The sequence below is a fragment of the Peromyscus eremicus genome, chromosome 15, assembly GCF_949786415.1.
Source record: "Peromyscus eremicus chromosome 15, PerEre_H2_v1, whole genome shotgun sequence".
Classification (NCBI taxonomy): domain Eukaryota; kingdom Metazoa; phylum Chordata; class Mammalia; order Rodentia; family Cricetidae; genus Peromyscus; species Peromyscus eremicus.
The window spans coordinates 2,034,878-2,141,770 of record NC_081431.1 but is presented as its reverse complement, the minus strand read 5'-3'; the positions used below and the strand labels follow the sequence as shown (position 1 = coordinate 2,141,770).

Below are 106,893 nucleotides of genomic sequence, written 5' to 3'. Positions count from 1 at the left end.
GCCTGCAGCCCCAGGTTCCTTTCCATCCACTGTATCATCATCCGAATTTCTCAGGACTTGGCCTGGAGCCTCTCTTGATTTATGCATTTTTATTTTGTGTGTATGCTTATTTTGTCTGCATTTATGCTTGTGTGCCATGTGCATACAGTGCCCACAGAGGCCAGAAGAAGGCATCAGCCCCCCAGAACTGGAGTCACAGATGGTTGTGGGCCACCAAGTGGGTGCTGGGAACCAAATGGGTTCTCTGCAAGAGCAGTAAGTGCTCTTAACGACTGAGATGTCTCCCAAAAATCAGATTGTTATCTGACACAACTGGTTTCAGGAAAAGGAAGTCACCCAGATGGACCAGGTTTGTGTGTCCCTCATGGGACCTGGTCGTCCTGAAGAAGAGAATCAAAGGACAAAAAGGATCCCAAGTGGCATGGCTTCTTCCCTCTAGCTCTGGAGATGGAGGGGCAGTATGGTCCCATCTAGCAGCTAGTAAGAAAATTGGTGTCTATCTGTAGCCACATGAGCACAACAGAAGACCGTCCATTCCAGATGAGACTCAGCACAGCACCTGGTGTCATCTCTGTGAGACCTAGGCTGCTGTGGACAGACTTCTGTCCTGCAGGAGTGGGAGCCGTGAACACTTAAGAGTTTGAAACCGCTGAATCTGTGGCCATTTGCAGTGTGACAATAGAACAGAATCCAAGCAGCAAGACAGAGGGAAAATCAATTCTAAGCCTGATGAGAATTGACCAGGAAAATGATCGGATGGGGAGAGCCTGGCTCAGACTGCTCAGTCCTCATTCTAAGCACTTCCTTGTGCCTGACACTCATTCACTTGCATGTGCTTCCTGTAGATCCACCTTGGGGGAATGTAGACACAGCTGGAATCCGATACACACTCTGTGCAAACTTGCTCCTGAGCAGTTCACACCCCTCAACTGAGCAGTTTACACCCCCACTTGAGCAGTTCACACCCACCCCCCACCTGAGCAGTTCACACCCCACCTGAGTAGTTCCCATCCCCTCACCTGAGTAGTTCACACCCACCCCACCTGAGCAGTTCACACCCACCCCCCACCTGAGTAGTTCACACCCCCTCACCTGAGCAGTTCACACCCCTCACCTGAGTAGTTCACACCCCTCATCTGAGCAGTTCAAACCCCCACCTGAGCAGTTCACACCCACCCCCCACCTGAGCAGTTCACACCCACCCCCCACCTGAGTAGTTCACAGATCCCCTACCTGATCAGTTTACACCCACCCCCCCAACCAGGTTGCCTACTTATTAAACTTAAGACCACATTTTTTTTCTTTTTTAAAAGACAATATCTCGTGTAGCTCAGACTGGTCTTGAACTTTCTACATAGCTGAGGATATTCATGAACTCCTGATCCTTTGCCTTTCAAATGCTGGGATTATACATATATTCGAGTGCCCAGAAAACTACACATTAACTAGGTGTTTAGTCATAATTTATTATGTCCCAAAGTCAGTCAGTTTTACTATTCTCTAAAAAAAACACTTTGCTCACATTTTCTCCCCTCTTCCCAAAATGACTACATCCTTTTCTTTCCCATTATGTGATGAATTTGTAAAATTCTGAGAATCTGACAGAAGCTCCTTCATCTCTTGGCCATGAAATCAGTTGCACCAGGATCTGTGAGTCCAGCCTGCTCTCTTGCTGACATGGAGGAAGTCTCAGTGCTGTATAGCTCAGCCCCCCTTCTCAGCTTTGCCCATTTGCTTGAGGTTTTGGGAGTCCATGAACGAGTTAGGATGCTTTGAGCCACAGTTAGGAAAACCCAATTAAAGTTGGGTTAAACAGAAGAATAGCTTGGCCATCTCAAGACCTTAGGCTCCTCTTTGTGTTTGTACCATCAGCTTGCCACAGCCCAGCTCTCAACACCCCAACACAGTGCAATACTTTCAAGCATCACATTCAGGATGACAATATACAATAAAAGAAGAGAGATTGTTCTGTATCAACAAGCCCTTCCTACATGGGCTAAAAGTTGGAGGATGCGGCTCCTGCACTGGGCATCAATAGACCAGGTTAAAAAACAAAATGGTTTCTTACCTCACCTCACCTCACCTATGCTCTCCCTGTTAGAATATTATATCACTGCACCAGCACACTGACACTCTAATATTTAAAAAAAAATTATCTACGTGGCTGGGGTGTATCTGAGTGGTGTGTGCTTGTGTGTTTATCATGAATGAAGCTCTGGACCTGAGCTCCAGCGTTGAAAAATAAGGAACAAATAACCCCCTCAAAATTCAAACTTCATCTATGACTGCACATTGTGATCCCTTAGTAACTGGAAGTGTATATTAGTGGAGGGCCCTGCAACCATTGTACCTACTACATCCAACTTCCATCCCTTCCACTCTACCAACACCAAGTGACACCTCATTCCTTTTCAGCTGTTCTTCTATTAATTTCTTCTGTGGTACGTTGTTCTATTTTGTCTTACTGAGTTTGTTTCTCATTTCCTGATCTTTTTTTTTTTTCCTTGTCAGTCACTGTAAGCACATTAGAACCACTTGGGGAGCTTTGTAAAAACTATTTTTAAAAATTTTAAATTATGTGCATGTGTCCCTGTATGGGTATGTGCATGCGAGTGAGGTGCCTGCAGGGGCCAGAAGAAAGTGTGGATCCCCTTGAGCTAGAGTTACAAGTGGTTGTGAACCTTCTCTGCCCGTTATAAGTGCTGGGAGCTAAACTCAGGTCCTCTGCAGGAGCTGTGAGGGTTTGTAGCTGCTGAACTATCTTCAGGCTCTAACATTTTTTAAAACTAAATTTTAATAAATTTTTTGTGTGCAAAATAGCAGGCTTTGTTATGACATTTTTCATACATATGTATCACCGACTTTGTTCACACTCATCCTTGACACTGCCCTCTCCCTCCCCCTGTCCCGTCTCTTGTTGGCCCTTCTTCTCCCAGGATAGCCCCTCTTTCAAGTCATATATATTTATACATGTGTATTTGTACAATTAAATATAGACTGTGGTGGTATTGTTTTCCCCAAAATATTGTGCACCCTAATAAACTTATCTGGGACCAGAGACAGAACAGCCACTAGATACAAAGGCTAGAAAATGGTGGCACTCACACGTTTAATCCTAGCACTCCACAGGTAGAAATCCCTCTGGATCTCTGTGAGTTCAAGGCTACATTGGAAATGGCCAGGCATGGTGACACATGCCTTTAATTCGAGAAAGCAAGCCTTTAATCCCAGGGAGTGATGGCAAAAACAGAAAGATATATAAGGTGTGAGGACCAGAAACTAGAGCAGTTTGGCTGGTTAAGCTTTCAGGCTTTCGAGCAGCAGTTCAGCTGAGATCCATTCGGATATGAGGACACAGAGGCTTCCAGTCTGAGGAAACAGGACCAGCTGAGAAAGTTGGCCAGGTGAGGTTAGCTGTGGCTTGTTCTGGTTCTCTGATCTTCCAGTTCACCCCAATACCTGGCTCAGGTTTGATTTTATTTATAAGAACTTTTAAGGTTCATGCTACAATAGACTCTCTAGGTGAGAGGCAATTTTTGATGTCTAGTCTTTCTTCCTCCTCCCATTACCTTTTCCAGTCTCCCTCCCTTTAGATCCCTTTCTCCTACTCTACCACCCCAAGGAGCTTCTAAAACTCCTGAAGCTGGACCTAGACCCATTAATTCAGAAACCTCTCTGGGAGGAGAATCTCTGACATTAGCGATTTTTAAAGCTTTGCTGGTGATTTTAGAATGTGGCCAAGGAAACTCCCCAAGATAGGGTTGAGGGGGTTGTTTTTGTCTTTCCAGGAAAATAAAAACAACCATCTTGAGGAATTTAAAAACCTTTGGACGAATAAGCATCCAAAGGAGAAGGGAGAACTACCTGGGAAAAAATTACCAAGAAAAGGAATAATCTGACCTAATTTGATCTCTGAAGTCTCCAAAAAGATGATGGGATCCCACAATGACAATTCCACCTGGACTATAGTAATGCCTCTAAGCTGACAAACACCACCTAAAGACCATTGGCTTTAGACTACAAACTGCTCAGGACAATCTCGAGGTGGCTAGCTGAGATGGTCCAGCCTCACAGACTACTAACCAGGACTTGAGACAAGCTCTGCACTTTCCCATTATGCAGAGACTGGACAACAAATGATATAGCTACCTCTCCTAGGACTTGACAATTAATCCACAATTTTCAGGACCCCCTAAAGATACTATCACCTCCAGTCAGCAGGAAGAAAATTTAAGAACATGATGTCCACATTCCCAAGAGCTGGGGTGGGTGGTTTTTGAACTTTCAATGGGTTATGGACATTTGTAGTTGTTTGGGGGTGTTGGTTACAAGTTGTTATTGGTAATGATCAGGAAAAAAGCTGAACAAAGGAGTTTAGACTCATAGGGTTCTTGTTTTGAAAAGAAAAAAAGGGGGATATAGAAGTGATAGGATAAAGGGTAGAATATTGAATCTACTTTGAAAAGAAAAGAGGATATTGATATGATAGGATAAAAAGGTAGATTATTGAATCTACTTTTAAAAAGCAACTACTTGTTTTAAATATTTTACATTGATATATATCTTTGTATGTTGATACAAAGTCGAGATTATTTTTGTTAAAACATACTGTACATACGTTTCTACTCTTGTTCAAGGTATTGTACCCATACAACTCATTTAACAATGTAATGCAAATTTTTAGCCCTTGAAAGTTATTATTACCAACTATTTAGGATAATAAAGAAATGCAAATTAGTAGTTAGTAATTATAATTAAACTTGTAGTCATATTAGGCATGTTTTCAAGGGTAAACAGAGATATACTTTAGACAGGTTATCTTCAAACATTTCAGAGATCTGCAGAATATGGCTTTTTTTTTTTAATGACAATGAGACATGTCTGCTCCTGGCATTATCAATCTACTTCATTGAAGATGGTGGGCATTGAAGAAACTCCATATAGAGTTTACTTTCTTTGTGGTAAAAGTTAGCCACTGGGCAAGAAATTGCCCTTATCTCAAATGCTGACAGTATATTGTCCAAATGGGACAAGTAGGATACAAAAAAAAAGTGACTGCCAAACTTTGCCAAGACAAAGTAGGACAGCCCTTCAGAATATCCTGCTTCACAGAAAAGTCTGTCAGGTATGCTAGGCCTGTAGGCGGAAGATGGATGCTTCAACATTGCAGAGGAACCTTGGGTGACTGTCCAGGCAGCCAGATGTCTCTGTCATTTCTCACATTTTTTGGAAGCCACTTGTTTGCACTTCTTGCTTACTCAGGTAATATTATTTCTTTCTCCAGTATCAGATGGAGTTGAAAACTTTATAGTTATAGTTTTTCTTGTTACCAGATTCAGAAAAGAAATTCACTAAAGAGGTGTAAAGTGTATAGGGTTGAGAGACATCAAAAGATAGTTTAGAGGTTAAGAGCACTGGATGCTCTCCCAGGGACCTGAGTTCTATTCCCAGTACTGTCATGGTGGCTTACAACCTTCCAGGGAGCCAATGCCCTCTTCTGGGCTCTGCAGGCACGAGAGACACAAATGATGCATAGAGCAAACATGCAAGAAAAAAAATCCATGCACATAAGAAATTGTGCGTGTATGTAATTTTAAAATATGTATATAGAGAGACCTACAGCATCCTAATTTTTAAAAAAGATATCAACTTTTGTGGGATGTTCTGTATGTCAAATGTGTTGCTCTGATTGGTTATTAATAAAACACTGATTGGCCCGTAACCAGGCAGGAAGTATAGGCAGGACAAGCAGAGAAGAGAATTCTGGGAAGTGGAAGGCAGAGGCAGAGAGACCTGCCAGCCGCCGCCATGACAAGCAAGATGTGAAGATGCCGGTAAGCCACGAGCCACGTGGCAAGGCATAGATTAATAGAAATGGGTTAATTTAAGATAAAAGAAGTAGATAACAAGAAGCCATGGCCATGCAGTTATAAGTAATATAAGTGTCTGAGTGATTATTTTATAAGTGGGCTGTCAGACTGCCAGGGCTTAGCGGGACCCGGAGAGAAAACTCTTTAGCTACATGTGTGTTTTAAAATAATGAAAAGAAAAAATTTCAAATGGGATGTTGGTGTTTCTCTTTTTTGCACCTAACTAAAATACATATTTATCTGGCCTGGAGAATCCAGCCCCAAGGTTTGCCTCCTCCCATTTCCATCCTTTCTGAAGTGGCACCTCTATCTTCCTGAGAACTCCTACCTGTCTTACAATACTGGTTTTTTGTTTTCCCCCAGGGTTTCATAATATTGAAACCTGCAATGGTTAGATTTGGTTTCCAGTTTACTGTCCATTATTTGTGTTCTTGGGTGGGGTCCTCATTTATTTTGTTGGGTGCCAGGTTCTCTCCATCTAGGTAATGCCTGGGTCAATGTAGGGACTCAAGAAGCATTTATTAGTAGAACAAGTAATAAATACAGGGTCTTGACAAATGGTAGCAGCAAGAAGATTTATCTCCAGGCACGTGGGCCAATTTGGATCAAATGGCTGTTCTTCACTGTCCACTTGACTGGACTTAGGAGGGGCACTTCTGTTTGTGTCTGTAAGGATGTGGTTAGAGAAGATAAACTAAAGAGAACCACTTTGAATAAAGGCAGTGCCATCCTGTGAGCTGGGATCCCAGTCAGAATGAAGATGAGAGTGTGAGCTGAGCACAGCACTCATCTCTCCTTTCCCGATCTTCCCAGACACATCCTGCATCATTGCCGCCATCCCCTGAACTGTGAGCCAGAACAAGCCTTTCCTTCCAGAAATTGCTTTTGTCGGGGAATTTTTGTCACAGTGACAAGAAAAGTAACTACTAGAAATCACTCTGGAAGAGGCTGTCCCTTTGAGCTGGGAAGGAAGAAGGAGGTCCTCAGCTGCCAAAAAGGAAGGTGGCAGGGAGCTGCTAATCTTGGATGGATTCTAGGGGGCCACAGAAGGTAATATTCACTTTCAAGTTGTCACCCCCACATTTTTAGTAAAGTGTTTTTGGCTCAAGAGCTGTGTGTCTCTTGGGGAATGGAGGAAGGATTGTGTATTCCTGCTTTGCTTGGGGGCTGAAGAGTCTGTGATCAGCATGGAGAAATGGTTGTAGGAAAACTAGCAGGGCTTTGTGGACAACTAGGATGAGCTTGTATGTGAACATGTAGCTTTGGGATCCTCAGGGTCACTGTTTCTGGGACAGTAGAAGATAGAGGTTCTTGGACAGCTGAGGAAGTTATTCACATCAGTTACAAAATTAAACTATTTGGTAACTGCATGTGCAATGTCTGTGTCCTGTGGGGCAGCAGCCTTTCTCTGAACAGTGACTATGCCTGGCTTGCTTACCACTCTGTCTCTGGGTGCCTGGCACTGGGTGGGTGCTCAGTAAATATTGGTTGAGTGGATGAATGGTTCTGGATGTTTTCATGTTTCTGGGTTAAAAGTCAGAAGGGTCTGCTGACAGGTGATGAACTAGAAGTAAAGTTCAGGTCTTGGAGATGGTAGAAACTGGGAGTTGAGTGGCTGTATGTGCTTGGATGGACTTGAAGGATGTAGCTCCAGGCACTTAGAACATCAGGCTAGCACCTAGAACATCATCAGGCTAGCACCTAGAACATTATCAAGCTAGCACCTAGAACACCATCAGGCTAGCACCCTGCTAAAGACCCACACAGAGAACCATAAAACACAGTGGACTGGACATGCAGAGAGAGGGGCTGTGGAGGACAAAGGCATTCCCTCAAGATGCTTGTTCATCTCTGGGGTACTATGCCCTGCACAATGGACTTAAATAAAACATCCAAGATCCCATTTGCCTGTGTATTGTACTTGGATTGACACTCACTGGCCAGAGGCCAAGAAAGCCTCACACTTCTGGAGGACATGTTACAATTGGCACCCTGGAGATGGGCAACAGCTGACAGACCTGCTTACCATGGTTCCTGATTCCTTGGGGGAGACATAGAATCCCCAAATCATGAATATGAGTACATGCCTCCTGCGAACCCATGTTCATTGGTCCATTGCACCCTCCTCCTCTGAAGATCCACTTGTACTCTCTTTTTCTTCAGACCTCTGTCCTCTTACTGTAGCTGAAAGTTTTTCTGTTTCCTGCCTGGCCTGTGGTCAGGACAAATCTCTTTCACCTGCCAGTCCCACAGCCGCTCAGACCCAAATAAATACACACAGGCTAATATTATTTAAAACTGCTCGGCCATTAGCTCAGGCTTACCACTGACTAGCTCTTGCACTTCAACTCAGCTCATTTCTGCTCATCTATATGTTGCCACATGTTCTATGGCTTTACCTGTGTGCCATTACATGCCATTCCCTGGATGGTGGGCTGGCGTCTCCTGACTCAGCCTTCCATTTCCCAGAATTCTCTTTGTCTGTTTATCCCTCCTATACTTCTTGCCTGGCTATTGGCCAATCAGCGTTTTATTTATCAACCAATCAGAGCAACACATTCACAGCATACAGAACATCTCATAGCCCTCTTACCCTGCAGGTCTACCTGTACTCTCTTTTCCTTCAGACCTGTGCCCTCTCCCGCAGACCAGCCTGTTCCCTCTTCCTCTGTAGCTCCACCTGTGCCTTCCTCTCCTGAAGATCCACATCTTTCCTCACTGTCAAGGTCCTAAATGCTGGTCTTCAGTGATTCAACACCTAGACCCTCATCCTGGCCCCAGAAATATTTCAGTTTTTCATGTCACAGTAGCAGCACTCTGAGTCCTGGTCTTCCCTCTTTTGTACCCTAGTGATGTATGTCAGCTCGAGTAAAAAGTTGGTATTTGACTCAGGGTTGCACCAGAACTCCACTGATGAAGGGTCAGCTCATCCAGAACTTTTTCAGATTCCAACTATTGTATAAAATAATTTTAAAAAATTTTGAGATTGTAGTATAATTAACATCATTTCCACCTTCCCTTTCTTCCCTCCAAACCATCCCATGTACCCCACCCCCAGCTCTCTTACAAATTCATGACCTCTTTTTATTTAATTGTTGTTATATATATGTATACATATATATATATATATGTATGTATGCAAGTAGGTTGTGTTTATTTAGTAACAAACATACATACATACACACATATACATATGTTACTAAATACATAAACACAACCTGCCCAGTTCACATAATGTTCCCTGCATGCATATTTTCAGGGCTGATTATTTGGAACTGGACAGCCAGTTGGTGCTCTCTTTCCTGGGGAAGACTGTTTCTCCTGCTGTCAGCATTCCGTAGTTACCTGTAGTTCTTTGTCTAGGGCTGAGAACCCATGAGTTTCCTTGTGTCCACATTTGCATGCTTATGGGTGTTACTCTCATTCAGGTCATATTTAGGCAGTCACGTTGGTGAGACTTCATGGGCATAGCTTCTGACATTTCTAGGAGACATAATCTTGCAGCAAACTCCCTATTCCTTTGGCACCTACCATCTTTCTGCCCCTTCTTCCACAATGATCCTAAGCCTTAGGCTGAGGGAAATGTTTTCTTTTTAACAGGAGCAGGAGTTCTGAGTGGGACATGGTGAGTGTGTAAATTCATGCTGTATATTCCCTTCAAGTAGTATTTTATTATTTTCATTCTTAAGAATCTGTAGTAATTTTGTTTGTTTGAACACCTGCTAATTGAAACATTAAGCTAGCTCCTTGGGGACACATTGACCTTGAGAGGTGTACCTTTCACTCTTAAGACCTACTTAAAAAAAATTAAAGGTTGCATGATGGTAAGTATTCGAATTTGAGATGTTTACAGACGGACTTACAAACAACAGGACTAGCTTCTGGCAGAACTGTGTAGGAAACTCTGCTGCTAGAGAAGAATGACAGAAAATATCAGAAAAGCCACCACAGATCCAGAAATCAGAGCCTCATCTTGGATTAGGAATTTGTCAAGCTCACAGGAGGTAGAGATGGCTGTGTAGGATGAGTCCAGCCTAAGTGTGGTTGCAGATGGCAGGGTTAGAGGGCTTCTGTGGAGGGCTGTGTGACTTAGGCACTGAAAGGTGACTTTCAGGTGGACCCACGTAACTGGCTGGGGACTTTGTGGACTTGAACCTGGAGATGATGGAGTATATTCAGGACAAAGTCTACACCAAATCCAACTCACTAATGGGGTGCTAGCCAAAACCAACAAGATGAGACAGGAAGAGGCCAAAGTCTGTGCTTACGCATGCATCTGTGCTCACAGGTTTTAAGAACAGTGCACGTTCAAGATGGTGCAACCTGCCTTGGTGGCAGGTTGACTTGAAACAGACAGAGCTGTTAATGTGCCTGTAACTACACCATTGGTGCTGTGACTCCAGTGGGAGAAACCTCCTGTAGCTGGCTGCACCACGGGGGTGGTCTCCAGGACAAAGCTGGGTCAGCACTCTCTTAGGCCACCAATCCACAAGAGGACTGCTCCACTCAGCAAGCCACCCTTCATACAGGAGCCTGAGCCCCTTCCTGTGGGGGAGTTTTATTCCATGGGCTATTTGTGGACTCTCTTTCCTTCCTTCCTTCCTTCCTTCCTTCCTTCCTTCCTTCCTTCCTTCCTTCCTTCCTTCCTTCCTTTCTTTTTTGGATATGGTCTTACTCTGTAACTCACTAGCCTCAAATCACTCTATAGCCCAGGGTGGCTTCAAAGTCATGGCAGCTGTCCCCGCCCCCTCCTGCTCGGCCTTCTAAATACTGGAGTGGTGTGAGCCGCAAACCCTGCTTCCCATGGACAGTTTCCATCTAGGTGATTCTTGGACTCAGGCTCAGTCTCCTCCTATGGTTAGTGCATATCTTCATGGAGAGTTTACTGAACAAACCATCTGAGGTGAAATTTCAGCTGTATGAGGAGAAAGTTTTGATGTATAATGGAGTCACCAGCTTCTCCCAAACTGAGGGGCTTTCTGGGCTATGGAACATTCAGAGTGTCACTCACACTGGGAACAGCAGAATCCTGAAAATTTTGCCTCCGCCAGGGTTTTCCTCTTTATCCTTGGAGAGGTCTCACAGGTAATTCCCTCTGACTGTCATTTGCTGGGGTCTTGTTGTCTATGTTGCTAGGGTTTCCTGGTAGGCCAATGTGATAGGTCCAGCAAACTGAGCCCACTCCCTACAGCCTGCTGTGGGATGTTCTGTGTGTCAAATGTGTTGCTCTGATTGGTTGGTAAATAAAACACTGATTGGCCAGTAGTCAGGCAGGAGGAAGTATAGGCGGGACAAGGAGGAGAAGAATTCTGGGAAGTGGAAGGCTGAGTCAGAGACACTGCCAGCCACCACCATGACAAACAGCATGTGAAGATGCTGGTAAGCCATGAGCCACATGGCAAGGCATAGATTAATGGAAATGGATTAATTTAAGCTGTAAGAACAGTTAGCAAGAAGCCTGCCACGGCCATATAGTTTGTAAGCAATATAAGTCTCTGTGTTTACTTGGTCGGGTCTGAGTGGCTGTGGGACTGGCGGGTGAGAGAGATTTGCCCTGACTGTGGGCCAGGCAGGAAAACTCCAGCTCCAACAGCCATTTCTCTTCTCTGTTTCTCTGAGATATTACCATCTACACATTATCCTTTGTGGCATTTTCTTTCAGGTGGTACCATCCCTGAGCATGTGGTCCTGGGTTGTATGAGAAGGCCAGTTGAGCAAGCCATGAAGAGCAAGCCAGTCAGCTGCACTCCTCCTCCCAGGCCTCTGCATCAGTTCCTGCCTCCATGTTCCTCCCTTAAGTTCCTGTCCTGACTTTCCTCCAAAGATGGACTGTGCTCTGAAAGTGTGAGATGAAATAAGTCCTTCTCCCCCACCCCGCCCCCCAGTGCTTTTGGTCATGGTGTTTATTACAGCAACAGAAACCATATTAAGATACCACCTGTCCTGGTTGGTGCAGCTACAAGACTGTGAAAGTCCCCAGGTGACCATGTGGAGCAAAGCATCCCTCCCCGACTACCATCTTGCCTGCTACTTTGTGTGAACTGCAAATAAACATTTGTCAGGTTTATTTATGCTGAGACCCTGTCGGTAACTTACTGCCTTAGCATGTTATAGTCTAGCTCCTCGACTTTGGGCATGCTGGAGGAGGGTGACAGTGCCTCCCTCAGGATCCAGCCTAGAGGGTTGCGGCAATGACCACATGAGGCACTGGGCCTACAACAGCCTGATACATAGCTTGATCCCAGGACCTTCTTTACCAGTGAGTCACACCCTGGGCCATGTTCTCTTCTGATACCCCAGGAAGATGTTTAGTTGTTTCTTCTTGAAGTTCTTAATTGAAGGAATAGAGAGAATTTATAACATCAGGAAGCATACTGTGCACTCCAGAGGTTGGCAGGATGGGCTTCTCCTTACTTTTGGTGTGGCTCATGATAGAAGGGTCCAGTCCAAAGATGCCACCATGATGTTGAGGCACTTGGGCTCTCTGGCATGTTTAAGCATCCTACTTTGGCAGATGGGACACATTCCACAAGTTGGTGACCAGGTCAGGAATGGCCTGGAAATTGGAACTGGGTGAAGAGCCTCACTACATGTGAGGTTGCTGGGTTCTGCAAATAAAAAGTTGGGAAGCTCAGAATTTCAGAGAAGCAGTGAACACTGTAGTATAAATATGTCACATATGGTGTTTGGAGCTTACTTTTCATGGCCAACACATTCTTTATTTAGTTGAGATCCAGGCGTCTGGGTTTCCCATGTTTGTTGGCAGTGTGAGTTACAGAGGACCTGTGGTCTCTCACTGGAGATGTCGCCCACACAAAAGACAGATGTGACACCATGGCCATGAACATAAATACACACAGACAACTGACCACCACCAGCTGACGGGGGCACGGTTCTCTGAGCAAATGACAGGGAAGTCAGAATCAGGTGGAAGAATCGCAGGAGAGTGGCAGCTCTGAGTGAAGGCAGTGATTTTACTTCCCCACGTTTCTTTCTTTCACCAAATCTAGCAGAAGGGCTGGCTCCCATTGCAGCCTTTGACACCTAGGTCCTAGGAGTCCTGCTTCCAGCCTCCCTCCCTCCTTGTTTCTTTAGGGATCACTCTCATTGGCTCCTGTGTTTACCCAGGAAGTGTGTCAAGGGCTCTGCTGACGTAATGAGTCTGTCTCAGCCCCGGAAACAAAACTTAGGGTGGAAGCCCAGATCTTACAAAATCCACAGCAGCCTGGAAAACCCACAGCACAAACTGTGAGCCTGGAGCTCAGTGGAAGGGCTCCACATAAAGCAGCACGTGGGGAGCGGGAGGGGCACAGCAGAGGGGACTCATGACTCTGAACACAAGTCACTCTCCTTCCCCAGATCTGTTTTCTCCAGCCGTGGATTATGCCACTGAAATATGAGAACACAGAGACGGAAGTCTTAGCGCTGATTTCTCCATTTTCTTTCTGAGTACTTCTTTTGCTTGAGTTGAGTTGAGCTTGTGTACGTTGTTCCTGCCCCAGAAGTTAACAGGACCTCACAAGCAGTCCCTAAAGTTATTGAAACAAGCAGACAAACAAACAAACCTAGAAAATAAAACCAGGCAGAGCCTCAGCAGCCCTGGGAATATGGAGGCCCCAGGAAAAGGGAGGTCTCCTCTGCTGCCTCAGACATACTGGCGGGAGGGAGTTCAGCCTCAGACCTTACTACACCCGCTTCGAGTCAGTCTTTCTCTTTTGATTCTGTCTGTATAACCCCTTGAAAATCTTAAAGCCAAACATCTGTCATGTTCACACTTGTTCCTCTGCCTTCCTTGTTTGTAAATATTCCCATCCCTGGCTCTACCCTTTGCCTAGTCCTGTCCTGGAAGGCCAGAAGCTAAGGCCCTCCCCATAACCCTATTCCCATGATGCCCTTTGTGCTGGCCTCTCTGCCCTCTGGTTCAGTCCAGTCTGGAAGGAATCTTGGACCATGCAAAGCAGTTCTGGGGTGAGGGAGAGCAGCCCATGCCAGTCTCTGTTGGCATGTGGCTCAGGTGGGAGTGTTTGTTTTGCTATCTGCAATCATTGCAGGTCAGAGCACAGCATCTAAAGGACATAGTCCTGGCCTGCTCCTCTTCATTTCACAGGGTCTGTGGGGTGGACTCCTCACAATTCCCACTACAGAAGAGGGCTTCTGGGTGAATGCCACAGTGCCTGATATCACCTAGCTAGTGAGCGGCCACCCTGGTGGGACATGAACTCTACTTTCTTATGGCTTCCTCTCTCCTCTAGCCTATCTCTCTACCCTGAGGTTTTAAGCTAGAGTTCTAAACCACCAGTCCTGAGAGAAAAGCTTCCCAGAGTTGAGGGGGCTTCAGTGTTCTCTACCTTTAGCTATAACTCACAGTTCTCTAGAGAGCTGTTAAAACTTTGACAGTTCCAGGGACTAGAAGAATGGTTCTCTGCTCTTGCAGAGCACTCAGCTTCATTCCCAGTACCCATGTTGAGCAGCTCATAACTGCCTGTAACTCCGGCTCCAGGAGATCTGACACCCTCTTCTAGACCCCTCAGAGACCTGCACTAATACATGCACACATACCCTCACATACATACACATAATTGAAAGTAAAAATAAATCTAAAAAAAAACCATTGCTCATCTTCAAACTATTTAATCTTGGAGTGAAGCCTAGGTTGGCCTGTGTGTGATAGTTTCAGTTCTTTAAGTAACTCTAAGCAGGCAGCTTCAATAAGAACTAGTGGAAATCCAACCCCTTTAGTGACGTGATTAAACTAGCTGGCAGAGGGCCTTGGCCAAGGCCTCTCTTTGAACTGGTGACTGAACCAGTGTCCTTGTGCATGCTAAGCATATGCTCTACCACTGCCCTGTTGTGGGATATTTGTTCACTGTGTGAAGATGTATTGCTAATTAGTGTAATAAAAGCTGAATGGCCAATAGCTAGAAAGGAGAGATAGGCGGTACTTCCGAGCAGAGAGAGATCTCCAGGAAGAAAAAGGGCAGGGTTGCTAACTAAATGTGGAAGAAGCAAGATGGGCAATACAGAATAAAAGGTAACTGAGCCACATAAAATAATGTAGACTAAAAGATATGGGTTAATTTAAATTATAAGAGCTAGTTAGGAACAAGCCTTAACTAAGGCAGAGCTGTCATAATTAATAATAAGTCTCTGCTCATTATTTGTGGGCTCATGGCCCAAAGAAAAATCCATCTACATATGGTTGGTGCTCAACATGGGGCTTGAATATCTAAACATAGGGCCTAAGGAAGCTAAAAAAAAAAAAACAACAACAACAACAAAAAAACAACCAACCAACCAACCAAACAAACAAAAAAACATTCTAGACAAGGAGCCAGATGAGGTTTCCTAGTCCTGTAGACTCTCAGGAGGGCCCATGCTTGGAGTACAGTGAAGCCAGCCACCAGCGCCATTCACTAAAGCTGAGCCATGTGGTGGCTGACATGGCAGGTCAAAATTTGTCTCATGTGGGCAGAGAATGCTAAAGCAGGTACAGTATTTTTAAAAATGTGCTTAGATGCTAAAGAAAGAAAAGAAAATGAGTATAGACAGTCATACAAAAAGTAATTTAAAAATGATAAAGTAAAGCCTTTAAAGAAAGAATAAAGTAATGTAAAAAAAAAAAGCCATGTAAAGATGGCAAATACACAGGGCATCTGAATCCTGTATGGTGCTTTGTTGACATTGAACTTTTTAAATGGCAATGTACAAAAACCAATAGCTGGTGAGAGATACTGGATTTTGGAAACTGCTAAATTAAACCAACCTATATGTTTTAAGAATGTCTTAACATCAAAATGAAAGTCAGAAAATATGTTATGTTGGGGGAGAAGTTTCCATGGGAAACAAAAAGTTATAGTTCTCTTTAAAATTATTGAAGATCAGATTTGCCCACGGAGACCTCCTGAGGATCTTGGTTGCAGACATGAGGAAAAAAGCCAGGAAAGACTACAGGACAGGTGGCATATATGCTGATCCCTCTACATGGGGACAGCTCTGAGACAGGATGAGACATGATGAATCTTCTTGCTACACAGTTCTCATGACTTATTATTACATACCATCCTTTCATATGGATGGATAGAGATTGATATTACAGTTTGGTTATATAGTCCAAATGGACTTATAAAGTTTACATATGCCTTTTACCTGCTCAAACATCTAAAAAAAATCTTTTTAGCTGACTTGTACACACCATAATTCAATACTTGTGTTATTACAGATATATATGTTACCTTTAAAAGTTTATGTGTTTTCAGAAAAAAAGACCAGACACCAATAAAGATAAGTAGCCCAGGTGATACAGCCTCTCAGAATTCCTCTGTTGAAGTTTCCTCAAAATTCTGCATCCAGAACAACTTCAAATCTGTTAGCTGAGACAGCCCAGCCTCACAGACTATCCAGCCAAGACTTCAGACAAGCTCTACACTTTCCCATCAAACAGACTAAACAAAAAATGATACAGCTAGCTCTCCCAGTACTTGACCATTATCCCAATTTTCTCAGGGTCCCCTAAAGATGCCAGTGCCCCCACACAACAGGAAGCAGTCTAGAGAACAAGATGCCCACATTCCCAAGAGGCAAAGTGAATGGTTTTTGGTCATTTGGTGGGTTATGATGTTTGTCATCATTTAGGGGGGTTGGTTACAAGTTGTTATTGGTCATGGTCAGGGAAAAAGCTCAGCAAAGGAGATTAATTTCAGGGATCTCTTTCTAAAGGAACAAAGGAGGGATATAGTATAGAAATGATGGGATAAAAGGGTGGGTTGTTAAGTCTACTTTTGAACTAAAAAAGAACTACTTGTCTCAAATATTTTACATTGGTATGGGTTTTTATATATTGATACAAATTTAAGGTTATTTTTGTTATACTGTATGTATGTATGTTTCTACTCTAGTTTAAAGCATTGTACCTATGCAACTCATTTAACAATGTAATGCAAATTTCTAGTCCTTGAAAGCTAGTATTATAAATTATTTAGGATAATTAAGAAATGCAGGTTAGTAGTTAGTCATCTATAACAATCAAACAAACAAATCATGTTAGGTATGATTTCAAGGTCAAATAGAGATATACTTTAAATATATAGATGGTCTTCAAACACTTCAAAGACCTACAGAATATGGCATGTAAGATGTTCTAATAACATAAGGCTTTTCATGACAGTGAGACACGTCTGCTCCTGGCAGCACCAATTTACTTCAAAAAAGGATGATGGGCATCAAAGAATCTCCATATGGAGTTTGTTTTCTATATAGCAAGCCTACCAATTTTGGACAAAAAAAAAACTGCCCTTGCTTCAACTGATGAAAGTATGTTGTCCAAATTGGATAAGCAAGACACAAAAGAAGGTGACTACTGAACTTTGCCAAGACAAGGTAGGACAGTCCTTCAAATTTTCCTGCTTCAAAAAAAGTCTGTCAGATATTCTAGACCTGTAGGCTAAAGATGGATGCCCCAACACTGCAGAAGAACCTTGGGTGACTGACCAGGTAGCCAGATGTCTCTGTCATTTCTATAGTTTTGGAAGTTGCTTGCTCTGCACTTCCTGTTTATTCAAAGACCTTCTCAGGTCTTTGATGGGGTTAAAGACTAGATAGTTATTGTTAAAGTTTTCCTTTGTTAGCAAATTCAGAAAAGAAACTGACAAAAGAGGTATGAAATAAATAAGATTGAGAGACTTAAAAGCTTTAAGTTGTTTATCTAAGAAAAGGTTTTGAAGTCTAAAAAGATAGTTTTAGGGTGGCAAAACAAGTTAGGATAAAAAATAAAGTAGGTACAAAACTTTGACTCACCAAGATAGGCTAGATAATGGAATGTTTTCTCTGAATTTGCCAAATACAGATAGACTGGACATCATAAATGTAATTCTTCCCTGATAATTGTTATTATTGTATATAGTTTTACTGTATTAGAATTAAAACCTTTCATTTTTATTTAGACAAAAAGGAGGAAATGTGGGATATTTATACATTGTATGAAGATACATTGCTGTGATTGGTGTAATAAAAAGCTGAATGTCCAATAGCTAGATAGGAAAGATAGGTGGGACTTTTGTGCAGAGAGAGATCTCTAGGAAGAAAAAAGGCAGGGTCATCAGCCAGACCCAGAAGCAGCAGCATGGGCAGTATAGAGTAAAGGTAACAAAGCCATGTAAAAGAATGTAGATGAAAAGACATGGGTTAATTTAAGTTACAAGAACTAATTAGGAACAAGTCTAAGCTGTAGCTGAAGTTTTCTTCAGTCCCGTCCAGCACCATGGACCCCACAACTGCTTATAAAATAATCACTCAGAAGTTTATATTAATTAAACTGCTTAGCCGTTAGCTCAGGCCTACCACTGACTAGCTCTTACACTTAAACTCAGCCCATTTCTGTTAATCTATATGTCGCCACGTGTTCCATGACTTTACCTGTGTCCCATTACATGATGCTCCCTGGGCAGCAGGCTGGTGTCTCCTCACTCAGCCTTCCTGTTCCCCGAATTCTCTTCTCTGCTCATCCCACCTATACTTCCTGCCTGGCTACTGGCCAATCAGCATTTTATTTATACAGAGCGATATCCACAGCACTTCCCCTTTGCTTTATTTTTTTTTTAAAGGAAGGTTTTAACTTTAACATAGTAAAGTGTGGTGATATTTTAATTGTGCTGAAATGTGATTTTATTTGTATGTTAATAAATAAAGTTTGCCTGGAGATCAGAGGTCATAGCGAGCCAGGGACAGCAGTCAGGCAGTGGTAGCCCATACCCTTAATCTGATCACATGACAGGCAGAGTCTCTGTGTGGTCAAGGACACAGCCAAGCATGGTGACACAAACCTTTAATCCCAGTACCAACCATAGAGACCAGGAGGTCTGTATAGACAGGCAGTGATGAGGAAGTCATGTAGCTGGGCTTAGAGCCAATGAGAAAGTAGAACAGGAAAAGCAATAAAGACACCAGTCAGACATTAGAAGGTCTCTCTCTTGGGGGAAGCTACTGCTGGTGGGAGCTAAAGCTAGTTGGCTATTGCTCTGATCTCTTTAGCTTTAACTCTGTTTTTTGTTTTGTTTTGTTTTTGTTTTTGTTTTTCGAGACAGGGTTTCTCTGTGTAGCTTTGCGCCTTTCCTGGAACTCACTTGGTAGTCCAGGCTGGCCTCGAACTCACAGAGATCCTCCTGGCTCTGCCTCCTGAGTGCTGGGATTAAAGGCATGCGCCACCACTGCCCGGCTGTTTTTTTTTTTTTTTTTTTTTTTTTTGTTGTTGTTGTTGTTTGTTTGTTTGTTTTAGCTTTAACTCTGTATTTGGCTCTGTGTTTCCTTTTTTTTTTTCTTTTCTTTTCTTTTTTTTTTTTTTTTTTTTGGTTTTTTGAGACAGGGTTTCTCTGTGTAGCTTTGTGCCTTTCCTGGAACTCACTTGGTAGTCCAGGCTGGCCTCGAACTCACAGACATCTGCCTGGCTCTGCCTCCCGAGTACTGGGATTAAAGGCGTGCGCCACCACCGCCCGGCGGCTCTGTGTTTCTTATTTAATAAGACTGTTTAGAAATTCGTCTACACTAAGCTAAGGCTGAACTTTCATAATAATAAGTCTCTGTCATTATTTGTGAGCTGGCGGCCTGAAGAAAAATCCATCTACACTGCCCTACAGTCTAGCTCCAAGCTTTCCCATGTTTAAGTAGCAGGGCAGGAACTAGGTAAGTCTATATACAGGCCTGTGTGCAGTGCAGGCTGCAGGAGATGCTGATTAAGTGCTGCCCCAGGCAGGCCAGGCATACCCGGCTCCCTGCTCCCCAGACACAGGGTGTTTTCCATACTCAGCCCTCACTGCTAGATTGAACATTAGGAGCATACGCTTGTCTCTAGTAGTCTTTTGCAGATCATGTATAGACTTAAAGTCCCGTAAGCAGTCTCTATAGCATGGGGAGCATCTCTTTATATGCCTGTGTCCTATCTTATGCTGCACCATGCTGTGCCTTCCACAGCTACACCAAATGGCTGCCCTTTCAGAAAGGTATCCAGCTCTCCACTGGTGGGGCTGGGCCAGATCCAGATACAGTCTAGTTCCTCTGGAATCCAGCTAGCTAGGGGCTACCATGTGCTACCTCACTTCCCCCTGACTTTCACCCCAGGCTTCAGGTTGCCTTGGACTGAACCTATCACAGTAGTGAGCCCTTTGGGAAATACTTTAATACACACACACACACACACACACACACACACACACACACACACACGAGACAGAGACAGAGACAGAGAGACATAGAGGAGACAGAGAGAGAGAGAGAGAGAGAGAGAGAGAGAGAGAGAGAGAGAGAGAGAGAGAGAGAGGAGACAGACAGACAGAGAGAGAGAGAGAGAGAGAGAGAGAGAGAGAGAGAGAGAGAGAGGAGACAGACAGAGAGAGAGAGAGAGAGAGAGAGAGAGAGAGAGAGAGAGAGAGAGCCCAGACAAGGCCCAGAGAGTGGCCCAGGAGCCCGACGTCAAGGCAGCCATCCTCTGCCTCTTCTGCTCTTTGGGGTGGGAGTGGATAGTCTCTCCTCATATCCAGATGGGCCTTGTCAGTGTGACACCTGCCTAGTCACCTGCTTTGTCTTTATTTCCTCCCTCACATACTCCTGACCTCATGAGCTCCCAGCTGGTGCAGGGACCACAAGGCAGGTATGTGCTGGTCCTCTGGGAAGGGCTTCTGGTGCAGCACCTTGGCACTCATGTGAGGAGCTATCAGTCAGGAAACCCGATGGCATCTTTTTTTAATGTGTCCACAGCAGCGTCACCCAGGGGCCACAACCAACATGAGTGCTCCAAGGTTGGAACAAGGCACAGGAGGAGGGGTGTGTGTGTGTGTGTGTGTGTGTGTGTGTGTGTGTGTGTGTGTGTATTTCTACGTGTGTCTGTGTGTCTGTACATGTGTATTTCTATGTGTGTGTGTGTCTGTGTGTATGTCTGTATGTGTGTGTATTTCTATGTGTCTGTGTGTATTTCTGTGTGTGTCTGTGTGTGTGTGTGTGTGTATGTGTGTTTTATGGATGACAATCTTGCTTTGTTGTTGTTTGAGACAGGGTATCTCTGTGTAGCCCTTGCTTTGTAGACCAGTCTGGCCTCAAATTCACAGAGATCCTCCTGCCTTTGCCTCACCAGTGCTGGGATTAAAGGTGTGTGCCACCGTTCACCTTGGTTTTTGAAGTAGGGTCTTTCACTGAACCTGGAACTCTCTGATTCTGCTGGCCTGGCCAGCAAGCCCCAAGGTTTCACCTCTTTCCATCTTTTCAGAAATGGGATTACCAGTGCATGCTACCACGCCTGACATTTTTATTTATTTAGTTTTTTTAAATTTGAGCATGGGTTCTTGGGGTCCAGCACAGGCTTCCATCCTTGCACAGCAAGCAGTTTTCTGTCTGAGCCATCTCCCCAGCTCCTAAAGATGATTTTGAGCTATAGGATCTTGACTAGGAAACCTGAAGACCAGAGAATCAGCAAGAATGGTGGGAGGATTTTCAGGCCACATGGCATGTCTGTGACCCTTGGTAATGGTTAAGAATGTGGGTTCCTAAACAAACAATAAAGGCTCCAGTCACTGCCCACCAGCTGGGACCCAGTTATTGAAAATGGGCCTCATTTTCTTTATTTGGGAAGTAAGGCCAGCCAAGTGCCCCCCACATTCTGTGGTAGGTGTTGGATGGGTTAATGCATGGAAAGGTTTTACAGAGCTGCAGGCCCTCTGGAGGCATACAGGAAGTGCTAACTATGGTTATTTTAGACTGACACCCTGATTTCTCCAACACTTGAGGACCTAGCTAGTAGTATGCATGGCTGTCCTCCAGGCAGACAGTCACTGTAGGTAGATACGGGTGCAGGAGAAGGGAGACTGTGGAGCAGTCAGGCAGTGACGGGCAGCCTCAGAGTCCTGTCCTGTTACTGTCGGCCCCTACCCGAGATTGTTTCTCACCTGTGCTTCATCAGCTTACCAGGACTATTCTCTCTCTCTCTCTCTGGATAACTGGTGTGCAGGGCCACGCTATGTTTAGTCACATTGTAAATTCTCAGAGCCATTGCTGGAGCCCATCCTGCCTCACAGACAAGGACTCAGCCATTACTCATTATACTCTGGTGGTGCCCAGACTTAGTCACCAGGTGCCCTGTGCTCTGACACCCAAGTGTCAGATCTGGAATCATACAATTTAGTCTTCTTCTAATCTTTCCTTCCCTTTCTTCCTTCTCTAGTGATTGCTCATGGAGCAGGTCCTTCCTCGATACCTTCATGGTTTGAGCCCAACAGATGGATAACGGGGACATTGACTTCCAGTGTTACTGCTCTACTCATCAGAATCATTGCCAAGGGTACCTGATGAGAGCAGGCACATGAGATGACACCCTTATCATTATAGTGTCATTTTGTCAATCTGGAGTAGGTGTTCCAAAAGAGAGCGCCCACTGCCGCCTGCTCATGGTGAGTGACCCATTCTGGTGAGCACAAGCCTGGCACCATAGCCTCTGAGGATGCAGTGATGAAAAACAGAGCCGGGAGACTCAGGAACCTGAATGAATTATTTTCATGTCAACAGGAATCTGTTCTACCAATATCAAGCTCCTTCCTACAAGGTTCCAGGTGCTTGAGAAAAATAATGAACAAAGTAGACAGGAATCTGTGTCCCCTCAAACACAGTGCTCTAGTAGTGGACACAAAACAAATATGACCACTGAGGAAATCTGGGGGGTGAGGCTGTAGCTCAGTTGGCAGAATGCTTGCCTAGTATGTGTGAAACTCTGGACTTGATCCCAGCACCATATAAACCAGGAATGTTCCACATGTCTGAAATCCCAGCACATGGGAGGTGGAGCAGGAAGCCCAGAAGTTAAAGGTCATTCTCAGCTATAAATCAAGTTCAAGGCCAGCTGAGGCTACACGAGACCTTGAGTAAATTAGGTAGTTGGTCAGAAGGTGGTGTTGATAAAAAAAAAAAAAAAAAAGTTTTAAAAAAGAAAAGTTAAAAACCCTGCCAACAGCACAGGGCAGGTGAGGTTGGGAGCAGACCCAGGATAGGGAAGATGGTTGTAATTTTAAACATGGTGGTCAGAGTAAGCCTTGCTCAGGAGTTGGGATTGGAAGAAAGGCTTGAAAGCATTGAGAGACACTATTGCAGATGTCCAAGGCACAACTCTCCCAAGCGGCTGGAGCAGGCGAGGAAAAGGTTACATGTCAGAAGTAGACTTGGAAGCTTGGAGACCTAGCCAGGAGGTGTACTACTGATGTGAGGGCAGGGAGGGAGGGAGTAGAAATAGAGAGTCAATTTCGGGTAGTTCTGACCACAGAGGGCTTCACAGACTGCCTGAGCTTTGGCTTTGGCCCTGAGAGGTAGGGAGCCAGGCAGGATTCCACTCAGATCCCAGACCCCCTGTGCTTGGCTTTGACTGTGGATCAGGCTGGAGACTGGTGCAGTATGGGACAGAGTGGCTCAGCCTGGAGGACAGTGGGAGCCGGGGGTGTTTTGGTTACTTTGGACACTGAATCAGCAGAATTTGTGATTGGCAGTTGCTGGTATGGATACAAAAATAAAGAAAGAAATAAAAACCCAACCGAGATAACTTCACTAGCTTGAGCAAAAGTTCTAATAGCTCAGGTTTTAGGGCAGACAATTGCTCTGAAGCCGGGGCTGACTGGCAGGGTCAGAGCAAAGCAGGTAGAGGGGAGCTGAGGTGCTCAGGTCACACCCTGGCTGTCCTCATGGAGCTGTGGGCTCTGTTTTACACTATTAATTAATCTTTGGATAAACTGGGCTCTGATGTTCTAAAGTCTGTGCCAGGTGACCTGGACTTCTAGGGGCATTTTGGAATGATTGGTATCCTTGAAGACTTGGGCTACTCTCAGAGGGCTGCATAGATGTCTTCTAGAACATTGCTGCATGGGAGGCCTCTCCAGAGCAGCTGATGTTTGCCTCCTGTGAAGCCAAACCTAGGACCTGCCCCAGCTTGCAAAGGCTGAGACACCAAATGCTTATTTACCTGGGCTTCTAGGCTCAGAGAGGTGGAGGTGGGGGGAGCAATTTAAAGGGCCCACTCGCAGTGAGGCCCATCCCACTTCCCTTCCTCTGGGATTGGGGCTTCCACACCTAAGCTTTTCAGCAGGCTGAGCTAATTATTATTAAGCTCTTTGTCATATCCTCTGGTGAAGGGGGAATTTCTGGAAGTCTGGATTGGGGCGTGGAAACAGACCAAGTAGTAGAAGTGAGTTCTCAAAACTCAGGCTATCAGATGTGATCCTTCTCTGCCAGAACTGATAGGGGCTCTGTGCCCCACAGGGACTGATGAAGGGAAGCTGTGTGCACTGACCCCACTCACAGAGTTACCCCAGACTCCATCAGCATGCCGCCTGTCCATTTGCTAGCTGCAGGATTCCTCTGCTTGAGCTTGAGCTAAACTTGAAGCTTGGGGTGAGACGTGTCCAGTTCACTCCGCAGAACAGTCTGCCTGTCCCTTAAGGATCTTGGGCATATCCCTCTGGTGTAGAGGAAGTCTTGGCACACTGGAATAGGGAGTCACAGAGTCCTGCTAGGACTGGAGATGTAGCTCAGCCAGTGGTAGAGTGCTGGTTCAGCAGGCATGAAGCCCTGAGTTCCATGCCTGGCATGGTGTAGACTGGGCATGGTGGTGCACACCTGTAATCCCTGCACTTGGGAGGTGGAGGCAGGAGGATCAGAAAATCAAGGCCATGGCTGGCTTTTTAATGGCTTGGAGGTTAGCCTAGGGTATATGAAACACTGTCTTAAAAACAAAACAAGTCTCCTTCAAATTGTGACTTTGAGGCCAGTGTTCCAAAATAATGTCAATGTCTTCCTGGACAGGACAGGGACTGTGACCTTCCAGGTCTGCTGAGATGCCCTCTGACCCAACCTGGAAGGGGAAGTGTCCTTGACCAGCCTTTCCTCCTGGTCCTGTTTCTTCACTTACAGTGGCTGGAGCCCATGAGGCCCCACAAAAGGACTGTGTTCCCAGACCTGGTGGGTGCCATGAGAAGTCTGCGTTGGTTTTACCAGCCCAGCTATGCCTTAGCTTTCTCCCATCTGTGGTCAGGTCTTTTCTGGCCCTGCAGGCTGGCATTCCTGCCCAGGAGGGTGGGGCTCAGGAGCAGCTGGGACAGTGACTCACAGGCAGTTACCTGTCCCGGGGCTCTTTGCCAGCCCCGCCAAGGGAGCTTGAGGCTCTGGGTGCAGGCTCCTCTGTTCAACTTCCGTGGGAGAACTGAGCTTTGACCACTTCCTGAGCCTTTTAAGGACCCCCTCGCCCCCAAATTCCCCAGTAGGGATTTTCCACATTTTTCCCTCAGGATGAGCCTGGTGCTTTCCAGGGTTCTGAATATTTGGGTCTTACACTGTCCAACCCAGTGACATGTCCCAAACCCTAACATAGTCCTCACAATCTAATGTGTGTCCCCAGCTTTGTTGGTCTTCCAGGGTGGACTGGAATTTAAGAGGAAGCGGATACCTACTAGACTTGGGAAGGTGCCAGATCTAGTACCTGGGCTCTTCCTTGCCCCAGAAACAACCCCCCATCTCTAAAGACCTTGCTGCTGCGTATTTCCAGAACGTTCCAGCCCTCCAGACACCCAAGAGCAGGCAGCCTCCAAGACCAACCCACTTGCCTAGTCCTGTCCTGGGGGGGGGGGGGGGCGGCAGTGACGTCAGATGGGCGTGGCAACTGCCAGATTCCTGAGGCCGCCCTGGACTGGGGCTACACCCAGCCAGGGAGTCTCCAGAGGTGAGGCTGCTGTTTAAAACCTTGGAGCCAAGAGAGGGGACCCCCACATTCCCAGGGAGCTCTCCGAGAGGGATCTGGAGAAAGGCAGGGAGCATAGGAGCTCAGGGTGAGGTAGGTTATCTGCCTTACCTGTTCCTGTGGAGGAGGATGGAGAGGGCTGTGTCTCCGGGGTCTGAGGCCTGGGTGCAGGGCCCGTGCGGCACTCTTCTTGGGAGCACACCTGAGTACACTTGGGTAAATGTCTAAGACTTAGAAGGGAGCAGCTAAAACCCGGCTTAACACAAAGGCAAGGTAGGAGGAACGGTCAGGCTCAGCTCAGCCTCATTCTTGGCGGGTTTTCAGGAGTGCAGAGATGCTTTCTGGCCTTGAGACTTGAGGCCACATACTTCAGCTTGGGCTGCTGACTGCCCTGGAGGAGGTAAAGGAAGGACCACGCAGCACTGGGATGGAAAGACGGCAGAAAGGTCGCCTGGCTCCCTTCTGCCTGCCCACAACCCCCGTTTCCTCTCAGCTGCTTTGGGCAGACCTTGTGGGCGGCTATCTCAGGTGGAGCGAGAGCGGTGCATGCTGCGAGGAGAGCCTGCCTCCCGCGCTGTTTCCAGCTGCCTCCAGCATCCCTACCCACAACTGGAGACGTTTTGAGCTGCTTTTGGTGCAGATAAAGCCTTCTCTCACTTTTTCTTAAAACTATCAGGCCTGCCTCTCCCCATAGCACCGCACCTGCCTTTTTAAGATCCCGTCTCTTTATAGCGGTCCTGCAACCTGGTTAGCCCAGAGGTGTGGTCGCTACAGCTTCAGCCTCACTGTGGCCCTGTAATACTGGGGACCCTGTCCGTTCAGGAAAAGACCTGCCCCATGGCCCTCAGCACCTTTGGCCTATGGGCCTTTGGCTTATAGGTTGGCTTGTGTTGCAGCCCTGCGAAAGCCCAAGTCCTCTCCCTTGAGGCAGAAACAAAGCCTTGGGCCTCCCTGTAGCTGTCCGCAGCAATGGGCCCTGCACTCCCTCCTCCTGCACAGTCCCCATGTTCCCGCCCACTTCAGAGGAGGAAGCTGTATGTCACTGCTATCTGGGACACAGGTCCCAGGTTCCTGCCACTGGCTACAAGTGTGCCCATTGCTCAGAGTGTCTTTGTGAGGATATGAGATGAGGACTGGGTGAGGACAGAAGTCTAGCACAAAGCAGGGAACAGGTGGGTGGGGAGCTGACTATCTAGGATGTTTTGTCTTGTTCTAGGTGACCTGTCTGGGGACCTGCGCTGGCCCATGATGACAGCACTTTTACTCCTGTGCTTTGGTAAGTATCCCTTCCCCTCCTCCAGGCCACCAGCAGAAGAGAGCTGGCCAAAGGTATGAATGAGCACTGTCTAATGGGACAACTGAGGGCGCCCCCACTCTCTGTGCTTCAGGGAGAAGAGGCTTCTCTGCCTCTCTCAGAAGGCTCCCCGTGTCGTCTTGTCTTCACCCAAGGGTGACGTGTGGTTTCCTGGGTGCTTTCCACTACTTATCCCCCATCCTCTCCACTCTCAGGCTGGCCACAGAGCCACTATGGCGCGAGTTCTCTGTTTTCTGGGGAGTCATGGCTGCTTGCTTTCGGGTAACAGCCACGCTGGTCACCTGTGCAGACGGGTGCTTTGTCAGTGTTCCACCAGTGGTTCAGCCAACAGCTGCCTCTGGGTTGTGGACTAACGACACTAGATAGGCAGGAACATCGGTCACAGTGTCTGCATGACCCAGTGTGTGTCTCCAGATTGACTCTAAAGCCACATGTGGATGGCATGCGTCACGTGTTAGGATCACTGCTGGTTACCAGTTGCTGCTGACATTTCTCCCTCTTCTTTTCTTTAACTAAAAAAGTAGTTTGACAATTTCATACATGTATATGGCCTCATGTAACCCAGTCTGGGCTTGAATTCCTTATGGAGCTGAGGATAACTCTGAACTCTTGATCTTGCTGGCTCCTGAATTCTGGGGTTATAGGTGTGGACCACCATGCCTGGTTTATGTAGTACTGGGGACTGAACCCAGGACTTCATACATGCTAGACACTCTATTAACTGTGTTACAACCTCCTCTCCTTTCCAAGTTTGGGTTATGACATATGAAATCAGCCCCTTAACTCCCTGAGTCAGGACTGTAGTTATCATACTGGCACCAGTGATGAGTGGGCCTAGTTTTGTTGATGTCAGCTCCACAGAGGGAATACTGGGGTACTATCAGCTGGGGTCTCATGTTTTGGGCCCACTCCAACATTACCCTGTGATTTCAGCCTTGCCTGGCCTCCTGTGTGCCCAACAAGCCTGCTCCCGAGGGGCCTGTTATCCACCTGTTGGAGACTTGCTCATCGGAAGGACTCAGCTTCTTCAAGCCTCGTCTACCTGTGGACTGACCAAGCCAGAGACCTACTGCACCCAGTATGGAGAGGTAGGACCTCCTTCCTAGGCCTCCAGGACAGGAGGAAGATGGGACAGAATGGGGCCACTGGATAAAGTGTAGGAGGCACAGGCCAAGGGCCATGCTCTGGGAGAGGGCAGAGGGTATAAGTCCAGATCCCTGCTTCCAAGGAGTTTAGAAGTAGGAAGAATTAACAAGACTTCTCTTAATACACTAGGAATTGTATTAGAGGGTGGCAGCATTAGGAAGGTTGAGAGCTGTAGTAGGAATCTTAAAGAGTCTTATTAATAAAATCAAACCTGAGCCAGTAAACTGGAAGATCAGAGAACCAGAACAAGCCACAGCTAACTTCACCTGGCTAACTTCTCAGCTGGTCTTGTTTCCTCAGACTGGAAGCTTCTGTGTCCTCATCCCAATGGCTCTCAGCTGAACTGTGCTGCTCAAAACCTAAAAGCTTAACCAGCCAAATGCTTAACCAGCCAAATGCTTAACCAGCCAAATGCTTCTAGTTCCTGTTCCTCACGCCTTATATATCTTTCTGCCTTCTACCATCACTCCCTGGGATTAAAGGCTCATTCCCTGGGATTAAAGCTGTGTGTCACCATGCTTGGCTGTATCCTTGAACAGATGGATTTCTGCCTCTGGAATGCTAGGATTAAAGGCGTGTGCTACCACTGCCTATCCTAAGTATTTAGTGGCTTTTTTGTTCTCTGACCCCAGATAAGTTTATTAGGGTATACAATATTTTGGGGAACACAATACCACCACAGAGAACCAATGATATAAGAGCAGTAGTAGCAAGCTGAGTACTAAGCAAGCCAGCAGGCAGCATAGGTGCTTTCATTCCTCTCTGCTCTTGACTATGGGTGTCATGTGATTAGTTGCATGAGTTTCTGCCTTGACTTGCCTGAAATGATGGATGGTAACCTGCAATTGAAAGCCAAAGAAACCCTTTCGTCTCTTACAATACTGTTTGCTAGGTATTTTTTTTTAATCACAACAACACAAATGAATGCAGGACATAGGAATGCATAACATACTTTGATCTCATTCACTCTCTCTAGCAATCTTTCTTTTGTATTTTTATTTTTAAATATTTCATACAGGTATATACTGCATCTTGAGTGTATTCCCTGCTGCCCCTTCCTTCCACACTCTCTTTTTCTTGGCCCTTCTCCCTCACATTTTCCCCTGTTCTTCCCTTAGACAATTTCACTTCTATCATCATTTAATATATACACACGGGGTTATATATAAAATCTAGGAACCAAAAATGAGAGAAAACATTTGATATTGTTCCTTCCAAGACTGGCTTAGTTCACTTAATATATTATCTCCAGTTGCATCCATTTCCCTACATGATATGATTTTATTCTTTTTATGGCTAAAAAATGGCACATTTTCCTTATGCATCTCCCTGTTGCTGGACACCCAGGTTGGATCCTCAATTTAGCTATTGTGAATAGTAAACTCTGATGGGAAGGTGTCTCTGTGATGGGTTGATTTAGTGGCCTTTGGACAAATACCCAGGAATAGTGTGGCTGAGTCACATGGAAGGTCTACTGTTAGGTTTTTGAGAAACCTCCATACTGACTTGTGACTAGCTAGGGGTTCTGTTTTGTTCATATCCTCACCAGCATTGTTGTTGGAATTCATTTCTTTGAGAATTTCATACAATATATTTTGATCATATTCTTTAACCTCAAGATCCAAACTCTTTCCCTACCTACCCAACTTGACATTTTTTTATCTCCTTAGAAAAACTAAAACCTAAACAAAACAGAATGAAAAGCATACAAAACCACAGAGTTAGATTTGGGCTGGCTAATTACTCCCAAGTGTGAGGTCTGCCCTGCAGTTTGGTTGATATACCCAGTGTCATGCTGTTGAAGAAAACTGATTTTTCCTCTTCCAGCAGCTATCAATTGCAAATAGCTTCTTGGTTAGGTGAGACTTGTGTGCATTTCCTCTTCTCCACACTGGAATTTTCTCTATCTTGAACTTGTGCAAGTTGTTTGCATGCTCTCATAGTCTCTGTGAGTTCATATATGCCTGTTGTATCTAGAAAATGCCATTTCCTTGAAGTTCTTCACCACCCCTGGCTCTTACAATTCTTCTGCCTCCTCTTCTGCATAGATTTCTGAGCCTTGAGGGGAATGGTGTGATAGAGGCATCTCACTCAAGGCTAAGCACTCCAAAGTCGCTTACTCTCTGCATATTGTCCAGTTGTGGGTCTCTATATTAAGTATCATCAACTGCAGGAGGAAGCTCCTCTGGTAAGGATGGAGCTATGCACTGATCTGTATGTCATTTTACTGCTATTTCCTTTAGAGAATAACAATTTCCTCTAAGGCCCATGACCTATCTAGTCTCAGGTTCTTGGCCACATTAGTAGTGTCGTGTATGGGCTCTATCTCATGGAGTGGGCCTTAAATTAAATAAAAAAGTGGTTGGTTACTCTCATAATAATATGCCCCTTTTATATTGATGAGCATATATTGCAGTCAGGTCACTCTTATAGCTTGCAAGGTTTGCAGCTGAGTGAGATTGTTACTTTTCTCCTCTGGTAATGTATATAGTACATCCAGAGCTATCCATATCAATAGGGATGAAGCATCCAGTTGAGGACTGGCTCAATTCCTCCATGTTTGATGACATAAATATGTGTATCTTCAGCAGTAGGGTCTTACTGTCAGGTTGTGAGGGGTAGCCAAGAGCATTATCAGTAGACTGTAACATTTGAGGGACATTCTATAGGGCCCCTTGGGCCAACAACTCAAAAAGATGTAACCCATTCCTGTGCTGAGGGTTTTATTTGGTAGCATATGATGTATAGAAAGGACACTACATCCTACTACAGAGATACTTACTCATCCATGATCATTACTGCTCTATTCATAAGAGCCAGAATTGGAAGCAACCTAGTTTCCATCGAATAATGAATGGATAGTGGAAATGTGCATTTACACAATGAAATATTATTCACCTGTTAAGAAAAATGAAACTTGAATATAAATAGATGGAGCTAGAAGCAGTCATTCTGAATGAGGTAATCCCAACCCAGAAAGACAAACATTGCATGTTATCTCTTATATGTGGATACTAGCTTTTAAGCTTAAAACATGTGTGTTTAATTTAGAATGTCCACAGAGATTAGGTCGGTAGCAAGGGACCGGGGCAGGGGTGGAGAGAATTCTTCCAAGGAAGAGAAATAGAATCCAATGCTATAAAGAGATAAAGAGGAAACTAGAATAGGAGGATTATATGAGAGGGGGGTGGAGGGCAGGGTAAAGGAAGAAATAGGGGGAGTGAGAGTGACATTAAGAACCTTTTGAGAAGCCACATGGAAACCTACAGCTGTAGAAGCTTCCTCAAGTACATACATATAAACAGGAGTTTAATGAGTTATCTATAATGGAGTAGACAGCACCCCAGCTAGACACTTATATTTTTGTCTTCTTAGTGGCCACCGTTGTCCCGGGGCAGATGTCATTGGAAGGTGTCTTTGATTTGCATGTCTCTGATGGCTAATGAGACTGAGCACCTTTTTGTGTTCGTTTGCTATTTATATCCTAACCATTGAGAAAGGTCTATTTTATCAGCCAATTTAATGCTATTAATGTTTGAATTTTTGTTGTCTAGTTGAGTTCTCAGTATATTCTAGATATTAACCTCTGTTGGGTGTGTAGCTAGCAATGAATTTTGCCTCTGCAGTCTGGCTCTTCATGTAACCATTTCCTTCGCTGTGCAGCTTTTTAATTCCATAAGGTCTTATTTCTTGATTGTTGGACATAATTCTTTAGCAACTGGGGCCCTATTCGGGGAGTCCTTGCTTGTGCCCTCACCTTCAAGTTTTTCCTTAAGTTCCAGGTCTTATATCAAAGTCTTTGCTCCACATGGAACTGATTTTTGTTATGGGTAAGAGATGGGGACCTAGATTCATTCTTATACAGGGGGACAGTCAGTTTTCTGAGCTCCATTTGCTGACGAGGCAGTCTTTTCTCCAATGTGTATTTTTGGCAGAGTTCTCAAAAGTCAGGTGACTGTAGCTGTGAGGGTTTATATTGGATATTGTGCTCCACTGATCTCTGTGTCTGTTTTTATACCAGTGCCATGCTGTTTTTGTTACTGCATCTCTGTAATATAACTTGGGGTCAGGAATGGTGCTACCTTCAGTGATATTCGTTTTGTACAGGAGTGCTTTGGCTTGCTGAGGTCTTTTGTACTTCCATGTTCATTTAATGTTGATTTTTTTTCTATTTCCATGAGAAGAAGCATTAGAGGTTTGATGAGGACTGCACTGAATCTGTAGATTGTTTTTGGTAAGATAGCCATTCTCATGGTGTTAATTCTTCTGATCCAGGACAATGAGAGGTCAGTTTGAAGTTTTCATTGTACAAGCTTTTTGCTTCTTGGGTTAGATTTATTGTAAGTTTTTTTTAAGCAGTTGGCCTTTTTAAGGGCTGTGGTATTCTCCCACAATGCCTCTGAACTTTTTTTTTTTTTTTAGGAGCTTTTAATTTTTTCTTTCCCCTCAACAAGTTGGTGGTTTTTTTTGTTTTTTTTTTTTTGCTCCTTGTGTTTATATGTGTTTAAATCTTTAAATCTTTGTGTCTCCTTGTCTCCCAGTTGTCTGACTGGCCTATTTTGTTTTGTGGTGTCAAAGATTGAATCCCATACAAGTTAAGCAAGCACTCTTCTACTGAGGTACATTCTTAGCTCTACTTTAACTCTTTGTGGGTTTTTGTTTGTTTGTTTGTTTTTTGTTTTTTTTGAGACAAGGTCTCACTATGTAACTCTGGCTGTCTTGGAACTCACTATATAGACCAGCCTGGCACTCTTGTGGCTATTTTTAATCATAGAAGGTACTGGGTGGGGACTTTGGAGATGCCGAGTGAAGATGGATGTGCCGTTTGCATGTCACCCACTTGGATATGGGAAGCCTGCTTGACCAGCTTGGGGAATAGACTACTCCCTGTGGGTCAGGCAACAGGGTTGAGTTAAGCTTTCTAGGCTGTAGAGGGACTTCAGATGTCCACCCACAGACTCCCCAAATCATGTGCCACTAAGCCTAGGCCTGATTTTCAGGAAGACTTCTGCCCTTCTTCTTGCCTCAGAAGGTGGAGCAGGGAGAGATCAGGACCCCATGGTAGAAAATATCCTCCCACCCAGCTGTGAGGAGAGACTCTCTTCCACTTGGCCTGGACATTTGGCTTCTCCCTGGCCTGCCCTCTGCCTCTGTCAGATGCACCCCCTCTCCCCGCCAGGAACTGGCCTCCTTTCCTGCTTACAAGTAGCCTCCTGAGAGCAAAGTGGGGTGCTTGCAAAAGAGAAGTCTAGACTGTTGCAATCCTGGTAATGGATAAATATTAGCTATTTTCTGCTGTGAAAGCTAAGAAGCCTTGGCCAATTTCCCTTTTTCTAAGGGAGCAATAAATACAGGAAGCTTTTTGCAGAGTAGAAAATGGGACACCTTGTGGGTGGTATAGAGTTCCAGTTCTCCTGCTAACTGCAGTACGACCTTGGGCAAGAAATCTGACTCTCTCTTCCGTGGGCCAGTGTGAGACAGAGTGGTCTGCAGGGTCCTTCCTTGCTTCTACATTCTTGGGGATGAGCTGGGTGCAGACAGCACCGTCTCTCCTGTGCCTCCTGCCCTTTGCCTGTTTCTCTTTCTTCCTCCCCTATCCCGTGCCATCTTAAAACTTGTGGTTTTCAATGATGAAGCCACCGTACACACACACACACGCACACGCACACGCACACGCACACACACACACACACACACACACGCATGCATGCACACACACATGAATGCACACACTGATGTTCAGAGGCCTCTTCTCAGTCCTGTGTTGGGTGTTCCCAAGCCCTCCCCTGGGGAATGTGTGGAAGGCGTCATACTAAGAATCCTATATAAATATGTCAAGTAATAGTCATGGCACCTTATAAAACAGCTCTAGTTATTCCCATTAGCTATGAGAAAGTTTGGACTCCAGAAGGAACAAGAAAAATTTGGGTTTCCTGAGTGGTTCTGCAGGGAGGGGTATGAGGTGGTTAGCTTCTCATACCCCTTCTCTGCATATCTCTGGAGTTGAGGTTTCTCTTCTGTCTATGTAGAGGTGACAGTGGTGGCCTGCTGAGGTGGCATGAGAGAGAGTGTAGAGGGACTTGTGACCTCAGGTGTCTCAGTATCACTTCACTCCACCCCTCCCCAGCTGGACTGAGTAGATGGGAGGGAGGTGCAGGCATGCTGGGACTCTGTCCAGTTCCAAAAGCATCCCTTCCAGCTCTTGGCCTCCAGAAATGACTCCTTTGCAAGCCAGTCTTGGCCTGTCTTCATGTTCCTTCCTCAGCTACCCCCCCCCCCCCACCTCTGTGGTTTGCTGAGCCTCCAGTTCTGGCTTCTTTGGATTTCAGCTGTGTGTTGCAACCCTTGCAATGGACCTTGGATGTAGTTATCTTTGCCCCATGGCACTTCCCCCAACTTTGTCCTTCTGGGCCAGCCTGCCTTCCTGACCCATTAATAGTCTGACCCTACGTGTGGGCTACACTCTACCAGAACAGCCTGAACTGCAGTCCCTACTTCTAGTCAGCCTTCTCCATGCTTTCCTCCTTCCAGTCCCTGGTGTCTTCTGGGTAGGCTTATTGTACAGATAGTCCTCAGTCTCAAGGCCTAGATGAAATCCTGTGACACTGTCCCACCCTGATGCACCTCTGCACTCCCACTGAGCTCCAGATGAGAAGGAGCAATGTTAGCATCCAGTTCAAGGGGCTGCTGTGAGGACTATGTGGCAGAATGTCCAAATGAATGTAGTGCCTGCAGAGGCCCATGCTCCTCCATCACTTCCTCTTCCCTCCCACCCTCCCTTCCCCACTGTCTCCCTCTCTGCCTCCCTCCTTCTTTCCACTCCCTTCTTCTTTCCCTCCCTTCTTGTCTTCTGGGGGCTGTTTCTGCTCACAGATCTTCCGAGTACATCTTCCTTATCAGGCCACTCACCGTCCATGGAAGTCAAACCATCCTGGTTTTCTGCCTTCTCTACTTCCTAAGGTCACTGCGGCCAGTCTGATCTGTGGGGGACTTCTAGAGAAGCAAGATTAAGCCAACATTGACCTGGTATTGTGGTCCTAGTTCTGACTCTCAGGATAGAGTTATGTCTTTGGGAAAGCTGTGGCTCCTCTCTGGGTCACCATTTCTCCACATAGGAAATGTACTGCTTGCTCAGCCCTGGTGTTTCTGTCTGTTTCTCAGGGAACCCCCTGGGTACTGCATGATGTCTTGGGACCATGGCACAAGGGCTACCTATGCACAAGGCTTTGCAAGGCAGAGAACCAGAGCCCACGGTTTTGTCTGGATGTTTCCAGCCTTGGCTTCTGCTCCCAACAGTGTTGACGACGTGTCTGCTCTGTTTCTCAAATGTTCTACTTACCCCTGTTCCCTCCCTTTCTGAGGGAAACTTAATCATCCCATTGTCTTAATGACAGTCTTGCACATCACATTCCCCACGTTAATTATCTGTGCAAACCAAATAGCTGCCATTTTAATCTCTTGCACAGAAGAGAGCTGCAGCCAGTTGGAGGTCCCTTCCTCCTCAGCACATAAGCACACAAGCATCCACATGCCCACCTGCGCCCACACCAGCCTTTGCCTTTCTTTGTTTGGAAATGGTCCATCTTATGATCTTCTGAAAGGCTAATGTGTAGACAGAGGTTGTCCATGGGGGTATGCATACGTGTGTGTGTGTGTGTGTGTGTGTGTGTGTGTGTGTGTGTGTGTATGTGTATGCAGTTAGTGTATTGGCTGCTTCTCTGTTACTGTAATAAAATACTATGACCAAAAGTAACTTAAGGAAGAAAAGGTTTATTTAATTTCTGTTCAGAGGGAAAGAGTCCATAATGGTAAGGAAGGTGTGACGGCAGGAGCAGGAATGACCTCCTTGTTTCCTGCTCCCACTGTCGTGATTTCATCCATATACAGGAAGCGGAAAGTGAGAGCAGGAAATGGGAAAGGCTACAAACTCTCAAAGCCTACCCCACAGTGACATATTTTCTCCAGTGAGGGGGCAGTTCATAAAGGATAAAGGTTCCATAACCTCACAAACAGCACTAACTGGGTGCTGGGTGGTTTAAATATGTGAGCCTGTGGAGGACATTTCTCATTCAAACCACAACCGGAACACACACACACACACACACACACACACACACACACACGCACACGCACACGCACACACACGCACACACGCGTGTACACACACACACACACCCACCCTGCACTGCTCATGGTTTCTCCATTGTTGTGATGAGTTATCTAATAAGAGCAACTTAAAGAAGAGTTTATCTTGGCTCACAGTTTGAGAACACAGTGCATGATGGTTAGGGAGATCACGGTGATAGGAGTGTGAGCAGCTGGTCACATGCCATCCACAGTCAGGAAGCAGAGAGAAGAGTGCTGTTACTCTGCTTTTTATTTTTCATTCTGTCTTGGAAGCTAGCATGTAGAATCCAATGTTCAGGGTAGGTCTTCCCTCTTCAGTGAAACTGCCCAGGACACCCTTACATACACTCCCAGAGGTGTGTTTCCTAGTAGTTCCAAATCTAGGAAAGTTGGCAAGGAAGATTATGTGGGGGACCAGCGCCCACCTTTCCCTGGGTTCTCTTGAGGAGTGAGGGATAAGAGATTCAGATAGAAGGAGAGAGGGGAGAGAAAAAGACAGGAACACAGGGTAGCCTCAGGAGGGCCTGGATTCTTATCCACCAGCCCAGAACTTAATTCAAAAGGCTTTTTATAACAATGCCACGGGTTGAGGCAAAAGATCTCCTTCATGCTAGATACAGCCAAGTGTAGACCCTTCCAAACACCTGGTGCCCAGGCCCGTGGTCCAATCATCCTCTTATGCAGTCCTGCTGGGTAAAGCAAGTTCAGATCTCACTAGGAAACCACTGTGGTCTTCCACAAGATTAGCGCTCTGTCTCTGTCTCTGTCTCTGTCTCTGTCTCTGTCTCTGTCACAGTCACACACACACACACACACACACACACACACACACACACACACACACTGTCCTCTCTCCTTAGGGGTATTGAGCTTGTCTTTCTCTAAAACAGTGGCTTTCCTGTTCCCAGAAGCTCTGAGAAGGCCTAAGGTCTCAGGCTTGCATGCTGCTGCAGCTTTACTGTTCCAGTGGGCACTGCAGACATCTTTATTTTTATGTAATCTTCCTTAGGAAAGGTCAGCCATTCAGACCTCAGCACAGGTTGGTATATCAGAGACATGGATGAAATTTTTCAAAGGGTCTCAAGAGAGTAAGGGGTGTCACCTTGGAGGGCATGGAAGAAAATGAAAAGACTGTCGGAGGGGAGTGGCTGTTGGAGGGGAGCAAGACCCCGCGTGAGACTGCAGGTGCTGTCTGATGATGCTCTCGACTTGGGCTGGCGGAAGCTCATTGTCTGCTGAGATTATTATTCAAACAGTTTTCCCTGACAGTCAAAGTATGTTGGCACCGTGCACAGGCAGATGAACATGACGATGATAGCCCAAGACCTTCTGTCTCTGAATTTGTAATACTCTCTCTCCACAGTCACAAAGCTCTAATCACCTTTAGATTCTTCAACATGGGTCTGGGATTTCTAGGAGATTCACCTTACACCATGGAAGCCTCAGCAATGTCTGGCAGGCCAATCTTTGCCAGCAAGTCTTCTGTCTGTGCTCATGGCGTGGACTTAGGAAGCCATTGTCATGGGTAGAACTGCCTCTCGGGACTAGGGGACATCTTTGCTTCTAGAGCAGTGGTTCTCAACCTTCCTAATGCTGTGGCCCTTTAATACAGTTCCTCATGTCGTGGTGACCCTCCATCATAAAATGATTTTCATTGCTACTTCATAACTGTAATTTTGCTACTGTTATGAATTGTAATGTAAATACCTGATAGGCAGGATATCTGATATGCAACCCTGCCCTACAGATTGAGAACCTCTGTTTTAGAGGGATCTGCCCCTTTTGAGTGAGGAGTAGAGGACAGCAATGTCTTGAAAGTCTATTTAGTCTCAGCCGTGTGTAGGGGTGGCCACATGACCTCTGTACACCTTTAGTCAGAATGGAACAGGTCAGTATAAAGTCAGATGCCTGGTACATGAATCCCTGCTTCATTCCCACGGCATTCCTAACCAGTAGGCTGGGGATACCCATCATGTCAAATGCAGTAGACCTGCCTCAGAGGTCTTGGAAGGGTGAGCCAAGGGCGTGCCTGTAGTGCTCAGAAGAGCGACTGCCGTGTAATGTAATTTTGGGGTGTGTGGTGAACCTGGGCTCTATAATCAGCTTCGGAAAATTGCCTTTCTCAATTTAGTTTAGATAGAGCTGTCTAAACAGTTTGAGCTAAGCAGGAGGGGAGATGAAGTTGAAAATAGCTGAGCTCTGGAGGCCTCTTCCCACCTAGCACCTGCTGTAGGCTGACCTTGACTTTTTAGTGGTTGTAGGGAGACTACTCCTGGGAGCTGATGAACCCTCTGTTGAGGAAGGGCTGCAGAGTGCCCTCTCTGGCCTTCCACCATTCTTTCTCTTCTGGGAGCCGGCTTTCCCAGCATGTCTCTGGTCAGTGTCTTCTTCCCCTCTTGATTCTCTTGTCCTGCTGGACGTCCATGGTTATGGTTTGGGGATAATAAGCCCAATCCAGGAAGTTCTAACCCATGTTATAACAGGGCCAACTTGTTATCACATCTACCCTGTGCTTTACCAAGGAGGAAGCTGACATGGAGACATGTATTTTCTTTTCTTTCTTTCTTTTTTAGAAATTGCTTTTCTTGAAGACAGCAGGACTTTTTGCTTTATTTTGTTCCTGGTTCCCTCCTTTGGGCCCTGGCTAGTGGCCATGACCCCAGATGTAGCTTAGATGGACACAGGCAGCTCCCTGGATCAACCCTGAAGGGAGCTGCATCATGGCTAACCAGAGCCTGCTTTTCCAATCTCCCCTTCTGTTCTTCTCCACTGTGATTCAGGCCCCAGAGTCTCTTGCTCATTCCCCTGCCCTACTTAAGCTCTCTGGAAGGGGTTGTCTTTCAGCCAGATTTCTGAGATTCTAGAAGGCTCTGAGAAAGCCCAGCCTCTCCAGCTGGAGAGCAAACAGGAGCCAAACTGGCTGGAGGCCTGGCAGGCTGGACTGATAAGAATGCTTCATCTCTCGGTAAAACTCAGGGAGCATGGCGGCTCTATGACCCCAGGGAGGGAGGCTGCAGCCTCAGAGAGCAGCCATTGCTGTGGAGAAAGGGGCACACGGCACCCATGAGAAAAGCCTCACAAGTGCTAACACACACACACACACACACACACACACACACACACTACACAGAGAAAGAACCTGAGGCCCAGAGTGAAATCACACAGCTTATCTTCAGACTGGCTTCTATTGTAGCTGTTCTATTTCAGTCCATCATCCCGCTGGCGAGTTGACAGCAGAGCTACTTAAAATACCTGTCTGAAGCGGGGGCTTAGCCTCCCTTTGAGGGTGAAGTCAATTCCCTTCTCAGCTGTGTCCCCAGACACGGAGCACGCAGCACGTAGTGTCCGAGTTCATGAGGCCATCTGATCCTTTATCAGTGCCTGTGCATGTGGAAGGCTGGTGGACGTGGCTTTAGATCCCCACGCTGTCTGTATGACCGAGGGAGGCTCAGAGCAATGAGCCACACTGACACTGGACATCTTTAGTTTATTTTTTTTTATAATCTTATCTATAGTCCTACATTTAAAAGTCAAGTAACATTCAATGTGTAAAAGTTTAAACATATCAAAAAAATAACAGGGAAAAGTCACCTAAAATCCTGTTATAGAGATATTAGGTTGAGCTATATGTAGCTATCATGCTTATAGGTCAAAATAGGTGAATATCAGCAATTTCATATATTTTTTTCCTGCTATTTTGGATATTTCCTTCCCAACATAGTCTGTTCCTTAAAAATGTATTTGAGATTGTATTGTATATTCAAGTTAAAGCCTAACTTTCACCCATAAGACATTATACTATAATCTCTTCCCCATGCAATTAAAAAGTTTCTCTAAACACTTTTTAATGGTTACATAATATTCTGTCATTTGGGAATACCAAGGCCATTGCCACCATCTCTGGCTTCTTGTCCAATGTCCTAAGCTAAGAAAGCAAGCCTTGTGTTGAATGCTGCTCTGGTCAGGCAAGGGCTGGGCTCGACTCCCAGCAGAGCCTGGGGCAGGGAGCTCTGGTGACAGCAGCATCTGCCAGAAGGCATCTGGCCTTGTCTCTCCTCCGGATATGTGCTGAGTGCAGACAGAATGGGGGTGGAAAATTTGCCCATGAGGCTGGGCAGAATGTGGGGTAGGGCACACTCCCTTGCCAAGGACCAAAACAGGGTCTAGAGAGGCATCCTGCTCTAGCCTTCTCTTGCTCAGAAAAGATGATGCTAAATGACCAGGCATTTCAGCTAGTGGCACATCTCCAGTCTCCATGGCAGCTGAGCTGAGTGTGCTGGTGAAACTGAGTCCTTCCCAAAGTACTCTCTATGCTGTGGGCTCCTGAAGGTCAGCTTCAGGGTCAGCACAGGTCCTGCCTGGTGCTCTGTGGATGAGACAGAGATGGTAAACTTTAGCATGCTCCAGGCGAAGTCTGTCACTCAGCAGCTTTCTTGGGGAAAAATAAGAGAGAAATACTGTTTACCTCAAAGGGCTGCTAGTGTTGAGATCACTGTATACCTACAGATGACTTGGAACTTCTGGCCCTCCTGCCTCTGCCTCCTCAGGGCTGGGATTACAACCATGTACCAGTATGCCCAGTTTTATGCCATACTAGGGATGAGGACCCAGAGCTTTGTGTACACTAGTCAAGTGTTCTACCACCCAGGCCACACCCCTAACCCCTTAAATAGGTTTTTATACTGCATTATCTAATACAGTACCTGGCCAGAACTCCATCACTTAATTTTAATTTCTTAAGAGATAGGTCTCATTATGTTGCCCAGTCTGACACCAAGCTTGAGTTTAAGCTATCCGCTTGCCTCAGCCTTCCAAGGGGTTGGCAGCATGGGCATACTTCTTAATGCTAGTCCTTGATTCCTTCCTTCCTCCCCACTCCTTTCAAACAGGCTGAGTTCAGGAAAGAAATAGCTATTGATTATGTGGTTGAAAATAGTTGGCACATGTTGAGCATTGCCATTCTTCACTCATTCATTCATTTATTCAGTGAGGACTTAGTTAGAGCCAGCGATGTGCCAGGCACTTTCTCCACACTGGGAGGCAGCAGGGAAGGAAGGCAAGCCTTTGCCCTCATGGAGAATGCCCTGTAGATGGGGAAGGTAGACAGCTGATGGAAATCAACAGTAAGGATATAGCTTGACAAGCAGAGATGCTTGGTAAGAGAAATCCAGCAGGGGAGGGTGGGTATGACCAGGATGGAGACCAGCTGGTGAGTGATGGGCACAGTCTAGTTGGGGCTCAGCTGCCAGTGCTTTCTAAAGCATCTTTGGTTGTGATAAGGATATATGGCAGTGATGTTCTTTCGCTGACTAAGGTTAGGAACTGGGAAGTGGGCAGGAGAGCAGAGGCCCTAGAGCAGCACACTCAACTCCCCTTCTTTTTTGGGCCAGTGCTGTGGGCACACAGAGGGAAGATGGTGCTGGGCAGGGAGTGTCCACAGCCCGTGAGCAGGTCCAGCATAGCCACAGAGTCTCTGTACCTAGGCAGAGTGCCCACACCTATGACACCGGCTCAGGTAGTATATGGCCTTCTCTGCACACCGCTGCGACTGAGCAGCTGCAAGGCTGTGGATGAGAAGCGATTAAAGGAAACAGAGGCCTGGGGCGTGTGGATAACCAGCAGGGCCCAGTGGTCTCTTCCAAGCCTTGCTTCTGCTTGTGAGTGAACCTTCAGCACTCTGGGCTGTGCTCTTGAATTTTGGGCAGGGTTTAGAGCTATGGCTACTCAGAGGGAGCAGATGTTTGTATGTGCAACCCGAGGAAGCTGGAACAGGACTACGCTGGGCCTGTGGGGAGTGCTATGTACTGCATGTATGCTCATAGTCACAGGCTCCGAGACAAACCACCTCTCTGATCACCTTCGTTTCTCCATTTTCTCTACCTTGACCTGGAGCCCATCCTTGCAGCTCTGTAGTTAAGTCTTTTGTCCCACTCAGAAAGGTACAGGCCATGGAAGAGGTGAGTGTTGTGTGCTAAGCCTGTCATAGGAAGGCAGTTGTGATGGTTTGTGTTATCAACCTGATGGACTGCAGAGTAAGTCCATCATTTTGGGCCTGCCTAAGGGAGATTACCATGACTATGTTAACTGTGGGTGTGGCTGGGATCCTGGACTATATGTGTGCTGAGTAGCAGCATGCATTCATCCTGTTCTGTTCTTTGTGGATTTGATGTGACCAGCTGCCTCAAGCTCTTGCAGCTCTGACTTCCCGGGTATGGCGGCTAAGGTCTCACTGAGGTTGGGAAGACAGTATGTTGGGAGGACCTCCTTTATTTCATTCTGCTTAGTTTCTGTGGGTGGGTGCCTGGAGGGACTTGGACATTGGGAGCAGGTCTTTGTGAGAGACAGGTTGGAACCCTCTGAGGTAGTGGAGGCAGCAGTGATGTTCAGAGGAAATCTGACAAGTACAGAGTATATCTTGAGTAAACCCCTTCCCCATTAAGTTGCATTTGTCAGAGATTTTATTATAGCAACAGGAAAAGAAACTAAGATAGCTAGCTTCTCTCCTGTGGACAGGGTATCCTGGAGCTGGGAAATATGGGCTTCCTTAGAGAGGAATCTAACCTGTGGATCCCAGTGCTATGCCTGGCATGTAAGACATGCTCAACACACACATGTGGGGTGACTCTAACTCAACCCTCATTTAATTTATTGAGGAAAACAACTGGGCCTGGGAAGTGGAATAATGGAGCTAGCACCAGAACCTCCAGTGTCCTTGTTCTCCACAGTGTTCCCTAGCACAGTAGGTACTGAGTTTATGTGGGTTTCTCCCTTCTTTTCCCTGCCCGGTTCACACCTCTGCAGTTTCTCTTTCAGGGAATGACATGAGCTAAGATTATTTTCCACCGTGTACTCCTTCTCCAACCCCAACATTGATTTATCTTGCTGTAAGTAGGAAGGCCACAGAATTAAACTAAGAGATGACCAGAAGCCCTGGGTTAAGAAATTCATCTTTCTTAGTGTGTTGGTGGCATCGGCAGGTCCCTTGAGGGTAGATTCCAGATGAAGACGTGTGCTGGGATCCCAGGATAGAGGGGAGAGGCCCACGGGGACCCACTCTGAGCTCTGCCATCTCCCTCCCCGACAGTGGCAGATGAAATGCTGCAAATGTGACTCCAGGCTGCCTCACAACTACAACAGTCATCGAGTGGAGAATGTTGCGTCATCTTCAGGCCCCATGCGCTGGTGGCAGTCACAGAATGGTGAGGACCTGCCTCCTGCAGCAGCCCATGATTATGGAGGCTCCACAGGCTGGGGCATGTGGAGGTCTTTCAAGACAATTTGGGTTTCTGTGGGAAAAGGTGTGGGGGGTGGGCAGGCAGAGCTTTCTAGCTTTGTTTTGGGTCTGTTGGACACTATAGGCAAAAGAGCTTGCTTAGGCTGGGGAGAAGGTGTGCTGGGAGAGCACCACATCCATTTCACTTTGCCTTGTCTCTGTGGGTGGTGCACATGGGACTTGGGCCTTGGGAACAAATCTGTTGTGACCGACAGGCTGGGACCCTCTGGGGTATCAGAGGTGTCAGTGATGATGGGCCATCACCATCTGACAAGGGCACATTTGAATAAGTGACACAAACAGGAACACACTCAGTCCACTCCTTTCCCGGAGGTGCCAGACTCAAGGCAGGAGATGTTCCAACTGCCCAGAGCTGGTGTTGTCAAGGCCTGCTTTGGGGGAATGGGGGAGAGCATCTCGTCTAATATTTCTCCTTCTTGTCCTTCCAGATGTGAACCCTGTCTCTCTGCAGCTGGACCTGGACAAGAGAATGCAGCTTCAGGACATCATGATGGATTTTAAGGTTTGCTTTTGGGAACCTCAGGGGGTAGGGGAGGGATTTGGGTTGAGAAAGAACAGTGTTTTGTCTCCCTAGGCTAGGATGATGGCACCATATGCCAGGGGTCCTCTTTCAGAGTAGGTACACTCACTATGATTTTACATCATTGTGACAATAGATGGCTGACCACCAGAAGAGGACCCCTTCCCAGCCCCCTGTCTTGGCCATGGTGCAGCTGCAGACCCTGGTCCTCTTTGCAGCTGACATCTTTAACCTGTCTAATAAATAGACTTTTCTCTGGCACATACCGGTTCTGCGGGACTTGGTTGCTTTTTATGATTTTGATATGAAATGTCCCAGAAATAGCTCATGTGTTGATGGCTTGGTCCCCAGTGGGTGGTTCTAGTCATCAAGAGGTAATTGGATCATGAGGCCTCTGATGTAACCAGTGGATCAATTCATTGATGGACTGATGATCTGAGGCATTATTTCAAAGTGATGGAAACTTTCAGGTGGAGTCTGGTTGGAAGAAGCAGGTCACTGGGGTCATACCCACGGGGCTCTGTCTGTCCTGTTTCTCTCCCTCTCCCCTCTCCTTGTCTTTTTGTCCATCTGTTCTATCCATTCCACAGTGTATAGCCATATAATCCCTGCAGCAGGAAGGAGGGCAGGGGCAAATGGATCCCCAGAGCTGATTGGCCAGCAATTCTAGTTCAGTCAATGAGCTCCAGATGCAACAATAATGTCTGTCTCAAAAAACAAGGTGAAGAAGTATTGAGGAAGACATTGACCTCTAGCACTCACATGTGCACACCCCACATGTGTGAACACACACAAACATGTACATATAAGCACATAAAAATAAGTAGAACATGCCAGGAATATAGATCAGTGTGGTAAATGACTGTGTTAGTCAGGCTTCATTGCTATGACAAAAACCTCTGAGAAACTAGTTTGAGGAGAAAGGATTTATTTTGGCTCAGGGCGTCAGAGGTTTCAACCCCTAATGGCTGCTCCCTTGACTGAGCTGAACCTGAACATCATGTCAGGGAGTGTGAGGTAGAGTGGAGGGGAGTAGATCACTAATGATGGAGAAAGAAACTGGGCTAGGGATCTGAACTCAGGTCCTTAGCTTATACAGCAAGCATAGCTGTGTCCTCTCCCCAGGGATGGTGTACTCTACTTTAACAACTTTGAAGATGAGACCAAGTTTAACTAGTGGCCAAGAACTTACCTACCCACAGGAAGGACATACCCTGGCACATCTCTCTTGGTGAACAGTCTGTCCCATCAGCACTATGGCCTCTCAAATTCTCCTTCCTGTCTTAGACTCAATGGTTTCATTAATTTGTGACAGGCCATTGTGCTCCCCCACACCAGAGGATTTAATTACATTCTTTCTACAGAAATAGTCAAACATGAAAAGATAAAGTTTGGTTAATAAGATGAGATGAGCAGGAAAATCTATAAGACTTTTAAGAGTTGAGAGGAGTGTGAAGTGAAACACAACAGGACCCAGTTTCTTACCTGACTGAGAAAACTGGCTTCGAGAGCCCTGCCCTACAAAAGGTCAAAGTATTTTGAGAAATGCCAGCAGTGTTTGAAAAGGTGCCCAGTCCCTCAAGGTGACAGTTTTGAAAGGCAGTGTTAACTTGGATACTGTTAAATGCTTTCACTGTTCTGCTGTTTCCCGTCCATGTATCAGGTCTGGCCACACACATACCAAACACTGACAATATGGTAGAATTGGTATCTGTTGTTAGGGATAGAAAGGGGTGTAAAATGAGTCACAATGAAGCTGCTCTTACTAAGTATATCAGAGGAGATTGAGTGAGGTGGGGTGGGGGCGTTGGATGCAGTGGTGTTGGTGCTGATGAGCCTGGGAGGGGCATTGAGCTTGGCTAGCCTTGGGGGTGGGGTTGTCAGAGAATCCACCTTATAGCCATGTGAAGGGCACTTTCATTCCAGGCAAAGGCTCTTTCAAAACTTCAAAGCTAAAGCTAGAAGTGAGGAACAAGGAAACCTACAGCAGGCGAGGGGACAAGAGACTCCACAAAGTCTAGAGGGTGAATGTCTATGACTGTGAGAAGGCTGTAAGCTACCACTCACTCAATAACATGTACTCACACTCACCCACTGTGCGCTAGATGCTGGGAAGAACTGGGAACCACGCGGGCAAGGGAAAGGGGATAGTTCAGGGCACTGTTTCTCAACCCAGGTTAGCTCTGCTCTCCCCCTTCCCTAGGGACATATGGCAATTTTGGGGGACACTTTGGTGTCACTGCTGTGGGTGTGGCCACGGCATCAGGTAGGCTGAGGTCAGGGATGCTGGTAAGTGTCCTGCAATTCACAGGGCAGCCTGATGGTTCCTTTGTCCAACCCCAAATAGGAACTGTGTTGAAGCTGAGAAATCCTGCCTAGAAAGCAGGGAACTGACTAGTAAATAATTAGAATGGTGGTGCTATTTCTAAGGGAAGCCAGATGGCAGACTAGGAGACAGTGCCATGGGCTGGGCAGGAGAATGCAAGTTAGATAGGTGTAAAAGAATCTCCATGCAGAAGTAGCATTTAGACTTCCAACAAAAGATGAGAAGGAACCTACAGGGGAGGGATGCTCCAAACAGGAGACAGGTGGGAAGGCTGAGGAGGGGTGTGCTCACTGAGATGGGGGCCCATGAGGGCCAAGCAAGGAGTACAGAGCCTTTGCACACAAGGCCAGGTCAGATTTTAAGAAGGGCGGGTGTGTTGGTCAGTGTTCTGTCGCTGTGACAGATACCCGAGATGAAGAACTTAGCAGGAGGAAGGGGATGTTTTGGCTCATGGGTGCAGAGGTTTCAGTCCATGCTTACTTGGTCTTGTTGCTTTGGGGCCCATGGAGAAGCTAAGCATCATGGCAGGGAGTGGTGGAGCAGAGCTTCTCATCTCCTGGTGGCTGGGGTGGGAGTAGGGTGCTGATAACCGTCTTGGAAAGTAGGACTTGTCCCTGACACTTTCCACAGTCCTTGCTCTTGCTGGCCCACCTGTCCCTCCTCTCTCCAGGACCCTCCTTCTGCAATTGTGTCCCGCACGGAATGCTACCAGTGCCTCTTCCCCTCAGTCACTCAACCCTACTACACATCCCTGCCCCGTGTTTCCCCAGAGTCCCATGCCAGCTGGCATGTTGATCGAGCGCTCCTCTGACTTTGGCAAGACCTGGAGAGTGTACCAGTACCTAGCTACAGATTGCGCCAGCACCTTTCCCCAGGTCCACCAGGGCCAGCCCAAGACCTGGCAGGACGTCCGGTGCCAGCCCCTGCCCCAGAGGCCTAATGGACGTCTAACTGGGGGAAAGGTAGGTATAGGGAGCCTGACCCAGCAGGCAGAGGGAGGAAGCCCACGTCTCCTAGTCAAACAGTGAGAACAGACCAGTTCAGATCATTTTGCTGGGACCTTCCAGAAACATCCTGAGGCTTCTACTGCATCATTCATCCTGACTTTCCCAGCTTCCTCCTAGAGGGCTCATGGCTGCATCCCCCTGTGGAGTTTGTTGTGAGGACTTCTGGATGTCTGCTTACATATAAGTGAGCAAAGAACACACGAAATTTCACTTTCACAGGATTTACCACAAATATCAATTTTTTGGTTTAATCTATCGGTCTGCCAGACCTTGGAGGGAGAGTAACCCAGAGCTCTGAAGGCATCTGCATTGGAAATGACAACCTGCCTCTAGAAACACCCGGAATTTTCTCTCAGAATCTTTCCTGTATAGTCACTCTCTTCCCCAAAGCATATCCCACTCAATATGAAATTGGCTGGAGTTTCCCCTCCCCTTGGAGAAGCAGCTCTGGGGACAGACAGGCTGAGTGCTGCCCCCATGAGGCCACAGATCTCCTTGTGTCCACCTACCAGCCATGGGGTTAAATGTTTACCCAGCCAGTGTGTCCACTAGTTCCTAGCCTTGAACAGAGCCCAAGGCTTCTTTCTTATTTGTAAGGGGTTGGGATGAAAACTTTGTGGGATATGCCTGGAAGTCACATGTGGTGAGAGGTTTGTAGAATAAGTAAAAACCTACTCAAAACTGATGGTGATCAGGGTGGCCAGCACGGAGTGCTCACTTAACCCACATCTATCCAGTCACATCTTAACATCTCCCATGCATGAAAGTGCCAGACAAAACCCACCATCATGTATACAAAAGTTAAAAAAAAGTAACAATAGGGCTGTGAGATGGCTCAGTGAGTAAAGAGCATGCCGTGCAAGCCTGATGCCGTGAGTTTGATCCCCAGAACCCATGTAGAGGTAGAAGGAGAACCATGCCATGGTACATCGTGTGCTCCCCCACACACCATAGTCACACACCAATATTAAAGAAAAAATTAAAACTGATAATGAAATAGTATCATCAAAGCCCTTCTCTGCAGTAGATGATATAGCAGGTAGACCTGCATTTTCCAGCACACACACACACACACACACACACACACACACACACACACACACCCCTGTGCATGCTCTTTTAGGATCCAGTGGTCATCTACAGTTCCCGAACAGGTGCCCACGGTCTGTCTCAGGTTCCCTGAGAAGGGGTATAAGGAGAATGAGGACGGGAGGGAAGGAAGGTGTCTGAGCTTGGTGCATGCTTCAGTCCTCTGTGCTTCTGACCTTTCTTCTCTCTGAGCAGGTCCAGCTTAACCTTATGGATTTAGCGTCAGGTATCCCTGCATCTCAAAGTAGAAAGATTCAAGGTTGGTTTGGCTCTTCTCCCTCTTTCCCATGGGACTGTTAGTAGGGGCATGAAGCAGCTTGGGACCCAGGTCATGGAAATTTCCAGTTCCTTCCTACATATGCAGTGCGGTTGGGAAGTAGTGCTTGCTTGCCCCACTCATCCTCCAGGAATGTGTAGCATGGTGTGGGAAGGCTGAGGGCTGGAAGGTCTGTGGTATTATGGGAAGGTAGAAAAGAGGGAGACTCTATTGGCCTTTAACTTCCTGTCTCTGTTCCCCCCCCCCTCCTTGCTGGTGCCACTCTCAGAATTAGGTGATGTCACAAACCTAAGAGTCAACTTCACCAAGCTGGCCCCTGTACCTCAGAGGGGCTCCTATCCACCCAGCGCCTACTTTGCAGTGTCACAGCTACGTCTACAGGGGAGTTGCTTCTGTCATGGACATGCCAACCGCTGTGCCCCCAGCCCTGGAGGCCCTACAGGCCCCACCACTGCTGTGCAGGTGACAACCGAGGGTGGGAATGGCAGAGTGGAGGGAGTGAGACCGGAGCAGACCCTCCCATGAAGCAGGGCAGCTGCTCAGTTTCAGTTGTGGATATTGCTGGTGACATAGCTCAATGGTAAAGCACTTGCCTAGCAAGTGAAAGGCCAAAGCAGGGTAGGGAGATAGGTTGGGGACAGGAGCTGGGCATGGTGGTGCATACCTAGTAGGCCCAGCACACTTAGAAGGTAGAGGCTGGAGGAATAGGAGATCAAGGTCATTTTCAGCTACATAGTGAGTTTGAGACTAGCTGGGCTCCACACCATCCTGGTTTTTGTTTTTGTTTTGCTTTGTTTTGTTTTTAAGTCTCTAAGCAAACACAAAAAGACATAGGTATTTAGTAAGTCTGCAAGAACAAAAGTAAACCTACTGTCAAAGAAATCCACGTTGTATACTTTAGGTCTGCCACATGGCTGGGCATGGTTTCAGCTTCAGCTGCATGTAGACATGTGGGCACAGGGGAAACTGAGGCAAAGTCTCTCACCCTGGGTCTCACAGCATTATTATAATATGGAAGTTGCTGCATATCTATGAAAATATTGCTGTGAATTATGAGATACGAGAGACAAAATAACCTGTCTGGACCTCTACTCTTAGATATTCTGATTTCATTACTGATGTTTGAAGCTCCAGGCTGTTGTAATGTCCTGTGGTGTTGAGAGGCACTGGTCTTGGGGTTTAGTCATCTAGCAGTAAGATGTGGGGCCAGGTAAGAGGTCAGTGCTTAGTATGTACACAGAGTCCACCCTGAGCACCCGCCAGTATCCATGCGGGAGGGATGGGTAGAGAAACTCCAGTTTAGCAGGATCTCGGGGTTCACTGTGAGCCCCAGTAGGAGGACCCTGGGGAGAGGAGAGACTCTGCAGTGAAGGAGCACCAGGACATTTTGTTTGCCCTTCCCAGGGCGTTAGCTTGTCTGCCAACCTAGGGAGATATGGTGCTCAGCCTGGTGGCAGAGAGGCAGGAGTCACAGCAGGCAGCTGAGGAGGGAGGTGAGTGGAGAGAGTGTCTCAGTTTCGGCTCTCTGCCCACTTGTGGGACAATTCCTGTTGGAGGCTGCAAAGGAGCCCAGAGGGAATAGGATCTCTTAGGGCATAGAAGACAGATTAGGGAAACCTAAGGCCTAGTGGGAGGAACTCACAGGACTGCACCAATGCCTCAGCCCTGAGGGTCAAGGTTCAGGTGGAACTTGGTTAGGGCTATGGTATTTATTTGTAAACCACTGCCCAGGTGACTGTGCATACAGCCAGCACGACAATTTATGGAGTTAAAGGGACCTGGGCAGGCCTAGGAAGGGGGAATAAACATGCCCCACTTGGCTGGTGAATGTAGAAATTAATTATGGCAGGCAGAAAAACATTAGAATTGGCCAATGGGAAATGCCAGCTTGCATGGGGAGTGGCTAGAGGTTCAGCTGTGGCAGAAAGGGAAGAGGAGCTGAGAGTGAACAAGTCCCCGAGTGCCAGGCTGTAGAGGTGGGGCTTAACTGGGGAAGCAATTAGCATACAATAGTGGTTCTGTTTTTATATCTTAATGAGTCTAGTAACAACTCACCATGCATGTTCTCCCAGCCAAACAGCTTAGTCATGGATTGCCAGAACGAAGCTGCAGAGAGCCCGCCGGACTCCAGAGTCCCACAGTTCATTAGCACAATGTCCACCGCCTTCCACTGAGCTCTGGCATGTACATCACAGGTGTCAAACCTGTGGAACCCTTGCTAATATGCAGGACACCTGCACACTCGCATGCATGTACACACATACTCACGCTGCCCTCCCACGGGCACACAGCATGAGTACTCACATAAAGATCCAGGCCACCACAGTGTTACAAGAACTGGGTGAAGGCTAAAGCATTTAGGTGTGGTGTCCTGGGGGCGGGGGGGTGGGGGGCGGGGGGTTGTGTCTAGGCAAGGTCTGGAAGGGCAGGCAGATTGGTCTGCAGGAAGTGGGCAGGTCCAGCCCTCAAGCTTTCCTGTATAAATCCTTTCTGCTAACCACTGCCTCTCCCCCAGGTCCAGGATGTCTGCATCTGCCAGCACAACACAGCTGGCCCCAACTGTGAGCGCTGTGCCCCCTTCTACAACAACCGGCCATGGGGACCTGCAGAGGGCCAGGATGCCCATGAGTGCCAAAGTAGGAGCCTGGGATCAGCTCCTGACCATAGCAACTGGGATGGGAGCTGTATCTTACCTGGAACACTGGGACTCTGCTTTTGTTGCTTATAACTGAACTGCAAGCCCTGCATTCAGATCTCTGGTTTGCAGTGGGGCTGGAATCCCCTCACAGCCTCCATCCCTATTCTGTCAGTCTGGAAGAGCCAGGCTTTGGTCCCTGCTAAAGCCATGTGCTCCCCCAGAGGCACTGTGGCCCCTCCAGGCTCCTTGCTCTGTGTTAGACACATTCAGCTTCTAGTGATCACATCCCTCTACCTAATGGCCCTTGGATACAGAACCTTCATCTGTGCAGATCACAAAGTGGCAGGGACCCATTTGTGACTGTGCTGAGGGCTAGAGCGCATGTCAGGACCTCCTTTTTTTCTGGAGTCCTCCATACAGGATGGGACGGCCTGAGTGCTTGTCCACTCAGCCCTCTTCCTGGTCATACAGCCCTCTCCCAGTCTCCCTTGAATTTGGGCCCCACTTCCCTGCTGTGCATGTTTCAGAGTTGATAGAGGTGCCAGCTGCTACTTAGGGGCCTGCCATGGTGGTCTGCTTTTGCCCCATGGAGTCAACCTTGGATCTCCCTGTCTAGGGTGTGAGTGCAACGGGCACTCGGAGACCTGCCACTTCGACCCCGCTGTGTTTGCTGCCAGCCAGGGGACACATGGAGGTGTGTGTGACAACTGTCGGGACCACACCGAGGGCAAGAACTGTGAGCGCTGTCAGTTACATTATTTCCGGAATAGACGACCTGGCGCTCCCATTCATGAGACCTGTATCCGTGAGTAGGGGCTTCAGGGACAGGTTGCTATCCACTCATTCTCCCCAGTTAGTCCCTGGGGACATGGAGGGCGTCAAGAAGCATCAAAGCCTTGGTCCCGAGGAAGGACTTGTGGGATTGTTTTAATGCACCTGTGCTCTGCTGAGTAGGTCACTCTCTCTGGGTTCTGGACCAATCAAGCAATGAGCTTGCTGGTCAGTATACACCCTTTTCAGAGGGCACAGAGAGAAGAAAGCGTAAAGTGCAGCTCCTGCCTTTGGAGTCCACACACGGTGAACCGCTGTGTCTGTGATGCTGCTGTGGGTGTCGTGTGCACTGCTTTTGTTGAGAACTCCTCCACCATGAAGTTCGCTCTCTCTCTCTCTCTCTCTCTCTCTCTCTCTCTCTCTCTCTCTCAGTTTTTCAAGACAGGGTTTCTCTGTGTAGCCTTGGCTGTCTTGGAACTTGCTTTGTAGACCAGGCTGGCCTTGAACTCACAAAGATCTGCTTGCCTCTGCCTCCTGAGAGTGCTGGGATTAAAGGCGTGCACCACCACCGCCTGGCTATGAGATTATATCTTAACCCTCTGGCCCCTGCACAATGACTGGCAAATCACTATGGTTGAGTGTTTGTTGATTGAATAAATGAGTGGAATGGCTTAACAGGCCCACCAGGCCACTGGATTAACCTAGGACCGTGGTTCTCAACCTTCCTAACACTGCGACCCTTTAATACAGTTCCTCATGATGTGGTGACCCCCAACCATAGTATTATTTTTGTTGCTACTTTGTAATTTTGCTACTATTATGAATTATAATGTAAATATCTGATATGCAGGATGCCTGATATGTGACCCCCAAAGGGGTTGTGACCCACAGATTGAGAACCACTGACCTAAGAGAAGAAAAACAGGATAAAAGTGCTTGAGGCCAGTTTGATCAGGAAAAACCTTCTGGACAAAGAATCCTTGAGTTTCGAAAGGCGTGAAGGGGTCAAGGAGTAGGCAGGAGCTAGGCAGCTTGCTGGTATTTGTGTCTGGAGAGTGAGATAGATGTGAGTCTGACTCTGTTTCCCCCCCTCCCAGTCCAGTCTCCAGTATGTTAACATCTGCAAGCACTGGTTTTCTCATCCGTATGACAACTCCTGCCTGTTGAGGTTGCCATGAGGATTGGGCAGGGCAGCCTGTGAGGGTACCTGCTCATTGTTTGGAACATGGTAGTCACTCTAGAAGTGATGAGCACAGAAGCAAGAGTGTAATACTTAGCAGGAGTCAAGTGCTGTCCCACCTGCTTTGTGTGCATCATTTAGTACTCAGAAGGAATTTCTTTCTCTCACGTGGCAGATGGGAAAACAGGCACAAAGGGTTCCAAGCTTGGCTGGGGTCACGAGGCTGGAAGCCCACGGTAGAATGGGAGTTTGGAGCAGCCCATCCTGGCTCCTCCTCTGAGCTCTGACTTTCCTTTGTTTCTGACTCAGCCTGTGAGTGTGATCCAGATGGGGCTGTGCCAGGAGCTCCCTGTGACCCATTGACTGGCCAATGTGTGTGCAAAGAGTACGTGCAAGGAGAGCGCTGTGACCTTTGCAAGCCTGGCTTCACTGGACTCACCTTCGCCAACCCACAGGGCTGCCACCGTGAGTAGAGGGCCTGGGAAGGTGTGGTGTGGTGTGAGGCAGGCTGTATGGGTCTTTGGAATGTTCTCATCAGAGGAAGCCCCACTCCAGGTACTGTGTGCTGCACCAGTGTCCTCCAGCAAGTGGCAGCACAGGCCTGGGTTGGAAGGTGGGTTTGAGTCAGTCTGTGCCAGGGTGGGCGGGCCAGTTGCCAAGCTGCCAGGTGGCTGGGAAGGCACAGTGGCCCTATGAGTCAGCCATGTTATGCACAATGACAGGCCCTCTGACTTCAGGCTGGTCTGATAACTGAGCTCAACTTTTGGGGGACGCACTGGCTCTGCACAGCATTAATTAGCCCTGCATTCTGTCTGCAGAGTGAGAGTCTGGGACACAGTCCCCAGAAGCAGGGCCAGACAGCCTGGTAGGAAGGGTCCCTGAGGGTACGTTCTCCAGTAATACACAGAGCAGGTGCTTTTCCAGGGCTAGGCCCTCTCTGGTACATGTTTTTTGGGGCCAACCTCTCTGTGGGAGCCTGTCTATGCTCACCAGCCCTCCCTCCCTCCCACAGGCTGTGACTGCAGCGTCCTAGGTGCCCGGCGTGATATGCCTTGTGAGGAGGAAAGTGGGCGCTGCTTGTGCCTGCCCAACGTGGTGGGCCCCAAATGTGACCAGTGTGCCCCTTCCTACTGGAAACTGGCCAGTGGTAGGGGCTGTGAGCCCTGTGCCTGTGACCCACAGAACTCCCTCAGCCCCCAGTGCAACCAGGTATGAGCAACATTGGCCCAGGGGCTCTTCAATCACGGAGGGGTCCTGCCTGCTAATGTCTTTACCTCTCCTTCACTGCTCTCTGGCCTTCCTACAGTCAGGCAAGGCTACATCTGTCTCCTTACCCCTTGGGGGAGGCCACCAGATGTCCTTCCCTCTGTGGTTCTCAGCCTTGGGCCAGGCTTGTCCCCCACACCGTCTGCAGCTCAGTGCTGAGACTTGACTTTGGGCTTGTCTTTCAGTAAGAGCCCTAGTTTTGGGGAGCACCAGATCTGTAGAGCAAGGGTCTTAGACACAGCACCCAGTAGGAAGGCCAGAAAAACACTGGAAGGGTCCCCCATGGCATTCTCTTTATTCAGTTTACAGGGCAGTGCCCTTGTCGGGAAGGGTTTGGTGGCCTGACATGCAATTCTGCAGCCATCCGTCAGTGTCCTGACCAGACCCATGGAGATGTACCCACGGGGTGCCGAGGTGCGTGCTTATTACGTGGTCAGGTAGCTGGCATGTAGCGGGGTGGGTTAAGGGGTGCTTGGTGGAGGGCATTGACGTGGTTGGGCCTCCTGTACTGATGGCTTGGGCAGCTCTGAGAGCATCTACACTTGAAGACTGCCTGGCCTCCCTGTGCCTGAATCAGGTTATCTAAGGTGGTCCTCACAGTCCAGGATGGGGTCTGGGGACCTCCCACGCCCCGAGAGCAGCGGCCAGCAGCAGTAGAGAAAATGGGTCCTGAGGAGGACTGGGGTGTTTTCCTGGGGGCCTATAGATCAGCAATGGCATGGGACTAGAGTAAATTCCAGTGTTGATCTCAGCTCTGCCTTGCAGGCCTTAAGCAAGCTGCTCCCCTTTCACATTTCTTCCTCTTAAGGGGGAGGTACCATGTACTGAGTCCTTCTATGCCTCGGTTGCCTCCTAAACAGAAGCAGGAAATCAGAATGTAAATGCACAGTGGGTGTGCTGGTCAGATGGGTTCACATGCATGTGAATGTGTCCCTAAGACCAGGCCTGGCCTGCCATGGATGCTAACGACACCTCTCGGCTAGTCCTGTCAAGGCTTTCGTTCTAGCTGCTGTCATCTGATAGTCTATGTCACTTACGCAGACCCCGTTCCTTCACCCTCATCATGCTCCTTCCTCTTCCTGACCCCAGCCTCTGAGTGTCCTTTCTCTTGGCTCTAGCCTGTGACTGTGACTTCAGAGGAACCGAGGGTCCCGGCTGTGACAAAGCCTCAGGCCGCTGCCTCTGCCGCCCTGGCTTGACTGGGCCCCGCTGTGACCAGTGCCAGCGAGGCTACTGCGACCGCTACCCAGTATGTGTGGCCTGCCACTCTTGCTTCCAGACCTATGACATGGATCTCCAGGAGCAGGCTCAGCGCCTTGGTGGTCTCCATAATGCCACTGAAGGCCTGAGGTCGGGGACAGGTCTGGAAGACCATGGCCTGGCCTCTCGGTTGCTAGATGCCAAGAGCAAGATGGAGCAGATCAGACAGATCCTGGGGGGCACCTCTGTCACAGAGCAGGATGTGGCTCGGGTGGCAAATGCCATCTTGTCTATCAGGTAGGTCTTTTCCTCACCAAGCTGTTGGTAGGATCATGCCAGTGAATTTGGGTGAGGGCCTCACTGGTCCATTCTAGTGCTTGGGCATTTTTATGCATACCTTCTCTTAGCTACCAAGGCAGGTCTGTGAAGGTGGAGTGGTGGTGTTGATTCCATTCTGCAGATGTGGAGACAGGCATGGATGTGGTGAGCTGTGCAGACACAGACCCAGAGCTTGAGCCCAGCATTCCTCCTGAGCCTGTACTGCCAGTGGGATAGTCAGCCTGGATTAGTCACCTTGGCAGAGGGCACCCATGAGGCAGGGCACTAAAAATATCTCTGAATTTGTCTTTAGAATGGAAGCGGCCCCACCCACACCCCCTCCTACCAGCAGAGGCGCCTTCTTTGGGAGCTCGGGTTCTGGAAGCTTCTATAATTAGCTTGTGTTCCCTGAGCATTGGTGGATGGATGGTGCCAAGCCCAAAAAGAATAAGAGGCTCTGTTACCCATGGGGGTGTTAGGACATCGTTGGCAGGGTGGGGTGGGGGTGGGGAGCTCTGTGGATGAGCTACAGCTTGTTGGAAATTGTTCATTCATTCATTCCACATTTGGGTATGGGTGTGGGTGGGTGCACATGAGTGTGCATGTGTATACAGAGGCCAAAGCAGGATGATAGGTGTCTTTTGCTGTCACTGTATGACTTCCTGCCTTGAGACAGGGCCTCCCGCTGACTCAGAAGCTCACTGCTATCATTAAGGTCCAGCTTTTGATGTGCATACTGGAGATTTGAACTCAAGTCTTTATACTTGCAGAACAAACATTCTTATTCACTGATCTATCTCCCCAGCCCTTCCAAATAGGTTTTTGAGAACCCAATAGGATCCAAGTATTGTGCAAGGTACCAGGGTCATTCAAATATTAAGATATGGTCTTCACATGCCAAGGGCTAAGGTGTCTGTCTTGTAAACAGTAATGTGCTACATGGGGTATGTTAGAGAGCTAAGATTCTCACAGGGGAGGCCATGGTGGCCTTCACAGGGGAAGGGTATATGACCTAAGTCTCAGAATTAGATGACCAGTCCACAGGTGGTCAATGTACTGTGTCTTGGTAGACCCTGAAAGGGCATGCTATGCCTGAGCAAGGCTGTGTGGTGGAGATGTGTTGGATGGGGAAAGCATGGTGGTGTAGCAGAGGTCATGAGGCATGAAGACAGAGAACCATTGGCTCTCAAGATTAGGACCCAGGATCTGGAGTGACACTCCAAGCCTCTGTTAGATGAGAATGGCCGATGAGCATGCAATGGGGTTGGAGCTCCTTGGGGGAAGGTTGGCTACAGAGGAGAGATTGGGAACCATCTCAAACATAAGGTGAAAACTGAAATCAGCCTGGGGAGCCAGCAGGGTGGCTCTCTTCAGGGAAGCCAGGAACAGCCCGGGAGATGGAGGTGGGTCCCAGACGTTAGGCTGACAGAAGTCAAGGAGAGAGCGCATTCAGAGTCACCTGCAGAGAGATGAGGTAGGCTGTGCCTTGACTCTAGCTTGTCTGAGCCTCTGCCAGGCAGAATTCTCAGTAGCATGTGGATTGTTCCCTCTCATACCTGTGTAGAAGGCCCTTCCCCATGCAGTCTGCTTCTCCTGACTCTGTTACAGCGTCTCCCTATATTTCAGCAAGTATTCTTCTGCCTCAGGCGAACTCTTCAGGGCCTGCCGCTGGACCTACCCTTAGAGGAGGAGATGCAGTCCTTCCCTGGTGACCTAGGGAATCTGGACAGAAGTTTCAATCGCCTCCTCCTCATATACCAGAGCAAGAAGGAGCAATTTGAGAAGTTGGGCAGTGCAGACCCTTCAGGTGAGGATAGGGGCACAGGCTACTCTCCCTAGGGAGAAAGGGCCCTGCTCAAGGCCTCCAATCCCTTTCCTTCTTCCTCAGGAGCCTTCCGCATGCTGACCACGGCTTATGAGCAGTCCTCCCGGGCTGCGCAGCAGGTGTCCGACAGTTCCAGCCTGCTGAGTCAGCTGAGGGACAGTCTCAGAGGGGTAGAAGGGATGGAGAGTCAGGCTGGGGGAGGAGGAGCTGGAGGAACCCAGCTCATGGCCCTGCGCCTGGAGATGGCTTCGCTGCCTGACTTGACACCCACCATCAACAAGGTGATTGGGAATGGAGTCCAGTGTCCTAAGCCCTCATACCTGTAATCTGTCCCATTCAGAACCTACCCCACTCCTCCTGACCCTATGTCTGTGCTGTGCACCCAGGGGTTGCCAAGGAAACATGGTCCTGGTTGCCATGGAGATGTGTGGATGTTTAGTGTGGGATGGGAGTGGTTGTGGAGGGGCCTCTTTGACACCCTGATCTCTCTACAGCTCTGTGGTAGCTCTAGGCAGACAGCCTGCACCGCGGGAGCGTGCCCTGGAGAGCTGTGTCCCCATGCCAATGGCACAGCCTGTGGTTCTCACTGCTTGGGAGCCCTGCCCAGAGCCAGAGGGGCCTTCCACATGGCGGGGCAGGTAGCTGAGCAGCTACGGGGCTTCAACTCCCAGCTCCAGCAGACCAGGCAGATGGTAGGTACCACAAAGTATGGGAGCAAGAGGCAGAGGGTGCAGAGTCCCTTGAACAATTCAGAGTTCACATTTTACAGTCAGGAGAATAAAGTTCAGAGATCTCAGGTGATTTGTCTAATGCCTCACAGCAAGTGTAAGGTGGAATTTGGAGCTGATATCTTGAGCTTTCTCTTAAAGTCCTACATAAACATCATTTGCAAACTGGGTTGGTTGCAAGTCCCAAGGGAGAGAATGCCCCACAGATTCCTTGGGAGCTGCCAAGAGGCTCCTTGAAGGCGATGTCCTTTTCTGACCCACGTTGTGTTTTAACAGATTAGGGCAGCTGAAGAGGCGGCATCAAAGGTCCAATCAGATGCCCAGCGCCTTGAGACCCAGGTGAGCACCAGCCGCTTGCAGATGGAAGAAGATGTCCAGCGCACACGGCTTCTCATCCAGCAGGTCCGGGGCTTCCTCACAGGTGAGCTTCTTTCACCTCCGTGGGTGTTCTGGCTCCCATCTGCCCTAGTTCATTAGCCTACTACCTCCTTCCCGCCATGTCTGCTGCCCACTGGCTTGGTCATTTCTCCTCCCTGGTCTTCAGCTATTGATTTTGTTGCCCTTCTACCCTTCTTCCAACTGCCCCACCTTGTTCTTAGATGAAAAAAGGCTTCTTTCTTGACCTCTGTCCATCTATTCTCTTTGTTTCCTTTGCTCACTGGGTATTACTTTAAATTTGTCAGTCCACTGCAGGGTCTTTCCTGGCCTGGGATGAATGGTTCCAAGGTTACAGTTTTAAATGCTACCTCCCCAGAGAGGCGTTTTATAGTCTCCCTGTCTGTGTATCCCTCCTCCCCTCTCCTGTTCATCCCTCCACTCAGAAATGGCTGTACAGTCCATTATGAGTGTGTCTCTAGGACAGCCAGGATGGATGTCTGTTTTGTTCATGGCTGTATCTCTGGCACATATATAAGATTGGAGGTTGAGTGAATGGATGAATAAAGAAATGAATGGATGGGCCAAGTCCTCTCTTCGGTGGCCTAGAGGATGAAATAGGACTTGATTGGGGCAGGTTGTTTTCTTGACCTTATCTTTCTCTTGAAAATGGAGTTAGTGGTATTCTACAGGTTTATCCCAAGAACCGAGTAACTGCTGTAAAGTGGACTTTGACAAATTAAAGGTGCCTCTGGATTGTGAGTTGATATTGTTAGCTCTCAGGTCCCTGCCAGGACTTTGCTTGGCTGGAAGCCTGGTTGATATGAGCTGAGGTCTGGGCACAACAGCGACTGCTCATGCTACTACTGAGTGTTTTTACCCCAAATAGGCCAAAGCTGTCTCCTGGGTGCAGATAGCAGGTCATACATAGAGCTGTAGATGGCGCTACTCGAACCCAGGAAGGGTCTACAGAGGCCCTGTGACTTAATCAGGAGGATGTCATGCATAAAGCTGTAGATGGCACTACTCGAACCCAGGAGGGGTCTACAGAGGCCCTGTGACTTAATCAGGAGGAGCCTCTAGGAAGCATGTTTTCTGAGTGCAGGGCAAAGGTGCCTGGCATGTAAGGACAAAAAGACAACCAAGGTTTGGGGCTTGAGACTGAATAGCTTGAGACTTGTGTTAACTTGAGCAGGCCCCAGTCAGGCTGGGAGGGATTGACTTCTCTGTGTAGCCTGGGATCTGCTCCTGGGAGCTGGTGGGAGCTTCCAGGCATCTCCTCCCTCTTAGCCAGGCTGCACCTCTGATGAGTTCAGCAGCAGAGAGAGGATGGGCCTGGCCTGAGAAGAGGCTTGGCTGTGTGTGGGACTCCAGAGACTTCTCACAGCCACCACTTGGTGGATTCTAGTCTGCAGACCCACGGCAGGAGGTGCCAAACCCAGCTGCTACTGCTACAGGAGAGAGTGTCAGGCCTATGGAGGAAGGAGGAGTGATGTCTTTGCTAGCGCTTAGGGTGGAATTGAGGAAGTTTCCATATGGGGCTTGTGGAGCAGTTACTAAGTACAGGCAGTATTCAAGGGGCTTTGTATCACATTCCTTAACCCTAGCCACTCTAGCTAAGTGCTGCTATTACCTCCAGTTCCCATGTGAGGAATGCACAGAGAAGTTAAGTAGCCAGAGGGTATCCAGCTGTAGGTGTCTCACATGTGCGTGCACACACACACACACACACACACACACACACACACACACACACACGCCTCCTTACTTTTGATGTCTCTTTTCCTCCACTCCCCCCTCCTCCGCCGTATTATCTCCCTTCCATCACTTCTTCTGACCTGACTAATTTCCCCCTTTTCTCTAAGATGCTGCTCAGGTTCCCCAACCATCCAGGAAGCCTCCCTGGTCCTGGGGGAAGTGCCCCCCATCCCTGGCCCAGTGTACAACCCTGCAGGTCACTCAGGATTATGCTTCATCTTTTATGTATCCCTCATTCCCACTACATTTTGAGCTCCACAAGGGCAGAGTCTTACTGGATCTTTGCCTTAACCGCACATGCTGTACGTGCTGATATTTACTGGGCCCACTCTGCCTCAGAAATGAATGCATGCTGCTGCTGCAGTTGTGAAAAACACAGGAAGTGTCTGACCTGGGTAGGGCTATGATCCTGGCAGGAGGCTTTCTGGGAAAGGTGTCCGTTCAGCCCCATTTGGAGAATAGGGCATTGGGCTCCAGGAGGGGGCTGCATCTCTGGGATCAGGATCCCCGTGGAGCTATAGGTGAGGTGGGAATGCTTAAACGACCAGGGCTGCACCTTGGGCTTCTGTGGTATGTTGCTGCATAGCCTAGGACATCCTGTCTCCTTTCTCCCAAGAAGGTCCTTCTACCTGGTGTGAGGAGGGCAGACATGGGATAGGACCTATGTTACCTGCTGCCTGTGAAGAGAGGCTGGCCCCAGAACCATAGAGGAGTTCAGGCCAGGCTAAACTATCTGGTTGAGTGGACACTTCTTTCCAGAGTGATATCTGTAGAAGCAGCCGAGAGATGGGAAGCTATCCCCTTTGTACTTGCCTCTTGGGTCTCTCTCTGAGGCACTTTGTAAAAACTCTTGCTAACTGATGGTGACATGCCACAGCTCATGATGGGGTGGGGGGTCACTCAAGGCACTTCGCAGGTCAGGAAACTGAACCCAGGTGGCCTGAGTAGTGAAGAGCGAGTGCTCTTTCAGTCTTTCATTTACTCCTCAAATGCAAAGGACCTCAGAATGCCTGGCTTGAGCTGGGATCTGGGGACACAAATGGGACAAAACCCAGTCTTTGTTCTCGGGGGGGTTCATACCACAGCAGGAGAAGAGAGCCAAGCCAGGAAGTGTTTTCAGGGGAGTTGGGGGACATGCCACTGTGGCTAGTGAGAAAAATGAGGTGAGGGGATAGGAATGCTGGTTCTAGATTCTATTGCTAGACTGGCCTTTCTGAGACGGTGACATTTCCGGGAAAAATGGCAATCCTTTTCTGTCTTTGCAAAAATGAGCACTTGGCCTGAAGATGGGTGCAGGGACGGGGTCTTATTGCCAAGGAAGCAGCTCCAATTCCTGGATGCTCCCTCCCAATTTGGAGCTGATTATGTATGTGCTGCTGGCATTGTTCAGTACCAGCTGCCTGGCACCACCTCCTCCTCCAAGCCCACAGCTTCCTATGGCACCAGACACTTAGCTGCCACAGCTGTGCCCACGTCCCTCCTCCCTTCAGCAGAACATAGGACAAGAATCCCATAGCGTCCCGGAAACACACCACCACCACCACCACCACCACCACCACCACCACCACCACCACCAGAGAAAGGTGCCTGGGTTTGTCCAGGAGCAGGGCTCTTGGGGAAACAAAACAGGGGGCGCTACAGGAGACACCCTCCAGGGATGCTATCCAGCCTGGAGGGGCTGTGGATCCTAGAGGAGATGAGTGGGGCCTCTAATCTGATGGTTTGGCTGGCTTTCCTCCAGACCCCCACACAGACGCAGCCACCATCCAAGAGGTCAGCGAGGCAGTGCTGGCGCTCTGGCTGCCCACAGACTCAGCCACAGTGCTGCGCAAGATGAAAGAGATCCAGGCCATTGCTGCCAGGCTCCCCAATGTGGACCTGGTGCTGTCCCAGACCAAGCAGGACATTGCACGGGCCCGCAGACTCCAGGCTGAGGCTGAGAAGGCCAGGTATGACCACTGGCCCCAGTGCCTTCCTAGTGGAACTGAGTTCATGTTTGCTCCCCAACCTTGTGGCTGGGAGAGGGGTACAGGGGCTGTAACATGGGGGGGGGGTTACTATGCCAGGGAAGTCAGGGTATCTGCAGGGTTCAGGCTACATTTCATTCACATGACCTCATACTTTACACAGGGAGCTTGTGTCCGGAGAGTGTCGTGAGCATCACTCTCACACTCACCTGCCCCTGGGTGGGTCCTGTGGGTAAAGAGTTAATGCTTCCCTTGTCTTTGTCTGCCTGAGAACAATGTTCTCCAGGGCCGGTGAGAACTGAGCTCGTATTTGTTCATTTGCTGCTCACTCATTCTCCTTTCCCTTCCTTTCCTCAGAAGCCGAGCCCATGCTGTGGAAGGCCAGGTGGATGATGTGGTTGGGAACCTTCGGCAGGGTACCGTGGCTCTGCAGGAAGCTCAGGACACTATGCAGGGCACTGGCCGCTCTCTTCGGCTCATCCAGGAAAGGGTTGCTGAGGTGAGGCATTAGAGCTCCCCATGTTTGGGAATGAACATTTAGGTACAAGAAAAACGTGCTAGAATGTGACCTGGTTAGACACCACCTAGTTAGATACACTTGGCTTGGCTTTGAGCTTCAGACTTGTCTCACCCGTCTGGGATGCAAAAGCAGGGATGGACTATGAGCTGCATTGGGAATGATGTCAGTGGAGCTGGAAAGGGGAAAAGCCTGGGTACCACTGGGCAGGGAGCATGGAGTCAAAGCATCATGGTCAGATGTGACAAGAGAGTGAAAGACCAAAGAGTGAGAGACAAGCTGGGGAAATGAGTTCCCTTGATGCCTGTGAGACCCAGCACAAATCCCAATTCTTCTATCTTTCCACAAAGGTCCAGCAGGTCCTGGTGCCAGCTGCAAGGCTGGTGAGAGGCATGAAGGAGCAGATGAGTGGATTTTGGGCACGGATGGAGAAGCTCCACCACCAGTCCCAGGAGGAGCAGGCACAGGCAATGCAGGCCCAGCAGCTTGCAGAGGGTGCCGCCAAGCAGGCAATGAGTGCCCAGGAGGTACGAAGAGGGCAAAGTCATCCCAGTGACAGGAAACCAGAGTGGGGCTCCTGAGCAGGAAGGTTACTACACCTTAAATAAGACCGCACAGGACAGAACCAGAATGGTTCAGGGTGAACCCACACACAGCCTGTGCCTGAATCCCACCCCTGCTCCTCTGGGTAGCTGGTGCAGGACACAAGGATCATCCTAGATGCTGTCCCTTTATGAATGAGGTAGTGGCTTGTCCCCAGGTCCAAGTTTATCTACAAAGTATTTCCCTTGATAGCCGCTCTGGAGCTTATCTCCTGAGTCTCAAACAGACACCCTGGGCTCCGTCCTAGTTAGAATCAGGGCAAAGAAGATCAAAGAGCCATTTTGGTATCTCAGGTGTACCACTTGCTTTACCCGGGGCAGGAACACGGGCACATGCAATCCTGGTCTAGTGACCAAGTTGCCAACACACTTTGATATTAACCTGCCATTTGTGCCTGGCAAGTATGGTGGGTCATGACACAAGAGGAGGAAAGACAAAATTTTAAGACATCCCTTGGGGCTCAGAGGTAGGGCATTATAGGCAAACCCAACCCTTGGGGGAAACCAACTAAGGCCGTGCGCTGATTTGGGTGTTGCCAGTTAGCCACTGGCATTTAGGACTTTAGATGATGTTGATGGCAATATTGAGAATGACCTACCTCTACAGGGCTTTGGGAGACTCAAGCAAAAGTATACAGAGTTGAAAGACCGGCTGGGTCAGAGTCCTATGCTGGGTGAGCAAGGCAGTCGAATCCTGAGCATCAAGACAGAAGCAGAGGAGTTGTTTGGGGAGACCATGGAAATGATGGACAAAATGAAAGGTGAGCATGATTCAGGAACATGGACTGTTGGGCAGTTGCCATGCATGACTTTTTAAAAATATTTTAAAAGTTTTTTTTTTTGTGTGTGTGTATGTGTGTGTGTGTGTGTGTGTGTGTGTGTGTGCAATTGTGTGAATACACATCTGCCATAGCATGTCTGTGGAGGTCAAAGGGCAGCTTGCAGAAGTTGGTTATCTCCTTCCACTTTGTGGATTCTGGAATCAAATTCAGGTTATCAGGCTTGGTGGCAAGTGCCTTTACCCACTGAACCATCTCACCATCCCATCCCATCTGGGGCTCCTAAAACTCATTCTTATTGGAACCAAGCCAGCAGTGCTAAGGGAATGAGAGCAGCCAAGACTCACTGAGCAGCTAGTACATGGGATGAGACTGCGGATTGCAGGGATGTGCTGGTCCCATGGGCTGAGAGGCTCACAGTCCAGCTGGGACCTTTTCTCCTGCTACCCTCAAAATGAACACTTTGCTATGTAATGACACATGTGTCGGTGATAAAGACGCAGATCTCTAGGGGCTCAGAGGACAATCAGTGCCAGAGAGAAATGTTCAAACAATGAGGAAGAGGTGCAGGCCTGGGAGGGGCTAGAGGATGATGAAGGACCTTGGGATGATGGCGGTGAGAAAGAAGAGGAGTGTTCTGAGAATGTGACAGGCCTCACACCCTCAAGGAGAGGAACGTAGGATAGGAGTCTGAGGGGGACAGTAGCATGGTCCCTCGATGCCCCAGTGCTGAGGGTGGACGTGGACACAGTAGTGACAGTCTATGGATGTGATGGTGGGACCATTGAGTTGGTGTGTCCAGCAAATGCCACACACATTATTCCTCTGAATTTCAAGAAAAATAGTTGGCAAGTCTCATTTCTAGCCAGATGGACACTATAAAAGAGATTAGGTTGGTGAGTTTATGGTGAATTGGTGAGAGGTGTGGCCGTATATAGAGTTGGAGGCTGGCCTTATCCCGCAATACTGTGTCAACAGATAACAGTTTGTTTATCATATCTGAAGATGGCAGACAATTACACCGGGAAAGAGAGTCACTGCAAAAGTCTACAAGGTGGGCTGGAACCGACTGGATGAAATTATGTAGGAGGGGCAGTTACCTCTGCCACTGTTTGGGCCTCTGTCACTAAACCATGGCTTGGGTGAAGCTTCTCTGTGCATGGCTTATGTCACCGGAAGTACTTTGTAACTGGCAATGGTGGCAAGCACAAGCTGTTACTCACCTGAAAGAGACTCAAGAGTTCTGAGTCACCTCGAGTTGTTCTAACGCAGCAAAGTCTTGCTCACTGCCGGAGGACTTAACAAATGAGAGGCATCTGGGTGAACAGGAGGCAACCGCTCCAGGGTGACAGTGAAGTGACTTAGCACCTGGTGTGGACTGGTCCCAGCAAATGGAAAAGGCTCAGCTCAGAGCATGGGAGCAGGAGTTTATCTACTTGTTGGGATTTGCCTTTGTGGGATCCTCTGGGACTGGGGGCCAAGGAACGGAAGAGTAGCTGTTTAACATTATGAGTGTTTCTAGCGTCTATCAGCCTGAAATTCCATGTGGAGTTCCACTGGCTGCATATCAGCCCAGGCTCAATGCTGCTGCAGTCTGCTGGGGGTGGTGAGGCCTACCTCATCTTCAGAAAGAATACTGACAGATCTGTATCCATAGGAGAGGAGTAACCAGGGTAGGCAGGGAAAGGGGTGCTGTAGCAGCTGAGGAATTGAGGTGTTTGTCTTGGACATACTATCCCACAGGAGCACAACAGACACACTCCTATCCCCAGGAGGTGGGCGTGGGGCAGCTGTGTGGGTGGAAGCAAGAAGTGGCCAGATTTGGACTTAGTGAGAAGATGACTTCTGACATAGCTAGGGCCGCTCTATGCTGCCCTGTGAGGCAGTCCACACCCCCTCCTTACTCCTGGTGAAGTCCAGGCTATCACAGTATGGATAGTGGGGACTCCTGCGTGAGGCTAGACTGTCTGGGTCACTCTGGAGAACTTCAGACCTTCCGTCTTAATCTGGGGATGATATGTGAATGCGCTGGGGATGGGGAACGACTGCATTTTCCTGGAGGACATTTTAGAGAGAAAAAGTGGTAAAAGATCCGTCACCTGGCCAGCTTTTTCCAGCGTCCATCTGAAGGTCATTGGTAGGATTCAGAGGTCTGCATGCCCGACTTGGGTTGCTAATCTTCTGGCAGCAGGCTCCCTCATCACCCTAGTATAACCGGGAGTCCGGAGTGGAGGAGAGGGACAGGCAAAGGGAAGACCGAGAGCAGGGCTGGGCCTGGGCCTGCCAGGTTTGAGTGGGATGGGGCTGGAGAGGTGGGTTGCAGGTGAGAACTGTCTGCTTCAGTGGTTGACTGTGCTCAGGGGAGACTCTTGTCCCGGCTGCCTCACCTTCTGATTTTTCCCCATGGCTGTTCCTGCCTTAGACATGGAGTCAGAGCTGCTTCGTGGGAGTCAGGCCATCATGCTGCGCTCGGCAGACCTGTCGGGGCTGGAGAAGCGCGTGGAGCAGATCCGCAGTTACATCAATGGGCGTGTGCTCTACTATGCCACCTGCAAGTGACCTTAAGCCCCAATCTCATGCACATTCCCCTCTGCCTTGGAAGCGCACACTGGGGGGTGGGAGGCGTTTCCTAACCCTAGGACACTTCGATACCTTTGATAGTGCCATCTGGTCACCCGGGTGTGCTGCTGTTTGGTATCTGACGGCCATTGAGCCTGTGTTTACATGACCACGTTCAATGGTGTGTGTGTCGGGGGGGGGGGGGGGAGGCCAGCTATCACAGCTGAAGGCACTCCAGCTCAGGGAGCTGGGCTGTGTAGTGTGCCCCCATACCTACTCCTGCCCTCCGCTGTAGTGGAATCTGGGATCAACACAAAAACTAGACAGAGTGATGTACAAATACAAAGCCCAATAAAAAAAAATCTTTGAACAGGAGCCTGGAAACTCAAGAAGAAAATGATCTGACTCTGCATTAAGTAACCTCTGTCACCTTTTCTGCCTCCCGTTGAGGTTCCTGTGGACTCAGTCCTATGGCTTGCCCTGATTACTCAGTCTAGCTCAATTGGCCCCTGGACTCAGGCAGATTGTGCTCCTCTGTCTCAGGACTGGAGTCCATCTGTTTCCACTTTCTCAGTGTCCTCGGCTCTACCCAGGCAGCGTAGGAGAGGAGAGACTTTTGTTGGCAGTCCCCAGCCTGTGATTGCCCAAGGTCTGGGGCTGGTACCAGGAGAGAAGAGACTCTCTAGGTGGCAGTCCCTGGCCTGTGATTGCCTACAGCTGAGGTTGGTATAGCAGATCTGGAGGCTCTCAGCTCCCAGCCCTGAGAGCCAAGCTTTTGAAGTCAGAGTCCTGTAGATGCAGACGCTCAAGCTAGTGATGTATTTTCTCTTGGTTTTAATCACTAGCAGCCAGGGCACTGGGCAGCTCTTAAACTCCTTAGCTTTCATTGCACCCCGTGTCCCTTAAGGCTTGGCAGCTCCTTGGAACTCTTTAGCCACCAGGACCCATAGTTTCTTATCTTTGGCTCCTGGAAACGTCATTCATGTCAGGAGGCTGTTGCCTCACTCCCCGCTGCTGGCTTCCTGCTGGTATTTCTGCCATTTCTTCCTCATGTTACCACCTCAGGCTTGAAAGGTGGCCTGAACAGTCTGTACAGCTGAAAGGAGCATGGAAGGATGCACTGTCATTACACAGCCCTCCACATTTGCATGAAGGACTGTGTCTTGGTCAGTGTTCTACTGCTGTGAAGAGAAGCCATGACCAAGATAACTCTAATAAAGAAAAGCATTTAATTGGGGCTTACTTATAGTTTCCCAGGTTTACCATTAATGTCATGGTGGGTAGCATGGTGGCACGTAGACAGGCATGGTAGCTGAGGGTCCCACATCTGGATCTGAAGGCAACAGAAAGAGAAAGACACTGGGCCTGGCTGGAGCTTTTGAAACCTCAAAGCCTGCATCCAGTGACACACTTCCTCCAGCAAGGCCACACCTACCCCAACAGGGCTGCACCTCCTAGTCCTTCCAAATAGTGCCTCTTTCCAAACATTCAAATATATCGGCCTATCGGGGCCCGTTCTTATTCAAACCACCACAGGCTGTGTTTGTATGAATCACAGGCCCTTCTGCTGAGCCGAGTGCTCCTTCTCTGGCCCGGGTAAAAATGGCTTATAGAGTTCACTGAGGCTTGTGATGGTAGAACGTTTGTCGTAAGTGGTAAAAGAGTGGTACCCGGAATATTGCCTTCTGAAGGAGAGCTGTGCTTCAGCAACAAGCAGCTGTGCTGTAGTGCGGCTTCCTCAAGGCATCCCTGTGGGTTTAAAGTAGTCAGGATACAATGAGAGCATCCGTACAGCTGTTAGAGAGGAGCTGCTTCTCCTCTCTCAACATTTATTATTTAAGGGAAAATAAACATTAAAAGGGTTGCTTATAGTAATGGCCTGTTTCTAACATTAACATTGTGTTAACAGAATTTAGTGTTCTGCACTTAGCCAAACATCCTTGGGGGAGAATTGGGTCATTTTACTTGTCCTAGAGGTAGGGCAAAGGCTTAAAACTGCTTGTAAAATGACTGTGTATGTTGATATGAAGTGTCACATTTGTGTGCTAGCCATGGTCCAGGCACTGTGCTGGGCACTTTCCCTCCTGCCCTTTTCCTTCTCATCTCATTTCTTCTTTCCCTGTTTCCCTTCTCTTCTCTTTTCCTCCCCCTTCTTTGAGATGGGGTCTCACTACATATGCAGCAAACACTGGCCTTGAGCTCACACTCCTGCCTCAGCCTTCTGAGTGCTAAGATTATAGGTGCATGTCATCAGGTCTGGCTTAGATTAACTTCTTGGTCATTATTGATAATTTGAGTTGTTTTAAGAAGTGTGACTGGCATGCCACACACACTGTCCATGATGTAAGTGACACTCTATCAGACCTGTGAGGGAAACAAGGCAGTCACTCGAGGTCTCAGTGTGCACAGTCACCCATGGTCTCAGTGTGCACAATCACTTGAGGTCTCAGTGTGCAGTCACCCGAGGTCTCAGTGTGCACAGTCACCTGAGGTCTCAGTGTGCAGTCACCCGAGGTCTCAGTGTACACAATCACCCGAGGTCTCAGTGTACACAGTCACCCATGGTCTCAGTGTGCACAGTCACCCGAGGTCTCAATGTGCACAATCACCCGAGATCTCAGTGTGCACAGTCACATGTGGTCTTGGTGTGCACAGTCACCCATGGTCTCAGTGTGCCCCATGAGGGCAGAGCTGGCTTCATCTTCATGGTCTAAAGCAATCATCGACACAGCAGGAACTACAACATTCATAGAACCTGATCCAGGGGGTTGAAATGAGTTGGGTGATTCATGTGTCCTGACACTTAGCTCCTATATGTTAGCTGCACCAGCCTCTAGCTGTCCAGGTAGGCCCAGTTGTCCATGAATTGCTTCTGACTTGGAGAGAATGAATGAAACCTCATAGAGAAAAATATGTCCATTTTATTTGAGCACAACACAGAGCATGAAGCTTGAGGGTGTGATGGCAAGAACACAGAGACAGAACAATGCACCTGACTTTCAGGGGAAAAGAGGAAGCCAGAGGCAGGAGACCTGGCTGACGTGAAAATAGTTCCCCAAATTCTTAATTAGTGGTGTGTGAGGTGTGTGGCTGGAAGAGAAGTGCTCACAGTCTTGGCTTTCTCTACTCCATGGGGGATGGGCACTGCTGTGCTTCAGAGGCAAGGAGAGCTTTGAAGTGTTCTGGGTCTCAGTGCAGTGGGAAGCTAATCCTGGAGGGAAGGACTGGAGTTGTGAGCGCCCCCAGGCCTCTGGGGCGCAGCCTGGTATTCATGCGAATAGGCAGGTACTATGACAAGGAGTCTGGTCTGGCCATGAGGCCAGAGAGGCAGGAGTGAGTATGCAGAGCAGGGAGTCTGAGCCAGACTCCATATGGCTTTGCTTGGAGAAAGTGGCACGGCCTGGCCAGCCCACAAAGCTTTTCACAACCAACAACACAGACCCAGATGAGCACTATCTATGGACACAGCACGGAGCCACTGCACATAGGATGTGGGGACATGGAATGGGCAGGTTGGGAGACCTGGAGGCTGGAAAGCCATGCATCCTGCCCATGGCCTCAGGGAATGTCCAGGCCTTGGGCTCCTTTGTGACTTCCTGTGAGTGTCTGCCCCAGGGCAGCAACAGGTTACTGCTTCAAACCAGATGCTGCTCCTGCCAGCCCTGCTCCACTGCAGTTGCTCCATCCTCTGCAGGACAGATGCTAGCTTAGAAAGGCAGAGAAGAGTCAGCCATGTCTCCTGAAAAGGGAAGCACTCTGGGTGAGGATAAGGCTTTCACCCGGTCCCTCCTTTAACCCCAGGAGTGAGTCTTCCCCTCTAGACATAAGTTTGCCTGACCCCCTGCTTGGCTCACAAGCCTCAGATCCTACCTGAAAACTTCACAGGCTCCTGGGATCACATAATGAGACACACACCAGTTTGCCCAGCCCGGCAGTGGGAGCTGCCACCAGCTTTCACTGGTACCATGACCTCTGACTTGAAGTTCCTAGAAAGGAGACAGAGTAGGGCCTTTGAATTATTTGAGGCAAAAAGAAACAGTTGGTGTTCTTCACACCCACGACATCTGCCTTGTCATCCCTTTCTGAAGTTCTGATGGCACAGGCCCTGCTGTGGAGACCTCCAGGGTTCCCTTCCTCCTTCCTGCCCCAAACAGGGAAGAGCTGGTAACTCAGAGGATCTAGCGCTAGTACTTCTCATCCACACGTCTGCCTTTTGCTTTTCTCAGCACTTGGGATTGGATGTATTGTGACTGTGAGGCAAGTCTCTACTATAGGGCTGAAGCCCAGCCTGTCTCTCTGCTAGACCTCTACAGTACCTCTGTGACGCATTTTATAGATGAGCAAACTTCAAGCCAGAGGCGAGACCTAACTGTTTTCTCTGGCTAGTGGCAGAAGCTTCCCTTGCCTGGGCCCAGAGTTCCTTCCACCCTGAACTGCCTATTAGTGGGCCTGACTTTTGTGTTCATGTTCTTCAGCAAATGGTTCCTGCCCTTTCTGAAGTGGATAAGCAGAGTGAGGCTGACTGCCTGAGACTACGTACTGTTTTTTGTTGGCCTTTCTGAAGAGGGTGGGCTCGGAGCAGTAGGAGGACTTCCCCTTGTTCCCGATATTTAGACAGCTGGAGCAGCAGCCACAGGGCCCGGTGGCTAGGGGGCCCTGTTGCATGGGCACTAGGCTACTGCTGATGCGCAGAGAGCCATTGACCAGGCAGTTCAGTGAGCGGCCACCAGGAGCTGAAGGCCGGGAGCTGTGTGGGCAGGGCAGTCGGGTCAGAGCAGGAAGGGGTGTGCTTGGGTCCGGGATGGGGGCCTCTGTGATGGTATTGTCATGGGAGCTTGGTCTGGAGACTTCAGGAGCTGGGGACACAGGTGGCCTGTTCTCCACCTCTGAGCGGACACTGGGGCTGTGCAGGTTCATGTGTAGTTTCCTCATGTGGTGCACCACTGCGGCAGCGTTGAAGGCTTGCTGAGGAGGCAGGGAGTGTCTGGTTCTGCTCTTGCAGAGGCTGCTGGGTTCCAGCTTCTCCCTGGGGCCTCTGGAAACCAACCTGCCCATGTCCCAGCTCACAGAAAGCACAGGGTACTGCTGTTGCCTGGGAGAAGGGTGCCCTAGGAAACCCACCCACCAACCTCAGACAGTCCAGCCTCCCCGGGCCCAGAACAGCATGCCCAGCCTCTGAGCACAGCTCACCCTCCACTTGCTCTTGGCAAAGTTCTTCTGAATCTGGAGGCTGACAGATGGGTAGATGTCCCGGTGCAGGGCCGTGTTCCCATCAATCCTGGCATGTAGGAGGGGACTTGACTACTAGGTGGCCCTGACACTCAAGTCAGAACTTGGACAGGGCTCTGAGCATGCAGGGCCAGGTTCAACTGATAGGCTATCCCAGGAGAAGGGTGATTCCAGCAGGAAAGGACTCCTATATCTCCCTGGGCAGGTCATAGGCACTCTACCACTGAGCTACACTCCCAGCGACATGCCCCTTAGGACAGGTTGCCTCTTTGGCAACTAGCATTCAACACTGTTCCGTGTGGGAGTTGACACTTAGCCTGAAGACTGAAGCCTTGGCCTTGGCCTCTGGAAGTGATTAGAGCACTTTGCTGGCCCAACCCAGTACTGTCTGCTGGCAACCTGGACCTGATGAACATGTGTGTGTTTCCTGGATGCCTCAGCACTGGCTTTGATGTCCAGGGGGTCCTGGGAGTTAGCTTGGCCTTGGGAACCAGAAAGGAGGAGACAGAGCCCACCCTGTTTCTCACTCACCAGGGGTGTCTTAGGGCCTTCTCGCAGGTGTACCGTTCATTTGGGTCCTTCTCCAGCAGATGGCAAATAAAATCCTTGGCTAAGGGGAATATCAGAGGCTCGGCTAAGGACCAGATCTCATGACTGATAGAAATTCACTTCCGGGCTGGTGGGTGGCAGTGAATGCATCTTTAGCTAATCTTGCAAAGAGTCAGTTTTAAGTCTTAAAGAAGGGAGAGGAAGAAATCCAAACCACCCAACAACCCACCGCAAGCCACCAAGAAGAGCGCTCTAGGCAGTCTCACCCACACGTACAGGGGAACCTTGCCAGTCACATCACACCAATGTGCCTGCACAGCATGTGCATGCAATTGCTGGTAAACACATGGGCTAACATGTGAGTGCTGGCTTCTTCCATCTCTGACCACCATTTACCAGGCCCCACGAGCATGCATGGCTCCTTTTTCACACACGGAATGGGTGCTGCGCTCTCTCTCAAATAGTATGCATGCTCCCTTCTCACGCACAACATGTACACCACCTTCTCTCACACATAGCATGCATACCCTGCCTTCTCTCCTGCCCAGCATGCATACCCTGTTTTCTCTCCCAGCATGCATACCCTGCCTTCTCTCCCAGCATGCATACCCTGCCTTCTCTCCCAGCATGCATACCCTGCCTTCTCTCCCAGCATGCATACTCTGCCTTCTCTCCTGCCCAGCATGCGTGCTGCCTTCTCCCACACAAGGGTCTATTCTGCCCTGTTACCTAACCCCAGCTTGTGCCCTCTGCCTATAATCCTCCTCTCTGCCTGACTTTCCATTCTTGGCCTCTCCTCTGACCCACACCCCCTCTCACCTTCTCCCTAGGCACTGTGCCTCCCTCTGGGAAAGCAAAGGCAGGGGTCCTAGCTTCAAATACTTCACCTTTGAACCAGTTGAAGACTTCTCTACTCTCTCTGGCAGCTTCTTCTGCCTGAGCCCCAGGGACTGTCATCTCCATTAAGATACTTTACCCTGCAGCCTCTGCCTTCATATTCACCTGACTCAGAAATGTCGTCCCAGAACGGAGACTCAAACTCGTAGTAGCCCTCTTTGATCTTCTCAAAAAGTTTTGACTCTGTTTCTTCATAGAAAGGGGGATACCCACACAGCCTGCAGGAAGACAGGAAAGAGGGGGTCCACTAGACATTCCTTCCTCCCTGGACCAACCTCTCTTTCTCCCAGTCTCCCACTGTACACATTCATAGTCAATGAAGGTCTCAGACAAAGCAGTGTGACTAAGAGGTAGGCCCGCCCACTATTCAGAATGGGCAGGTCCGTAGAGCACATGCTGAATCGAGGCCTTAGGAGTCTCTGGACATCTGCCCACTGAGCCCTCACTTCCTCTGGCTCTTGGGTGTTCTCCACAAAGCATCCTTAAGAAGGATGGGGAACATCACAAGGGATTGGGCTGTTTCGGTCTACTTGTTGAGACAGGGTCTCATGCAGCCCAAGTTAACTTCATACTTGCTATATAGCTAAGGATGACCTTGAACTTCTGCTTCTTTGGCCTCTATCTTGTTGAACAAATCCTAAATAGTCTTATAATCAATAAGCCAGATATTGGGATAAATGCTGAAAGATCAGAGAGACAAAGGAACAAGCCACAGTTACTTCTCACCACTACTGAATCTTCAGGTCGAATGGAAGGTGAGATCCTATCTCCATGAATCCTCTGACTGAAAGTCTCTGAGTCCTGAGCCAAAAGGTTTCCTTAGCCGAAAGGCCTTTAGTTCCTGTCTTCTCACACCGTATATACCTTTCTCCACCCAGCCATATCACTTCCTTCCTAGAGCTGGGATTAATGGCATGTGTGCTTCCCAAATACTGGTAGCAAAGGCATGAGATTTCAAGTGCTGGGATTAAAGGCATGTGACTCCCAAGTGCTGGGATTAAAGGTGTGTGACTCTCAAGTGTTGGGATTAAAGGTGTGTGCCATCACTGCCTGGCTCTGTTTCTCTCCTAGACTGAATCAATCTCATGTAGTCCAGGGTGGCTTTGATGGATCAGATGGATCTCTGCCTCCCGAGTGCTAAGATTAAAGGTGTGTGCCACCACTGCCTGGCCTCTATGTTTAATCTAATGGCTGGCTCTGTCCTCTGATCCTCAGGCAAGCTTTATTTGATACACAATATATCACCATACTATCTCCTGAGTACTAGGATTACATTTGTATGCTACTGTAACCAGGCTTTATTTTCCAAAAAAGATGTTTTATTTTCATTTATATGTTTATCTGTGTCTGTGTGTCACATGTGCACAGGTATGCACAGAGGCCAGAATAGGGCATCAGATCCCCCGGAGCTAGAGTAACTGGCCTGATGTGAATTTCTTAACTGTTGAGTTCTCTCTAGCCCCCTTCTTGACACTCAGTTTTATACTATGCTATAATTAAACTCAGGGCTTCATGCATGCTAGGCAGGCACTCTACCAACTGAGCTCCATTCCCAGGCCCCAGCCTAGGGGACAACTCAGACAGATATTATTTGAGTAAATGAGGTAGAGCATTATTTAACAGAATCCACACTAAGAGGCAAGTGTTATTCCCTAAGAGCAGAGCTGGCTGCTATGGTTGGAGAATGCTGTGTATGTGTGTGTGGGAGCCATGGGAAGGCTAGGAAAGGAAGTGCCTGAGCATGTGTGGAGGAGAGGAAGTACCTAGTTCATGAGGTGGCCTTCAGATGGTGTCACTGCTGGATGTGGGAAGCTGAGATGCTTCAGCCTACCTGGTTTCTAAGCCTTGATCTCTCATTTTCCTGTTGGTTTTACAGAGTGGCTGGAACTCAACATATTTGCACAGAGGGTGGGGATGCAGTGCCCTGAAGGAGGGTGGTCTAGGGGGCTGAAGAGTGAGTGCAGGCTGGGTTCTGCTCATAGCTTGGTAGAGCTTAGAGGAGTTATGTACATAGTGAGCGTGCGTGTGCGTGTGCATGCGTGTGTGTGTGTGTGTGTGTGTGTGTGTGTGTGTGTGTGTGTGTGTTCACACATGCATAGACAGATGCCTGAGAGGAGAAGGGGTGAGCAGACCCTGAGATTTCCCAGGAAATGCACCGGCGCCAGCTTTTACTCACAATATGTATGTGATGACACCAATGGACCAGCAGTCCACAGCCTTACTGTAGGGCTTCTGGGCCAGCACTTCTGGAGCTGTAGAAAGTCAATGGTAGGTTCAGGGCTAGGGACAAGAGTGGAGGCCAGAGAGGAGTAGAGAACAGGAAAAGGAATGGGAGTGGGGGTGGAAGGGTAGGGTAGGGAACATCTATGAGATGAAAACTCCCCAAAGGCAGGGGATGTATCTCCCCAAGCAGACAAACTCTTCCTGAGAGGAGAGGCTTGATCCTCCATTAATCTGGGAGTTTCCATAAGCTGTTTGTGACTCCTCCATCAGCCAGGAGGTCTCCAGCTTTGCCGCTCCTGTCAGACTAAGTACCTTCTAAGAGCAACACCTGTCTGTGCTCACATGGGGGGACCCTCAGGATAAGGGTCATGTAGGGGAATCTCAGGGTAAGGGTCATGTGGGGGACCCTCAGGATAAGGGTCATGTGGGGGACCCTCAGGATAAGGGTCATGTGGGGGACCCTCAGGATAAGGGTCACGTGGGGGAACCTCAGGGTAAGGGTCATGTGGGGGACCCTCAGGATAAGGGTCACATGGGGGATCTTCAGGATAAGGGTCATGTGGGGGACCCTCAGGGTAAGGGTCACGTGGGGGAACCTCAGGGTAAGGGTCATGTGGGGGACCCTCAGGATAAGGGTCACATGGGGGATCTTCAGGATAAGGGTCACATGGGGGAACCTCAGGATAAGGGTCACATGGGGGAACCTCAGGATAAGTGTCCAGTCTCTGTCTTTGGAGCAGGGATCTGCAGGGTGGTATGGACTCTCCCCCACTGCTGCAGAAGCCCTGGAAGGCAGAGGCTCCCTACCCTAGTCATCTCAGGAAGCTCCTAGAAGGTGACAGGAACTTCTCATCTATTTGTGGGTACTTGCTTAGGGCAGGAGCTTGAGGGCTCAGTAAGGCCATGAGCCATGTCTTCTTAGAGGTGGGAGAGCCAGGCAGAGAGAGCTAACTTCTGAGGGTACCCCAGTATTGGACTTAGTATCCATAGAATTCCACATCTTTAGGTGAGTGACTAAACTCCCCATGAGACAGAGCAGGTTCTTTTGGGAGTCTGGGCTCCTACTTTCCTAAGTCTATTGGGTGGTAGCAGGAATAAACAGAGGGTATTCTCTTTCTCCTTCCTCTTCTAAGGTCCCAGCACAGCTGTCCCCAAGTGTCCTGTCAGTTATTCTCTTTTCAGGAGTCCCGGCAGCTGAAGGGGCACAGTGCCCAGCCACTCCCATGTACGTCCTAGAGTCACATGAGGTGCCCATACCCCTTGGGTCCAAACTCCTCATCATGTAGATCCAGACTCCTAGCCATTAGGGGGTTCTAGTTTAGTGGGGGAAAAGGGGTGAGTGCTCCATTCCTTAGCTCTCTGCTAATCTCAAGGCTGTGATGGTGGCAGAGTATGCCTAGAGCTCAGGGCGGGCTCTGTAAAGAGCAGGATTAGAGAGGCAATGGACTGGCCAAGGGCTCTATTAGACAGTCCCTGAGGATGAACATGTCCACACATAATCACTTTTCTCTGTGAGTTTTATCGCAGTTGTGCTGGTCATCTTAACACACGCTAGAGTTATCTAGGAAGAAGGAACTTCAGCTGAGGAATTGCCTCCATCAGATTGTCCTGTGGGTGGGTTTGTGGGGCATCTTATTGATCTGGGGTTGATATGGGAGGAGGAACCCAGTCCACTGTGTTGGTGCCAACCCTTGGCAAGTGGTCCTGGGTGATATAAGAAAGCAGGCTGAGCAGGCCAGTAAGAAGCACTCCTCCATGGCCTCTGCTTCAGTTCTTGCCTCTAGGTTCCTGCCTTGAGCACCTGCCTTGACTTCTCTGGATGGCCTGCGTCAGAATGTGTAAGCCAAATACACCTTTTCCTGCCCTAAGTTTGTTCTTGTCAGTGTTTTATCACAACTGCAGAGGGGCAAACTAGGACAGAAATTGGTACCGGAGAAAGTGGGGGTATTGCTGTGACAGACCTGACCATGTCAGTTTGGGGGAAGACTGTGGAGGATTTCGGAGCACTGGGCTAGAAAAGGCCATCTAATGCCCTGAGGTTGATGAGCTATTATGGGACCCTAGAAGATAGGACTGTCAAGATGGGTGCAGATGATGCAGGCCTGGCTTGTGAAATTTCAGGCTGATAAAGACTATCAGGGCTGTGTGTGAGATATTTTGAATTAAACATCCATGGCATATGGTCAACTGCAGCTGAAAACTTAGCTGAGATAAGCAAGAGACCAGTATTTTTGAACTGAAATTTTCTGGGGAGTGTTTCTTCAGGGTCAGCACACAGAAGCTGTAGTCTGGGGAGCATTGGACTGCACATCAAGCTGCCAGCAGAACTTGGTGAGTAATGTAGAAGAGCCTGCCACACGGTACTGGTTCTGAAGGCATGAATGGATCATGGAGAGCAGCTTAGGCTTGGCGCTGTGTGAGGCCAGGAGAGGCTGACGATGCAGCTTCGCTGCAGTGGAGACCTCAGGATATTACAGATGCCACCAAGGGTGGTGACAGGTATGGAGTGGAGCTGGCTTGAGTCTGTGGGACAAACTATTTGTGTTGTGTATAGCAGAGCCAGAGAAATGAGCTGTCCAAGCCCTTTGGAGCCAAGAAGACAGTGAATCCCAAATGTCAACATTGATCTACTTACTATGTTAGATTTTGGTTTTGCTTTGATTCATTTGAAACTGTGCATTGATTCTCTCTTGGAGTAAGAAAGTATTTAACTTGTTTTGTATTTTACAGGAACCCACAGTTAAAATACTGAGTATTTTAAGAAGATGTTGAACTTTTAAAGTCCTGAAAAATTTAAAGACTGTATGATATTGACAGGATATCTTGGGAACAAACAAGAAAGGAAACTGACATGGTGTCGATTGTGCTGGTTACCTTATGTCAACTTGACACAAACTAGAGCTATCTAGGAGGAAGGAACCTCAGTTAAGGAATCACTGCCATCAGATTGACCTGTGAGCAAGTCTATGGGATATTTTCATGCTTAATGATTGATATGGGAAGGCTCAGCTCACTGTGGGTGGTGTCATCTCTGAGTAAGTGATCCTGGGCTGTATAAGAAAGGGAGCTGAGCAAGCCTTGGGGAGCAAGTCAGTAAGCAGCATTCCTCCATGGCCTCTGCTTCAGTTCCTGTTTCCTTCTTGAGTTGCTGCTCTGACTTACCTACATGCCATAATACATAAGACAAAATAAGCCCTTTCCTCTTTTGGTCATGGTGTTTATCACACACAGCAACAGAAAGCAAACTAGACCCCTGATGACTGAACAAACACACAGCCAGCTCCTGCTGCCCCTAGACTCACCCACATAGCCTGGGGTCCCACAGGCCGTGGACATGACTCCATTCTGTTCCATCTTGGATAGACCGAAGTCAGTGATCATGATCTTGGAGTTCTCCTCTGGAGTAAGGTACAGCAGGTTCTCAGGCTGCAGAAGGAAAAGATACACAGCATATGAAGGAACCCCCTGAACAGTGTGCTAGTCCTTGACATGGGGTTTCCTGGGAAGCTAAGCCCTGGGCTGCCAACTCAGAGGCCACAACCCCTTTCCCTATTTCTTTCCATCTTCCTCCTCTCTGTGTTCTTGCTCTATATCCTAGAACTCTGTATCTTGCTTATAGTCCTGGCTTTGCTTACCCGTCCCCACTCCCAACTACCCTAAACTGCATTTTGAGGGCTAATTGTCTCTTATCTCCCAAGTCTACTGTGGTGCCCGCTATGGCTCAGTCCCTTAGTGAGTGTTACTCTTGAATTTGACTGTGGCTGTGGGCTGTTTTGACATCTTAATGGGGAGAGCATTCAAAAGGCTCATAAAAAGGCTAAAGCATAGTTAGTTGAACAATTATCATCTATAATCAGCATAAGGAATCTTAGAGCAGAGGCAGCCTTTTGAGTCTAAGCAGGCCAATGTTCTCATTTAAGAGTTATACTTCTCAGGCTTGATGTAACATCATGAAGTTCCCCCAGTTCCTGACCCACTTCCTGGGTGTTTCCCACCCAGCACTCCTGCCCCATCACCTTTAGGTCTCTGTGGACGATGCCATTCTCATGGAGGTATTTCACTGCAGACAAGACCTGCTGGATGACCAGGCTGGCATCTTTCTCTGTGTAGACACCACGCTCCAGGATCCGGTCAAAAAGCTCACCCCCAGAAACACTGTGGGTACAAGAATCTGATTCCATATCGGGTCAAGGGCCAAACAATTCTCTGTAGCCATGGGCTGTAAGCACAGGCAGGCCACCCTAAAGTGAGATGTGAGGGTGCAGAGGGAGGCATTCTCCTGCCTCAGAGTACTCCCTCTGGGTGTCTGAGATGATCACTAGGGGTCATTTCTTTGGTTCAAGCATTGTTTGGTTGATCTCTTTCTGGAAGCTTCTATTGTAATTCAAATGGCCTTGGTTAGAATGCATGGAAAAGCTAGGAATTCTTTCCTAGGGATACCACCTTTGCTTTCCTGGGATGCAGGAAGCCATTATAACACAGAGAGGTGATTCAAAATTGGACAAAGTGTGAAAATGAGATTAATTATGCATACCTTTGTAATAGGGCTTCTTTTCTCTTTAGGGAAACTGGGCTACCTATGGCTGCAATTTCAGATAGGGACATAGGGGCATTTTGAAACTTGAATAGTATGGGAAATGAGGACATTGGACCTGACCCTCCATTATCTTTGCTATCATCTATACTATGTTTCTAGAAGTTTCCAGTCAGAACTAGAACATGAGCATTGGAGAACATGCTGCCTCCAATGAAAGACTGCATTCTCCTTGAGTGTATTCTTAATATTTCTAGATATCATGTTGAAACCTGACACCTTGTAGTTCCAACAGCTCCCCTCCTGCTACCACACAAAACAGGTGCAACTCTTACTTTGGTGTGACAGTGGCAGACACAGAGACCATGCTACTGTCTTATAGAAGGATGTATCACATAGCCTGCATTTAATTTAAGTGGATCTCTCTTGAGAAATTTGTTCTTTATACTGAATTGAAATCATCCACCTATGGTTTCTACTCTCGCAATCACTTTACCCTAAAACGATGTTAATAGGTTTACTATCGAGTCCATAGACATGGACTCATTAAAGTGGTGCCAAAGGAGAGTTCGGGTGGCTGGCATTTGCCTCTTCAGTGGCTGAGTGGTTGGGAAGTCCCAGAAGACCTTGTGGGTGGCAAAGAGCATGAACAGCTATTGTCTGCTCATAGGAAATATCCCAACTGCAAGCCTGTGCTGGTCTGAACCAACTCAACAGTCGACCCAGTGTGGCCCTTCAGTCCAGCATCGGAAGCACACTGACCCAGAAGGACAGCATTTCAGAGCCCCTGGAGTGAATTCTTGACTGTATCTGGCGTTCCCTGACCGTCCTCCCCTCGGCCTCTTTAGGGGTGAGGGTCATCTTCACTTACAGCTGCATGACCAGGTAGTAGTGGGTGGTGCTCTCATAGATGTCCTCCAGGGTCACGATGTTTTCATGCTTGATCCTGAAAAAGATAAGAATCCTGTGATAGGTACATGGTTCAGGTGGTCCAGACAAAGACTGCAGACTCAGACTTAAATTTCTACCAGATTGTTTGGATGGTAATGTGTAAGAGGACTGGGTCTGAGAAGCCTTCCTGATGAGGCCAGCACAAAGCAGCTGCAGATGGAAGACCTGCTCTGTATGTGGGCAGCATCATCCCATCCCATGAGCCGGGAGTCCAGACAGGATAAAAAAGAGAAATTGAGCTGAGTGCCAGCATTCATCTCTCGGCTTCCTTCCTGTGGATGTGATGTGCTCAGCTGCCTTGTGCTCCTGCTTCTTCTTTTCCATAACGGACTAGATTCTTCAAACTGTGAGTCAAAACAAATCCTTCCTCCTTTAAAAATTTTTAACAGATATGTTTGTCACAGTAACAAGAAAAGTAATTAATATAGTAACCATGAAAATAAGAGTTAAATATGAAAAAAGGTGGGTTCTGATTTTCTATGGCATGCCTTAGATGAGTGATTCTCTATCAGGATATTTGCCCCATAAAGGACATTTAGCGGTTATACATGTGTCCACTCATGCATGCATCCATGTATCTCTATCTATCTATCTATCTATCTATCTATCTATCTATCTATCAATCATCTATTTCCCAGTCATCTAATTATCCTTTGCATTGTGGTTCTTGGTCTTCCTTCCTTCTTTCTTTCTTTTGTTCATTTTTTCATTCTTTCTTCTTTTCTTTCTTTTGGCAGGATGTTACTATGTGGGTCAGACCTGGGTTAGTCTAGAACTCATCATGTATACTGCTAGGCTGGCCTCAAACTTGTGCTGATCCTCCTTTCTCTGTCTCCCAAGTGCTAAGCTCATAGGTATTTACCACCAAACCCAGCATCATAGTTTTTAAAATAACTTTTTTAAAAAGTATTTATTTATTTGTGTGTGTGTGTGTGTGTGTGTGTGTGTGTGTGTAGTTAAATAAACAGCTGGGCTGAGTTGAGTTGAAGGTTCTGTTGTTTCAGACAGAGAGAACAGGAAAGGGCTTTGCAGCCAACCATTTGCTTCCTGCCAACAAAAGCAGTTTGTGATGGCAAGTGCATCTCTCTCATATAGTTGTATCAGGATTAAAGGAGAAAATTGCAGATGGCTCAGCGATGAAGGTGCTTACTGCACAAGTCTGGTGACTTGAGTTCAACCCCTGGAACCAATGTGAAGTTCCTCAGACTGCCACATGCCCACTATGGCATGTGTACCCACACATCATGTACACAGGTACAAATAATAATAATAATAATAATAATAATAATAATAATAATAATAATAAATACATTGTAAATTTAAAAAAATCTTTTAAAAATGAAAATGCTTGAAAAATGGGTAGTATAGAGCTTGGGAAAGATAGAGCCAGTGGTAGATATCTGATTTAAGGTATCTTTAAACCCCAGAGCTGGTACTGCGGTTCCTAGAAGGATTCTACCACCCTTATAGGCTGGCAATGCTCATATTAACTTCCTTATTATTCATGCATTGAACTGACGTGTACTGAATATCTAGGCTGTTAATACAGTGCAGTTAGAAAGAACACCACAGTGTGCTTCCCCCCACGCCCCTGCCCAGCCTCTTCTGTGCAGAGATAAGTGGACGTCTACAGTATAAATGCTCCAACCAATTTCTTCCTGTTTCCTCGAAGCCTATGCTTTTTGTTCTTTATTTCGAGCAACAGCGTCACTTTCTACTTAGTGGGCGCTGGCCTTAGTCTCAGGATCATTTGAAATGTTCTGCTCTTTGGCACTTTTGTTGTCTTAATTGTCTTTGCACAATCCTGCCACTGGTGTTTTCACCCTGTGTAAATTGCTGTTAGGGTTTTATAATGAGTCTCCTATCCTCTGGTTTCCTTAACCCACCTTCCTGCATGCCTAAGAGGGATGACTATTAACCTGATTCTGTTGCCTTGCTTGAAATCCCTCCGTCAGTTCTCTTTGTTCGCAGAATAAAGCCAGCATCCTTGATCCTGGCATCAAGGACCCTCTGCAATCCTTGTTCCAGTCCACACTCTATTCTCACTGCCTATCCTTGATGCTACTACCCACACAAAGCTGTGGGGATTCTAGGACATACTCTCTCCTTACACTTCCATGATTCTGCACAAAAGTTTGCAAAAACTCTTGTATTTCTTTTCTGTGGTGCCTCCTTGTCCACAAAATTCTACTCACTCATCAAAGTCTTTCTTCTTTGAAAACATACTGAATAATTCACATTCATCAGGCATGTGGGCCAGCAGAAATGAACCTGTCGCCTCCATACACTACTTCCTGCTGGATTACAGCCAGTCAGGTGGGAGACTTGCTAGTTATGGGTGCTCCTCCCCAGCTGGGCAATGTGGGCTCCTGAGCAATGTCTGCCTCATCCAATGGTTCTGATCGTGTGTCAATGTGCCTGTCACATTTAAAGTATGTCACAGGTGTTCCACAGGCTCACTGTAAGAGTCTCACTGTGAACGTTGGTGATACATCAGTGCAGCCTCCGGCAGTTTCCAGGATGAGTGTGTGGGTTCTCTCTGGATCAAACCAAGGCTAATTTTCAAGTCTCCTGCTGCCTCCTTGGGTATCGATTCTTCCTGCTGTCAGCCATCAGTTGGCTTTTGATTCTCTGAGCTACTCACTCTCTGGCCTACATGTATGAACAAGTGAGTTCACCAGTCAATTTGCTGGGAAAACAATTTCATCTGGCCCCGCTGCCTGACTAGCCTGAAAAGGATTCAAAGGGCACAAGGCCCACAGGTGTGGAACCTGTGGGAAGGGCAGGTCAGAATCCCACAGCACACCTGCCTCCCCCTCCCCACCCCCTATGGCCCTGACACCCACTCACTCACCTTTTCAACACAGCAATCTCGTTCTCTAGGCTACTGTCCCGGAAGGCTGGCGACTTCTTGATGCACTTCAGGGCAAAGAGTTTCCCAGTCACCCTTTGCTTCACCAGGAACACCTCTGAGAAAGCTCCTCTGTGGGGAAGAGGCCAAGATAGAAAATGTAGCTCTGGCTGGCAGAGAGCATACCAGAATTAAAGGGGAAGAATAGAAGGGAAATGTGTGGCCGACGAGTTTCCATTGTCACCATGAACTCAGACAAGGGGGATGCCCACGACCTCTCTGACATGCCAGTATGTTCTTTCCCTTGTAGGTCTCATGGGACATATGTGGGGACCAGGAGGCCACTTTTCCCTGTGTAATCCCCATAGACTCTGCTTCAGCTGCAGACATCTCTCTACATAGCAAAGCCCACTAAGGCTTAGCAGAGCCGATTCACTTATCATCATCATTATGATGTCCTGTGGCCAGTGGTGGTAGCAGGAGAGGGCAGACTTGCATGCCGTGAGGGAAGAAAGACTCCTGGATAAGTTTAATTAGCTTCTATTTATGAATTATTTAATTTAATATGATGGGGTCTTACTACCTTCAGACTCCTGGCTAACTCCTGGGATCATGTGATCCTCTTGCCTCAGCTTCCCGAATAGCTGGGACTATGGTGTGTCTTATCAATGCACTGCTGGTAGTCACCCGATTCTGTCCTCAGAAGACCAGGAGGCTGACTATCCACTCCTTCATTCTGGTGGTTCTGGGGCACACTGGATGGAACCCAACAGGATCTGACATGCTTCATGGGTGAAGGGCCCTGGAGATCAGCCATCAGAACATCGGGTAAGCTAGGGCTGGAAGCTGGAGCTTGACAATTGATGTTAGAATCTTAGCTTTTGAGGTGAATGCTGTGCCAATCACAGTTGTGCTGTATTGTTTGGGAATGAGGACAGGAGAAAACCTGACCATGTCCAGGACAGACAGACACATTTTCTCCTGCTACGTTTGACTTTCTGATGGCTGAATCTGCAGGTGTGGAACTGAGGGATGCAGGGATGACTGAGCAGTGAAATGCTAACAATCGGATTTAGGTGGAAGGGTTTATTTGAGTCCATTCCACCTTTTCCTTATGTCTAAACTCCTTTAAAAGCTGGAGCCATAGCTCTCAAATGGATCCCTCTAGTCTGCATAGTGCTGTGGTGGTGGCCCTCCCTCACCACCATGAGGGAGGGCCTGTCTACTTCTGGAATGTCTTCTAGGAGATGGTGCCATGTCGGCTCTCATCAACCTGGGCTTCTTGCTCTCCACTTTGTGGGTTTAAGGCTGCTTAGCACATCATTTCTGACTCACTTGTGAGCCTTGTCTCTCTTCTGCCATCTGCCACTTTCTGGCCACCCCCATGTTGGCAGGGCCCTTGAAGGAAGGTCGGGGCTCTGACAACCAGCACTGCCACTGTGTCCCTGTGCACACACAGACAGACACCTCCCTGTGTAGGGACAGTCTCTTTTCGGTGGTGCCTGGTGCCTGTCTGTCTACAGAAAGAGAGGGCGTCTCTCACTGGCCAGGGCAGGGAGAAGGGACACTTTGCCGGCACTGGCTAGAAAGCTTGCTAGAGGGAGCAGCCTGTGGGCTCCTCGCTTGCCTAGGCCCAATTATCCCTGGCTCATTAGCTGACCAGCTGGGGCTCTGAAGAGGCGAAGACTGGTGGCTGGAGTTGCTGGCTGGCCTACGTCAGAGCCTGTGACCTCCTGGGGGACAGGCAGGACTGAGTGGTGAGTCTCCTCCAGACAAGCAGCCTCATATGGAGTCAGTCAGCCATGTGATTGCTGTCGAGGGGCACGCCCAGACACCACAGGCTCCAGCATTTATAAAGCACTGGGATAAGGAGAAGAGGAGGGTGAAGGGGAGCTGATGGGGGTGAGGAACCCACCTGCTCCTGGGAGTATGTTAGGAGTCACTGGGGTGGCTCAGGATGCAGAATCTGGAGGCAGGGGGTGGTGTCTCCTTAGGGGTCCAGTGCATTAGAGTAACAGGTACCTTTTCTACTGCTCTGACCCCAGTGCTATAACTCTGCCCAAGTTCCTTAGTGCAATTGGGAGTGAGTTCTAGGGGCTAAGCTTCCCTAGCAGGCAGCCCAGCTCTCTGACAGCCCAGCCCCGGGACTTACGATCCCAGCACTTCCATGAAGATGAAGGTTTTCCTGATATTGGTGGTCTGTTTCTTCCAGGAACCACAGTCATTGTCCTCCTCCTCCTCCTCCTTGCGCCCCATCCCCTCCAGTGTTGAAGCTGCCTGGGAAGCTTCGTGGGAGGGAGAGAATCGAGACAAGGTCTGGTCAAAGCGTTTCTCAAATAAGACAGAACAGGTTGCAAAAGAATCTGAAACACCCAGATCGTGATGTAATGGCCAGAAGGAAAGACTGAGAGCAGAACCTGGAAAAACGGCAAACTTAAGAGCGTTCTCCCACTCGCTTCCTAAAATTGCAAGAGCAAATCCAGTGAATGGCTGCTCCGTACCTGCTTGCTAAATGCAATAGGGTGTAGATTGAGGGTGGAAACCCGGTGGCGATGTGTGCACTAGTGAAGGTGCACGGCATGTAGACTGACATGGTATACCTAGCTCTTGGGCATCTGAGCTGAGCCAGGAACTTCCTGTGTTTCTTCAGGCTCTGGAGTCAGCCTGGCTCCTTTGTGCCATCAAAGCTCTGCCTTCTTCCCCATCTTCCTCCTACCTGCAGCAGCTCCTGTGAAGGAGCAGTGTGTTTCCCTTGCCACCCCCACAGCATGCACACACAGTGGATTGGATTGGAATGGGTGGATTTTTGTTAGTATCTGAGTTGAAGCATGCCCTCCCTGTGCATCAGAGAACTGGGGCTGCTCACATTTAGGTAGTACCAGTGATGTTCCAGGGGCTAGATATGTGATGATGGACAAATTGGACCATGGCCTTCCTTCCTGGGGCAGCCAGGCAAAGGAAGTAGCCAACACACCAGCCAGCCAGCTCTCACGTGGATGGCTAAGTGACAAGAGACTTGGTGGGCAATGGGCACAAAGAAGGGTGTCTTCAGATGAGGCCAGTGGACGCATTGAAAGCAGGCTGGACTTAGGTTGAGACTTGAAGCTGGCAAAGGAGTCAAACAAGCAAAAACTGCACAGAGCTGCTTCCCTACAGAAAAACAGAGCACGAGGTTCCCAAAGCAGGGACGCCAGGACGGCAGGGACGCCAGGACAGCAGGGACGTCAGGACGGCAGGGTGCACCGCCACTGAGCATCTGAGAGTGATGTGAGAGACACTGCTTCTGCCAACACCCTCCACCCCTTGAACCTGATGGAGAAGCAGGAAAATATGTCTAGTGGCTACTCCTTTTAGGCTGTGGCTCTGATCCCACTTCAAAACAAAAACAAACGCCCATAAAATCCCTGAGATCCTTTAGAAGGCTGTGGAGATAGCACAGCCAATAAAATGCTTATCTTGAAAGCATGAGGACCTGAGTTTGATCTCTAGGAAAAGCTGAACATAGTGGCACATGCTTGTAACTCCAGCCCTGGGGAGGTGGAGATGGGTGGATCTCTTGGGCTCACTGCTGGGCTAGCCTGTTCTACTCAGCGAGGTCTCAGAAACAACAACAACAACAATACAACATCTGATAGCATCTGAGGAATGACAGCTGGGGCTGTCCTCTGGCCTTTACATACATGCATGTTCATGTGCGCTCACACATGCTTACATATGCACAAAATGTTTGTGCAACTTTGTGTCAGGTGAAGAGCACAGGTTTGGAACCTGGGTTTGAATCCTCTCTCTACATTAACTTCTTGGACTGTGTGGGGCAGGAACTCCGAGGACGCTGCATAGGGTGGCAGCCTGAGTTTGATGCCTTTTGCAGATTGCAAACTTCAAATCTCTCGGGATCTTTGGTATGTTGGACACCATCTACCAGGCAGCCAGAGAAGGAAGGGGACAGTATATAAATCCTGTGGCTGGGCTAGCTAGTGTCCACTTCCTATTGAGTGGGCAGTCTTGAAGACGGCAGCAGCCAGGGTAAAGGGGTGCATGTCTAAACGTGCAGAATAGACAAGGTTGGTTTGCATGCTTCCCTTTGGATTTCTCCCCTACACAGAACAGCAGGGCTGGAGCTTGCTCCGGGTGAGGGGCTAATGAAGAGCCTGAGCATGGGGACCTTAGCTGTGCACACCACTCCCCCTTCAGGACCTGCGGAGAATGACTGCCCGCTCTGCAGGAGGCTCCCAGGCCTCATTAGCTGATCTGTGCTCAATGTTCCTTCTTTCCCATTGCTCCTAAAAAGCTTTAAAAACATAGTATTCTTAGCTGAGGAGAAGCCAAACATCTTTCCGCCCACCCCTCCTCCCATATAACGAATCCTAACAATTTAGCTTCATCATCTGTGTGGAACACTCAGGGCCCAGATCTGGACCCTACACCATCTAGGGCTGGGCTCTCATGATCCATGATGTCACAGAGTCCTCCTGGGAAGGAGGCCCAGGTCCAGGTGGGGTGGTCACAGGTTAGGGAGGGAGGGGCTGCCCACACCCCAGCTGGGTCATGCTGCTTTCTGCTCCAGTCTCAACGCCTCTTGTCCTCTGACTTCAGAGATACCCTGAGTTCTGATATTATTCATTTTGTTTCCAAGACACTCTGCCTCACACTATTTTCCATAACAGCTGCCATTGGGTTTTATAGTTTTGAGGCTTAGGACCAATTTCACCTCCACAGAGACCTTCAAGAAGCATCCCTCATGTTGTCATGTGCGCCTGGTTTATGTCCCTCACTCCTCAACAAAGCGAGATAACTGTGAGGATTCTATACCAAAGATTCCTGGCAAAGAAAAATGACAATGTGCATATAAGATCATCTCTGAATCATGAGGTAACAACTTTTCATTCAGTGAGCATTTATTAAGTACTTCCTGTACACCGAGGACTGAATACAGCTATTTATATGACGCAAGCCTTAGCTCTGCAAACACTTATAATCTAGTTGGAAAGAGTGAATGCAGGTCTGCATCTATGTAACTAGACAGGCAATGTGCCTAAAGAACAAGCATTCCCAACATGCGGTGCCCATTACTGAGCCTGGTATGCACAGGAGGTCTAGCGAGCCTAAGCCCCTGGAGAGTAGGTTCGTTTCAGATAGGAGCTAGGCTTCAGATGGGTGTGAACTGTGGATGGGTTTATTTTTTGCCCTGCAGAGGGTGGCACCCCACTGAGGCCTTTGATATGGAGTCCTGTCTGAAGCACAGTGGGAGGCAGGCAAATGGTGGCAGAAAGCCAAGTTGCCTTGCTTCTTATTGTCCTGGCACTGGAAGGAAACTAATGACATGAGTCCAGTCCCCGTGTCTCTGGGATACCCTCCCTAAGTCAGACCGCTTCTTCCCCAGTTCCCCTCTCCTACAATGCATTTGGTGTTTGGCCTGTTTTAGGTAATCATCCTCTCTAGAAATAACTCCAAAGAGATGAAGCCTTGGTCTTGCTGTAGTTTTGGTCTGGTCTTCTTGGCTTCTTGGGGTCCTTTAAGTTTCTAGCGAGGGAGGAGCCATAGGGGACGCTTCTTCCCAGAGGACATGCAGGACAACTCCAGCCCTGGTGTGTATGGGCCTGCCCTTTGCTTCTGGGACAGGTGTTCTAACCAGTGTTGGCAGCCAGCCTGGCTGTTGATGAGATGTGGCTGAGAGATGCTTGGGCATGAGCCCAGCAGGCAGGAGGCCCCACAGTGGTGTTCCCAGGGGCTCACTATTCTCCTCTTCCCAGCTCACACCACACCCAGACAGAACTCTTTGGAAGATGAGGCACGTCTTCAGTGTCCTCCTCACTGCCCTCACTAAGCCCATATGTGCTAGGCTGTGTCACGACCCACACTTTCTGACTCTTCCCTCCACTCCCTTGCTCCATGTGGCCTCCTCTCAGCTATTTACCATGCAAGGAGTCGGTGCTGCTCTGCTAAAGTCTTGGAATCACTGTGTTGGAACCTGAAGGCATTCAATCCAAACCCATTCCCTCCACCCTACGGCCACAATGCAGGTATGACATGGTGCCTCTGAGTTGTCCTGAACACACCAGAAGGGCGAGGACAGGGTCAGATAATCTTTTGAGTGCCGTATCTGTGGTTCTAAATCTGCAGATAATGGCTCTCACTTCCACCCACAGAGGAGACACGGCTGTACCTTCAGCACTCCTGCCTGGAGCTTCTCAGTGAGGCAAGTTGCCTCACTAGCTCTCGCTGACCCCAGGTGAATCAGGGTACCCCAAGATTCATTTTTCTTTTCTGGTGCTGAGGATTGAGTCCATCCAGAGCCTCCCACACTAAGCAAGTGCTCTACCCTAGAACTCTACCCTCAGCCACCCTAAGGTTTCTTTGTTCTCCTTTCCTGGACTGTCGGAAGCATGGCATTGTGGGCCTGGGGGTTCTGGGAGGGGGTTATCAGTTGTGTCATCTTTAATGAGAATGTGGACAGAGCCACACATGGAGCAGACTATACCGGTCCAGAGGGTAAAACCTGGACGCTTTTCCTGACCTGGTACCACAGTTTCCAAAATTCTGATCTGTACCAGACTCTTCCATCCTCTGGAATCTAGAGTCTGGATTGAGAACACACACTGCTCATTCTTAGCCCTGTTACCAGCTCCACATGCCGATTTCTGCTCACAAAACAGCTGAAGGAGGTTTTCAGTTGGCCTGCAGTTTGGCGCTCTGCAGCTGTGCAGCCCAAGGCAGTTCATTACATACCTCTGAATTCTGACCTTTCTCCTTAGTGAAAAATGGAGACTGAGCTAGCCGGGTCCCCTGAAGTCTTGTGGACGTGAGTCCTGAGAGAAACTCCCCGTGAAAAGATGGCTTTGCTGTGCTGTGGTTGCCTGTCTCCATCCACATCAGCTCACAAAGGCTTTGAGGAAGACTACAGACGCTGCTGCAGTCTCTCCTAGCAGTCCCCACATTTCCTTCATGAGATGCTTTCTTAATGCCAGTTAGCAGCAGGGACCTGGGGCTGCTCATGAGGAGCATGCATTGACTCATGCAGGTGAGGCCATCTCCAATACTGTTTTTACTTTGTCTTTTTGAGAAATACATGGAATTCCCAGCAGCCCATTGCCATCCATCACAGTCCTGCCCTTCCTGTGGTGTCACAGGTACACGGTGACATCTGTGCAGCTGGCACAAATTGTGTCTAGCTCAAAGATTGCAAGCCAGTGGCTCATCAGCCAGCAAGCCCCCAGAGCCTCCTGCTGGGGTGGAATACCTAGACCCACTCTGCTCATTCTCAGCCCTGTTACCAGCTCCACATGCCAATTTCTGCTCACAAAACAGCTGAAGAAGGTTTTCAATTGGTCTGCAGTTCATTTTAGAGGAAAACCCACAGTTCCACATTTAAGCTCAACTAAATCATCCTACTGCTTGACAAGTTAGCTCAAGGTTAGGAGTGCACATCTTAGAGCAGATGCGAGAGCCCTCTCCATGGCTTGCCCTGGTGGCTGAGAGGTTGGGACACAGGTGACAGCCAGGAGAGTGGAGTTTCATCTGCAGAATGGGAATAGCTATCTCTAATCTAGTACTCAGTACTGCTATAAAGTCCAATGCAGCAAAGGGCATGTGCATCCTCTCCAGTACACATAGCGTACCCACAGTACGGCACGTGAGCTGAACACCAAGCACGGGAGAAGAGCAGGGGCAGTGAGTGATGTCTTATCTACTGGTAAACATCCCAGTAGGGATGGGTGTGACAGATGTGGAGCTGCTCTCCCTGAGCCATCACTGCTCTCCCAGTCCTCTCATAATGTGAGCATCCATCTCCCTGGGGTTCTGAAGGGCTAGAAGACAGACCACCTTCTTAAGGCACAGCCCTAAGTGTGAACTCCATATTCCACCTGGTCTTCAGCTGAGAAAGCAGGCTCAACAGGGAGGAAAACAAGCTTGGGTATTGCCTCTCCACATGTCATGTGCTGTTGTCTCTTAGGAGTTAATGACCATCATCTCTGTGTCTTCCTGTCACACATTGATGGCCATGATGCCTAACATTCATGCATGAGGTGCCTCCTCTGTGCAGGCCCGGGACTCATTACTAATCAATGTCACAACCAGGCACTTTGCTGGGGCTCTCAGAAGGGGATAGCAAGGATCCATATTGGAGAATTCCGAGGACAGGCTGGCTGGACTCGGGATGCTGCATCAAGACTCCTGGAGTTACAAACCTTCCCTCTGGGGACAGGCTGTGCAGCCCTTCCCCCAGTGCCACTCTCTGGCCGGCAGCTGCTTTGCACCAGCCCCCTTGCCGTTGACTATGGCGGCGTGCCTGCAGTTGTAGAGGCAGCCGCAGTCTTTGCTCAGACTCCGCTGCTCCTCCTCTCTCATTCATGCCACAGCTCATTCACTCCCTGGCTCTGGCATGCTGCTGCGGCTGGGTGCCGTCACTCGTCACTCACACGCGCTCCGTGTGGCAATTTATTTCTGGCTGGGTGTGCGTGTGTATGGGGGACAGGAAACAGAGAAGAGCCCTCCTCTTAGAGAGAGATGTTTTCTTTTCCTTCTAGCTAGAACTGCTCCCAGGCCTGGTAGAATAATGGGGCAAGGACGGAGCCCTGGACATGGCGAGGCACTCTGCAGGCATGATCCCTGTTGTGGATTCCCTGCACTTTTCAAAGTGACACCATTTTATAGCTGAGATAGATACTGATGGATAACAGCGTTCAAGGAAAACAATGCCCTGAGTCAAGCAGATAGTACGTGACCATGTCGGTCTAGGAGCCCAGTTCTGAGGCTTCAACCAGTGTCCTTGTCAGTGTGCCACGGGACCTGTTGCCTCTCTTCTGGAGGTGGCTGTTGGGATGTCACTCATCTCCCCCTTTCTCCTTATGATACTGTCATGCTGCATAGCACCTGACTTATTCCTGGGAGACACATGCTTCAGTGATCTGAAAAAGGCTGTCTCCTGTAGTGCTCAAATCCCTCATTGTTGAAGCTGGGGCATCGTGTCTATTGCCTGAGCTGCTCCAGGCTCCAACTTCAACCTGCACTTCCTCAGACCTCAGCCTTTTCCAAAGTTTTCCTCGTCTCTCTAAACAGGATTCTTAAGCACACACACACACATACCCCACAGCAACATGAAATGGGTTCAAATGCTACCAGCACACAAAGGATGCCAGTGGTCACTTGCTTTATAGCAGGGAATCCCCTTATCCTTCTGAGTACCAAGTAGCCCCATCTATATACTAACTGGGGAACCATCTAGCCCACTGCTGGGTGAATGAAAAGCCTATTGCCAACTGTGAAGTGTGGCAGTATTAGCTATTACTAAGCACTTTGCACTCTGGTCTGTTTCAGATACGGGTCTCATCTTTGTCCCTGGTTTAGCTCAGATCCATAGGAATGATGGCTCCATTCTGCCTGTGGTCTGTGATCTGGAAAAGATTCCTTACCCGAGATGGAACCTGCTGGACCCTCTTGACTCGACTCAGAGATTTTCCTCATGATTAGTTATCTGTTTCCAGAGCAGGCGGCTGGCTAGACTCACACTGCAGCTGGCCCTGCAGCCACCTCCACTAACCTCAGGGTTAACGTTGTGTGTCAAACTTACGTGGAGAGAGGGTGGGTGGTAAATCCAAACCTACCCTGAGCACCCCACAGAGCCATGCGAGGGAAGTTTAAGGACTCTGGGAGCAGATGAGCCCCTGGGGAAGGTGAAGGAGCTGGGTTATGACTGACAGATTTAGCAGGTTGTGCCTGTGTCCTGCATCTTAACGCAGCAGCCTTGGCCCTGGGGTGGGAAGCTGAGCCCTGCAGGGACCCTGCAGCTGCAGGGCCTGAGGCCATCTTTTCCCTGGAGTATGAAGAACAGCCACAGGCTATTTGTAATGGCCTTTGTACCCACAAGCTATCCACCCCAACCAAGGATGCTGATGTGGGCGGGGTGAGCCTTCTTTTTTGATAGATGGGGTAGGCCCCAGAGGTGAAGGAATGAAAGATGAGCTGGAAGAGGGGTGCCAAGGAGCTGTCAGTCCTGATACCCCCTGCATCCCCATTTCCCCCCAGCCAGGAGCTCTCTGAACTGGGCACAAACCTCCTCTATTCCTGTCCCTGCCGGCAAGTACAGAAGGCTCCCCTGGGCCAGCCCTGGAGGAATGATCAGATGGTTCCCCAAAGAAGCACCTACAGCCCCCATTCAGACTTCTCTTTCTTGGATGCTACAACTTACCCTTGAGACCACAAAAGCCAGGAGAGATTGACAGGGGCTGAAAGGGAAGTGAGTCTTCAAACCCACTCTCCCTCCCAGTGCCCCACGCTTCTTGTTAAACAAGATAACCTCCCCAAAGCCCAGAGAAGAAGCAGGCTGTCTTACCCAGGGACTCACAAGAAAGGTGCTCCAGTCCGTGGTCTTGGCTGGCAAGCCTGCTCCTACAGGTCTGTGAGGATTAGCTGCCCCACTGCTTTAACAATAAACCCAATTAAAGGGGAGGAATGCAGGGGTTTTCTTTCCCAGGACCGTAACCAGGCAGCCTTAAAGGGGAGTAAATGTAGCTACAGTGGCTTGTATCTCTCCTCGCTTTCCTGGGCTCTGCTCTCCCTCCCTCCCAGGGAGCTGAACCAAAAAAAAAAAAAAAAAAAAAAAAAAAAAAAAAAAAAAAAATCCACTCAAAAGGAACCCTTTGATGCCCGAGTGGCTGTTTACACACTGTGCGACTGTGGTCACAGTTGTGTTAAATTTTGTCTGCATTCGTGTATGTAAGAACAGAAAACAGAAATGCACAATCAAGTTGTGGGTTTCCCCTGCAGTGTAAACAGAAAAGCAGAGAAGCTATCTGGGACTGCCTGACTCAGTTTCCACTTTACACAGCAGTTGCTGATGAGGTGACAAGCAGTAACCGTCCGTTAACCTGTCATTTTTGTCTCATGGAGCAGAGAGAGAAGCCCTGGGCTTGGCTGGTTCTATCCTGATCTCTGATGCCACGCCTCTCCTCTAGACCTCCAACCTCCATTCTGTCCCCAGCCTTTGAGACCTGGAAGTGCTCTGTTCTCTCAGGTCCCTCCTCTTCCCCTCTCTGCCCTGGCCCTTGACCAGTATTCTTTTCCCTACACAGGTTCCTCAGGCCTGACTTCTGCATCTTGCTTTCTCCTTCTCTGATCTCTCAATGCTACCCACCCATGACTCCTGTAGCCGCTTTCTTGAGGAACCCTCCCCTGAATGTGGCCATGTTCTGGCTACCTCCAACCCCACTTTTCTCCTGGAGTTTTCCCAGGGAGGTTAGTGGCTACTGTCTTCCCAATGTTCTTCAGAAACCCTTCTTGTCTGTGCTACCCCCAAATCCTGTTAGGCCCTAGACAATTTCATGTGTTCTTATGAATTAGCTTTTAAATCATCCCTTCTATTTTGTATCGCATTGTGGTCTTGGAAAAAAAAATAACATTTCCATGGATCTACATTAGGAGCCATATTAAAAGGCATCATCCCTTGTCCCTTGGGCCTGACCTTGCTTTCTAGGGATGGCCACTTTTGTTAGTTCTTGTGCATGCCTGTGGTGTTTGCTCTCATGGATGCAAACAAGTAGAATACCTATGTGTCTCCTTGTTATGCCTTCTGATGTCTCCTGTTCTAGTCTGTTTTCTGTCTCTGTGATAGACGCTACGACCAAAACCAACCTGGGGGTGGTGGTGAGGTAGGGTGGGGGGGATGGTAGTGGTGGTGATGGTGGTGGTAGTGGTGGTGGTAGTTTATTTGGATGACACAGTCCTGATTACAGTCCATCACTGAGGAAAGTAAAAGCAGGAACGTGAACAGGAACTGAAGCAGAGACCTGAAGGAATGCTGCTTACTGGCTTGCTCCGCCTGCTTTCCTATATAACCCAGGACCACTCAGGTGCCAACCCAGAGATGGCTCTACCCTCAATGGGCTGAGCCCTCTGGTATTCATCATTAACTGAGAAAATGCCCTCCAGACATGCCCACAGGGCAATCTGCTAGAGGCAATTCTTTAACTGAGATTCCTTCTCCCCAAGCAACTGTAGTTTGTGTCAAGTTGATGAAAGCTAATCAGTATCCATCTCTGCAATATTATTCCAGACTGTCCTGTTCTGTGTCTTGCTTTCTCCTCTGTCCTGGACATTTTGGGGATAGGGTCAGGATAAGTCCTCCACAGGCACTGGTTGAGAAGTTGCAAGAGGCAGATGTGTGGGCTGGCTTCCTGAGTCTTCCAAGGACTGGACATGTGGCCTTGGCCAAGTCAATCTCTTCTACCTTACTTTTCCTATCTGTCCTGTGGTGCATTCACTGGCCTTGCTTCTTGCAATGGTGAGGTGAAGGGAGACAGAAGTCCCTGACCAGTACCTGGTCAGCTCTTAGCAATGCTAGCTGTGATCACTGTCTCTGGGCTCCAGTTTGAACACTTATATCTCCACCCAAGTTCCTGCCTTGAAACCTAATCCCCAATGTGAGGATGTTTAGGGCCTTTGAGTGGTGACTAGGTCTCAGGAATGGAGCCTCCCAGCCTCCAGAATCAAGAAATACAATTCTGTCGTTTATAAGCCACCCAGTTTATAGTATTTTGTTATAATAGCCTTAACAGACTAAGCCACTTTCTCAGTCCAGCTTCCATTCTTCTTAGAATTTTCTTAATAAAAATTAATAAAATGTATAGTTTCTCAAAAAAAAAAAAAAACCTCACAGCTGGGTGGTGGTGGTGCAGGACTTTAATCCCAGCAGAGGCAGGAGGATCTTTGTGAGTTCAAGGCCAGCCAGGACTGTTGTATTGAGAAACCTACTCCTGGACCCTCCCCCCCAAAAGACACAGTTTCTACTTCAAAATTTGCCTATAGAATGAAATCAGGGCACATAGGGCAATGCTGAAGGCATTCTGAGATCCAGTACAAACTGGCTTCTGTGGAATGTTCTCTTCTCACCCATCTGCTGCTTCAGCCACACCACAGACACTGGTTTCTGGCATTTCACTTACCGTACACCTTCAGGTTTGTCTTGTCTCGGTTCATTCACATGGAATACTCCCCTACCTCTAGTCTCTGCCTGCGGGTATGCTTCATACTAAAAGACCCACATTACTTTTCCTGATAAAATACCCATGTAAAGCAACTGAAGAGAGAGTTTACTTTGGCTTCTAGTTTGAGAGTATAAACCATCATGGCAGGGAAATCACAGCCAGCAGAAAGATCACATTCATTTACAGTTAAGATAGACAGTGATGGATGCTTGTGATCAGCCCACTTTCTCCCTTTTATACAGGATCTTAGTCTGGGGAATGGCGCCACCCACAGTGGGCAGTCTTTCCCACCTTAACATACATAATAAAGATAATTCCCCCACATGCATGCACAGAGGCCCACCCATATAGAGGTGATTCTAGACTCATCAAGTTGACAGTTGAGATTGGCCATCACACACACGAAACACTACCTCTCTAGAAGGCTGCAGTTTCCTTTCTTGAATACATTTCTCCGAGCTATAAGCCATTCCCCAAACTCTTTGTCTTCCACACCCCTTTATCTACTCTTTCTCTTGTCTAGACATCTCCATTCCCATTTCTCTTCCCTTTTTGAACTCAGTGCTTGATGAGGGCAGAGACTTGACCTGGATTTTCTGTTCTCATCCCAGATATCTCACCATACCTGGCTCTGGGAATGTTTCTGGGACCCATAGAAAGACTTTGGTATCAGCTATTTTCTGTTGTTGTGATAAAACATCATGACCAACAGCAATGTATGGAAGAAGGAATTTATTTGGGCTTACAGTTCCAGAGAAATGAGTCCATTGTGGCAGAGAAACATGACAACAAGTCCCAGGCATGGCAGCTGGATCAGGAAACTGAGAACCCATCAACTCAGCCACAAGGACAAAGCAGAAAGAATAAATGAGAAATGGGGTGAGGGACTATAAGTCTCAGAGCCCAGCTCCTGTGTCATACTTCCTCCAGCAAGGCCACACCTCCTAAACCTCTCCAAACAGAGCCAACTGCCTGGAACCAAGTGTTCAAATATCTGAACCTATAGGGTACATTCTCATTCAAACAACAACAGCCTCTGGGTAGTTACAAGTAAATAAGATACAGTCAAAGGTGAAGTGTGCATTTCCTACTGTTGCCAAGGACAATAGCTTGTCACTGTTGCTGACCTAGTCTCCCATTCAACACCTAATTCTCTAAATGGGGCACCAGACAAACCCATTGGGGCCTTTGGGGCTGGGGAGAGCTGAGCAGTACCTGTGGGCATTGGTGTAGGTCACAGAGTTTGTCTCCACAGGACCTATAGCAGCCCCTCTGAAGTCTTTCCCAGGACACACACATAAACTCAACCATAAATATTTATTACATGCTGACTTTGAACTGGCACTGGGGATATGAAAGTGGACTTGGTCCCATACTTACAGGATTTCTACTGCCCTAGCATGTGGCTCAGTCAGATTTGAGTTTTTAAGAGTCTGGACTAAGGGAGCAGTAGGAGAAAAGAGGAAAAGTCAGCACCCGAAAGGAAGGGCCATGAACACCAAGGAACACCTTTTCATCCAGAGCGATGGCAGGCCTGAGTTCATTGGCTCTCGGTGACACTGGCAGGGCTAGAAGCTGCTTCCCTCTCCACAACTCCATCTCTTTGAGCTTATCTTTGAAGCAAACAAAGGGGCCTCTTATAGTTTGCTCTGAGGAAGGGGAAAGGGAGGCAGAACGGTGATGGACGTGATGACCTGCCAAGGAGGAAATGATGGTAAACCAGAGGAATCAGCTGCTTGTAAAGTTAGAGTTAGAAAACCAGAGCTGCAGCACATGTAAGGGTCCTGGGGTGGGAAGGAGGTGTGTTACTGGAGTCACAAGTGCAGGGAGGGGAGAGGGGAGAGTAGTGTGGCAAAGAGAGACATTCCTAACCCAACGCTGGAGGATGGAGAATGTCTAATCAGGGAGGGTAGTGCGGGGGAGGGGAGAACAAGTGGCAGGACAGGGAGGGCAGGCTGGCACACGGGGGTGATCAATACAGACAAGTCACTTTGGTATTGATCTGTCTTGAACAATAAGACTTCTCTGCTGGCACTTGCAATGGGCTTTTCACACAATGTCCGAGTCCACACTGTTCCTATGGCCTGAGAGAGGCTGGTTCCTATTTTAATTTGACCTGACCCTATAACATCTCCTCTCCCCAATACCCTGCCTACACAGGCATGCGAAAGACTCTTTGATGGGTAATGAGGCAATTCCATGGAGTTTATCTTATAATCAAGTGCTGTGGGACGGTCTGTATGTCAAGTGTGTTGCTGATTGGTCAATAAATAAGTCACTGATTGGCCAGTGGCCAGGCAGGAAGTATAGGCGGGACAAGGAGGAGAATAAAGCTGGGAAGTGGAAGGCTGAGTCAGAGAGACACTGCCAGCCGCCACGATGACAAACAGCATGTGAAGATGCTGGTAAGCCATGAGCCATGTGGCAAGGTATAGATTTATAGAAATGGATTAATTTAAGCTGTAAGAACAGTTAGCAAGAAGCCTGCCACGGCCATACAGGTTGTAAGCAATATAAGTCTCTGTGTTTACTTGGTCGGGTCTGAGAGGCTGTGGGACTGGCAGGTGAGAGAGATTTGCTCTGACTGTGGGCCAGGCAGGAAAACTCTAGCTACAATCAAGGGGTTTATTTTGGGTTAACTCACAGCAAGCATAAGGGAGGTAGTTGGTTGTGGCATCGAGGAGGGGTGAGACGAAGTCCAATGCGGTTCTCTGGAAAACTCTGCCTTGATCCACAGCACCAGCATCCAGCATCCAAGACCACAAGGTAGCCAAGAGATCGAGCACCTACGCATCCCAGGTCTTAAGGGGTCGCCCCTCAGCCACGCCCCCTGGGGGCAGGTATGTAGCCTTTACCTGCTGCCTATAGGGGCGGTGCTTCGGGGCAAAGCACAGACAACCACGCCTACAGATGGGAGCTCCCACCTCTCAGTACCAGCAGTGATGCCACTGACCTAACACATCAGGGCGTCTCCTTGCACATCAGAGCTCTGAAGGGCGGGAGCTCCCATCTGTTTCTGTGCCCAGGACACCATCACCTCGCAGGTGAAAGGATTTCCACATGACCCTCGAATCCAAGGGACCAAATGAAAACCGAGAACGAGAGTTTTCTAGCGTGTTTTGTATTTGGCACCGTGAACCTTGGGAAGGAGGAGGGATGTATGGGCTCACCAGGGCTGCCTATGACAGTGCCCCAAAGAACACACAAACAGCTAGTTTCTTGTCATTTTGCCTCACCTCCCAGGTTACCCCACAGTCTGCAGAGAACTGAGCGTTAAGTGAGGCTGTTGATGTGACTTCAGCTGTGCTTGCCTGTCTCCTCCTCATGGCTGCTTCATCTCATTTCCCCTCCATCCTCCCCGTTTCTGTTTCGGCACTCTCTGAGTTGATGGCCCTAGACCAGAGGAGCACCTACAACATGGAGGGCATCCTTCCATCCTCATCTTGGCATTTGCCATGTGGCCCTGCTCTGGAGGAGTCTACTCCTTTGCGGCCTGAGTGCAATTCCCAACGACCCTGGCCTTGGTAGATGGTATGTTCAGGAACAGGTGTGTGTGTTGGAAGGGGCATAACGTCCATCACTCTGGTCTTCTAAACTTTGCTCTGATCTATCTAGTTCCTATGTGAGGAGCTGCTCCTGGTCCTTGTTAGGTTTGAGGGGCTCTCTTCCTCTGTGAAAACCATTAGTGACTCTGATTTCCATGTTCACATGGAAAACCCGAAGGGTAGGAGCTGGAGGAAGGAGCAATGACTCTCCAGGGAGTGACCTTGAGACACCAGGGTGTGGGGGTTGGGGACTGGCAGTGTGTGGCCACGGAACTAACTTCCCTCATGGGAACTTCATCATGGCTGCTTACAGAGTCTGATCCAGCTGCTGGGTTTCCATCTCTTTCCTCTTTTCTCTAATTCTCCAGGGAATGGACAGACAACAAAGGGAATGGCTGGGGGGGGGGGGTGTGGGTGGTGGGAGAATGACAGTGGGTAGAGTTTTAGCATCAGCTTTGTAGATTTAGCATCACTTTGTAGACGGCTGTGGATTCAACCTAGGTTTAGTACCAGAGGGACCAGGAGTCTGCCCCCTGAGCAACGTTCTCAGCTGGGTTGCCTGGCACAAGTTTAAATCTCACGAAACTTCCTGTCCTAGTGTGTGAAACTGGGCAGCTGTTCTCAACCTGTCCCAGCAATATGTTATCAGGATCACATTAGACAAGGCTATATATGAAGACATCAGCAATGCAGCCCCCTACTCTAGGAAAGCTTGCCTTGGGCTCATTCTGGCTTATCCCTCCTCCTAGAGAGCTACACTACCCTCTAGTGGCACTGAGGAGGCATATCATTTTCTTGGCAGGGCTGTTTCTGGCCAGCCACCTGCCATCCTCCAAGGTCTCCATATTTCTGAGCTGGGACGGGACAGTAGCTCCCTTTCTTTGGTTTGGAAGGCCAGTGAGTGTGTGCCAGTGTCTTCTAGGGGTGTGACAATGTGACAGGCACTGCTTTCGCTCTCCTACCTTCTTACCTCCCAAAGGAGGGGAGATAGTTACTGCCGGGGCATAGCTGCCTTCTGGAAACTCCAGGTGACTGAGCCTAAGCTCCCCCACCTCCCACCTGTAAAAAGAACCCAGCAAGGCCACAAGGACTTCCTGGTAGTCTGCTATGTCTCCTACAGCACCCAGCGCAGAGCAGACATTCTGGAAATTTAGTGAGTTAATAGCCTGCTTTCATGGGTACCGTCTCTAGAGAGACCCCAAATGAAAACCACCACAGTAAAGACATCAAGAATCACAGAGAGACTGACTTTGGACTGCTTTGCTATGGCAATGAGACCTTCAGTTTTCCTCTTTAATAACCTTTATATCATTTAAGACTATGTGTATGTGTTTGTGTTGGTGTGTGTGTGTGTGTGGGGGGTACATACATGTGAGTGCCGATGTCCACAGAGATGAGAAGGGGCCATCAGATCTCTGGAAGCTGGAGTTACAGGCAGCTGGGAGCTGCCCAACATGAGTATTGGGAATAAATTTGGGTCCCCTGGAAAAGCAATGTCTGCTCTTAACTGCTGAGAAATTTCTTGATCCCCTCAGTGAGTATCTTGATATTTCCTGGACATAAACTCTACATAAGGGACATTTTCTTCAACAAGGGAGTCCTAGCAATTCAATGAAATAAAAAGTGTGAAATGCTGGGGGATGAAAAGCACACATGAAGAGGACATTTGTGGGCAGGAATCAATGCAAAAATACTACAGGATCCATCTACACAGCCAGTCAAGTGACCTAACAGAGTGGGTGAACTACAGACAGGCTAAGAAGAGGGTATCTGCAGGTCTAAAGGCTGGTGTTCATGGACAGCAAGGTCTTGGCATACAACTCTTTGATACAGGGTGATGGGCAGTCTCCCCTCCTGGGATGACTGTTGTGGTGGTTTGACTAGGAATGGCCCCCATAGACTCATATATTTGAATGCTTAGTCATCAAGGAGTGGAACTATTTGAGAGGGATTAGGAGGTGTGGCCTTGTTGGAGGAAGTGTGTCACTGGGGGTGGGCTTAGAGGTTTCAAAGTCCCATGCCAGGTCCAGAGACTCTCTCTCTCTCTCTCTCTCTCTCTGCTTACGAATTAGGAATGTAGTTCTCAGCTACTGCTTCCATGCTTGATTGAATGCTACCATGCTTCTTGCCATGATGATCATGGACTAAACCTCTGAAACTGTAAACCAGCTCCCAATTAAATGATTTCTCTTACAATACTTGCCTTGGTCATGGTGTCTCTTCACAGCAATAGAACAATGACTAAGGCAACCATTTTCAAGATAGAGAAATCCTGAGTTCTGAGCCCCCTGATGCTTCAGGAAGTATAAGTCATACCCTGTTCAGTTCAGAAGCAGAGCAGTGGGCCCAAAGCTAGAACCTGAATCTCCTTGGGAGTGGTTTGGGAAGATGACAGGACTCTTGAATAGCTCTGATTGCTAGTATCTAGGAGGGAGTCAGCCAGCCTTCTAGGGACACTTGTCCCACCAGGTGGCCCTGGGGGAAGACACAGCTATAAAACCCCCTTTCCAATTGTCTTCTGCCTAGACTCCCTACAGGGAGGTGAACCCCACTTGCTGTATTCCCCTCCTTCTTCCCTCCCCCCTTTCTGGATCCCAGGAAACCCTAGGTTCCGAGGCCACCGGAACCTTCCTACTAAGTGTCTGCTGGCCAGTGCTCCTGAGAGGGAACATTTACATAAGAGAACTGAGGGTATATAAAAAGCTGAAGAAATAATTTCTAGGAAGAAACAATTGCTTGATTTAGACATGAGACCTCTGGACTCAGTGTTCTCAGCTCTTTGGTCCACATATGACCTTCAGAGATGGATTGAAAGAGCCCAGTGGAGGGAGGGAGGGAGGGACAGGCATACTGCATCAGGTCTATAGACAGAGAACAATGGCTGTTTCCCTTGAAAATCAGGCACCATGGGCACTCCAAATCCGAGGAGCTCTTGTGCTGTCACTCTACAGCCAAGGCTGGCCCACAGCAGCTTGGGGACAGAGCACAGGGGACACTGCCACTCTTTCTCACAGATTGTTTTGATCTCAGCTCTCATCATCATCCCCACCCCCAACAGGTGGGAGGAAACAGAAAGAATGTTCTGTACAGCTTTGTTTAAAACCTTGGAGGAAAAAAGCAACAGCCCAGAAAGCATTGTAGAGATGGGTTATAGGCTCCGGGAGGGGCAAGGCTGGTGCTGAATAGCACCAGAAAATCATCCATTGATGTCAGGCCCTAAAACACTCCCAGCCAAGCTCCTGACTCATTCATCCCTTTGTTCGGGCAGCAGGTCTGCAAGAGGGGTTGGCAGGAGAGAGAGGGAGATGGTGACACTTCTGCTTTGTTTTGGACTAGACCACAAGAAAGCACCAAGCATGTGCCATGGCTTTGTCCAGAGGACTCCCGGTCTGCATCAAGGACAGTTCAGGCCTTATTCTGAAAGCCTCCATAGCAAAATAATCTACTTTCTATGCAACTCTGGGCAATGTTTTGTCCTTTCTTCATATTCAAAACTTAAAGCTGAGCCCCCAGAGTACATACTATATGTGTTGTTAAGTGCCTAGCATATAAAAACTAATTCTTTATTATCTCACTGAGCAAAGGAATAATAAGAGTCAGGCAGGGGCCAGGCCTGTAGCTTGAGGGTGTGGATTGGTGGGAGAATTCAGGCTGAGGTGAGGCAGTGTCATTGTCTTCCTGGTGCTGAGTACTGAGTAAGGGTTCTAATGCAAGTACTGTGACCCAGCGACCTGTGTTGGGAATGAGGCATCTGGTTGTAGGGATGCTGCAGAGACCAAGGGCAGAGTGGGGGCTCAGTCATGGGTACCTAACTAAAGGGGTTTCTAGACTCCTTGATGGAGAATTGGGACCATACACACCTGCTTCTGAAGCTCTAGACCCCAGTGCAACTGGAGGATTGAAGGTACATGAGCCTACATGTCAGTCAGCCAGACCTCTAACTTGTTTTCCCTCAGCTTAGTGGCTGCACCTAAATCTATTGATAGTTGAACTACCACCTGCAGTCCTGAGGCCTGGCAGTCAGCACCCTGCCACTCAGGCTGTGGCCTGGTGGGATTTCCATTCCCTCCAGTGCTGGCTCTGTGGCTGTTGCCAAATGTAGTTTTTAACTAAGTACCTATTGTTCTATTTACCAATAAAGACTTGGGAGTCAGATGTTGGGGTGAAAACCTGCTAGATCAGCGAAGCCGAGAAGCATCCAGTTTACCTTCCTTTTTGGCCAGAGACCCAGCAAGAGAACATCTCTCTAGCTGTCTCAAACCAAAAATATCTTGAAACTCCAAGTCCCTCCCTACTCCTTCCTGTGTATCTTCTCTCTGTCTTCCTGGCTCCTCCAGAATCCCTATGGCTGATTCCTGTCAACTAGTTGCTGGCTCCACCCCTTGTTCCAAGATTGATTTTATTAACACAGTCTTGGGTTTTGCAGTGCGATCAAATATCCCACAACACCCAACCACTGTATGGTCATCTCTCTTCAGAGTGAACATCTTTAAGTATCTGAGAGCAACTCTGAACTGTGGTGATACATTGTGTACCCCAATAAAATTTGCCTGAAGATCAGAGAAGAGAACAAGTCACTAGATTAAACATAGAGATCAGGCAGTGGTGTCACACACCTTTAGTCCTATCACTCGGGAGGCAGAGATACGTCTGTGAGTTCAAAGCCACCCTGGACTACATGAGATTGACTCAGTCTAGGAGAGAAAACAGAGCCAGGCAGTAGTGGCACACACCTTTAATCCCAGCACTGGGAAGCATATATGCCTTTAATCCCAGGAAGTAATGGCTGGGCAGAGAAAGGTATTTAAGGCGTGAGGAGACAGGGACTAAAGGCTTTTCAGCAGAAGTGTCCCTTTCAGCTAGAGGCTTTTTCCACTGGAGCCTTTTGGGTGAGATCTCAGAGACATTCAGTCAGAGGATTCGTGGAGCTGGCCAGATGAGCTGTGGCTTGTTCCATTGTCTCTCTTATCTTTCAGCATTTACCCCAATATCTATCCCTGGGTTTTTATTATAAGACTATTTAGAAATTTGTGTTATACTGAACTTCTGATCTTTTTGCCTTTTGATAGTACTTCTCAGTTGTTAACTTTGATAATATCTATAATCATCTAGGAGAGGTATAAACGGAGTTTCTTCCCTGTCCTGTCCCATTCCACAGCCACTTCCAAATAATCACTCAAAGGATTATATTAATTGTAAATGCATGGCCAGTAGCTCATGCTTATTACTAACTAGCTCTTACACTTAAATTAACCCAGAATACTTATCTATGTTTAGCCACGTGGTTGGTGGCTTGTTACCTCATTTTTACATGTCTTGCTTCCTCAGTGGCTGGCTGGCCTCTGCCTGGCCGCTCTCTTCCTTTCCTTAATTTTTTTTGTGCTGTGGGATGGTCTGTATGTGCTCTGATTGGTTAATAAATAAAACACTGATTGGCCAGTGGCCAGGCAGGAAGTATAGGTGGGACTAACAGAGAGGAGAATTGAGAGAACAGGAAGAGTGAGAGAGACACTGCCAGCCGCCACCATGACAAGCAGCATGTGAAGATGCTGGTAAGCCATGAGCCACGTGGCAAGGTATAGATTTATAGAAGTGGATTAATTTAAGATATAAGAACAGTTAGCAAAAAGCCTGCCATGGCCATACAGTTTTTGTAAGCAATATAAGTCTCTGTGTTTACTTGGTTGGGTCTGAGCGGCTGTGGGACTGGCGGGTGACAGGGATTTGTCCTGACTGTGGGCCAGGCAGGAAAACTCCAGCTACATTTTTGTCCTGTCCATACTTCCTGCCTAGCTACTAGCCAGTCAGCTTTATTATTAACAATGAGAGCAACACACATTCACAGTGTACAGAAGGACATCCCACAGCAGAGAGGAGTCTCTATGCATGCTTGTGGGGATTACCTTGTTTAGGTGGAAGTAGGAAGA

The 106,893-nt window shown here is 48.4% G+C and overlaps 2 protein-coding genes across 2 annotated transcripts; one reads left to right on the top strand and one right to left on the bottom strand.

Annotated features, from left to right (window-relative positions):
• Nucleotides 1–25,571: 25,571 nt before the first annotated feature.
• Lamb3 (laminin subunit beta 3) lies at nucleotides 25,572–67,579 on the top strand. Its single transcript, XM_059280930.1, has 23 exons — nucleotides 25,572–25,713; nucleotides 26,837–26,896; nucleotides 27,869–28,023; nucleotides 43,293–43,407; nucleotides 43,931–44,004; nucleotides 47,119–47,310; nucleotides 48,640–48,703; nucleotides 48,990–49,183; nucleotides 51,237–51,357; nucleotides 51,976–52,164; nucleotides 53,620–53,775; nucleotides 54,323–54,519; nucleotides 54,879–54,990; nucleotides 55,695–56,073; nucleotides 57,741–57,901; nucleotides 57,983–58,200; nucleotides 58,414–58,611; nucleotides 58,924–59,068; nucleotides 62,522–62,729; nucleotides 63,105–63,246; nucleotides 63,615–63,791; nucleotides 64,474–64,627; nucleotides 67,068–67,579. The coding sequence occupies exons 2-23, from the start codon at nucleotides 26,866–26,868 to the stop codon at nucleotides 67,202–67,204; spliced, it is 3,519 nt and encodes a 1,172-aa protein (XP_059136913.1). The 5' UTR covers nucleotides 25,572–25,713; nucleotides 26,837–26,865; the 3' UTR covers nucleotides 67,205–67,579.
• A 3,471-nt stretch (nucleotides 67,580–71,050) lies between these two features.
• Nucleotides 71,051–94,863, bottom strand: Camk1g (calcium/calmodulin dependent protein kinase IG). Its single transcript, XM_059280710.1, has 12 exons — nucleotides 94,772–94,863; nucleotides 86,591–86,723; nucleotides 84,442–84,570; nucleotides 81,508–81,582; nucleotides 80,119–80,257; nucleotides 79,405–79,528; nucleotides 76,056–76,131; nucleotides 73,985–74,097; nucleotides 72,965–73,043; nucleotides 72,395–72,482; nucleotides 71,745–72,169; nucleotides 71,051–71,190 (listed from the first exon to the last, which is right to left on the bottom strand). The coding sequence occupies exons 2-12, from the start codon at nucleotides 86,692–86,694 to the stop codon at nucleotides 71,100–71,102; spliced, it is 1,443 nt and encodes a 480-aa protein (XP_059136693.1). The 5' UTR covers nucleotides 86,695–86,723; nucleotides 94,772–94,863; the 3' UTR covers nucleotides 71,051–71,099.
• Nucleotides 94,864–106,893: the final 12,030 nt, after the last annotated feature.

What these genes read in the sequence shown, in the direction of transcription:
- Lamb3 (XM_059280930.1), top strand. Translation starts at nt 26,866, where the DNA reads ATGATGACAGCACTTTTACTCCTGTGCTTTG. An exon ending in GCCCCACCACTGCTGTGCAG is followed by an intron (nt 49,184 to 51,236) that starts GTGACAACCGAG and finishes CCTCTCCCCCAG; the next exon opens with GTCCAGGATGTCTGCATCTG. An exon ending in TCCAGCAGACCAGGCAGATG is followed by an intron (nt 58,612 to 58,923) that starts GTAGGTACCACA and finishes GTGTTTTAACAG; the next exon opens with ATTAGGGCAGCTGAAGAGGC.
- Camk1g (XM_059280710.1), bottom strand. Translation starts at nt 86,694, where the DNA reads ATGGGGCGCAAGGAGGAGGAGGAGGAGGACAATGACTGTGGTTCCTGG. An exon ending in TTCATGGAAGTGCTGGGATC is followed by an intron (nt 84,571 to 86,590) that starts GTAAGTCCCGGG and finishes TCTTCCCCACAG; the next exon opens with AGGAGCTTTCTCAGAGGTGT. An exon ending in AGAAAGGCCAACAAAAAACA is followed by an intron (nt 71,191 to 71,744) that starts GTACGTAGTCTC and finishes TCTCCTTTCTAG; the next exon opens with GAACTTCAAGTCAGAGGTCA.